The 144,179-nt window shown below is 43.6% G+C and overlaps 1 protein-coding gene across 7 annotated transcripts; it reads right to left on the bottom strand.

The window, feature by feature from the left end:
* Window positions 1-35,047: 35,047 nt before the first annotated feature.
* Window positions 35,048-107,478, bottom strand: Ddhd1 (DDHD domain containing 1). 7 transcript variants are annotated; one of them, XR_012908005.1, is made up of 15 exons: window positions 106,563-107,478; window positions 74,807-74,980; window positions 67,924-68,025; window positions 66,562-66,690; window positions 62,428-62,575; window positions 59,870-59,976; window positions 56,512-56,618; window positions 51,968-52,230; window positions 50,025-50,100; window positions 45,880-46,029; window positions 43,780-44,032; window positions 42,725-42,916; window positions 40,789-40,892; window positions 40,272-40,355; window positions 37,315-37,330 (listed from the first exon to the last, which is right to left on the bottom strand). XR_012908005.1 is itself a non-coding variant. In XM_075950292.1 (14 exons), exons 1-14 carry the CDS (start codon window positions 107,350-107,352, stop codon window positions 37,149-37,151), a joined length of 2,676 nt encoding a protein of 891 aa, XP_075806407.1. In that variant the 5' UTR covers window positions 107,353-107,478; the 3' UTR covers window positions 35,048-37,148. The 7 variants fall into 7 exon arrangements, 6 of the variants coding, with proteins under 6 accessions (XP_075806407.1, XP_075806406.1, XP_075806410.1 ...); XM_075950292.1 differs by lacking the exons at window positions 40,789-40,892; window positions 67,924-68,025 and adding an exon at window positions 74,123-74,143 and having other exon boundaries at window positions 35,048-37,330; XM_075950291.1 differs by lacking the exon at window positions 40,789-40,892 and having other exon boundaries at window positions 35,048-37,330.
* Window positions 107,479-144,179: the final 36,701 nt, after the last annotated feature.

The raw sequence follows: 144,179 nt of genomic DNA, 5'->3' as shown, positions 1-144,179 counted from the left end.
AGGGGGAGGGAAGAAGGGGGAGGTATACCTACCTGCTAAGGCCTTAATGTGAATCAGATATACACTTCTCCAGCACGGAATTCACTAGAGCTAGAAGCTCACTAAACCAACCCATATTCGACTATTGGTTACTGGAAGCTGCTCTTCCACGTTCCATCCTTCCATTTGGAATTGGTAGAACCATAGTTTTTTGGTTTTGCTTGACTTTCTGCCCCCACATAAGTGGTACTGGGTTTGCCTCTTGTGTTAATCCTAAAATTCGCCAGAAAAACCAGTTCTGCCATTTTGGCTGAATTTAAGCAAGCTTTTATTAAAAATATGAAATACTGACCAAGATGTAAAATGGCCAGGACCATCACCTGGAAACTTTCCAGGTAAAGGGCGCTGAGACACATGTTGGCAGAGCTTATATAGGCAAAACCCATAGGCCACCATACTTTCCCATGTAGTTTTGTTGTTAGTTTCCAAGAACTCCAACTCCCAGAATCCCAGGAAGTTACCTACCTGGTCCTAGGCCAGGTGTTATATCTTAGGAACTACAATTCCCAGAATCCCAGGAAGTTACCTGCACTTTGACTTCCAGTCTAACATTTGAAAGAGGCTCCTGGGTCACAGAACATGAAGAAGCACATGTGGGAATGGCAGTGTCATTACCATCACAAACATTCATTCACTTTGGAGTTTCCAAACTAATGGTAAAATGGGAAGAAGTCACATGAGGGATTCAGAGAGCCTTCTGAAAGGCTATAAAACACACAGAAAGGGTTGGAGAGGCTAAGCTCAAACCAGCCCTTTCCTCCCCTTCTCTTTCCCTTCCTTTGCCTTCCTCCTCTCCTTCTTACCTTTCTTCCCTGCTTCACCCCTACCCTCTTTTTTCTTGCCTCTTCTTCCCTCTCTTTCTCCTTCCTGAGCATGCTCAGTTAGGCCCACCTCTTAGGGGATGAAGTCTAACCTTTTTATTGCAGACCTTTGTGTTTTACAGGTTCTGTTTTGAGTCTGGTCCCTGCCCAGGCTGCAAAACTTCATGAAGAACCTTCCATCTGCATTTGGATGCGTTCTTGCAAATTCTTTAGTTAGTTCCAGTGTGTTAAAACGGGCCCCATCCAGCCTGTTGCTCTGTCCTCTGGCAAAGGTAGCATGTGCCATGCCTGAGAGCTCTCCTCACTAGGCACCCTGCCAACCAAGCTTCCTGGAAGGGGACAGCTGGGTGGAATTTCCCCTTGGGTCAGACGGAACAGCAACCACCCCAGCAGCAGACACATGCAAGATAAACTCAAAGGATCCCACGCATTTTCTTCTTGGCTAGGAGACCTCAGTTTGTTTTGTTTTGGTGTTTGGGGGGTAGTGTTTTGAAACAAGGTCTCAAGCAGGCCAGGCTGGCCTTGAAATGATTGTACAGCCCAGTGTGGCCTTGAACTCTGGATCCTCCTATCTTCACCTCCCAAGGGCTGAGATTACACTTCCAGTTTAACTGTGCCCTTCTCAGAACATCCTTGGTACTCTGGTGACAAGGAGACCTGCTGAGCCCATGCCCCTTTTGCAAACTATGCTGTTTTAGCATTTAGGTAAATTAAAATTATTCTTGATGCTCAGGAGAACCAAAATGCTTGAGTGTCTTCCCTGTGGGGAGCTCCAGAATGCCTTGCCCAAATAACCTTGGTGGACCCTGCAGCGTTTACACTGCTGCCGGCTCAGTTGAAATGAAATCATATTTTGCTATATCAGCCAATATTCTTATGGATTCATGCCCAGAAATGAACACATAAAGTTGAATAATTCTTTTAGGCCACTGATCAACAGTCGAACATTAATTTATCCTTTATCAAATGTTATGTGTTGGTTGGCTTAGGGATTAAAACTTCTTCGAAATGAAGTATGAAACCCAGAAGTTAAAAGACATATATGTTGAATCATATAATGATACCATATGAAGCTGAATGGACATCACTAAGGAATTATTTTTAAAACATTAAAAAAACTCGGATGACTTTCAATAAATTGAATTGCATATATTATGTTCTATCCCCTTGCTGGGATGCTATGTGGCTGTACAAAGGAATGAAAACCAACAGGAAAGAACATGAGCAGCCAAGGAAAGATTTCTAAAATGTCTTAATAAAAAAAGCAAAGTTCAGAACAATATTCCGTGCTTTGACAGAGAAGGAAGAAAAGGGAGGATGTTATTTGCAGTTGTTCGCACATTCACTAATTCTGGAAGTAGGGCTATTGAAAAAGCGGAAAACAGTGGGGACCACGGAATGCGAGAATTGGGAAAGCTGGAGATGAATTCGGTGTTGGTGTTGTCATGCTTTGATACACATCGGTTTTAACCCAAGAGAATGCACTACCGTTTAAAAAATCTAAATTAAAAAAGCTTACCTGTATCTGAGAGCCAGGTCCAAATCAGACCTTTTAGGTGCCTTTGCACCCAGAATTCCCTCCTTTAGTCAGAAATGTTTATTGCAAGCCCTGTTAGGTGCAGCAGCCAGTAGGCATGGTTGTCATTGTTAACACTACATGGAAGGAGTACAGTGAGCTAATCAAACGGTCCACAGTCAGTCTGCCCAGAAGGTTCTTCTCCTGAGCTCTTCAAATGACCAACTCTACCTCACCAGTTACAGCCTCTCTAGACATGTCTTTTGACCATTCCATATAAAAGCCATTTGTAGCAAGTCTGTCTCTGTCCTGCCTTTCAGTTCTCAAATAACCACACAGAGACTCATTATGAAAGCTTGGCCAATAGCTTAGGCTTCTTTTCCTAACTAGTTCTTATAACAACCCATTTCTACTCATCTATGGTCTAGCACGTAACATTACCCCTCTTCCATCTTGTACCTCCTATTCCTTCACATCTCTTGGCTTCTTCCTTCTTTGTCTCAGTGTCCTCTCCACCCTGAAAATCCTGCCTAGCTATTGGCTGTTGAACTTTTTATTAAACCAATCCGAGTGACACATCTTCACAGTGTTCAAAAAGGTTATTCCACAACAGCCATGGGCAGTTATGCTACTTGTCAACTCTTCTTTATAGCATGCACTGCTATTAGAGAACATCTTTAAAATTTTAAATAAAATATTAGTTAATTAACATTTTAAGTCAAAATATAATTGCAGCATGCCTCCCTTTTCCTTCTTTCCTCTAGGTACTTTTAATGTTCTTCTCTTTGACCCTTACTGTGTCTCTCTACCTATTCTCAAATTGATGGCTTCTTTTATTATTATTGTTATACACACACACACACACACACACTACAACCTACCCAGTCAATTTTTTGTATATTTGGTTCTGGGCTGACCACCTTGTACTGGATAATAAGGGCTCATTTGTGGGAGAGGCTAATTCTCCCTCTCTCATCAGCTGCCTGTAGTATTTCCCCTTCTTTCTTAGCCTGTGAACTGATACTGTCATTGTTTCCCTTCTTGTTCATGCAGCTCTTTCTAAGACAGGCAGTCTCACAACAGACTTCTTCATACTCTGCCTCTTACAGTCTTTCTGCCCTCTTCTTCTCTGTGCCCGGAGCCATAGGTACATCTTGGTGAATCAACAACTTCAACCGGAGTTACAGGCGCATTGGTGAGAGATGCTTACAGGAGCGTGAGCAATTTAGAGGTGGCTACACCACCGAAGAGGACACTCCCTCCTAGCAATTGTCAACCACGTGCATATCCTCAAGGAGTGGATTGACCTGGTGTGGGCCATGCTGGAGCCCCCCATGTTCCCTGTGAGCCACTGCTTGTCAGCCCCTCGTGAACCTTGCAAACCCTTTCTTCCACAAGGCCATATTATGGGTCCAATCTTGTAGAAGCCTTGTGCAGCTCACACAAATAACCACAGCTGATTGCTTTCAAGACACCGATGGCTATGCCATACCTGGAAGACAGTGTTCCACAACCAGGAGGCAGAAGGATCCTACAGATAAACCTGAGCTACACAGTAAGACCCTGTTTCTAAATAACTAAATAAAAGGCAATCTCAGATACCCAGAAAACTACAGTCCAGAAGTCAAGAGCAGAACAGCGGACTAGGGAGCAGAAGGTGCAACACCCCCTGTGGGTACAGAAACTGATGTCGGCCTGGGGAGGTGGATAGCATACAGGTGGTGAGGGGTCTGCGTTGAGGGTAGATGTCAAAGAATGGGTCAAGTTTTGGAAGGCTCCATTGCAGGAGAAAGGAGCACAGAGTCCCTCTGTCATGTGATGTAGATGAGGAGAGAAAGAAGAAAGCTATGGATTGGCCGTGATGGTGTGGGAGAGCAACAGAGGGCTCTGAACACTGGGCTGAGGACCTGAGCCTGATGGAAGGCTGAGGGCATCTTGTGCTAAGTCTGGGTGGTGGAGAGGTGAAGTTGGAGCTGCTGAGAACTTCCAGGTACCATTAGAGGGAGATCATTACTTGGCCTTGACTGATGGCTAGTGAATGCTATTGATTGCTCTAAATGCACAGCTACTCATTGGGGTGTGAAAATAGCAGAGTTTGCTGTCACTGTCTGTGAGCGTGATAATTAAACAATATTGTACTCTCCAGACTGCTGACGGGAAAGAGAGGGTCCTCTCAAAGGAAAACGGATCTAGGAGCGTTCACTTGAGAACAGTACCAAGATGTGGTTCTGGAGTCTTTGCCAGGGATGCTGTGCTAACTTGGGTCTGGCAGTGGCAACTGATGCCACACTCCAGGTGCCTCGGACAACGGCAGGGGATGGAGGTAGGAGTCCAGAGTAGAGGGGGCCACATTAACCAAGTCCCGAGGAGAGGAGTGGGAACAAACAGTAGGAAACCACCAGACAGTGCGGTGGCTCACACCCATAATCACAGTTCTCAGGAGGCGGAGGCAGGAGGATCATGAGTGTGAGGCCAGCCTGGGCTACGTAGCAAGGCCTGTGTCAACCAACCAACCAAAGGAGAAATTGCACCTCATGCCTCGGGCAGCCCCAAAGTTGAGAAGTCTATGGCATATGTCAGTTTTCAGGGTGGGGAGGTGCGAGGGTGAGCTTTAAAGGGAAAATAAAAGATATCTGGCACACGTGTTATAGTTAAAGTTCCTTCAAGAATCCTCCCCAATAATGCCCAGGAAAAAGAGCTTACGAGGAGATGATTGACCTCACAGTGTGTAACGGCTCAGATATCATATGCTTTCCTTCTGATGCACACAGCAGTCTGAGGCAAGCCACAGACCAGTGGGGGGATGGTGGGTGTGGTTACAGTGACACCCTTCCTCCTAACAGTGCCACTCCCTATGGGGGCCGGTTTCTTCCAAACCACCACAGTGTCTTTTTTAGCCCAGTTTCTTTCTTTGTTTCTTTGTTTCTTTCTTTCTTGCATGTGAGTTAGTGTATTCATGTAGGGGGAGGGGGCAGAAGAGAGCATTGGATTCCCCTGGAACTGGAGTGACAGGCAGCTGTCAGCTGCCAGACCCAGTGCTGGGAACTCAGTGTGGTGGCTTTCCAAGAACAAGACTGCTCAAAGGCATTCGGTCTGCTCAGCTGAGCCTCTCTCCAGCCCCAACCAGGCTCCTGAGCAGACTCGTGAACTTTGTGTGCAATTCCTAAGAGTGACGATGGCTGAGTGTACTGAAATGCCCGGGGCACATCCCTGAAGGCGTCCATTAGCTGTGAGTGTGCGTGGGAGCCCGTGGAAGAAGCTGTGAACTGACTGTGAACTGTGAACGGGGCAGCGTGCAGATGGCTCTCACCTACGAGGTGGTCTTCTAGGAAGAACTGCACAAAGTATGGTAAGTGGAGGCACGTGAAAGCAGGGACATGAAGGAAATACCCCCGCATATCCACGTTATCTCTGTGGGAAAAGCAAAGGCCTGGGAGGAAAATTCTTGGCTCTTTTCACATGACCAAAGATGATGAGACATAACACCAGGTGTATTCCCTCGCTGTTCTTGTCTTTGCTTAAGCTAACTGCAAACGTCACTGCAGGCTTTGCTCACTTTAGTAATAAAAACGAGAAGTGCTTTGTTTGCACTACTGGAACTCAAATGCCCGGGGACCTGTGGCACTCCATGTGGGTCTCAAATGCCTGGGGACCCATGGCACTCCACGCAGGTCTTTGGAATATTTGTCAGTCATGGAGCTTTGCTGGCCATGAGATGGGTGGACAAGTGTACAATTCTATTTTTAAAGCATTGTAAGAATAAAGAATTTTGGGGCTGGAGCCATGTCTCAATGGTTAAGAGCACTGGCTGCTCTTCAATGTCCTAAGTACAATTCCCAGCAACCACATGGTGGCTCACAACCATCTATAATGAGATCTGATGCCCTCTTCTGGCCTACAGGCAACATGCAGGCAGAATAATATACATAATAGATAAATCTAAAAAAAAAAGAAGAAATTCTCGTAAAAAATTAAGAATACTTAATCATACAGTTAAGGATTGTATGATTCTCAATCTTACAGCGCCTTTCTCGTTCTTTACACTGGAAACTCTGCTTCCAGTTGCACCCTCTCTGCATGGCTGCCATCTTCTGTAAGATGTGGGATAAGCCCAGTCAGGTCTCTGGAAGTGGCTAAGAGCCCAGCAGCAATAGATGCTGACAGTAGCCTGAAGAACGTGACAAGGCAGGAGGACAGACCAGACTGCTTAGAAGACCTGGAGCCGCAGACAGAGATCCGCTGGCAGAATCAATCATCCATATGGCTTTTCCTCCATTAGTGTCTCTGCTCCCTCCTCCTCAGCTCCAGACACAGAGTTCCTTTCCTGTGGGCCCTGTGGTCTGTTCTTGTGGCCATCAGAGTGACTCATACAAGCACACGCCCACGCAATTCTGACCCCATCACGACAGTAACTTCCCTGCATTATGGACTTTTTCCACAGCCTCTAACAGATTATAAAGCACATGCAGGCAAGAATTTGGATGAAAGAAAGAATGAGTGCTTGTGTATGTAGCTTTAGCTTGAGCCTCTCAAATTACTTCCTGGCAAGTATAATAATCATTATCTTTAAGCCGGCATTCATATGTAAGTCAGCTTCAGATTTCGTATCTAGGCAAAAGCCCAAACAAGTCCTTTTCTCGTTACTCATGCTGTTGCTGTGGCAAAAATAATGGAAGACAACTTAGGGGAAGACGGGATTGTTTTGGTCTGAGGGGTACAGTCCATCATGGTGAGGAAGGTGGCCCAATACATAGGTTGTGGGGGCAGTGGGAGGGTGAGGCAGCTGGTGATGTTGCAGATGCAATCAAGAGGTCCTGGCTGGAACTAGGGCCCAGAGGTTCCTACCCCTCTGGCCTTTCATGGGTCATCTAGGCTCCAAATGCCTTAAAGGTTCTGTAGCCTCCAAACACAGTGTGATAGCTGGGGGCCAACTATTTAAACACAGTGCCTGTGAGAGACATTTCACATCCAAACTGTAACCATCCCCAGATGCCTGTGTCCTGGGGCTGCTGTCTACTTCACTTCTTTTTAAAAGAATGCACCTGTAGCACTAATTATAATAGTGTGTCTTCTTCTCAGTGTTGGGAACCACTCCGAGGGCCTTGTGCCTGCTGCTCAGGCAGTGTGCCGCCGAGGGACACCTTCAGTCTTGCCAAGCACTTGCTTTGTACCAGGCTGGCCTTGAACTCACAAAGACCCACCAGCCTCTGCCTCCTGAGTGCTGGCATCTATGCTGCCGTGCCCGGTGCCTGTCTTACTTTTCTTCACTTGTATTAAAGAAGAAGAGAGCACAACTCTGTGGGCCAAAGTTACTTAACAAAATTAAACATGTGGAGACTGAAGAACTGGATTTGTACCCAAACTCCCTGTAACAACAATGTAACAAAACTCTAAAACCTCACAGACCTTTATAAAATGTATCCACAAACGCTTGTTTCGTCTTCATTATGTGACTGTTGGTTAGAAAGTAACTGTCCGGTAACTGTGGAAGTCACTCCAACTTTGACAGAGCTCTAGGAATGTCATCTGGTGTTTTCTCCTTGACTCTGTTTTAGAAAAGAAAGGCACAAGCTAAAAGTTCACCCCAGGACTGGCGAGACGACTCGGCAGGTGACGATGCTTGCCACTAAGTCTGACAGATGCCTGAGCTCAAGCTTCAGGACCCAAGCCTAAGTTCTTAAAATATTCTAAATGCCATATTCTGAAGGTCTCTGAAAGATTTGAAGAACACCTACCTCACTGAAATATATCTCTATATAGCTAGAAAACCTAACTAACATGATTACAAGCTTGACTATTTTAGATGATTATCTATTAACCTATATTTCTTAGTTATACATTACATTTTTAAATGAGCTGCACAAACACAATACTTTAATCAAGAGCAGAAATAGACATATAACAAAATTGACCTTAAATTTGTATCAATCAATCAAGATCCATACCAATGCAAATCTCTATAGCACCTGTCACCAGCGACATCAAATGATATTTTCTTGGATATTTTGAACTTAGAGTTCTAAGCATGTAGAAATAGGTTGTTTTAAAAACCCTACCTATATAGTTAGTAATATGACCTTTAGGGCTTTTCTCTACCGTATGGGATCACATCTTCGCAATCCAGAATACTGAGTCACTTACACTAAGACATGAAGGTCCAGCGTCAGTGCCAGGCTCAGCCCCTGAACCAGAGTGAGAGCCTATAGCTGTGAACAGCACTAAGTTTTTCTGTCTGTCCTGCTTCCAGGGCTCAGGCATCTGAAATCCCAGGGTTGTTAGGGACACATTCTCTGGGGAGGCTGGAGACCGGGCCCCCTCCAATTGCCTCTTGCATGTCTGCCACTGTCCTCCTGGGCTACCTTCTCTTTGTGTGACGTGGTTTCAAAGTTCTCTTTTCTGACAAGGACACCAGTCATTGGCTTTAGTCCTCACTGTCCTCTCGTCTCAGGGCCAGGAACTCAGTGAAAGCTGATCCACTCAGTGAGCAGCCTCTCCCATCTCCTAGTACCCACTTGAACCAATCCGCCATGCTTGGCCCGAGGTACAAGTCCCCTCTATGTCTCACCAGAAGAAGCAGAATAGTAAGCAAGGGTCCTTAAGATACTTAGGAACAACTAGCATGCAACAAATTGAGCACACACAATGTAACCAGAAACCAAGGCAGAAGCCACCCTGCTGTGGCGTTTCCTTTTGCGCTCTATCCTAGCGATAGGTTTCAAAATTTTAGTCTTTACTCCACCCAGCCTGTCACTTATTTACCCAGAATGCCTCGTTGATCTCAGTGTGTCCAAGGGCCTTTGGAAGTCATGATACGATTTGGAAATGAACTTCATGTGTGTTGACCTGGGGCTTGTTTGCCACCCCCCACTCTTACCTCTCCGCATAGTAAACACTTACAGCAAGAAACTCAGGGTGGCGGTGGCCCATGGAGACCGCTGTCTAGGAGCCGAGACCCTCAATCTGGCAATCTACAGTGAGTGAATGAATCCTGCTAATAGCCATGTGAGCCAGAAGCAAATCCTTCTCCCATGGAGCCCCTGTTGCACCCCTCCCTCCAAAGCCCTGTCTGGCACATTAATAACAGCTTCATGTTACAAAATAAAAGATCCTGAAGATACCTAATTCTTAGATATCCAGCCCAGCCATGGGGTCATGACTGCCAGCTAAAGAAAGATGGGTTTACACACTGTACTTAAAATAGTCTTCAAGCAGAGAATGTTAGGGAATATTTTCACACTTTCAGGAAACATGTTACCTAAATGCCAAACTTCCCAGAAGCCCATGTTGGCACTCAAAGACTGGTGCCCCAAGCTTGGTGCCTTACATGTCTACAGTCTACAGTCTAACCAAGGCTCCGCTGCCCTCCTGTCCTGTGAGATCTTGTCTTTCCTTCTCCTTTGCACTGTGGGGAAGGCTTGCTGCCAGTTTCCCCGCCTTTGGAAGGGATCCTCTGTGATGAAGCCTGCACACCATTCCCGGGAATCTCATCTTCTCAGGAGACTGCTTCCTCTTGTGTGGAAGACCAAAGATGATCCAGCAGACAGTAGTCTCAGGATGCCCCTTGGGATCAAACCCCACTTTCCCCAGCATCATTAGCGAAGGCAGACTTGCATTTCTTAGGTTATTGGACACTTGCTTTTCCGCCCTGTCTGTGGTCCTCTGCACAGAAGCATAGGAGGCTTTTCTGCTGTTTGCACTCAGTTTACTTCGTAGAGCCAAGTTTACTGAGCTCTAGAAAGTGACAGAACAGTTTTCTTTTGCCCCATGCTAAGAATGAAAAGATAAACTCAATGGCATTAAACTAAAAAAGACTTCTGTATGAACTTAATGGAGAGAGTAGGATGTAAGAAAAAAGCTGGAAAATTTCCAATATTGCCATTGACAAAGGGCAATTTCCCTAACGGTGTCCAACAGCACAAAACAGCAAAATAAGTAGGTAAAACCATGTCCTACAGGAGAGAGGATGCAAATAGTTCTCAGATATAGGCAAGTCTGTTTAGCCTCATAAGATACCAAATCAAAATTGCAATGAAATATATCTTAACATTAAAAAATTACATTTCTTCACTCATTTTGTGGTCTCTGTGTGCTGTGTGTACACACTCTTGAAAGTGTGCATGCCCCAGCCCCCTCATGGAGGGCAGCTAGCTTGTGGGAGTGGGCGCGATCCTACTACGTGGTGCCAGTGGATGGAACGCAGCTCACACTGAGGCTTGGCAGCAAGTGTCTTTCTTTAGGCACGGAGCCAACTCCTGGCCTCTGGATACCATTTTGAATCTATCAGCTGGCAAACGTGAAAGCGTTAGTTCATCCCGCACTACAGGGGGCGGGGGAAGCTCCTCCCCTGCATGTGGGTGTAATTTGGCCTAAGCTCAGTGTAGGGCGCTGTGACAGGCGAGCAATGGAAATACCAGCGTTGGAAGTCGGGTGTGGCGGCGCACACCTGCAGTCCCAGCACTAGGGAGGATGAGGCAGAACGGTTGTCACACTTCCGAGACCAGCCTGTCCTACACGGCAGACACGAGGTCGTCTGGGGGAAGTATTACAAGATCTCACCGCAAAAAAACAAAGTTAATGCCTGCATAACAACCTCCCCCCAAGAGTATCCCCGTACATAATATCCATTCAAAGGTACTTAAGGCTCAGCCGGTGAAGTCACACATTGTCAAGTCTGATGACCCGAGTTCTACTGAACTTACTCCCCAATCGTGTGTGCCAAAGCTCAGTTTCAGTTGACTGAAAACAGGCAACGCGTGTAAACAAGGTCCCGTTTAATTCTCTGGCTAAAACGAACAAACAAGGCAATTTGCACTGATGGGATGTTTTCAAAGCTTGTGTGTGTGTTTCCAGAAGGCAACACATGTAATATTTTTGATGTTTACAGAAAAAACTTGCACACTGTAGGCATACTTGGATAATCAAATAATATTTCTGTAAAAATAGATGAGAAAGTAGGAGGTAACATGTTTGCTTCCAGATCAGGGAACTAGATGCTCGTAGTAGGTAGGCACACACTGGAAGCTTATTTCTTATTTTACAGTGTTTTGACTATTTTGGGTGAATGTTATGAATCAATCCCCTGTTCACAATTGTTAATGAAAAAGGGTAATGTTTTGGCACCCAAATTCTCTCTAGAACTTCAAAGGAGGGGCACACTTTTGGGGAGACACAGGCTGTGAATGCCCCTCTGTTGGCAGAAAAGCAGAGAATTGCTCCCTGTCGTTTTTTAAAATGCAGCTTAAAATAGAGCGTCGCAGGGCTCCCGGCTTAGCCTGCTGATTACTGGTTACAAGACTGTCCGGGATCATTTTCCAAAAGCCAGTTTGAAATTTGCAGTTCCCTATAACCCAGAAGTTTGTGTTTCCTGTGCAGATACTTAAGCTCTCGGGAAAGCGCCAGGCTACTGGGTTGACAACCCCACAAAGAGCTGGTGGGAAGCTCAGAGCCCTGGTCCCCAGACAGCTGTTTCCTCACTGTCCTCAGCTGGACCCCACTGCCTACCCTCCTCTTTCTGGGTACAGCCTGTTAGGGTTCTGCAGCTGTGCGTGCCGACAACCCCGCCCCTTCCCTGTAAGTCTGGAGCAGCCCGCACCGGCCACTCTGCAGCTGTGACTCATTGCAAATGCTTCGCGTTCCTGGACGCTCTGCTGTTTTGAGTCTCCCCTGTGGGTGGAAACACTAAGCAAATTGAAAGGGAGGAGAAACAGAGGCCCTAAAACATTGCGGGGATGAGGGATAAACTGTTAAGAAAGCTGCAAAGAGGTCGTGCAGGAAGAGACCCAGTCTGTCCTGCCTTCTCCCTCCCTCAACTGGTTCGCTGGAGGCTGGAGCCAGGAGCTGAGCCCAGTAAAGCTCCATTCACAGACCAGAACCCCACCCTGGAGACCATCTCCGGGGTCCTAGCTAGTCTAGCAGGCAGAAATGTGAGCTTCCTTTATACTCAATAGATGTGGTGTTTGCATCCTCCACCACTTTGGTGGTGGGAAGAGACCCAGGCCCTGGGGCAAGCAAAGCCTGCACTCTATTGTTGAACCTAAGCCTCCACCCGCCTTCCTGGTACCTCTTACAGCTTTATCAAGCGTTATCAAGAAGCTTCTTAAAAAAGGAAGTCATGGGTGTCTTGTGATATGTGTGTCCCGACTCTTTTCGTGTTTGGTGTTAGGTTTCTGTTACTGTGATTCTGTTACTGTGACAGAAACAATGACCAAGAACAATTCCGGAGAAGAAACTATTTGCTCCGATCATGGTTCAACATGGGCAGGAACTCAGACAGGAACCTGGAGGCAGGAACTGAAGCAGAAACACGGAGGAATGCAGTTTACAGCGCGTCCTCCAGGATTATGTTCAACTACCTTTATTTCTTTTTTATTTTGTTATGTACGTGTGTTTTGCCTGCCTATTTTTTTTCGTATCACATAGGTGCAGTCCCCTCAGCAGCCAGAAGAGGGCATTAGATCTCTCTGTGCCGGGAGTTACTGAGGGTTGTGAGCTGCCTTGTGGGTGGAAATGGAACTCAGGTTCTCTGGAAGGGCAGGCAGTGAACTTCTGTCAACTACCTTCCTTATACCTCCCAGGGCTACCTGCAGGGATGGCACCACCCACAGTGGCTGGGCCCCCCCTACATCAATCATCAATCAACAAAATACCCCAGAAACCTGCCTACAGGCTAATACATGGCAGCATTTTCTCAGCTGTGGTTCCCTCTTCCCAGATGACTCTAGCTGTGTCAAGTTACAGTTTGAGGTCTGTTATGCATGTCTCTCAAACCTTAACGTTCATAAACTACCCCAGGGTGGTCCCACCGGCATCTCTCCACTGTCTTCTGCCATTGAGCTCTGACAATTTGATCCTCCCAAGAGTCTGAATTCTTTTCCTTCTTTTGAATTCCAGCAGCTATACAAGATACGTCTCAACATTGAATGTACTTCAATGACTTTAAAAATTGTTACTTATTGTGTGTGTGTGTGCACACATATGTATATGTATGAGCATGTGTGCCTTGAGATGCATGAGGAGATCAGGACAGCATCTGTATATTGTCAGTTCTCTCTTACCTTTTATGTGAGTCCAGAATTTGAACTCACATCACCAGGGTGGCGTGGTCAGCTCCTTTACCCACTGAACCATTTTGTCTGCCCTTAACATTTTTTTTTTTGAGACAAGTTCTCATTATGAGGTCTAGGTTGGTCTTAAATTCATAATCTTCCTGCTTCCAGCTCACAGTGAGCATGCTACTTTTGGGGGGTACTCTTTAGATACGGTCTTGCTTTGTAACGCTCAGGTTGGTCTGACTTCACGCTGTTCTCGCCCCAGCAGCACCTTGAGTGCTGGGGTTACAGATGTGCACCACAGCTGTCAGACAGTGTGTTCTTTATTTCTGCGGCTTCTCCTGCCTCTGTTCCGGAGATGAGGTTGGTCTGTTTTCATTCCACAATAAAAACCAGAGGGTGAATAGTAACCTAGGGAAAAAGGGTTTATATTAGCTCAAGGGTCTGGAAGGTCAAGGGTGTGGTGGCGGCCTTGACTCAGGGCAGAGAGTTGCTAAGCTGGGGACACAAGTGGGAAGAGGCTGCTAGGCAAGACAGAAGGCTAGAGCGCGGGGAGGGACCACCAGCCCTCTCTCTTTTTATGGCTTAACCACCTGTGATGGCTGATCTTGGTTGTCAACTTGAGCACTTCTGAAATCAACTAAAGCCCAAACAGCTGGATACACCTGTGAAGGATCTTCTTGATCGGATCATGTGGGATGGAAATGTCTCCCCTAAATCCGGGCCACACCTTCTGGGGGCAACCCACATGAAAGGACAAGGGGGTTTTGCTTTTGCCTGCTGGACCTCACTCTCTGTTCATCTATCCTGTTGCTGAGGCATTCCATTTCAAGTAGTAGCTTCCCACTTCTTCAGGACTCCATCTTAGACTGAAGTCCGGTGGCTCTCCAGGAATCCTCAGAACCCAGCTCAAGAGCTGCTGAGTCATGCTGTCTCCTGGACCGAGTAACTACAGGATTCTTAGTCATTCTGCAGGAGACAGCCATTGTTGGACTACCCAGACCACAGCCTGCAAGCCACTCTAATAAATCTCTCTCACACACAACCAGTCAGTTCTCACCTTTTAGACAAGCCTGACTTGACTAATACACCACTTTATTCTCAGAACAAGCTGAGTGGTCCCATAAGAATTATCTTAACTATTTCTGAGGGCAGGTCATTCATGAAGGACCCCTCCATAAGCACCTTCTTTCAAAAAATTTGTTTTATTTATGAGTGCTTTATCTGCATGCACGATTTTATGCCAGAGGAGCATGTCAGGTCTCATAGTAGATGGTTGTGAGCCACCATGTGGATGCTGGGGATTGAACTCAGGACCTCTGGAAGAGTAGCCAATGCTCTTAACCTCTGAGCCATTTCTCCTGCCCCACCCCCCAGCACCATCTTAAAGGTCCCACTCAACACTGTAGTATAGACCAGATTTCCCTCACGTGACTTGCTAGGGGACGGACCATATCCCCTTGTAGCACAATATCTGGCAGAATGTTTTCCAGGCCTTCACAATTCTTTTCTTTTCTTTCTTTCTTTCTTTCTTTTTTTTTTTTTTTTGGTTTTTCGAGACAGGGTTTCTCTGTGGCTTTGGAGCCTGTCCTGGAACTAGCTCCGTAGACCAGGCTGGTCTCGAACTCACAGAGATCCGCCTGCCTCTGCCTCCCGAGTGCTGGGATTAAAGGCGTGCGCCACCACCGCCCGGCTGCCTTCACAATTCTTAACTGGGGCAGATATTTACTTGAACAGAAGACAGATGAATAAGGGTGAAACAACCCAGGTTCAGAACCTGTGTGCCTGGGGCTGGAGAGATGTCTCAGAGGTTAAGAGCACTGGTTGCTCTTCCAAAGGTCCTGAGTTCAATTCCCAGCAACCACATGGTGGCTCACAACCATCTGTAATGAGATCTGGTGCCCTCTTCTGGCGCACAGACATCCATGCAGACAGAATGCTGTATACATAATGAACAAATAAATAAATAAATAAATAAATAAATAAATAAATAAGAACCTGTGTGCCTTACATAGGAGGCACTCAGAAGAATGAGAAACTTGGGAAACCAGGTTTTGATTCCAGGGTTAAATAAAAACCGGCTATTTTAGCAGAGTGGAGTGTGGAAAAAGCTGGCCGTGGGTTGGGCAACACAGTAAACAAGGGTGAGGTTTGTCTCACACGTTTTGGTTGGTGAGTTTTCTTTATAAAAAAGAGTTATTTGTGTTACTTTGTTAAGTGTATGTGCGTTTGTTTGCAGGTGTGCAGGTGTGATTGCAGGTGCCACAGAGGCCCTAAGATACCCTGGAGCCTCCTGACATGGGTGCTGAGATGGAACTTGGGTTCTCCACAAGAGCAAATGCGCGCCTAGCCTCTGCGTCCTCTCTCCAGCCTCGGCTGGTGACGTTTGATTCATGAGATTTTCGGAGATTTGGGTCTGTTCTTCTCTTTCTGCCGTGGGAGGACACAGAAAGTCCCCATGCACAGGTATGTTCTGCTGGGTTTGCTCTTTTGCTCTTCCTCAAATTCATCAGCTCAGAACATTACTGCCACCACAAAGGTACAGTTTGCTTTCTCTACACTTTCTCTAATCTGTCAGCTTTTTTTTCCTTTTAAGTTAACTTTTACTGGGGTTGCTTTAAGATTTCACTCTGTTAGGAAATAAAGTTTCTATCATTTCTACTCTGACCTTTAGTTTACTTCCTAGCTTTGTGATTATGTGGTTTTCTTTTCATCTCCTTTCAGGCGAGTACACTGCTGATTTATAAAAGGGTGCTGGGAGTGGTGGTGCACGCCTTTAATCTCAGCACTTGGGAGGCAGAAGTAGGCAGAGCTCTTGAGTTCAAGGCCAACCTGGTCTACAAAGCAAGATCCAGGACCGCCCGAGATCCACAGAAAAACCCTGTCTGAAATACAAAAAAGAAAAAGAAAAAGAAAGAAAGAAAGAAAGAAAGAAAGAAAGAAAGAAAGAAAAGAAAAAAAAGCAAGGTCAATTAGTTGCAACTCAGCTTCTTTGAGCTAGCATTTTTTTACCCGATCCTTTGACCTTCAGGTCTTATTGATAAATAGAATAATAGAGGCTTTATTTAAAGCTACACAACTTGGCCATAGCAGAGCCGGGGCCTCAGGCTGGAAGCCCTGCCAGGACGAGGCCTGAGTGGTCAGTGGAGCACTGACTGAGTCAGAGCACTGACTGAGGAGTCACGGGGCTGCAGATGATACCGAAAATATCAGTAGATTCATGTGCAGTCACTAAGATGGCAGAGAAACATCAGAGACCCTGTCTCCCAAAACCAAAAAAGTCTCTCTTTTCCCCTTTCTAAATTTAGACTTTGTTTAATCATTTAAAATGCACGCGTGCAAGTGTGTGTGTGTGTGTGTGTGTGTGTGTGTGTGCATGCACGTGAGTGTGGTGAGCACTACAGAATCCAAGATCCCCTGGGGCTGAAATTACAGGCAGTCTTGAGCCACCTAATATGGTGGTGGTAACCAAACAGGTCCTCTGAGGGGTGGTACTAGCTTTAAACTGCTGAGCCATCTCTCCAGCCCCTCTAAATTTAGTTTGTCAGGAGGAAACCTTTATGGCGTGCAGCAACTCTGCTGGCAGAGGGGAGGTCTTGCCATCCTGTCTCCTGAGTTGACTCACAGCCTGGAAAAGACATGGTTCTCAATAGGGTGTTCCTCTTAGTCTGCCAACAGAGCAAAATGAAACAAAATTCTCCCTCCTTCCTGTTCTATGTTCAGAAGCTTGGCTACATGATCAGAGAGCACACTTTCTCTGGTGCCCTCTAGCAAGAGGGCACAAGTGTCAGGTGTTAGGTGGCCAGCCACAGTGACCTGTGCACCCACAGACAGGGTTGAGGGAGGTAGAACTGTCAGCTGTGAGGTCACAGAAACAGCTCCCACCACTTGCAGCAGCCTATGGTGTTCTCCCAGAGTTTTGGGGATCTAGACTGATGTGAAATCAGGGTCCACTGTTTTGATGCTGAAAACAACGTGAGGATTAGTCAGTTTACAAAGGAGAGCTGGAGATTTTATTAAAGATATTTTAATATAGGCTTAAGCATGAAGGTTAGAAGAAAGAGGCACCCAGAAGAGAGTGGGGGAGGGGATAGACACACTTTTGAGCAATATGTTTGGGGATTGCTAAAGAGAGTCGGATTGTCTTTACAAAGCCCTGTATGTTACTGACTTTGTGGGTTACTAACTCATTACCGGGTGGTTCCTGAAGGGCGCCTGGTAGGATTTCCACCCACAGGAAAAGGCACAGAAAGGCACAGGATCTCCCCTGTGAACAAGTTCAGTTTTGTTTGAGATTCTCAGGCTAAGTCTGAGAAAAGGATTGATGCTCAACCCAAGGCTACATACACTGAGGCCTTACGCTCTCTTTCTGAACCTGGAACTGACATTGTTTTGGCTCAGTTGGCAGACAGCAAGCCCCACTCGTCCTCCCATCTCTGCCCATTCAGTGCTGGGTTCTAGGCGTGTTTGATACCACATCTAGCTTTTCTATGGATGCTGGAATCCCAACTCTTAGCCTTGAGCCATTCTTTTTGAGACAGGGCTTCTCTGCGTATCCCTGGTTGTCCTGGAACTCTATAGACCAGACTGGCCTCAGATTCACAGAGACCCCACCCAGCCTTTGCCTCCCTGAGTGTTGGGACTAAAGGCGTGGGCCACCACTGCACGCTTAGTCAGCTTATTGCAATCCAAGCCTTTCAACAGTGTAGGGCAAATTCCTTTTGCTCCCACAGAGAGTGCCTTCAAATGAAGAAAGAGATAGCCAGGGCATCTAGCTCCCCCATCTAGAAGCCATATCCAGTATATGAAGGAGTGAGGGCAGAGCTCTTTGTCCCACGGTGAATTGGCTCACATTTAGCTCCGGCCTTAAGGGACACCCTAATACTCATGTGGAGTGTTTCCTATAACTTCTCAGTGTTAAACTGTGGAGGCCCTGGGCGGAGAAAATGTGAAATGGCTGTCCTGATTGTAAATCTTCTGATATAAAGAGGAAGATCTAAAACAGCGGCCAGCTTGGTGAGCCAGACTTCTGGCACTATTCCGGAGAAGCAGCTATGGAATTCTTTGAAGACAAGAAGAAAAGAATGAAAATCAATAACCCTTGTCTAGCAAATTGAGCATTTGCAGACAGACACAAAAGCACGACCCTAAAAGTAACTTGAAGGCTGTTATTTGATACTGCTGTCTGCATATCTGCAGAGATAATACTCCAGGACACTAGGAAACTGGAACATTATAAGGAGATCCCCACTCCCACAGACTCCAACATCCTCCCCAGATGGTTCTCCCACTTCTTTTTTTTTTTAAATATTTTTATGGTTTATTTAACTTTATTTTTATGTGTGAAGGTGTCAGATCCCTTGCAACTGGATCTTCAGACAGTTGTGAGCTACCATGTGGGTGCTGGGAATTGAACCCAGGTCCTCTGGAAGAGCAGTCAGTGCTCTTAACCACTGAGCCATATCTCCAGCCCCTGGTTCTCCCACTTCTGTGGGACAGTATCTCCTTAACTGACGGGGTCGGTTGATCTCAGTTCACCTTAGAACCCCTCATTTGTACATCAGCTAGAGGATCTGCACAGGCATAGCTACTCAGAGGACTCCTCTGTGACTCTGTCAGGCCACCTCAGCATCCTCAGCCCTCTTCTCTCCCATCCTGCCTTTCTAGCTCCCTGACCCTTACCTGCATATCTTTCTGTGCTGTGTCTGTCGCATACCATGCGACGGGAAGGGGCTTTTGTTTCTCTGCTCTGAGAACAAACCTGAAAACGTTCTGTTGCCTGAGGCAGACTAATCTTGATTTAAAACCTGCCCAAGATGGTGTAATCTTAAAAGATGCCCCCCTTGCCCCTCTGTGTCTCACATGCACATGGGGTTGGATTGCCATTGAGTGTAGAGCTGTGCCCATCACTGGGGAGGAGCAAGTCTTTCCCCACCAGTAGCTGGGTCCCTCCTTCATGCGAGAGTGGAGGGAGGAAGGTGCTGGTCTTCGCTCCTCTCCCTCCAGCACGATAAGCAGGTTGCTAAGGAGAGGAGAGAGACTCGATTCAGAGGGAAACCAAATCTGTCAGTTTGCACCGGTCTGAGAGCCATAAATTCATTCGTGATTCCTTGCCATTCCACAGACCCTAGTCCAGGGACACCTTGACTCCCAATGACACAGCAGGCTTACAGTAATTGACTTCTGAGGTTTTACTGATTGAGACAGAGTTTCCCGAAACCTAGGCTTGCCTCAGACTTCCTAGATAACCAAGGAAGAACTTGAGCTTCTGATCCTCCTGCCTCGGCCTCCTGACTGGTAGGATTACAGGCATGCACTACTATGCCATTCTGTCTGTGAAGCGCTGATTAGTCACACCAGGGTCCCCTGTGTGCTGGGCTAGCACTCTAACGACAGGTGCACTCCCAGCTTGCTTTCTCTTCGACTCCACTGGACCCTGACTCACTCACAATACTTGTCTGCATTCACATTTAAAGGGAGTCAACATGTACTCAGTGTGCTTCAGAAGTAGGGTGGGTCTCCTTCAATATTTGCCAAGGTGTCTACATCTCTCTTAGATTCTTTGGGCTCTTTCTCAGTATGATCTTTCGCTTTGAGAAAACTAGAGAGGCAGAAGAGGCAACCAGAGGCCTGGGGATGTCTGGGAGGCTGACGACAGGAGCAGACTGAGAGCCAGATCTCTGAGTGGATGATGGAGAAGGGACGTCGGCATCAGTGAGGAAATACCACCATCGCCCATTCTCTAAGGATGGGTTCTGACGGGTGACTATCCAGGGTGTGGTTACAGGCTCTTCCTTCTCCTCGCTGAACACCGTCTCTCTGTCTAAATTTCTTTTTTGAGTTTGTGTTGAGATAGACTTTCACACAGGCTAGTGCGGAGCTCAAAATGTAGCCCAGGACGGTTGTGAACGTCTGTTGGTCTTTGAGCCTTAGCCCCTTGAGCACTGAGACTGCAGGTGTGAGCCATACCCAGGCTCCTTACTTGCACAGTGGCAAAGGAAAAATGTATGTCACTTCTACTGATTCCAGAACGCCTCTGGGTCTGTCGTTCTGCTGGGCACAATCTGAAATTCTTCATTTCAGCTGGCGCTCCTATGGACGATGAATAGCGCCTATTCACCTCCATACTAAAACTGGTATTGCTCACTGTTCAGGAGTTACTACATAGATGGCTGCTGCATCTCTGGAGGGCAATAGGGATCAAACACCCCAACCGAACAGCCCACACTAGATTTCTTTGGCCTTTCCCTACCATTTATAAGCTTGCCTGCAGTGTATTGTATGTGACTCATCTCCCCAGGGCTCAGCATTGGACGGTTGGTTCTTAGTGTAATATTTACAAATGGTGGGACCTCTAAAAAGTAAGTTCTAGGCCGGGTGGTTGTGCACGCCTTTAATCCCAGCACTCGGGAGGCAAGGGGAGGTGGATCTCTGTGAGTCTGAGGCCAGCCTGGTCTACAGAGTGAGGACAATCAGGGCTACACTGAGAAACCCTGTCTCAAAAACAAAACAAAAAACAAACAAAAACGTCTAGTAGGAGGTGATTAAATTATTCGGGACATTTGCTGTAGGAGCTCCTTCAGCCAGTAGCCTTTGAGATACCAGCCCACTTGGTATCTATGCTATAAAAGCCAATGTAAAGCATGTGCTTTCTCTCTCTCCCGGCTGCTGGATTCAGTTCCTGTTCCCTGTTGGTGCAGAGGACTGTGATCGTGAGTCTACCTTTAAATAAATAACCCTTTATTATATGCAATTCTGAGCTGGTGTGGGATCTTTTTAGTGTCCACCTTCAGGACAGGACCCCCGAGAAGAGACACATATAGTTCCTTTGAAAGAAGTCCTGGTTAGGTCTCCCAAAAGAGATCTGCGCAGACCAGGCCTCTCCATAGCCTGGCTCCAAATTTTGTATTCAATCCCCCCATGATGCTGTCTACAGTGTGAACAGCCCAGGAGATCATTACCAGAGCTGGGCAGGTCTTGGCACCATGCTCTTGAACTTTCAAAATTATGAATTAGATAAACTTGTTTATGTATTATCTCAGCTCAGACATTTAGTTACCACAATGGAAAGTGGGCGAATCCATTACCGTAACCCCTAACTGATGCCACAGCGGTGGGGAGTTTAATAACTTGGGCATTTCTTCCTCGTGGTATTCACTCATGAATTGAGTCTGACCATGGAACTCATTTTATCTTTGGCTTGCAAACACTCTGAAGACACTCACTGAAATGTTGTACTTTATACTATCCTCAGGGCAAGTGGGATATACAAACTCTAGACATAAAAAGGACTTTAGCAGGGGCTGGAAAGATGGCTCAGACACTAAGAGCACTGGCTACTCTTCCAGAGGTCCTGAGTTCAATTCCCAGCAACCACATGGTGGCTTACAACCATCTGTAATGAGATCTGGTGTTCTCTTCTGGGGTGCAGGCAACATATAGGCAGAACACTGTATATGTAATAAATAAATAAATCTTAAAATAAAAAGGACTTTAGGGGAAGAAGCAATTGAAGGACTGGATTGTTCCTAAAGCCAGAGTGAGTGAGAACTTGTGTGCAGGAACAATGGAAGCACACAAGCTCAGACGGCTTGAACTGATTGGCAGCGAATTAGTCAGGGTTCTCTAGAGGAACGGAACCATCTGTGCACGTGCACAGGTGCGCACTCTCGCGTGCGGGCACACACATATTTCAAAGAATTTATTTTTTAACTTTTTGCCTATATTTTTACTTCATGTGTATGGCGCTTGGTCTGCATCGTGCACTTGCCCGGTGCTGCAGAGGCAAGAGCGTCGGAGCTGCTGGGCTGGAGTTACAGATGGATAGGAGCCACCACAGTTTCTGGAAACCAAACCTGGGTCCTTTGGAAGATCAGTCAGTGCCTTAACTTGGGAGCCATCTCTATAGCCCCCTTCAATACCGTAAGTTAGCTTACTTTAAAATAGCCACGGCAGCCGAGTCCTGAATGAGACTCAGAAGCCCGTAGTTGCTTGACTCTCAAGGCTGGGTGCCTCAGCAGTCAGAGTAGTCCCACAGAAGCTGTCTCTCATCGGAGAGGCTGACTATCCTGTGGTTGCTCAGTCTACAAGGCCATCCCAATCTGGTGACTAAAACCTGCAAAGCTCCTGGGGAGCTGCTGGTCCTTGGCCCAGGATGGAAACTCAGAAATGCTGGTTCTGATACCAGCAAAGGAGTCAAGTCTTCAACAAGAGGGAGGTGGAGTGAGCCATAAGCAAGCAAGCCTTCTTTGGCCATGCCCTTTCACGTGGACCGTAACTAGAAGATGCTTCTTACTCACAGAGTAGGTCTTCACTCAGGTGACTCTAACTTGTGACAAGTTCACTTTAAAACCAACCACAGGAGGGAGCACAGGGTTCCAGACCACATGTCCCAGAGGAAGTAGATGAAGTAGAAGGCCCAGCAAGGTTCATCTTTTTATTTTTATTTTATTGGTGTTTTGCCTGTATGTATGTCTATAAGAGGGTGTTGGAACTAGAGTTACAGACAGTTGTGAGCTGCCATGTAGGTGCTGGGAATTGAACCCAAGTCCTCTGGAAGAGCAGTTAGTGCTCCCAACTGCTGAGTCATCTCTCCAGCCCCCGTGAGGCGCATCTTCAAGCAACAGCTTACTTCTATCTGGAGACAAGGGGTGTAGAGTGGCCCTCTAAACCCTTCCTTGCTGATTCCTCGAGTGTGTGGTGCCACCAAGATGTGCTAACTGCTGCTGAAGAGATTCTTGAGAATTAAATGTTATAAGCCTAGAGGGCTAAGGCTATAAACCCACTTATTACATATCAGCTAACATTATGGGTTATATGGTACTGGCTAGATCATAAAAGGATGTTATAAAAAATCTATCAAGAAAGTGGAGTGGTGATGCCCCCCACTGAGCATGGAGAGGTCAAGTTGGTTTCTACCTAGAGCCTTCACCCCTATGGACTGATTAGTGTTCATAGTACTGGAAAGGTAAGCACCGACCTAGCTTCAAACCATTTGATCTCGCTGGTGATCTACCTGCAAGATGTGCTGGGCAACAGTGGCACAATCTTGTGGAGCTAACCAACCACTATCTGATTGGATTTAAGGCCCACTCCATGAGATCCATACTTGATACTGCTTAAGTGGCCAAAAACCTGGGACTCAATAGGCTATGGGAAAGCCAAATACATGTTCTGCTAAAGGAACATGGCAACACAATTACTTGTAATGACATCTGATGGGGAAGCCTTGTTAACCAATTATCTTTGAGAGGTGGGACCAAGTTAGGGCATGGCTTTCTGGGACCCAGAGGAAAAAAAACGGCCCAGATGCACTCTCTCTGTGGTTCCCTCGCTGTACAGGTGAACTTAAATTTCTCATTCCGGTTTTGTGAGTTTTCCCCTTTGTTGTTCTTTTTTAAAAATGCTGCAAGATCCCCACGGCAGTAGGCAGCAGAAATGCTGTAGGTCCCAAATGGTGGCGGTGGGCCATGTGGTGGCAGGCAGTGGGCCCTGGGAGCAGCCAGTCCCAGGCAGAGACAGCTGCTGGTCCCAGAGCAGTGGTGGCGGGCCATGTGGCAACAGGCAGTGGGCCCCAGGCAGAGATGGCTGCTGGTCCCCGAGCAATGGCTGGTTCCAGGCAGGGAGACACATGGCGGGTGGGCAGAAGACAGAAACATGGATAGACATGACATGCAGGGTGAGGTTGAATGTTTATTCAGGGGGTTATGGAGGAGGAAGGGTGAAGGGGGGACAGAGAGAGAGGGAGAGAGGGAGAGAGGAGAGAGAGAGAGAGAGAGAGAGAGAGAGAGAGAGAGAGAGAGAGAAGAGGAGAAAGGGACAGAGAAGGGGGGAGGTAGAGAAGTGGGGAGAGAGGCAGAAGCGAAGCTGCTTCTCCGAGAGGAAGATGGAAAAGAGAGCAAGCTCAGGCTGGAAGCTGAAGATCAGCCTGCCTCAGCGGATGGGGAGGGGAATGGGTGTGGCTTGTCTCTTAAAGGGACCAAAACCATAACATCCTTATAATAAATAAAAATATAATTGTTTACCTTTAAGCTAGTCTGGTTATTTCTGAATCGAGTTAGCTTCTACAGTTGGCACCAGATTTGTGGGGCTTGGTTCTCCAGTGGCTCTAGCCAGCTGCTGTCAGGCTCCACGCCATTCATTTGGGTATAGAATTCCTGCGCAGTGGCCCTGAGTAGCCACTAGATATGGTACTTCATATTTTTTTCATTAAACATCTCAGCAGGCTTCCAGGTCCAGCTTTTTGGTGCTCATGGACGCTCAGGTGGGACGCAGGCTTCCCTGGTTGTCCCTGTTCGACATTTGTGCTTGTGTGGCTGCTGACCAATCAGGGACTTCCGCAGAGCACAGAGTCTGGGATTTACACTAAATAACTGTTTTTAAACTGAGCATATGTTTCAGCATTTAAGGCTACAATTCAGATTCAAACCGGCCATGTGACTACAAGCGTGCCACGACACCTACTGGCAGGTAATGGTTATTGCACCTACTACTCCAGCTCAAACTCAATGACAGGTAAGATTTCTAATTTAAAATAAAAATTATAAATCTATAATTTAAAAAGGCAAGATTACAGACAATTTAACCATCCAAGATTTCAATAGCCTTTTTACTTATACCCTGTACGATGTTATGCAAGATTTATATGATTTCCCTCCTACATCCCTCTATTTGATTCTGGGGATTAGCTTTGCCCTTCATATTTTCCTCCTTAAAAACATGATTTGATAATAGGGCCAAGAATGAGACATTTTTAGAAATGATACAGTCTTTACAGATAGGTAATTATCAACTAAAAGGGAAATTCAGCACTCTGAAGAAGGATATAGCCAATTTGACAAACAAAACCCAGTCAATGACAGAGGGTGCTGAGACATTGTCTGAGAGAATTCACACTGTTGAATGTATTAATTGGACTCTGTTGAAGGGTTATGATAGATTGACTGATAGAATGTCTCTCCAGGAAGGTAATATGCATGCTATGAAGATTATGTCCAAGGATGAGACATTATCTCTACTGGACAGACTTCACACCTTGCAATCCTCAGTGAGGGCATTAGAGCAGAACACTGGACAGAAGATCTAGACTCTGCAAAAGGCAGTGGTAAAAAGATTTGAAAAGATTGAGGAATTTATCAAATTGGATGACCAGGGACAAATGGTACAAAGACAAAATGTAGCCTCATCAGTGCATACCAAACTCTGGGATAACTTGCCCAGAGTTATACCTGCTTTTCCAGTGATATCATCAGAAAGAGCATCTGGCACCAAATACCCTAAGGTAGTCAAAGAATATACATGGGGCCCCATACGTATGACTGATCTAAAGGAAATTAAACAAGCAATTGTAGCTTATGGAATACATTTGTCCTTTGTTAGGAAAATGGTTAAAACATGGGCTTCAAGTAACAAAGCAATGCCACAAGACTGAATTCAGTTAATCTCAGCGGTCCTAGAAAATGGATCAAGTTCTTTATGATGACCACACCTTGTCCCTATGTATCACAGCAGCTTTAAAGACTTGGGACAGGATTCAGGAACAGGAAAGAGAGTTGAATTACATTTTAGGGTTAAACAGGGTCAGAGAGAACCTTTTAGTGACTTTTTACAAAGATTAACTAAGGCTGTATAAATAGGGGTAACAGACCCTGAAGCTAGATGTGTACTAATTGAATTTTTGGCTTTTGAGAATGTCAACTTAGAAGGCAAAAAGATCCTTGGGTCTTTAAAGGTCAGATCAGCACCAATGGATGAATGGATCTTGCATACAATGAATGTTGAGACACTTGACTATACTGAAGCGTGAGTAGGAGAAGCAATTTCCAATGGTATGAGGAGACATCAAAATACCAAATGTCTTTCACTACTGATGAAATAAGTTATGGGAAGACAATAAACCATGGCAAAGAGCTTGTACTAATTTTTTGGGAGAAATTAATAGCAATTATCCCCAAAGCGATAGACTTAACCTTATAAAGAGAACTTCTCGGAACACTCAACCCTAAATGGGATGCCTATCAAATCTAATCTTCAAGGGATCAGGGAATCCTGTGGAAGCAGCATAAACTTGGCAAGGAGCAGGAGGGGATAGAGGACATCAAGGAAACAAGGCCTTCTAAACACAGTACAACTGATGCACATATGAACACACAGGACCTGCATAGGTCTGCACCAGATGGGGCCCCAGTGCTGAGAGAAGTGGACACAAGTTCCATCCCTATATCCCTAACCCAGACGCTCTTTCCAGCTGATAGCCACCTGCTTAGTTTTCTTCAATGGAGTCTCACTGGGGATATGAATCAGCCTTGAGGGAAAGCCCCGCGCCCAACACAATATGAACTCAATAGCATCTTTGTAGATACTTTGTCATGGAATATTTTAAGCAGGCAATATCAAGATTCTACAGAATAAACAAATGTAACACATCTTCAGAGGTATGTTACATTTGTTTATGCTGTATTTATTTAATGAAGTAAGGATGTGTAATGTTTCACCTTGCCTGCCTAAGGCACTTGGTCTAATAAAAAGCTGAATGGCCAATAGTTAGGCAGGAGAAGGAATAGGTGGGGCTGGAGAGCACAGAGAATAAATAGGAGGAAAAATCTAGGCTGGAGAAAAAAAGAGAAATGGGGGTCAGAAGCCAGGCAGACCCAGCCAGCTAGACATGAGAAGCAGTGAGGGTAAGATATACAGAAGAAAAGTAGTAAGCCCTGAGGCAAAAGGTAAAGAGAAATAGATTAATTTAAAATACTAGCCAGAAATGAGCCTAGGTTAGGCTGCACATTCAAAAAACAAGTCTCTGTGTCATGATTTGGGAGCTGTTGGTGGCTCAAAAGAAAGCCTGGTACATTTGTCTTATAATGTTTTGGCAGGGTTTTTTTTTTTTTTGTATTTTTGAGACAGGGTTTCTCTGTGTAGCTCTGGCTATCCTGGAACTTGCTTTGTAGACCAGACTGTCCTCAAACTCAGAGATCTGCCTGTCTCTGCCTCCCAAGTGATGAGACCTAAGGCATGTACCACCACACGAACTTTTTTTTTTAACCTAACAGGCCCTTTGTGTGTATATTCTGGCATCTTGTTTTACAATTTGATGAGATTCCTGAACACGTGTGTCTCTGTGTCTATGAGATTCCTGGAACATGTGTTTCTCTGTGTCTGAGATTCTAGGAACATGTGTGTCTCTGTGTCTATGAGACTCTAGGAACATGTGTGTCTCTGTGTCTATGAGATTCCAGGAACATGTGTGTCTCTGTGGTTATTATACTTTCTCTTTGGCTCTTTTTCTTTGTCCTATACCAGTTTTTTTTTCCTGTTTTAGATGCCTATTTGTTTTCTAATGAGAGAGAAAGCATGCAGATTTTGATAGGAAAAGGAGTTGGAAAGGAGCTGAGTTGGAGGGAAAACTCAGGATATATTGGATGAAAAAAATTTTAATTAAAAAAAAAGCAATGAAGTGTTTTGGGTCTCATGGGACAATGATGGAGGACATGGAACGAGGCGAGGCTGTCTCAAAATGAAACAAAAGGTTAGGGGGAAAAGATTGGGGATGTGGCTCAGCAGGAGAGCACTCAATCCCATGTATGTCAACCGTTGGCTGAAAAGGTGAGAGGTGTTTCCTCTGGCTAGTGGGAAGACCTGGGTTTTGCTTTGTTTTCCCCTTTTCTACTATGGTGCTGAAGATTGAGCCCAAAGCTACACACGTGCCAGGAACATGCTCTACCCATCACAGATGACAACTTATCTTTTGGACAGTTTGCATACATGTCACCTATGACTCTTTCCTCTCTCTTCTATGTGGAATGTGACCAGAAATGAAGGATATTTTGCATTTATAAGAAATCAAACTCTCTAAGGTACTTAAACCCTTTTGCTACAACTCTCGGAGTCCACCAGCATCAAGAACTGGGGAATGCTGTAGGCAAAGGGAGGCCTCTAACCTTCAACGTTCCTTGGCAGTGCACCAATAACCAAGACGCTCCCTGGGAAATCCAATCTGGGGTTGAGTCCTGGCAGGATTTGGACTTAAACAAGAGCATCTATTCAAGCTAACGAGGGTGGAACAGTAACTCTGCAGCCAGGGTCTGACTACTGAGTGTGTATTAACCAGATCAACTTTTGTCTCTTGTTTTTGTTGTGGCAAGTGAATGGGGCTAAGCCATTCTCCTGTGACATGTATCTGCAGTCTGAGGCTAGAGGAGCTGTGGGCTGTGAAGGTGAGGTTCGTTCGCATGGATGGAGGAAGGAAGCTCGGCTTTCTCAGAACTTTTCCCTCTCCATCATCTAGGAGGGCAATGGAATTGGTTCAACAAAGGATGGAACTGACTGCTTTGCAACATCAAGGCCGTCAAGGTGGTTAGGAACATGGGGACACTAAGGAAACAGGATATTGTAGTAAGATCTGTTGATACCTACTCCTTTGGTGATGCTTCCAGTGTTCCAAAGTATCTTCTTGGTACAGAGAACTAGGCTAGCTTCCCATTGTATTACCTCTATAGGGGACACTATAATCTATGCCTGACTTTTGGTGACCCAAAGGCTGGTCAATAAAACCAAGGTTTGACCAGCAACAGAATGATCAAAATAAGCATCTCTTTCATTCTCTATCCCAACAAAAAGAACACGGACCAAGAGATGGAGAGGTCAACAAAGGGATTCCTAGATGAGCTAAACAAAAGCATTGGAAGAGTATAACGAGTAAATGCTCACAACGTTCGTTAGGAAAAGAACTTAGGAAGGCCTTTGATGGAGGTAGACTGCAGGTTTTACGCTAAGTGCGGTGCATGTGCTGTGATGTTTAGATGCTTGGGAGGTAAGAGGACTGCCGGAGTCCAGGTACTGAAGGGCTGGAGAGATGTCATCCCACTAAAAGAGAAATGACAAAGCCCAATTTACCGATGAAGACTTGGTGACTGGGTTAGCTTAAACCTCTGGAAGTTCCCTGTTGGGGGAGAGGACCACCCACTTTTGTGCTTCAGCAGGATGTGTGCTCAATGGTATTGATAAGGCTGTGGGGGTGCGGCTTGAGTGCAGGAAGATACAACCCAGATGCTAGCTCCATCACCTTCTCCTTTCAAATTCCCTGAAGGAATTAAGTTGAGTCTTTGTAGCTCTCCCTCAGAGAAGCTTAGCTGGTACTTATTTCCGGCCATCTCCTCACAATTTGGAGAATTAATTTCACCTTTAATCAATCTAGGGTATTTTTTACTACCTCCCCTCTTTCCAACAAATGGCATATATTCTAAAAATGTTATGAAATCTGTATACGCTCTTGCATATTTCAGTTTTCTATATAAACACGTGGCTTAGTGATTATCCTGTGGGGTATGGAGAGGACTGCACCCCCTTTTAAGTGGTACACTATAATTATCTGACTTAATGAATTAAGTACCATCACTTTTTTTTTTGTTTTTGTTTGTTTTTTGGAGATAGGGTTTCTCTGAAGCCTTAACTGCCTTGAAACTTGTTCTGTAGACCTGGCTGGCCTCGAACTCAGAGATCTGTCTGCCTCTGCCTACTGAGTGCTGGATTACTGACTGACCACTTATCTAATGCTAATTAATAGATATTTACATTGGTTTAAATTGTGAGCACCAAAAATTTTACTTTCTACACTGGTCACTTTGCATGGAGGAGAATATCTGAAGGATCTGAGAATATTTGAACTTTATAGAAAATAGAATTTCTAGGTCAGAGGGCAAAGACACCATGGTTTCCTGACTTTTCTTATTTTGTTTGGTCATTTTCCTGCATGTATGACTGTGTACCACATGAGTGCCTTATACCCCTAGGAGCCAAAAGAGGGGACTGGATCTTCTGGGACTGGAGTTACACATGGTTGTAAGCAACCGTGTGGGTGCTGGCAATCAAACCTAGGTCTTCTGGAGGTAGAATCGATGTTCTTAACTGCTGAGTAATCTCTCCAGCCTCTTGTTTATCTTTATAAAACTATGATTTGAAGAAGAGCTTGAGTTTAAACCAATCGATCTATTTTTATTGGGACAGCATTCCACTAATAATTCAGGCAGATAATCACTGGCTAAGACTTAGCAACAAAAGCTTCCAGTTTCTTCTTTGTATCTTTTGAGTCATATCTTTATGATTATAATGCTTTATTATTCAGTATCTTCTAGGAACTAATCATGGCAGAGAGGGCTAATGTTAACTTAAAATACCACAGAAAATCCTACTTCAGTTTTATGCCTATTTGGTAATATTATAAAAGTAGATTTTATGCAAATTAAAAAATCCACCAAGGGTTAAAACTTCCTACTGAAAGGAAAAGCTAGTCACACACAAGCCATCTGCAGTCATTTCATACGCGATGGGTTGTAGCCCCATTATGAGTTCAGTCAATACTCCAGAGTTCTTGTCAGCTGGCCTCAACATTGCACAATGGCATCCAAGGTTTTGGCTCTCTTCCCGGATATTCTGTTCTTGGTTTTGCAGCCTGGAAATTTGCTGAGCACAGTGCTTGGGTTAGTGACTTCTTGAATGTGACACTGCTTCCACTGTGTGTCCAAAGGCTTTGGGATGGTAATCTTCAGACACACGGCAGCTGTCAGCTCTCTACTGGGTTGGAGGTTTTGGCAAGAGAGTAGGAGGAGGAAGACGACCTCTGACCTCTGGGGGGGGGGTGTCCAGTTGTATACCTGGACATGCTGGAGTTCCTGTCGGGGATCTTTATCATTAACAAGCCAATGGACTGAAAAGTTTTCTCTGGCAAATGGCCACTCCATAAAATTCAGACAAAACTTCGTAAACTGGGTACCTTCCTCCATGACCTGGTTCAGTTACCATGGAAGAGCTGAGAGCCTGCCTTAGTTACTGGACTTCTCAGGACTCAAGTATGTGCTGGCACACTAATGAGGGGTTTTTTGGATGACAATTTAAAAAATTTCAAAACAATTATTGTATTCATCTTCTTGCTTCAGCAATACTTTTTCAGGGACACATGCACCGAAGGGCTAATTGAAAGTTTTTAAAAACTTTCTGCAGCAATGTGGTAGACATGCTTAAGAACATTCTTTAGCTCATTTTTCCCCCTCTGCAACAAAAGGCCCTATGTTCTAAACTTGAATGCTACACAAGAATCTGGACAGTGTGGAGTGATGAATGCTTCCCTTGTTTAGTGCAACCAAAAAGGAGGACAAAGGCCAAAAGTAAAAACCCAGGAGCAAGTTCTAAGCAAATCAAAGGCATATGAAATATTTAACCATTGAGGCAAAGACAAGACTGCCCAATCTGGCTAGTAAAAGGATAAAGATGAGCTGTGAAGGAGACAGCTGTTCAACCTGATGGCTCACTGGTTTGCTCAAGATGGAGAATGTTGCCAAAGTCATGACTCCCGAGCACAGAGCAGAGATGGTGTGCTGGGGTTGCTTATCACGCTCCTGTTATTCCCACTATGATGGAGATACTATGGGCTCTACTAGGTGCCCAAACATGAGAAGTTAAAGACAGGTGAGGAAAGACCAGGAGCAAAAAGAAACTATTAAAACAGGCTAGACAAAGGTATGTGCGTCCTGACAGCATCTCCAATTTCAGGAAAACGGCAGCATAGATTTCATGCTTTTCCAACCCATCTCAACCAATCAGATGGAGGCATTTTCTCAAGTGAGGTCCCCTCTTCCCAATGACTTTAGCCTGTATTAAGTGGACAAAAATCAACCAGCACAATGGAGAATACTTTTTGCAAACATGACTGTACTGTGTCTTTGAATCTTGGGAGCTGCCTTCTGTATTCGTAGATAATATGTTGCAAACTCAACAAATCTCAGATAAATTGCAACCTAAATGTATAGAGCTTCTCAGAGGAAAGTAAAACATGATTATTTATAAAATAATTATTTATAAAAAGAATTCTGGTTCCTTTTCCCGCCACATTTTTAAACTTGGTGCATGAGTGTGTGGGTATGCGTTCACACACGTGACACGCTACAGCTCGAGCACGAAAATCAAAGGACAACTTGCAGGAGGTCAGTGCCCTCCTTCACGTGTGTTCTGGGCAGTACAACAGGTAGTCAGGGTGGCAGGAAAGGCCTTTACCCACACAGTCATTAAGCCTGCCATGCTTCCTCTTGACAACTTCTAATTTAAAATTTGTAGAGTCCTTAGAGGCTTCTATGTAAGTGAGAAACTGAGTGTATTAGTAATGTACACACACATATACAAAGAACATTATATGAAAAAAATGCATGTTAGAGGACTGAACCATTGTGGGATCTAAGTTCCGGAAAGATTTCATACTGAGCACAGTGTGTTTAGGCTGAGGTAGCACAGCTGGCTCTTCCCTGAGCTGTTACCTCCTAGGCAATGCTGTGTAGAAGCTGCTCACAGTGACAGGATCACAAACAATGGGGGCGGAGACGTGTACTCAGAACCAAAGCCAAGGCAAGCCAAGCCAGTGCAACTACCTAACACACTGTCAATGTTTTGCTTTTGAAACAGGCAGACTGGTACAAAATAGGACAGGACAGGAGGTTCTACTCCTTGCACAGGATGGAAACACTGCTTGTAAGATAAAGGTTCCAGTTGAGGGGGAAGCTATAGGATGAAGGAATCACTTGTGACCAGTACTTCCCCAGCTACAGGAGCAAGCGGTGTCAGCCATGTTTGCGGCCTCCACCTGCCTCTGCTTTCCTAGAGCTGTGACTAACGGCAGCTGTCACCATCCAGGCTTGAAGAAACTTTTGAATTTGTCACTTCTCACTTATTTTCTGGTATGACACTCAGCCCATGCTTTGGAAAACCAATCTTTATAACTGCTCTGGCTTCAGCACTCGATGAATCTTTCCTTGGAGACCCCACCACTTCCCTGGCTCGCTGGGCACTGCACTGTCTCCTGTCATGCTTGCAGTCTCTGCTCTTCATGACTTCTGCTGCTGTGTGTGAAACTGACAGGGTTGGGCCAGGTGACTCAAATCTATACAGTCTGGGGGTGGGGATGCTGGAGAGGAGGCAGAGTGGTTAACAGAGGACCTGGCTTCAGGTTCCAGCACTTACATGGTGGCTCACAGTTCCAGGGGACTCAGCACCCACTTCTGATCTCTGCTGGCACCAGGCACACACGTGGTGGTTTTGCACATGCAGGCAAAACACTTGTAGACATAAAACAAAATCCAAAGTAATTTTTACAAATTGTAGGCAAACTGAAACTTGAGGGTTCTTTGAAAATCTCCACTGAGAATCAAGACAACATGTACACACTCAGGTTGCTGCCGTCACAATACCAAGGTTTTTCTTAGGGGCTGTGTTCTCTTATGTGAGTTTCATGGTTCAAGTTCAGCCTGAGTCCCACCGGTTCCTGGCAGAAGCCAGGGGTCAGAATGGCAACAGAGCAGGGACGTGAGATACAAAACAGGAACAAGCAAATCACAACTAGTCCATACTCAGTTTGGTGTTTTTTTTTTTCCAATTGCTATTAGTAGAATACCTTTCTTAGCTTGATTATTAACATCTCATCATTCTTTGGCCTGTTTCCATAAATATGATTAAGATTCAAAAATATTTTAAAGATCTTTTGGTCAGTTTTTCAAGTTTTGAAATGTCTTATTCATTAGAACTGGTGAGGAGGGCCAACTGCTTATCTTCAACAGGTGTGCCAGTAACAGCTGCTTGGTCTGACGCCACTCCAGGGGGCTTAGGTGTCATTGCTGTAGTGACAGTGTCGTAGCAGCTGACGCGGCACTCATTTTAAACATTTCAAGTGTGTATGCATGTGTGAGGGCATGTACAGACTAGGACATTAGTGTCCTATGGGTTCTGGGAACTGAACTCAGGCCATTGGCTCACCATTTCTTTGCCACAGCACTGGTTTGTGTAGAGCAGCTCAGGCTTGCTTCAGACTCCCCGTGTAGAAGAGGATGACCGAAACAGGATCGTCCCTGCCTCTACCTCCCAAGTGTGCTCTGGGTTTGTGTGCCGATGGGGTGAAATCCAATACACTGAGTTACACCTCTACCCTGCCTTTAGCCCAGGCTAACCTCAAACTCATAGCAACCACTCTGCCTCAGCTTCCCAAGTGTTAAGATTACAGAGGCACACTACCACACCGTTTGGCGGTGGTGTTAAATGCTTTACAGATAAGGGTGGTTTTGTCAATGAGAAAGAGACTGACGAGGGTTTCTGGGTCTGAGGCCTTTGAAGCAAGTATAAAAGCTAACCTTTTTTAAATTAAAAAAAACTATTTATCTTTACTTTGTGTGCACCGGTGTTTGCCTGCACGTATGTCTGTGTGATGTTGTTGGATCCCTGCACCTGGAGTTACAGACAGCTGGGAGCTGCCATATGCATGCTCTGAGTTGGACTAAGTTCTCCGGGGGAGCAGCCAGTGCTCTTACCCGCTGAGCCATCTCTTCAGCCCCAAAGCTAACTTCCTGATAGAGAGTAAAGTCAAGATTCTCAAGGCTTGGAAAGTCAGCATTATTTTGCAATTATATTCTAAAATGCAGCTAAAATTGGATTATAAGAAAAGTGCAATTACTGCTAAAGCTATGACTAAAAAGCCTTAGGAAGGCCAATTTTAAAGAAAAAATAGGATTTAACTCCAAATAGTCTCCTTATCCAACCTAATTGAGTTAAAGTTGGTGTGATCAATACTCAAGAGACTCAGCATGAACACAGGGTAGAGAATAGAATTTTAATTAGTATCAAAATCAGGACTTTTAGGGGCCAGTTTAGTACTTGCTGGAGTAAAACTGTGAACTGTTACTTGATAATTGACTTAGCTTCTAAATCAAGTCAGAATTACACATACTTGGTATATTTCTTTAGTATACACCAACATATCCCATGATTACATGCAGACATGGAAAGACAAGAACTATAAAACCAAAATCGGCATCAATATTGATGAAATGATGAACCGGAAACAGCTGTCCAGAGATGCAGAACATCTGTTCTTCACTGAAGGAGTGGTTTGAGCCCTGCTCTCTCCCGGAGTTACATAAACTCCAGCAGTGAAACCCAACAACTCTGAGATGTGAGGAAAAGCAGACTTACTCCTTTCATCGACACTCGATGCACTCACCCACCTTTAACAACGGTCAGAAGACACAGGTTCGGCATTCCTGAGAATTAGATAAGACCTGCTAAATAAATAGGCAATGAAAATGACCTGAGTTCATAGCAACCTCCAAACTCAAAAGACAACGACCCAGCTCTCCTGACAGTCATCAAAAGCCTCTTGGTCATGTGGCCCCGACATCCTTAAACACTAGAAATAAGTGCTGCATGCTGAGCAATGAGCCGATAGCACTAAGGGCGAGGAGTAACAGCCACAGAAAGTCGCGGGCTCTGCCATGCTACAGAGGAAAGAGCAGAGCAGATGTGGGCTGACTGGCTCTGTTCCCTGCAGCTACAAATCCCTTCCTTACACAGGAGGAAGACAGCACCTTGTGTGGAGCCCAGGGAGAGCTACCCAGAGGCAAGTGCTGGCCATAGCGAGAACAGCTACTGCCGCCTTCAGTGAGTCTAGAACCTATCTGTAGGTGACGCTGGTTCTCCAGCTCATTCACATCTGCAGACTGTTCAGGGTCACGTGTAGCACAGAAAAGGAGATGGTCTGTCTGCCTTTCATCCAAACTCTCTCAATTTGCAGTGCAACCTAATGCAAGGCACTTCAAACACTGGTGCCTCAGTATGTAAACATGCGACTTAGTAACATGTGTTACTTACCTCAGGGATCATCTACACAGAGCACAGAACGCACACCAGATGAAAAGCACTGTGGAAACCTGTCGCTTCCTGTGCCCAACTCTCCATGTTTTCTTTAGAGCGCTAAATATTAATGATGGTGGAATTATATCCCTTCACGTGTTAGCTCCTTGGCACACAGGTTTTACATATTTCAAGGCATCATATGCTCTAGCCCAAAGGTGTTTTCTAACTGAGCCAATGCAATATACCCAATGTGGAGTCCCTGTGCTGAAACTCTCCGCCTTCTCTGAGGTACATGTGACATCATAAAAAATAAGAAAAAAAATTGAACTAGTACTGTGTAAAACCATGTTTTTAATGAAAAACAAACAAAAGCCCCCAAAACCTGGAAGTATGCCACAGCATCATCTGGTCATCTAAAGGGACAAAGGTGGATTGAGAAGAAAGGGCCTCAACATGATACAAAATAAATGTGGCTCAAAAGAAACATTAAAAATGTAATGTTTCATACGCTGAAATAACTAGAGGTAATAAATTATAAGTACAGTAGTTCAAATATTGCTTTTTAGCATTAGTTGTTTTTTTAAAAAACAAGTTAAATTTAGAACATTTTAAATTTGTTATATTCTTCTTTCAAAGTAACTGTGGACATGGAAGCCTTCACAAAATCAAACCCCATGATGCCACCCTGTGGTCTTCACACAGAATGTACTCAACTCTGACCACCTTAGAGTCACAACATCTGTAGGTCAATACACTGTATCAAACTCCTTCTGGAGAGCTGGGCTGCCATGGAAAGATGGCTGCTTTCCCCACATCTGAGCCCTCCACACTTCCACGCCTGCTGATTCTCTGCAGGGGCTTTGCTAGACTCACAATCAAAATTACAGAAACAGTAAATAATTTCTTTAGAACTGAAAATGTGTTTTTGTTCTCTTTTGAAAATAAAGTGCTTTTAAATTAAAGTATTTCTTGCCCTAAAAAAAACTGGAACCTTGAACTCTCCATATCTTGACACATTTTAACAGAAAAAAAAAAAGTATTGGGCCATTCATATCCTTCAAGAGTTCAGATTGGATCCAGGCTGGGCTTTGTGTCGTTACCACGCTCGTGCTTGTACATGAATGTTAAAAGAAAAAGAGCAACGTCCAAGGATGACCAGTAGGCAGTGTGCGACGTGACGGCTGACCAGTAGCGGCTCTCCACAAGGCCTTCTCGGAGTTCAAAGTCAATCCTGTGCTCCAGCTCCACTGAAAAGACAAGAGTTAGGTAAGATTACCAAGTGTCTGAGGAAGGCTGGGGACGGCTGGGTGGAAACGATTTCTAAATTGTCACCCTCTACTGTAAATCATGAGGTAGTAAGAGTCAAAGCGGTCAGGGTTCTACTGGGGTTCTGCTCCACTGCCCAGGTCAGCAAGGAATAATGAGGAAACAGACAAACACACTCACTTGCTACCATGGCATACTTCTGGAGTTGGAGGACTATTTCTACCTCTCTTCCTTGAAGACCTTGCATCCCCGGAGAAACGGGGAGGCTCCACAGAACACACGTTTCTGTGGGGAAACGCTCCACAGCAACCACTGAGATGTCTTCTAAAGTTAACTACTATTATTTCACAGCTCCACAGTGTCCTGCCCCTGTAGGCTGGATTCCTTAGAGGCAGCTGCCAAACAGTTTAGACTACGGCATTTAGTGGGGTCTAGCCTGCGCTGTGATATTCAAGTACTCAAATGAACCCACAGTGGCGGGAAAAGTTAAACTGTACTCGCAAAACTGGAAAAAAAACGAAGAGCCCCAGGCTCTCCTAACGGGCTAACGTAAAGGACCTCAGAGGTGGAATGCCTTCCAGGCTATAAACACTTGCAGAAAACAACCACACAGAACTTTCACAAAGTTCTTTTAACTCAAATTTTTCACTTAATTAAAATTAATCCATAATAAGTCAGAAATAGCTGAAATCCATATGGATTTAGTTAAGAATGCCCCAAATCCTTTATTTTTGTACTCCGTAGGCCTTCACGAGATTTGTAAGCACAGTCAGAATATTGTAAGCACACCAGACCAGAATATGAAGATGAGAAAACTGAATTCTCAAACATGATACGAGGAGTCAAGATGAAGTGGGTCACAAAGACAGAGAAGCGGCAAGTGTGTGATCTGGGAGGACTCAACCTCAAATGCTGCTGCATGCTCCTGCCTAGTCCAAAACTCTGCACAATGTTTTCAAATCAAAGGCTCATTTTTCTTGCATTAGGAATTACTTGGCTCCACTTTGATTTTAAAGTCCTGAAATTAATTCTTTTTTTGTGTTTGTTGTTGTGACAAGATTTCTCTGTATAGCCCTGGCTGTCCTGAACCTTGCTCTGTAGACCAGGCTGGCCTCGAACTCTCAGAGATCCGCCTGCTTCTGCCTCCTGAGTGCTTGAATTAAAGGTGTGCACCACCACCACCCAGCCTGAAATTAATTCTTAATGTGCTACCACTGTCCTAAAACGCTGCTTTCATAAGGTGTTATCTATTACGGCCCTTGTCATCCTTGTCACCTCTGCAAACATCAGCTATGATGTCACCTAGACTGGCTCCATGTGTGCTTTTCTGTTTATCTCTGGGCTTGGGTCAGAGCAAACTGGGCAGCCAGCTTTCCTTCACACATGCGCTGTCTCAAACTTCCTTTGGTCCTCAGTGCAGTTCCTGCACACCTTGCTGGCTTTGTGGAAAGACCAGGGAAGATCAGGGATGAAATGGAGTGGGTCTGGGTTGTTCTCCTCACTTCCTTTTATACAGAATCTCCAAGGGAAAGAGGAGCTACATGGCAGTACCACTTTATAATGCTGTACTATATGCTCTTGGCCAAAACAGGTTCGGACGCGCAGGTGGCCCTGCTGTCTCAATTCTATCACACCGAGACTTGTTAGGACAACACAGGAGATGGACTCTCCTAGTTTTTCTAACTTTCTGGGATCATGGGGAAAGGAAAGAGGAAAATTACCTTTTCTTCTTTTTCTATGCTTCAAATACCTAAATGTAAAATCTGTTTAAAAACAAACCGAACCTTGTTCCTGAGCAGGTGGAGAGAATAAAGCCGAGAGAGCAGCTGCGGTTGAACGTAGGTGTGTGTGTGTGTGTGTGTGTGTGTGTGTGTACATCCAGGCCGAGTGACAACTTTGGGCGTCCTTCCCTAAGTGCTGGCCTTGTTTGTTTGCTTCTTCAGACAGCATCTCTCATCGGCTTGGAGCGTGTTAACTAGGCCAGGCTGGCAGGCCAGTGAGGGCCAGGGATTTAGCCATCTCTGCCCACTCAGAACTGCAGGTACAAACATATATCACCATGCCCGGCTTTTAAAGAGTGGGCTTTGAGGCTTGAACTCAGTTTCTCTTGCAAGGATTTTTCTGACTGAGCTATTTCTCCAGCCCAATTAAATTATTTATTTATTTTGGGGGAGGTGTTAGGTATATGACTAGTGGCTGGGGATACTTGGGTGACTTCTTGAGGGAGTTCACTGAGTTAGGTCAATACAAACTCTGCTCTGGAGGCCAAAAAGGACCCAGTATGTTATACTCTTTGAGTATCAAGTAATATGGATTTTGATAATTGAAAAAGATACATGAAAAATTAAAGGTGGATAAAGTAACAAAAGAAAACCCTGAACATCAAAGATAAAAATTCAGTATTAGTAAGAAAAAGATGAAAGAGAGAGAAACTACAGAAGAGCAAGAAATTGGTCAGCAAAGGAACTGTAAGCTGTAAGACCAGTCCTTAGCGGCAGATTGGGAGTGCTGGAATGGAAGACTGAGAACGCGTCTGCATCAGTATTGCTGTGTTTAAGACGATCCAGCCTGGCGGAGGCCATCTGTGCTTGTGTTAGAATGAGCTGTGGGGCAACTAGGAGCGATGCAGTTCTTTGTACCAGGGAACCTTTTTATATCGACATGAAGAGTGGAATGTCTGCGGTCTCGAGGACAATAAAGAAGACAGACAGGGGCCTAATGCCGTCCTCCTGTCTCTGAAGTCCTCTTTTGTAGGCGTGCTGTATTTCTCAACACTGAAGTGAAGATGAGAAAATGCACATAGAGTCCGCAGTGACAGCACTGCGGCTGCTCTCCCAGAGGCGAGCCCAGTTCTCACTGAGCCGATCTCTAAAGCAGACCATTTTCACAGTGTGCGGAGCACCACCCTGACATATACCATACCGAGGCTATCATCTTTACTCTGCATTACATTTTCCGGAAAAAGAAGTTGTGGGAGATAAAAGAACGATTCTTGAAGTCTGAAATCTGTGAAAAAAAAAACAAACAAGATGCTGTAAAGGCGAGGCTGATGGTTAAAAATGGCCTTCAGTGTTGCACTGGCCAAAACGTTAGAGCTGATGAGCCTAGCACACACACAAAGCAGCACACCCTAGGTCTCTGGGAGGAGCTCCTTCATGGAATACATAAGCACAGCTCAATCTCCAGTCAATGTCAGATCCGCTGATGGCTCCATACTCCTCAAACTTAGTGCTAGTTCAGGTTGTAACCCGGAGAGCGACAAAACAAACGAAAAACCCTACAAGTACAGATCCTTTCCTTTAACATGCTATAAACACAGGGACACAAGAAATGAAACCATAAGACGCTTTAAAATGAGCTGGTCTTTTCAGAAGTGAAGCTCGCTAGTAAGATGTGTCAACTTGATGAGAAAATAAAGACGGTCAACTGACACACTTACTCTTCAAAGAGAAAACTTGGTCACGAGTTCAGTCTGTGTCCTCCTCACCCTCAGATAACGAGACTCAAAGACAGTGGCGTCAGAACAGAGGTTATCCTGAAGAGCTGAGGCAATCAGTGTGAGGAGGAGGAAGGGAGGAAGGAAACTCAGTCACCTAATCACAACAGCCAAATTCCAGAAAGATTTAAGGGACAAAGTTTCAGGATTGCAAGATAGCAATTATGACATAAAAGTCAGGACTACACAGAAGGATACACTACTGAGGCAAGTCAAAGAATTACTGAGACAAATTCCAAGTGACTTAAGACAGAATCATATCGCCATAGGTCTGATTTTAATTATTTTAATAGTCCTATCTCTATTGAGAGATGACTACAGAAGACTCAAGATGATCTCAGATCTGGTACAGACTAAGGTTGGAATTTAACATGAGAACTGCTAAGCATTTACATGGAAGCATGATACAACACGGCATGGGTGTAGCTCAGCAGGACTGCAGGCTGCATGCACAGCACACACTAGGGCCTAGGTCTGAGGGAATGCGTGCAGTGAGTCTGTCCAGCTGAGCACCTAGCGACTGCTGGGTAGGAAGAGCTGTCACTCTGCTACCATGAGACAAGTTCGCTATTATGTACACAAAATGAAAACATCTTCTTTGCTTGGATTCTCTATGTGCTCACTCATTTTTCTGGGATCTCCAATGTCGCTGGGAGAGTCTGGCCCCCCTCTTGTTCATCACCATCACCGGTAGCTTGCAGTAGCAAGACTATGGAGAACTGCAGCTTCTTAATACTACCTCACAGAATTCTTTCAGAAGCTAGCAGTTTTGATTTCTGCATGTCCCTAACGCTTACATATTTACAGTCATGTTTCCAGGTCAAAATGAATGAACTCAGTGTAAGAAATCAGGAAAATGAGTTTTATACAGATATCAAAGTCTAAAAAGAATAGTCTATACATGGTTCCAACAACTCACAAACATAAATTTAGCACTCGAAAGGAATGAAAATGCCATTGGCCCAATTAGGAATGCTCAGACCTAATGCTAATCCACCCTGGGGAGGCTGAGTGTGGAGGAACCATGCAGTCTCTAGGATGCCACCCTGACTTGTTCTGGTTGCTGGTCACTTCAAAATTCAGGGAGGCAGACACAGCAAAAACACAATGCTATCAGTAACTGCAATGGAGTCTGTACCGATGACGGAAGCAGTCATTTTCTCTTGCTAGCTGCAGAAAGGGAGCAGCTATGTAAGAACTTGTCTGTCCTTATCACCAGTGGGAATAACCGAAGTGCTAGTACTACTACTGGACACTTAAAAATAACGTTCGCTGATGGATTAGTGTTTCACAGCTATGTTAGATTAAAAAAAAAATAAAGTTCATCTTACTGCTACATGTATCTACTCATAGAAATCCCTTTGTATACCAGGTAACCAGGGCTCCAGGAACAGAAGACACAGTAACACGCCTCTGCTTTGGAGGTCTCATAAAGTTGGATGTGTGTGTGTTTAGCTGCAGGACAGCAGTGTTTCAGAACTCTCAAGGCCAGATACAGGACACGTCTATAGTGATAATGGGAAATTTAAACCTTGGTAATTGTAGTAAAAATATACATTGTAAAAGCTAGGGGCACTTACCCCAGACTGTCTTGTGATGGAGAGCCCTGGTTAAAATGATGTAGTAACTTGTCACTGCAGACACTAAAACTATACTTGCCTAAAAAGTATTCTTTTCAGACCTGAATGCAGACCGCAGGTATTCCTGTCCTCCCGCCCCTCCTAAGCTACAGACCTGAATGCAGACTGCCGGTATTCCTGCCCTCCCCTCCCCTCCTAAACTACAGACCTGAATGCAGACCGCCGGTATTCCTGCCCTCCCGCCCCTCCTAAGCTACAGAGGTAAGCACACAAGCTGGAGGAGAACCATAGGAACTAACATGCAGAGTCGAGGAAGCCGGAGCTGCTGTGTGGCAGGGTCTGTGTCGCCACGTTGGTAGTAGAAGGTGAAGCCACAGGCTTCTTCTCATCTTCCACTGTGTCTTTAGATGTCTCTGATGGCTGTGATGTTGAAGAACGTCCAAATCTTGAGAACAACATTCCTCCAAGCCCCTTTCCAATGCTAGCAGCCCCTGTATGTCACAGAATAGGGCAGTCACTCTGCTGACCCACCCCACAGTGCACTGAAGGGCACCACCCAAAATTATAGCCGACTGGCATTTTTCTCAAGGGTGGTGACCTAAAAAATATTCCAATTTCTACTGTAGGTTTTAAAACAAGAATGATGGTTAAAAGAAGAAAAGCTGTATAAATTCTAGGAATACAGACATACAAACACACAACCAAGATATTTTATCCAGCTGTTCATTGCTATGGAAGTATTTGGCAAAATTAAAGCTTCAAACAAAAGACCCATGTTGTTGACATGGGGCATAAACCTATTATTAAGAGGTATATGTCTTACTAAATTTATGCTATAAAAAGCCATTAATAACCTTTCAGCATGAAGTCAAATAGTAAGCAAGTTTGGTGGGTAAGGCCTACTTATACTGCCATCTTGTGGCATTTACACAAAGGACACTGGGCCAAACACAAAGAACAAATTCAAGGGGTATGCTATTGGCATGTCCAATTTCTGTGCTGGCACAAGCAGTTACTCAAAGGGAGATGAAATACCCCTGTTGGTCTAGGAAGCTAAAGCACTAATTGACTTGACTTTCAGAAGACATAAACATCCTGATGGGGAGATTCCACCAACGCAGAAGAGGAAGTGAAGCAATAAAAACATTTCTCAGGATCCCTCAGTAAGTCACAGGGCCAAGACTACGATGACTGACAGAATGCTGTTTCTTGTTCTTAATGTAACTGGAGGACACCACAGCTTCTGCTTCAGTCAGCAGGGAAGCCTGGACAGATGGAAATTTTCTAACAGCAGATTTCCAACCACCCCCAACTTAAGTGCTTATACTCATAGATAAGAAGCAAGAGAAATTACCCAATATGCTTGCTTTGCCAATGTTAGTTATAGATTCTCCATAGTGGCGCCGTGACATGACCGGGGAGGTCACGGGGCTCGGGATACTTGCAATGCTTTCACTCTCTGAGACTGAGGTAGGTTCTTTTGCTGGGTTGAGGAAGTTTGGCTTCATGTGTTCATAAGGTAGAGGATTTGAGGTGTTGTACCAGTGGATCTGGACCGGGGAAATGTTGCTGTAGTGCTTCAGAATTAGCGGCTCTAGCCTGTAGGCCTAGACATTTAAAAATGCAGAGAAATACAACATTAATGCAAAATGTCTGGACTTTAGTAAAATACTTATTCCTAAAGCTCGGCTGAGTAAGTAAATCTTAGAGCAAGAATTTAAAAAGTGGCTTTAAAATATACTTCCATATTTCTCACTGCTAATATATGTGGTTGTCTAATTACATATTCCTACTGATGAGACTACAAAAAAACTGGAGTTAGTTTTGACTAATGGTATCTATTAAATCATTTTCAGTGAAAAGGACTAAGGTTTTTTTTATTTATTTTTTACCACATTCTGATATAATCTAACAAGATTTATGTCAGACTCACAAAGCTGAAGTGGTGGATGATAGCCCAAAACGTAGTAAATAAGATTAGTCTTTAATATTTAGATCTTTTGTTATACTTGATTGCAAACACCTGACTCCAATAAGAAAGCGCCTAACTTGAAAGCCAACCCAAGGCTGCCTTCTATAGCAACAAGTCAGTCACCAGCTGTAGGTGCAGCACAGACGATCACTAACTGTCATTAGTGGTCTGCCATCCGTTTGGTTACACGATCTCAGAGCCATCTCATAGGAGGAAAAGAGGATGCCTGCAAAACCTGCCCAGCAAAGGTCCACCCGAAGCATTAAAGAAAGTATTAGGGAAAACAATGCAGCTTGTATGCACGCTTAGGACACGTGAAGCTCTAGGTTCAAATCCCAGAACCAAACACAGAGAAGCCTAATTTGAGATGTACAAAAACAGAATTCATGTGTGCAGAAAAACACCTGAACATACAGACATGCTGGTCTCAGTGACCGCCTCGACAGTGCTCTGTATCCAAGCCTCTAACAGACTTAGGCTGCCGTCCTAGCGGAAGCTTATTTTCAGCTCTTCCATTTCAGTTGGGAGTTTTCTCTTAGACATGGCAGTTAGAAGTTTAAACACATGGGTCTTTCTAAAATTCAATAGTCCATCAGCCAATGTTTATTTGGCGCTAGGTAATCAGTTTTCAAAAAGAGTTCACACAATTATAATAAAAGCTAATTTCAGATAATTGTTTAAAATAGTGTTTCTGTGTGTGTTATACTGACTGTTTTCCCTAACGAGATGTAAGGAAATTTCTGCACTGTGTAGTGGGAAATCGAACCAGGTAGTGTGTCGTGTCCCCCCCCTGTGTCCCCGCCCCGTGTCCCCCCCCCCCCCCCGCCGCCCCAAACTAAGCAAGCACTTTAATGCTGAGCTACTCCAGTCTGAAAATACTTGTCTATTTATAACAGCATGGAAGATCTCAGTGTTTACCTTTAAAAACATTTAAAAGAACAAATATAGTAAAAAATTGAAAAAAAAAAAACCCGAGCATTTTATACTTTGACTCAACAAATGCATGATATTACCTTTCATGCTTTGAAGGGGATCTGTCAGACTCATCTCAATTTTATACGATGTTTCAGAAAAACAGCACTTAAAGCAGAAAAGTATTTTTTTATATTTACTTAAGAGTTATGTGTATGTGTACCATAAGGAAGTGTCCAGTGCCCATGGAGGCCAGAAGAGGGCTCCGCTGAAGCTGGATTCACAGAAGGTAGTGAGTCACCTGAAGTGGGTACTGGGACTCAAACCCAGGTCCTAGGAAAGAGCACCAAGTGCTCCTGACAACTGAGCCATCTTTCCAGTCCCTGATAGGTGTTCTAAGAGGAGATCCGCTCTAACACTTTATTTCATGAACTCTGAATGAACCAACACAGTGTTAAAAACACAACCTTTTTGAGTCAGAAATGAATCTCCTGTTAGCTCATGGCCCTTGCCAAGGTTGCTGCTCACAGAGAACAGTTAGGGATCTAGGAAGCTCACAGTGAAACTCACCACTGGGTCTGTAGGATGAAAAATATTTAGTAAGCGGTTACAAATCTCTCGAGGTAAAATGTGATCTTGACTTCCAGTATTTCCTGGTCTGATGCCACGCAATGCCAAAAAAACTGCTAGTGGGGATCCCATACAGAAGAAATTCTCAACCTAAAATGAAAAGAGCCATCCTGAATTGAAACAACGGTGAAGTGTTATTTTCAACAGAATAATAAAATACAAACAATAAAATTAAATCTAAGTATATATGTTTTAAGTAAGGTTTGTTTACATTACTTGTTAATTACATACCAGCCATTAATGATTTTATGATAATTTACTTCCAGTGGGGTGTTCATTATTTTAAAATATAGCGGAAGTTAAAGCTGAGACAAGGAGGGAGGTGAGGAGAAGCGTGTTGTTGCACTTCTAGTTCCTGGTCAGGGTGACACGAGGCTGCCTCTACGCCAGGTGCTGTGATGGTCGGGACCAGCAGCGGGATGCAGCCACTGCTCCCAAGCTGATGGAGTGGGGGGGGAATGCCATGGAAGAATGGAGCCCCCAACTCTGAGGCCTCTGCAGGGGGCGGGGCGTGCGGTGGCCAGTCCAAGAGAGTAAGGATCTACAGTTGAGACTGGGGTATCCAGGCTGGAAGAATGACCCACTAGACTGTTACTCATTTGGACTAAGTAGAGAGAAAAAGGTACTGGATGATTTTTGAGAAAAGGCATAGGTAAGACTGAAACAAAAGTGTGCATGTGCGTGCATGTGTGTGAATCTACTTGGGATGATAACACTCAGATCTCTGACTATCCAAGGAAGACAGGCTTCATTTGTATTTTAGGCTGTGAGGAACAGCACTTAGCCCATATTCTGGGAAGCGTAACCTGGTAGCAGTGTGTGTGGATGCACCAGGAAACTGAGAAACTACTGATTTGGAAAAAAAAAATTCTTGAAAGGAATGAGGCAAGAGATAATCTCAAGCAGGGCAGGCCCGCTGTCATTCATAATGGGAACATTCGAGGATCGAGTGGGGATGCCTGCATGGAGACGATACGGAATGGGTCAGAGACACAACAATGCAGTTCCACTGTCAGAGGAAACTGTCCCCAAATCTTATTTTTGTTCACAGGTAAGTTTGAGATGTCTGTAATGTGTGGCTGAAAAGTTAGAGCAGGGGTATAGAAATCTATCTTCCGCCATCAATCGACATGACTGTAGTGACGGCGCGTGAGGCCAAGACAGTCACCCCGCTTGCCAAGGATGTGCTCAGAACACCGAGAGCTGGACACAGACCTACATTTAGTCAGCAGGAGGAAGGGGAACTCTACAAGGGAGAGTCAAAGAACCAGAATCCAGGGCAGATTCTGGTCCTCATACCCTCATCCGACCATCCTGCAACAGGATTTCGGCCTCCAATTCTATGCGCTTGTAACTCTTTCCAAAAAGATGACAGGAGGACTTCTATTTTTAGAGAAAAAAACACAACTGAAGATTTATTTTGAAGGGATGTTCTGAAATGGCGCCTTCATGCTTCTGAACCTGGAGCCTCCCACATGCTATCGCCAAGCTGCCCGGCCCAAGGAAAAGCAGTGCAAACAGCCGATGCAAACCAGTTCTCTTACAGATAGAGAGAGAAGAGGTCTAAAAGAGACAGAAAATGAAGCTGCACTTGCAGCTCCTGTCTGTAGTCTCAGGACTCACCAGAGTTTGAGGTCAGCCTGAGCTACAGGGTAATGTTGAGATTAGCCTGGGCTACTAGGTGAGTTTCTGTCTCAAAAAGCAAAATCAAGGATTTGGGGGGAGGATGGCTCAGTGGGTAACAGCACTTACTCTTCAAGCCTGAGGACCTAAGTCTGACTTCCTAGCATTCATGTAAAGAAGCTGAGTGCGGCTATGCATCCTGTCACCCCAAGATTGTGGGGCAGATAAAAGGATTCTGAAACTCTGCAAGCCAGCCACCTTGTCAGAATGGAATGTTTCTCGTTCAGCGAAAGATTCTATCCCAAAGCAAAAAGGCAGAGTGATAGAGGAAAACTTTGTCCTCTGACCCCTCTGTATACAGGCCAGGCACCTGCGTTGCATATTCAAGCATACCACACACACACACACACACACACACACACACACACTAACCCTGCAGAGTCAAGTGAATGAACCAGCCACATACATACTGGCATGCGCACACACACATACCAGCCACCCAATATAAAAAACAGGTGACAGAGGAAGCTATGACATTCTGTACAAAATGCCCAGTCACTTCATAACCATTTGGTAAGTCACCTCTTCCATATAATTTTGTTCATGATGGCTGCAGTCTGACAAATACAAAGGTACTGTTTTCTCAGTCTGTTGTGACTATTAAATAATGAAAAACACTAAAATAACATGTGTGGACATGTATGATATGTATGTGGGGGCATGTGTGTACCATGGCACACATGTGGAGGTCAGCGGACAATTCTGTAAAGCTGATTCTTTCCTTCTACCTTTATGAGGGTCACAGGGATTGAACTCAGGTCACCAGGCTTGCATGCAGAGCAAGCCTCTTTCCCTGCTGAGTCATCTCACCAACCCCCATCAAAGAATTCTGAAGACAAAAAGGAACTTCCTTGTTCAGAGATGAGTAGCCAGCTGAGTTCAGAAACTCCTTGGCTAACAGTACTAACCAGATAGAAAAACCACAGCCGGAGCAAGGCTCATTGTCCACTGCACACCAATGCTGCCACTGCTCCTCTCCTGGTCAAGTGCAACAGGATGGGCATCAGCGTCCTCAAGGTCAATCTATCTGCCGGTTATCCGCACAGAAAAATGCCTGTTTCCTCCTGACCCCTTAAGTCCCAAGTAAAACTCGCCAGGTTTGATACTCTCCTTAAATTCTCAATTTCTATGTTTCCCTCTAAATAACGATGAGGAGTCTTTATTAAGCTATGCATGACTTGCATCAGAAGAAACCCAATTATATGTACAGGTTCTACTCATGTGGTACTGAATCTAAGATCATAATATACTTAATGTGTTCTACCCAATTCTTTAGTAAAAAATAGTTTTATCTACCAGATACATTTATACATTTAGCATTAATTATGTATGGCAGTGCTGGTATTTAAATTCTAGATTAAGATAATTCCAGAGACCACATTCTTTAAATGGATGTTTCAACTTTATCATTTCACCACCCCGTGCCCCCACAGGGCTAGGGATTGAACCTAGTGCCTTGTTCACACCGGCCAAGCACTCTGCCACCCAGCTCAACAAGCTGGTTTTGAAACGGTGTATGTTAACAGAGAAACTGTGGGGGATCCAGTACAGGCATCTTCAGGCACCAGGCACACACGTGGTTTATACATAGTCATATAGGCATTCACCCACATTCACAAAAATACCAAGAACTGTGCCAGTCACAGAGTCACCCCTCACTTGAGGATGCTCGCTAAGCTCCTGCGCGAGACGACGTGGACCGCGCATGCAGGGGTCACGCAGAGGTCCACACACCTTCTCTTTACTACTCCAGGAGAGAACACTTCCCAGAGCAGGAGCAGCACTGACGTCTTAGACTTCACTAGGGCACCGTTTTAACTCATCTAAAACCTAGCTTCACTCTGCCCTCTCAAGCAGATGGCAGTTCCTCTTCTCACAGCCCTTTGCCAAGTCCTGACAATGCCAGTCAAATGGACCCTGGCAGCCTTGTCTTGGGCTTTGTTCTAGACTTCATAAACTGAAGCACCCAACTTCCTACCCTGAACTTCTGCCTGCCCACTTCCTTTTATTTCCTTCTTGCTGTGGACCATACATTTTGTTCCTTCTAAATAGTAAACGTCACCACACACTTGTCTCAACTTTTCCTCTCCTTGCTTTTATTTTCTCTTTCAACTTGGCCAAATGTAAACCGAGCTAAAGAACAAGTGTTCATCCTCCTAAATCCTCCCAGACAGAAGGAAAGCCCCTCTCCAGTGCACTGCTGCTCTGCACACTGCTAAGGGCACCTAGGTATTGCCAGGTCCCAGGCAGAACCATCTCGCCCATGCTGTTCTTTAGCAAGTGTCCAAGCACACAGTATATAACCAACCACGACGAAGCCTTCATTTAACTAAATTTTCATGACACCATACTCAAATGTCCAAAAAGTATCAAGACGATGAGAGGCTGATCTCTTCCCTTACCTTAAATTTTAAGGCAGGTGTTTGTGTTATGGACGACGCCTTCAGTCCGTGTAGCCGTTCTTCTATTTCCCTCAGCCTAGGAGGCAGCATGAGAGCACACACATACATTTACAGTTTCACAACAAATCATCATTACTACTTTATGAAGCACCGATGGCTCTCACACTCGCCCCTTCTACGACAATGTTTAATCAATTCCTGCTGTACTGCTCAGGGCCTGCAAAGGCACTCTTACCACACTTGTATATACATAACTATCCACCTACCTATCCCCGCTTCTCTCTCTCTCTACCTGCCTGCCTGCCTTGCTTTAAAAATTATATTTTATACTCTCTTCTTCAATCTTTTTAAAAAAATGTCTTTCCCTATCGATATTTAGTAATGAATTTTATAGGTGTTTTCACTGCATTGCTCCCACCTACTTTAATTTCTAAAACAGTCATTATTTGTTGAGCACCCTAGAAGCCACGTTTGACTCCCCTTGGCTAAGGACACCCGAGTCCTGTTTTATTACTCTGCGGCTTTGCTCACATCTAATACATTCGCTTACATTTTTTTCTCAAGAAAGCTACGACTCACTTTCTCAGACAGACTTACTCATTTACATATGTAAGTATTTTCTTAGTTATCCTGGACAGTCTCATGTTGCCTGGGCTAACTTTGAAATCTTGATCCTCCTAGCTCGACTTCCTAACTGCTAGGATTACAAGCTTGTGCCACCATGATTACATTTTTTAAAAAAGGTGTAAGTGTTCTGGGATTCATTTTGAATCGCGAGTGTGCACATGTTGATGGATGTGAATGGAGTGCCTGCACTAGCCAGAAGAGGGCGCTGGGTCTCCTGGGGCTGGTGCAGCAGGTGACTGTGAGGTCTCACAACGGGGCTGAGGATCAAATTCCTGTCCACTCAGAGTTTCACTGGATTTACACATCACGAACGCTGCTCTGAGGATTGCCAAACTTATTTTCTTTTATGTTTATTTGAGACAGGGTTTCTCTGGGTAACCCTGGATGTCCTGGAGCTAGCTTTAAAGGCCAGTCTGGTTTCAAACTCAGAAATCTACCTGCCTCTGCTTCTTGAGGCTGGAACTGAAGGTGTGTGCCACCACCACCTGTTAAACATTATTTTCTTCCGAGACTAATAATCATTTTGTTATCATAATATTTATGTCTTCGGCACCTAATAAGTCAAATCCTGAGACAACCACTCTAAAAGTAAAACAAAGCCAATGCTTTCTGAGTAAAAATTTTGTCACTTAACCCAGTTGTTTGTATAAAATGCTAAACTATCAGAATCAGTGCCTTCCATTGTAAACTTGTATCAGTTAGAGGAGGAAGATGGTGAACGCAAGTGTCACCTAAGATAATAATCAGCAAAGAGTTAAAGGATGCTAAGAGGGTCATTAAATCTGCTTATAATTATATACTATATAATTGTTAAGAGATAACATGTAAAATAATTGGCCAAGAGTAACAAAGTTTTAATACTACTTTCAGAATAAAGGTACAGACCAGCAAAACAAACGATTACACACTGCAGACAGTGGGAACAAACTGAGCAAAGATGGAGGAAGAGGAAATTATTCTGTGGAAAAATGCATGTGATAAAAGTATAAAAATTAATAACCTATAAGGTTGGTTAGGTATGTTATCTAATAATCTATACCTTGAACAAAGCATAAAGCTTTTTTTTTATTACTATAATTGTGTTTGTTCTATGCATGCGTGTGAGCACAGAAGAGGAAATGGATTTCCTGGAGCTGGAGTTACAGGAGTTGTGAGCAGCCCGATGTGGGTGCTGGGACCTCAACTCTGGTCCTCTCAGAGATCAGCCTGTGTTCTTAACCACAGAGCCATTTCTCCAGATCCAAGGCATTTTCTTAAGAACATCAGCAATTCTGGTAGGGTGTTTCCAACACTTTCAAAAACCTAGGGATGTTTACCGTCGCTTCGTTATATAGAGTTCATCAAGAAGATGCCGCTCTTCGTAGCTCATCCACCGTTCATCAGGCAGCTCTTCTTCTTTCTGTAGCAGCTGCTCATAGAGTCGAACTGGATTCCAGCCCGTCATGATATCATAAGTAATTACACACCCCAAAGAATGGGATACTATTGAGACTTTACCCCCTTTTTCTTCAAAGTCTGGATTCCGAGAACAGAAAAGGGAATATAATCGATTCAGCTCTTGCTGAAGGCCTTTAACTAGCTGTTTGAAATAAGAAAATACAATCATATTAGATTTTTCATTGAGGGCTATAAACTTTATTTCTAAATGCAAACGCATTAAGAAAACAAACATGATTGCTGAAATATAAACAGGTTATTAAATTACTCAGGTGCTTTAAAAAATACAGGAATGCAGGTCTGTATACATGCTACAAACTGTCTCATCCCCAGAGTTTCATCACCCTAGGCAGAGATTCTCATCAAGATCCATCCTTTTAGCCGGGCGATGGTGGCGCACGCCTTTAATCCCAGCACTCGGGAGGCAGAGGCAGGCGGATCTCTGTGAGTTCGAGACCAGCCTGGTCTACAGAGCTAGTTCCAGGACAGGCTCCAAAGCCACAGAGAAACCCTGTCTTGAAAAATCAAAAAAAAAAAAAAAAAAAAAAGATCCATCCTTTTGTAGGCGTTCAGTAAATTACACTAGCCAGCTGTCCCACAGATAGGAAAAATTTCCTTTTGGATTCTAATAAGATCTTCAAAGACCCCTGGAAATTTCTACTTCAAAGCAACTTACTGTCTAACAATTCTAAATTTTCAGTGAGTGGGCTCTAGTCGTAGTAACATTTTTATAGGAATGTAAGTTTATAAGATATCCTGAAGATAGACTATGTAGTAAGAGGCTGCTGCATGAAGTCACAGAGACCTCCATAGTTTACATCTCATCGTGCTTTGACTGAGAAAAATGAAGACGACTTCAGTGACTGAGCTCAACTAATAGGCCCACTGACGTGAAGCAGCTCAGTACTTCATCTTTGGGAAGCTGCCGAAATAAGCACCTTCCCCAAACCCACAAAGAAGACTACTTTATCTCTCAAACCGTCTCAAACCCTGAAGTTTAGCACAGTTCTCTCTCCTTACTGTTTCTTCTACTTGATTATAAATTTTCAGTTTTTATTCATTTTACCTCACTAGTTAACCATCCAGCGGTTTCTCTGACATGTTTGTTCTTACAGAGCTTTATTTTAAAATCATGTTCTATCAAGAGACAACCAAACTCCATCAGCTGCTACTGGGTATCCTACACCTGATGGCATAAACTAGCTCTCACTCTTGTACTTTGACTGGTGGGCTCAGTGATGTATGCATGAAGCCCTGGCATCTTCTGTTGACATCTTAGAGCTCACTAAAACAGAGGCTAATCTGAGCTATTGAAACTATGTGATCTGTCTGATGCAATACATTCTGGCCATGAACAGAGAGAGGAAAAGAGCCCCATGCTCCAGTGGCAATTGTCCTCCAATTCTCACATGGATCAGGATCTCCTGGGCAGACTGCTACAAGTGGACTGGTGGGCTCTGGTTCTGAGTTCCCAACTCAGAGGCACTGGAGACCCTGGGAATCTGCATTTGTAACACATTCCTGGAAAATGTTGGTGGTGCTAGCTTGAGAATGCTACATTAGGAACTACTAGTTAAAGGAAAAATGAATATAAAAGCCTTTTAAGACTTGGGCTGTAGGCAAAACTCCAGGACTAAAGAGTATGCCATGCAATGTCACTCTGTGTGCTGTTCATCAAGGGAGCTGTAATCTCTGGAGTGAGCTCTTACAGTATCAAAAATCCAAAAGATAAAAAAAAAAATTCCTTCCTTACAATCCAAGCAGCAGCTACAGAGAAAGGGCACAGGAGTGTTTTGCTTGGGATTGAATCCAGGATGTTGTGTATCTTGGGCAGTAAGACACTGACTCATCTCTACTACTGTTTACTCTTGAAGGTCTTGGTTCTAAGGTTTATACTAGGGAAACACAGAAGTACTTCAGCACACTGGCAAAAAAGCACCCAATTCTCAAGTATTTTAAAAACGCAATCCTCAGAAGGTGAGGCCTTGGCCTGAGGAGGAAGAGCTGACACTCAGCCTTGTCCCTCTAACCCTGGCTGGTGGTGGCTTAGCGTCCACTCTTGTTTCCATGTTGAAGGGAGGGTCCATTCTTTTGAGGCAGCTCTGCTACTGCCTCAAAGGTCTTCACCACAGGACACGACCATGCTCCTCCTCCTAGTCACTGATAATTTTACTGTCTTTGTGAGGGATTGCAGCTTATTCTGATTATCTTATTTTTTATGAATGATTTATCTGCATACATGCCTGTGCATCAAATGTGCCTGGAGGATGTCAGAAGAGGGGGTTAGGATTCCCTGGAACTGAAGTCACAATGGGTGTGAACCACCATGTGGGTGCTGGGAACCGAACCAGGGTCCAGTGAGGAGCAACAAGTGCTCTTAACTGCTGCACCACATCTAATTTACAGACTGTAAACAAGCGAGCCAGTGAGCAAGAAACACCGCTTACTATGCACTCCTTTTTTCTTCATAATGCTTTAAGAAGCACTACCCAGAATTCCCTGATGGTAGTACCTAGGAGAACTGCTAATTTAAAATATAAACACAGGCTTCATTTCAGACCAAGTGAATTACAACCTCTAGGGGATGGACCTAGAAAACTGTTTTTCCCCTTAACTTGAATATTTTGTTTCCTCAACTTTTTATTTGAAAATATAAAATGTTACAAAGTAAAATTAGTACAAAAAAATCAAATGTCTGTGGTGGAGCTGGCTTGGGGGTTGTTAGAGCACACTGCTCTTAGGGATCCCTGAGGTCAGTTCTTAGCACTCACGCAGGGTGCTCAGAGCCATTAATGCCCGCTTCAAGGGAGCCAACGCCCTTTCCTGGACCCCACAGGCACTTGCACTCAGAAGCACGTTCCCCTCCCTCAGATTCTCCTTTTGTTAGTGTTGACCACACTTGTGTTAGTTACTCTCTCTGCTTCTGTAAGTATGCAGTCACACACCTTCCCAACATCTCTGGCAATTACTTGAGGGATATAGTATACACACTGTCATCTTTTATCTCATTACATTTCCTGATGCTAGGAACATTTCTAGTGTGATTATTCGTGCCCCATGGCATTACCTGGAAATATTTTATCTAATCTACTACCACAACCCAACTCTGTCATCCATTCCTGCAGCTTCCTCATCTACTGCAGGACAACAGGAAGTGGGATAGAGTATTTATCAGTCTCTTCACCCCTGTAATCGGCAACAGTTCCTGTAATTACTGTCTTCTATGACACTGACAACAGAAAAGAATACAGCCCAGCCCACACCTTGGCTGCGTTTCTCGGGTATTTCCTCAATATTAGGATGCTGCATCCTCCACTGGGTACCATAGTCAAAGGCTTACACTGTCCACCTGTCCCTTGGAAAACCCAGGATAGATGCTGCCCGATTTCTCCTGTATATAATTACTGTTCCTCTTTTGTGGACCAGGGAGCAGTCTGCGGGGATGCACACAATAGCCTGCTCCTAAGCAACACTGCCCTCAATTCACATTCACTGATGAGCATGTCCAGCTTACACTCAGCACCGCCATGCCTACTGTAAAACGACTGTACAGCTCCAGTCAGCTTTACTGTTCTACTAAAAGCAAGAGACCTAGCCACTATCCAGTCAATTTTTCATCAATACAAATCAAAGTTTTAAAAATGATTTACAATCCTAAAGTGAACTGCATTGCCATTACTGTATCCCATGTTGAAGTACTAATTCCTGTGGTGAAGCACTCTGGTCCCAGACAGGCTCAGGTTCAGCCGACTGCAATGGTTCTCTAGCTCCTATCCTTGGGACCTGCCATTATTCTTTTGAACATTTCTGTAGTTTCTGTCACAAATTGTTTGGGCCTCTGAATCAGCTATATCCACAAGGAACTGTAAATTTTCTTTATGGGTAATAAGGCACTACAAACATCTGGGTGTTGTGGGCTCAGTGCGATAAGGGGAATCCTTGGTTTCTGGCTATTTCAGTAAACACTGCTGGGAAATGGATGCATGCAAACACAGACATCTGCGTATACATATATACATACATATATAAAATACCTATAAGCATATTTTATAAATCATGAGCTCAGAATACCTTCACTCCTAGTCTCTATACACTTTATAATTACGCTATTTTTATTATTCTACCTTTTTTTTTGAGATAGGGCTTCACTGTGTGGCTCACAGGGGTCTTGAACTCATGGCATCTTTCTGTCTTAGGCTCCTGAGTGTTGGGCTTGCAGGGTGAACCACCACGTACCTCTCTCCTTGTTTTGAGACAAGGTCTCTCTTTGTAGCTCTGCCTCCTCTGTGTTTTTAAGGAGCACCGAGCGGTTGCTCTCTGGGAAACGCTGGGAAGACTTGGCCTAAGCTGACCACATTCGCTATTAAAAGGCCGATGTTACTATACAGAACACCGAACATGCCGAAACAGTCCTGGTACTTACCTCGTCCCTATAAAGCGGGCTAGTATAGTACATTATGTCCATGGCACTACTGTTCAGCATGTCCCTCAGGCCTCGCACTTTGTCGGGAGTAATGGAATCAACAGTGTCTACAAACAAAACAAAACCGAAATCAAACTTACAGAAGGTTCCAGGGAAAAATCACATTTCTGAAAGTAACTTAATATTTAAGTAATAAACATTAATGGGGATCTTTCTTCCTTGCAAAATATCCAAGATAAAACAAAACAAAAAGTAAAAGACAACAACAACAGAAAAGGAATGTTAGAGGATGAAGGTTATTAACAAATTTTTGGCCCTATTTACCCTGGCCCAAATTATGCCCATCTGGCACACTCGGGCATGGCTAACAACAAACCAGGAATAAATAAGACTTTTCCCACGCTTCATATTTATCTGTCCTGCTGGAACTACTGGAGACCAGAGAAGCAATGACAATGCTAAACCACAGGAGGGCAGAGCCTTAGGACTTCATCCAAGGACAAGCCACTGCACTGGCTCACATTATTTAATTCGTACTTAGTCTGTACAGTGTAGTAAGGACTGAAAGGCACCATGATAAAGACTAGGATTCCCTCTCTACTCTCAACTAGTCTCCCAAATATTTCCTAAAGCATTGGCTTTCATGTTAAGCCTTTGGTTTACTGATATATAAAGCAGATGTCATTTTAACCAACTCCCCCGCAGGATTACCAGGTTCCAAGCACATTCAGAGTGCAATCCTTTCATGACAGCTTTGTCGTGGCTTAGGTTCCAAATCAGCACAGACGGGTGAGGCACACACATGCTGGGCTGCACCGGTTTATCGGCCCGAATAAAGTGTTTAAATCACAGAAGTTAAATGGCTCCAGCAACTGAGGAAGACATGACTCTCTGTCTTGGTTTTTGGTTACTCTGGGCCCTCTGTCCTACAACCATTTTACAGTCAGTTCACTAAGTTCTGTGAATATCTACAGATCGGTTTGGGAGTTAGCATCTCTAGAATATTCATTCACTCATTTAATCTGAATCAGCTTTGCATTTAAGTTTTCCTCTATTTTAATAGTTCTTATACTTTAAAACCTAAATATACTAGTTATACATTTTTTTTTATAAAGTTGTATATTTGAGCTATTTCTTGGAATCTTGTATTTTTTATGTTGCTGTTGCTGGTCTATAGAAAAGCAATTATTTTGCACATAAATCCTCTACATCATGACCTTGAGAAGATGATCAGTTCTATTTTACTGTGTAGTTTTATGCAATCTGTGCAGACAGCAGGGGACCTGTAAATCAGAACTGGTGCTCTACATTTCTTATGCCTAGCATTCCCTTTTCATGTTATTGTACTACAAAGACAGTATGTCCATGGACACCTTAGTTTCTTTTTACTCTTTCACTACCAATGACTACACTGATACTTGCTATACCATGCTTTTACTCTGAAATTTATAGAGTAAAGCTGATGGTGAATATTAATACTTGCACAGTTTTATGTAACAAAGGCTGTGATGAGGACACAGAGCTGTTCTGACTTAAACAGTTCTCTCCCCTCCCTTAAATTCTGACAGTCACTGGTTTGTTCTTTGTGACTGTAGTTTTGCTTTTTCTACTTAAATGAACAGAAGCATTAAACATGAGATCTTTCTGGTTGGCTTCTTTCAGTTATCTTAATACCTTCAAAACTATCAAAACCTCTGTCTGTTTATTTGGGACTGAATCATCAGTAGGTGATTCCCAGAATCCTAGGGCTCAGGAGGCTAAGGCAGGACTGTGAGTTCAAGGCCATCTGGACTACAAAGGTGAGATTGTTTCAAAAACAAACAAGTATCATGACAATGTGAACTTAGCCAGAACTACAGGCTCAGGGGTTTAGGAAATGTTAATTCATCCTGTTGTCTACATTCCTGACATTTACCTGGGCGAGCCAGAAAAACCCATAGTGTTACTATATGTGTAGATGGAAATTCCTGTTCCTCCCAGTCCTACAGCCACTCAATCCCAATTAAACACACAGAGGCTTATATTAATCATAAACTGTTTGGCCTACTGCTCAGGCTTATTATTAACTAGCTCTTATGACTTAAGTTCACCCATAATTCTTGTCTATGTTTAGCCACGTGGCTTGGTACCTTTTCTCAGTAAGGCATTCACGTCTTGCTTCTTCTGCATCTGGCAGGTGAATGACTCTGCCTTTTCTCTTCCCAGAATTCTCCTAGTCTGATCATCCCCACCTATACGTTCTGCCTGCTACTGGCCAACCAGCGTTTTATTAAACTAATAGGAGTGAAAAATCTCTATAATGTACAAGAGCATTCTCTCATAGCAAATATGGAACCATACATATGCACCATAACTGCTGAGACATCTTCCTTGGTCACTAGCATTTAGCTACTTTGTGGTTTGAAAGAAAATGTCCCCCAAAGGGAGGTGTGGTCTTGCTGGAGAAGAGTGTCACTGTTCGGGTGGGCTTTGAGGTCTCCTATATGCTCAAGGTACCACCCAGTCTTGGGTTTCACCTCCTGTTGCCTGCATGTCAAGCTGTAGGACACTCTGCCACTTTCCAGAAGACATATGTAACAAAGGCACAACACCGACAGCAGCAACATTATAACAGCGAGTGAGGAAGGGAAGGGTCATCTCTCTGGACCTCACATTTATCACGCCTCACCACGATGATAATGAATTAAACCTCTGAAACTGTAAGATACACCAAATAAATGTTTTTCCTTTATAAGAGTTGCTGTGGTCATGGTGTCTCTTCACAGCAATAGAAACCCTAAGTATGACGTATTTATTTTGTAAAAGCACATTACAATTCCTGATGCCACTTTGGAGTGCAGTGCTCTAGTTGACGTTGCTAACCAGGAGACAATAACACAGCCATGGAAGACTCTGTGGCTGCACCCGGGGCAGTGTGCCACAGTGACGAAAGTGGGTGTTACTGTTACACAGACCTAGACCTTCTTCTTCTACCTCCAGATCACAAAGGACACACACAAACATGCTATCTGTGAAGTCCACATGGCAGTCCAGACACAAGTCAGTTTTGTCAATTTTTAAAAAATCAGTTTTTTTCCCTCAAGTATGTTCTTGAATAATCAGGAACAAAAAGTGAATATACTCAGACAATTTTAAAATAGATTTCATGTGTGTGCTCCTGGTCTGGAACTTGCTGTATCAGCCAGAGCTCCACCTGCTTTATCCCCCACTCCCCACCCCTAAGGGCTGGGATTAAAGACATATGCTGCTGAACATGACCAAGATTTTATTCTTAATAAACATATTTCTAAAACCATGTATTAACTCTAGTAAAGGTTTATCATTGGCTAAAATCATTCCATTTCCAAACAGAATATACCTCCATCAAGAGTAAGCTTTGACCGCCACTCAACAGGCAGGAACTCAACATGTGTTGCATGGTTGGAAAAATGTTTTTCTTCTATTTTTCTTGCAGCCTCTCTCATCCTAAAAAGTAAATAAATGTAAGAAAAATTTTTGAGAATACCTTCATGAATGTCTTTACATGGTGTAAATATCTCTCATTGTAATACCTCCACTTCCTGGCAGCTCTGTCCAGCTGCATCCCACTGACGGCGACACTACGCTGGTTATACTCAGGTATTTTCCTATGTGTCACTCAGGACTTCAGACGCTCCCACTTACATTACATTCTAAATGACACAGTTCTTCAGGGATGCAAGAACATAATGAATACATCCATGCTTTTGTTCATCTCCACACATCATGCGTCCAGTCATGAACTATCTCATTTCATCTCCTTTTAAAAAGTTTTATTTTTAATTAATATATAATCGCATCATTTCCTTCCCCTTCTTCTCCCTCCAGTTCCTCTCATATCCCTGTACTCACCTCTCCTACTCCCTCTCAATTCATGGCCTCTTTTTTGCCAATTATTGTTACACACATACATACAGATGAATAAATATATAAATACAACCTGCTGAGTCCGTTAGTGTTGCTTACATGTATGTAATTTTAGGTATGACCACATGGTACTGGATAACCAATTGGGGGTTCATCCTGAGGGTTACTAATTTTTTCTCTCTCTGAGTAGTGCCTGTAGCTCTTCATCTAGCGATGGCCCCCATAGGTTCTCCTCATCCATGCCGGCATGGCTAGTGGTGGTCCCACTGTGGAGGTCCTGTTCAGGTCGTCACACTTTTGAGGCTTCACGTGCACAGCTGCCCTGTCATAGCTAGAAGACACCGTCTTGCAGAAGACTTCCTGGTCCTCCAGCTCTTGCAATCTTTCTGCCCCCTTTACCTCTTCTTTCTAATGCAATTTTCAATCTTTTACTTTGAAAATTAAGGTATTAATGCACTTACAGCTTTCCTTTAGCCAGTTACATGAATTCTGCCACCCCAATAGGATTCTGAGGAGCACAACCTAATGAACACACTCAGAGTTCACTGTGAACGCTCCCCTCCTGCTGTCCCTCCCCAGGCGGGCCTTCCTTTCACGGTCTAAAGCAAATCCCAGACACCACACCATTTTATTTATCACACAAACCCTCAGCCCAGGCTTCCACATGCTTGAGTTACACCTTGCACACATGAAGTAAATGCTCTACCACTGAGCTACATCCCCAGCCATCTTATCTCCGAACAGCAGATTTTCTAAAATAACGTCTATTCAATAATAAAGTATTACAATCAAGTAATTTTTAAATTTTAGCAAATATGTAGTTCATTGGCCTCATTTTCCCACTGACTATAAAACTAATTCATAGTAACATTAAAACATTTTCTATTTATGCTCCCAATACTGTATGCTCCATTATGCTCCATTCACTGCAGACATTAGGTCCCTCTTTCTTGTACAGTCTCCTACAGTCTGTTCACGAACTGCGTCCATGTGGTGTCACCCACATGGCCTTTCTAGTGCACAGCTCCTGTAAGGTGTCAGCGAGTCCGGGAAGATTCCACAGGATGCCACCTTTTTGTACTAAGTTTTGCCTTACTTGTACCTGAAGAAATTAAACGTCTGTTTACTAATGATCTCACAGAGGATACGCCACACAAACCATTCTCATGGTCCTTGATATCTAAGAAAGGATGCATCAGGACATAATTATCATGCCAAGTCATATGACTCATCATAAAACAAAGTCAGAGCTAGAGCAATGAGACGCCTACAGGAGAAACAAAGGGACTGGAGAATGAAGGCTGCCTGCCGGTCTCCAGCAACAATACAACCCGGGTTGCACGTTCACTTTCCCCTCTGTGGGCATGATGACCTTACAGTGTAGCAAGCTCAACAACGGCACGTGCAGGTCATGGAGGATCGAATTCCTAGAGCTAAACGTTTACTTCACGGATGGCGAATTTTACTGGCAGACTGTGCTTTCCACAGTAACGGACTTGTTCTTACTGCATCAGCATCCTGGGCCTCATGAGCTCTGCTGGACCTTGAACACAGCACTCAACTGTTGAAACACACGGCTCGCCATACACATATCCTAAGAAGTTCCTAAAGAGGTTCTAGAATAGAGCTGAGTATCTAACAATAAGAAGATAAATAACCTGTCTTGTATGTTAAGTATCCACTGACTTCTGTGTACAATCCAGAGTTGTTTCCTCTGGGAGCTATTATTGGGCAGATTATATTGAAAACTGTCAGTTTAAACAATTCTTAATCTTCTCAAAGTTGGACAACTTTGAAGATTCTCAATTTCTGAGGCTCAGAGAGCAAGGAACAAACTTAAAAACTAGCTCGTTTCCTGCTGTCAACTCTTAAATTAATGATGTCAGTTAAGGAGGGAAAGTCACGTCTCATCAGGATACAGTCACTGTTTTGGTTTCATCTAGAAACATCACTGATTATTAGAAGAGTCGGCACCTCTGTAGACCTGCTTATGCCTTGGGCAGAAGCTGGGACTGTCTGCAAAGAACTCACATGGCTGTGTTTTTTATAATTCTTCCTTGGTCCATCTTCTGTCCAATGCCATGCACGACAAACACGATATGAGAAGTCTGTGAGGGCTTGTCTTCTAGCGTGGCTTCTTCTACGTAACCTCTATGAAGTCTGGTCCCACTACTGGAGGCTGTAGCAAAATTATGGCCTTAAGTTTAGGACTTGGGAAATTGTATTTGCAAAATACGTTTAAAAAAAGAAAGTAGTTAGTAATGGTAAGAATGTAAGAAAATATTTCATTGGGTGGAAAGAGAAAATAAAGTTTGTAAGATAATATACATTGACTGATGACATAAAAAGAAGTGAATACAATACAAAAGCCAGAAATCATTAGGAAAACAAAAGGATAAACAACGTAGAAAAATAAATAACATTTACATTAAAAATGCACACCAGGTATGGTGGCACACACCTTTAATTCTAGCACTCAGGAGGTAGAGGCAGGAGGATCTCTGTGAGTATAAGGCCAGCCTGGTCTACAGAGTGAGTTCAAAGATAGCCAAGGATAAACCCTGAGAAAAAATAGTCAGAGAGCTTACTAGTCAAAAAGTACACGTATTCAATTAGATATAAAAAGGTACCCCACAAAATACAACTAACTATAAACAAAAATATTCAGATATGTTTACAGCAAATAAAAGAATGACATAATAACATCTTAGCCTTAAAAATGGATTTTCAAACTTATTGAGAATGCTCTATCTTCTCTTAACACTCTTTTCAGAAAAAATATTTGTGTGGGTGGGTGGGTGCGTGCAGGTGCACGTACGCCTATGATAGACAGGAAAAGGGGGCAGTATGTGGGAGGCATGTGCAAGGTTAAGGGGACAGCCTCAGGTGTTCAGTGCTCTCTTTCCACACAGCAGCCTCTTGCTTTCAGCTTCCCAGGATTCAGCCTGGGCCCTGACTCCCTGGAGCAGTGCTGGAATTTTATATGCACACAAGTGTCTAGGATTGCAGCTGCACACTAAGCATCTAGGATTGCAGCTGCACACTAAGTGTCTAGGATTGCAGCTGCACACTAAGTGTCTAGGATTGCAGCTGCACACTAAGTGTCTAGGATTGCAGCTGCACACTAAGCATCTAGGACTGCAGCTGCACACTAAGCGTCTAGGATTGCAGCTGCACACAAGTGTCTAGGACTGCAGCTGCACACAAGTGTCTAGGACTGCAGCTGCACACAAGTGTCTAGGACTGCAGCTGCACACAAGCGTCTAGGATTGCAGCTGCACACTAAGTGTCTAGGATTGCAGCTGCACACTAAGTGTCTAGGATTGCAGCTGCACACTAAGTGTCTAGGACTGCAGCTGCACACAAGTGTCTAGGACTGCAGCTGCACACAAGCGTCTAGGACTGCAGCTGCACACAAGCGTCTAGGATTGCAGCTGCACACTAAGTGTCTAGGATTGCAGCTGCACACTAAGTGTCTAGGATTGCAGCTGCACACTAAGTGTCTAGGACTGCAGCTGCACACAAGTGTCTAGGATTGCAGCTGCACACTAAGTGTCTAGGACTGCAGCTGCACACAAGTGTCTAGGATTGCAGCTGCACACTAAGTGTCTAGGATTGAGCTGCACACTAAGTGTCTAGGGCTGCAGCTGCACACAAGCGTCTAGGATTGCAGCTGCACACTAAGTGTCTAGGATTGCAGCTGCACACTAAGTGTCTAGGATTGCAGCTGCACACTAAGTGTCTAGGATTGCAGCTGCACACTAAGTGTCTAGGATTGCAGCTGCACACAAGCGTCTAGGATTGCAGCTGCACACTAAGTGTCTAGGACTGCAGCTGCACACTAAGTGTCTAGGACTGCAGCTGCACACTAAGTGTCTAGGATTGCAGCTGCACACAAGCGTCTAGGATTGCAGCTGCACACAAGTGTCTAGGACTGCAGCTGCACACTAAGTGTCTAGGATTGCAGCTGCACACTAAGTGTCTAGGATTGCAGCTGCACACTAAGTGTCTAGGATTGCAGCTGCACACTAAGTGTCTAGGACTGCAGCTGCACACAAGCGTCTAGGATTGCAGCTGCACACTAAGTGTCTAGGATTGCAGCTGCACACAAGTGTCTAGGATTGCAGCTGCACACTAAGTGTCTAGGATTGCAGCTGCACACTAAGTGTCTAGGATTGCAGCTGCACACTAAGTGTCTGGGATTGCAGCTGCACACAAGCGTCTAGGATTGCAGCTGCACACTAAGTGTCTAGGACTGCAGCTGCACACAAGTGTCTAGGATTGCAGCTGCACACTAAGTGTCTAGGATTGCAGCTGCACACTAAGCGTCTAGGATTGCAGCTGCACACTAAGTGTCTAGGATTGCAGCTGCACACTAAGTGTCTAGGATTGCAGCTGCACACTAAGTGTCTAGGATTGCAGTTGCACACAAGTGTCTAGGACTGCAGCTGCACACAAGTGTCTAGGATTGCAGCTGCACACTAAGTGTCTAGGATTGCAGCTGCACACTAAGTGTCTAGGATTGCAGCTGCACACTAAGTGTCTAGGATTGCAGCTGCACACTAAGTGTCTAGGATTGCAGCTGCACACTAAGTGTCTAGGATTGCAGCTGCACACTAAGCGTCTAGGATTGCAGCTGCACACTAAGCGTCTAGGATTGCAGCTGCACACTAAGTGTCTAGGATTGCAGCTGCACACTAAGTGTCTAGGATTGCAGCTGCACACTAAGCGTCTAGGATTGCAGCTGCACACAAGTGTCTAGGACTGCAGCTGCACACTAAGTGTCTAGGACTGCAGCTGCACACTAAGTGTCTAGGACTGCAGCTGCACACAAGTGTCTGGGATTGCAGCTGCACACTAAGTGTCTAGGATTGCAGCTGCACACTAAGTGTCTAGGATTGCAGCTGCACACAAGTGTCTAGGATTGCAGCTGCACACAAGTGTCTGGGATTGCAGCTGCACACTAAGTGTCTAGGACTGCAGCTGCACACAAGTGTCTAGGACTGCAGCTGCACACAAGTGTCTAGGACTGCAGCTGCACACAAGTGTCTAGGATTGCAGCTGCACACAAGTGTCTAGGATTGCAGCTGCACACTAAGTCTCTAGGATGGCAGCTGCACACAAGTGTCTAGGATTGCAGTTGCACACAAGTGTCTAGGATTGCAGCTGCACACTAAGTGTCTAGGACTGCAGCTGCACACAAGTGTCTAGGATTGCAGCTGCACACTAAGTGTCTAGGATTGCAGCTGCACACAAGTGACTAGGATTGCAGCTGCACACAAGTGTCTAGGATTGCAGCTGCACACAAGTGTCTGGGATTGCAGCTGCACACTAAGTGTCTAGGATTGCAGCTGCACACAAGTGTCTAGGATTGCAGCTGCACACAAGTGTCTAGGACTGCAGCTGCGCACTAAGTGTCTAGGACTGCAGCTGTGCACTATGCATTGAGCTTTTATGGCTTCTGAGAATTTGAACTCAGGTCATCACATTTAGGTGGCAAGTGCCTTTTCTCTACATAGCCATGTAGCTAACCCTTCTATTTTATTTTAGTAGAACTACTTTAGTCCGGCAGTGGTGGCACACATCTTTATTCCCAGAACTTGGGAGGTAGAGGCCAACCTGGTCTACAGGAGTTCCAGGACAGCCAGGGCTGGTTACACATACAGAAATTCCGTCTTGAAAAAATACAAAACAAACAAACAAAACAACTAAAAAACCTCAAACCAAAACAAAAATTAAAAACTACTTTAAACTGTAAAAGGCAAGAAACAATCCCTTTAGCAAGTCTACACAAAGAGTTGTATTGTTTTTCTCACAACCACCATTCCCTCCTCCACTGAAACTGAATCCATGACAACATGGCTTCTGCCCAACAATTCCAGTCACAAGCCCCACTGGTTCCAGCCTCCTCTTCCTTTATGCTATGTACCGACTGTCATGCTCAAGTTTCACTCTCTCAAGGCAGACGGTTTTCACATCCTTATTAGGATTCTAATTTATAATTATGAGCTGAGGCGTGAATACATACACCTTAATAAAAGTTTCATTTAACAGGGTTCTTGTCACTGAATTTAATTTCTACTTAAAACATATAAAAACAGAATATGAATTATCTACTTTTGACTCCCAAAATTTTGATACGCCACAGTACCATGTAACAATTACCTTTAGAAAATCCCAGTTTTTGGGTAACGGTTCTTGCAATTTTGGATGTTGTTGCGTCGCTGTAGAGATACACTTCATCCATGCTGTGCCAATCCACATGATTCCGACTCAGTTTGAAACTATGAACAGCTGCCGCACAAAAGAAGAATTTCAAGTTCTCCAAGACAGTTTTTTTTGTGTGTGAATACTCTAATACTCAGTTTCTGAACCAATAGTAGCTAACTCAGACACCATATACTTTTAGTTCAGAAGAAAAAAGTTCATTAAAAACATTTATGTCCCATGAGTAATGTATAGAATTTATAAATGCTCAACAATGCTATGAGGAACAGCAGAGGACTGGTGTCCCTTTATACTATTAACCTCTTGTACGAAGGTGATATGGTTCTTGATCATCAAGCTGTATCCCCAGGAGCATGGCTCCTCTTTCTGGGGGTATACGCCTATTTAAACGTTTTCAATAGCTCAGGCACAGAAACTTAAGTTCCATCCCTTCCGTTAATTTTACTAAAAACATCAAGATATTTACTCAATGAAAACAAACAAACAAAAAAAAGAGGTTGATTTGCTCAAAAGCTAGTGATTGGCAGGGTGCCCCTGTCCTACCTAAAGATGAGCTGTATATGACCCCAAATTCAGTTCTAGCCAGGTGGTGGTGGTGCACGCCTTTAATCCCAGCACTTGGGAGGCAGAGGCAGGCAGATCCTGGCCAAGACTGTAAGACATGCTGAAGTAGCATGTTCCCCATGGGAAGACATGGCATACTATAAGAAAATCCACTTCTTACATTACAAATAACTTAAAATTTTATGAAAACCAATTCTACTTTACTAGCTCTCAGAATATGTCATTGACCTGTGTGTTGTGTGAGTGTGTCTCTCACAGGACTAAAAGATTCAATTAACACAACTCACACCAACAACTTTAGTGCAGGTGCAGACTTTTAAATAAAAAAGCTTTTCATAAATTAAAATGGTTTAATAACTTTTGCAAGGGCTTACTAACCATTTACAAAACAAATTATTCTTAATATAGTTTTGAGCTACATATGTTAAAAAGATTGAAACTTTATGATCAAATATTTAGAGAGAAGTATAAATCTAGCCAAACTGTCCCTCTGCAAATTGTTTATATGTTTTCTTAAAGTAGAACATCTTAATATTCAAACATCAATATTTTAATATTCAAAACTTAATATTAAAAAAATGGAATGCAGTTTTCATATAGATGTATAATAATGTAAAACTATGGCAAATAGCGCAACAGACACATTTAAAAACAAAAACTAGTACTTCTAAGCTTTAAGCCAACTGAGCTAGAGCTGGGCGTAAGCTACAGAGAGCAGAACTGCGGTTACTGTACCTTGCGAACGCTTTCGCTTAAGACCTGTGGCGTCTGCGCTCTCCTTATATCCTCTCCATTTGAACAGAGAAGGGAGGGAGAAGGGAGGGAGGTGGTAGACAACTAAGAAAGCAAAAACACTGAGCTTCAAAGTACATTTAAGTGAGTTTTTCTATTGCCTTTTCCTTTTAGTCTTAACTTTTAAAAACTGTAGTTGACAAATATTTTTTATGAATGTTTTTAAAAATATAATTTCTAGCTAAAAATTGGTAAAACAAAAATTAGCTTAATGTCTGTCAAATATATGCTCTACTTTTATTGAAAGGAACAAAGGCAAATATTTATCAGTGACAGACAATCACATGATCATCGTTTAATTCTTTTGCATAGCTACAAGAAATGCATGGCATTTTCGAATGCTAAGAGATTTATAAGCTCTCTATTTCTGATACTAAGGTTATGGACTTCACCAGCTTTGTGATGACATAGTCAAGAGGTGATACACAGTTTGAGGATACAACCATATTTTAAAGAGCTCATTTAGCTCGCCTGAGGTACCACAGCATACACTCCACTGAATGCTCTCCAGACTTAGGCATGATGGCTTCAAGATCGTTTCAGAGCAAGGCCTCCTTTCACAATTGAGAAAGTTGTTACAAAGACAGTGAAAATTTTTTTTGAAGAAAACCATACTGGAGGCTCCGCTTTCAACTATCCCTTTTGGAAAGATTAATAAAATAAAAATAATCTCATTAGAAAAACATATGCTGTGACAGGCATCAAGCAGACAACACAGAAAAGTCAGGCACAGACTTGGTATCTGACAAATCAGAAGATGACCTTAAAGCCAGCATGCTCCTTGTTGAATTTGCTAGCTATATATTGCAGATAACACTCCTTATAGTTAAGTAATTGTTTAGTATACTTGAAACTGAATCTTAAAAATCAGTTTACTACTTCAGTTAATTACAAAATTTTTATGGTTTAGCTAAAATTTATATTTTAATACATTCAATTTTCAACTTACTGCCTTCTGCATGAATTTGACATTCAAAGGTTAAATACTGCTCAAATTAAAAAAAAATCTTTAATTTCTCTCATATATACAATTGAAGTATATGCAAATATTTATGCGGTAAGGGTTTCTGGGAAACTTTTACAAGGCATTAACAACTACACCTACACATTAAATTACTACATCTACATGCAAGTAGATGGTTTTAAGATTATAAGCTAGCTGGGGGCTGGAGAGATGGCTCGGTGGTTAAGGGCACTGACTGCTCTTCCAGAGGACCTGGGTTCAATTCCTGGCACCCACATGGCAGCTCACAACTGTCTGTAACTCCAAGATCTGACACCCTCACACAGGCATACACGAGGCAAAACACCAATGGACATAAAATACAAATAAATAATTTTTAAAAACCTAGGGCTGAAAGCTGGGTGACAGCAGACCTATAAATGCCTCTGACATAGAAGAAACAGACATGGAAGCTGGCTTCTTCCTGTCTGCTGTTCTCTCGTGTGCCTTCTGCTCAGTCACTCAGGAGCAGAGAGGTACAACTAGGCCAGCAAAGATGTTAAACCACATAAAAAGCTGCTAGCACTGGTAAGGGGTCAGACCAACAGAAACTTCTAAGAAACAACGACTAGATTTTTTAAGTCCAGTGGTGAAATGAACCTGCACCAAATCCCACATTTGGGACACACTGGGACACTATGAAATCAAGTGAGCACTTTCAGAAAGCTGGTCAGACTCAATGATGAATTCTCAGAGCTATGAAGATAAACACATTACAAAGTTCTTCACTCCCAACAGAAAACTGCGCTTATGGAAACATTTCATGTAATTAAATGGCTGCGGCTCTTGACCATGACACTGTATTTTCACTTCAAAACCATTGACCAGGGAGCTTAACTCTTTTAACCGCTGACACAGAATTACAGGCATGACTTCTTGTTAGCATTCAGTTAGTGTCTCCTGTGCACTATTACAAAAGTGTGCACACACTCACAGTGCAGCTGACGGTGCGGCTGTAGAAGCTGATAGCATTAGTAAGACGTCCACATATCAGTCTTGTTCAGTAATGAAAAAAGACTAAAGTTTTAAAATATTTAGAATCATTTCCTTACTAATTAATCTCTCAAAGAACCTTTCTTCATCATGTAACTCTGAATTCAAAAAGTGGACAGGATAATAATTCCTACAAGAGAGACACAACAACTCTTTCCTCTATGAAAACTAACTGTCTGGAAAGTTAGTATTTACTCTTTCCTAGATAGCACTTGCCCAGGCTGCCTCAAATGATCCTTTGCTGAGTTTCCTTTCCAAGCAATCAGGGTCCCAGATGCCTAGTACTGATCTGGAAAATTCTTTCTCTCAGGGAAAGCAGGTGGCCCTGTGCATCTCAAACTTGATAACTACAAGTAAACTCTAGCATTCTTTCTTGGACCTCAGGTAAATTAAACAAATTAATAAAAAAAAAGTTAAATCAAAAAATCATAACCCCAAACTAGAAGATGGGAATCCTCAGTCACCAAAGGCAGAGGGAGAAAGCTGGTTAACGGGCCAGAACGCTCCCATTCACCCCCCTCTCTTTTGAGAGAGGGTCTCACTATATAGCCCTGGATGTCCTGGCACATGCTATGTAGATCAGGCTATTCTCAAACTCATGGTCCCCCATCTAGAATACCAGATTTTACTGTGCTGTTGGGTCTCCACAGTCTCCCCTGCCTGTGACGGTCTGAACAAAGCAGGGCCATCTTATTTGTTGTGTGGGAAAACAGCCCTTAGTTTCAGTTTGTCTTATGCCTTTTTACTGCAAAATTTGAGGTTGTGCATTTTGTGGCCAGAGTGATGCACAATATTAATGCATTTAGGTTAACTTCTAAAAACGACTGCATATGCTTGGATAAACTATAAGGGAACACAACAACTATTCAGCACTAAATGTGTTTACACAATCTCTCTCTCTCCCTCCCTCCCTCCTTGTTTTTTCTTTCTGAGACAGAGTAGCCTGTCTCAGTAGCTTAGTGCAGCCCTAGAACTCTCCCTGCAGACCAGGCTGGCCTCAAACTCACAGAGATCCACCTGCCTGTGCCTCCTAAATGCTGGGATTAAAGGCGTGCGCCACCACCCCCTGGCAAGAATTACTAATTTGAAGGCACAACTGTATTATATTAGTCATCTTAAGTAAATGGATAGGCTCAAATGTATCACTGTATTAGATAAAATTTTCCTAGCCTTGGGATTGGACAGAGGGTCCAGTGGTTAAGAGCACTTACTGCTCTTGCAGAGGACCTGGGTTTGGTTCCCAGCACCCAAATGGCAACCTTTTCTGTCCCTGCTGGGTTCCTGCACACAAGTGGTACACACATCCAGATAATTTTACTCCCCTAGTTATTAGATGAAGTAGAAGAGCTTTTTCATTTTAGTTCTTAAAGAATTCAGTTTCAAGGATCTAAGTTACAAAGTGGGTTATCTTTATTTGGATAGTTACATCAGACTTCCATCAATCTAGTTCAATGTTCATTTTGAAATTAGTATGAGGAATCTAAAGAAGGTAAAAACTTAACCACACATAGTTCATTTGTGGCAAGAGCTACACTGAACAGACATGGTCAGAACAGTGAGGAGCAGTCTATTACTTAGTTTAGAGCTCCTGAGGGTAAGAACTTGGTTTCCTCGGAAGTCCCTAGAATACGAACGAATTCCAGCTTCTAGAATTTTTAAACATTTGTATTTATTAGATGAGACTTGACAGCCTGTTAATAACTCCATGAACTTTATTCCACTGGGCTGCCTTGCACTCAGTCTGGTAACTATTCTGCGGGCTCTCTCTTCTCTAAGATATCCTGGAAACTCCCACAAAAGTGCCCAGCAGAACTGGGAAGCATTAACAACAATCTTGACAAGGGAAGAGTCAAAGCTTTATAATCACACATGAAAATATTTAGGTGAAAAAGGTATTTTTTCATCCCCAAAAGAGAGAAACAGAAAATTTCAGAAGTTTAGAAAGATGAAATAATCTGAAGGCATACATATTTTTTGTTAAATGTTTTAAGTTTGAGGTATTTTTCCGTAAATGATGGCTTTCTGGAGGGTAAATGATGTTTTTATAATACCAGCTGTAAAATATACTATCAAATTTCCCATGATGTTCAAAGTCAAGTGTCATTTTAACCTCGAGTATATATTTATCATAATACCAAATAATAGATGAAAGGACTGAAAATTATTGAACAATATGATAAATCTTTATATACCACAAGACAGCCAGCATCCTCAATACAAAGTTGAGTGGTGATGGATGCCTGTACTCTTAGCACACGGGGGTGGAGGTTAAGAGATTATTCTGTTATGCACTGGGACTATATGACACCATCTCAAAAAAAAAATCAGTAACAAAAATAAAAGCTTTACAGAGCAGGGCAGTGGTGGCACACACCTTTAACCCCACAGCACTCAGGAGGCAGAGGCAGGTGGTTCTCTCTTAGTTTGAGGCCTGCCTGGTCTACAGAGCTAGTTCGAGGAGAGCCAAGGCTATGTACCAAAGAAACCCTGTATCAAAAAACAAAAACATAACTTGTAGCCAGGTGGTGGTGGCGCATGGCTTTAATCCCAGCACTTGGTGGGGAGGCAGAGGCTGGTGGATCTCTGAGTTCAAGGACAGCCTAGTCTACAAAGTGAGTTCCAGGACAGTCAGGGCTACACAGAGGCACCCTGTCTCAAAAAACAAGACAAAACAAAAAAATTAATACATACATACATAAAAATTTCTTCTAATGAACTTCAAGAAATAATTTCAAAAATTTTTAAAAAATGCAACACCCCCCCCCCTTTTGATGTAGCCCCGATTGTCCTAGAACTTGCTATCAGGCTGGCTTTGAACTCATGAGGGTTGGGATTAAAGGTGTGAACTAACATGTTATTTCTAATTAGAACTTCATGTGGATGCTTAAATACATTCAACAATATTGTTACACTAGTACCCACCGAAAAACCTACTCATACAAATACACTTTCTTCCCCCCAGACAGGGTTTCTCTGTGTAGACCCAGCTGTCCTGGAACTCCTCCCAAGTGCTAGGATTAAAGGCATGCACTACCACTGCCCAGAATAAACTGTGTTCTTAGGTATATTAAGTTTGGGCACTTTGCAGAAGACCGAAGTATTTGTTACATTTAATATTTAGGAAGAGAGCAGAATAGAGAATTCACGTGAAAGTTAATTTCACTGTGAATACGATTCTAAACAGGTGAGATGTGGATGACAGCTGCTGACTAACTCTGGGCAGAAGGAGACAACTCCCTTCTAATCTGCATGTCCCCCCCATTCTTCCCAGCCCTGGAGCTTTTAAGCACTAACCTAACAGTAAGGAAAGGGGGAGACAAAAACTGTTTGCTACGCGAATTGCTATTTCTGAGGTAGAAGACCTAAAGAGGAAAACAGTTCCCAATAGCAATGCAACTGTTATGACAACGGTTCTGCCATTCATCCACTGTGAAGTGGGCTTGTGATGACTCTGGCAGTAGTGCTGAGAGATTTCATTCCTTAACTCCAATCTCAGGTAAATTTTCAATTCTTGCTGCACTATTTCTAGTTATTGAAGTATTACCTGCAGGCATCGGCAGCCGCAGCTCTTAGAGAGACCTGCTTTGTCTACACTGATGGGTGAAATCTTCAGCCTAACTCTGACAGCAAAACAAGGATATACTTGAATCTACAGATTAATAAAATGACTCAAGAGTATGGTACCTGCAAATTGCAAAGTATCATATAAATGATGGATTTCATTGGTAATTTATGTGGAAATCATGTTTGTTTAGTTAGCCAGACTTAACTAAGTAGACACAAGAGCTAAGGCAGCGTTAGCTTCTTTCCTTGTGACCGATGTGTGTATCTCTGTGTGTTCAGTGAGATGACAGACAATAAAGAACAGAAACAGAGAGGGAAACAATGGACCAAAAGAGAAGAAACTGGGATACAAGGTCTGAAAACAGCGAAGAGCTATATTCTGTGAATTACCTCATCAATACTGGGCTGCTTGGCTTTCGAGTTTACAGGGAAAGGGAAATGATCACTCCAGGTGAACTTCAATTCACTAGGTTCAGCAGGGCTTGCCAAAAGCCTCCCAAACAAAGGCAAGCAAGAAAAAGACACACTCTACGTATTCTAACAGTATCTACGTATGCTAAGCTACCTGGGCTTTGTACTCACCAGAATAGTTGATCCCACTGCCTGCATTAAATGGAATAATAGAAGGGTTTTTAACTTTACCACATATTTTAAGGTTTATTTAAGATTCAGACACATACTGAAAACATGGCAATCTTGGCTATTCTATAACATCTAACTGTTGAAACGTATTTACTTTCTGAGTAAGGAAATGTAAGAATACTGTTTTAAATTAAAAACTGGTATTTATCTTCCAGAGAGTGTTAAAATACACACAAAAGCAAGGCTGACTTAAAATCCAGGAAAAGAATCAACATTAAAATACTAACGAAAGTGCTTTTTTATATTAACAGAAGGATTTTTTTAATAAGTTCTATTTTCAGTGATAACTCAAATGCCCCAAATGACTACCTTGGAGTATAATATAAACATTTTGTGCCAATATTAAAAAGTTTGTTAGTATCATGCAATTAAAACATATGCATTAAGTAAAATAACCCAAATATTCACAGAAACTTTAAATTCCAGAATAGTAACGTGTTTTAAAAACCAAATTTTAGACACAGGGTAGAACTTGTGTCTAGCATGCATAAGGCCTGGTCCCCCAGCACCTCAAAAACTGTAAAATTTAGTAAATTCTAACCCCTCCTAAGTTACTATTACCAAACTTACCAACTACTGAAAGATTACTTACTTCTACAGAACATATTAAATTGGTCATCTTACCGTCTTTTCCATCTAGGGGTTTCGATACTTCTATATCAAAATTTTCTTGCATCTGCTGACCTCTAAAACAATTGAGATGTTCTTGCTCAATTAAATTACTTTCTTCTTCTTCTAGAGGCTGCCAAGTTCCATCAATAAACCACTGTCCACGCATTACTGGTATTTTATCAGCTTCTGAAAAGAGACATCACATGGAGATCAACCTCCCAAAAGGAGACTTAGCTACAATTTTATTATGTTTTACTATTGTTATTCTCCAGGCTTTAATGACCAATACAGTCATTTCAAGTAAAAATAAATCCAAATTTCAAGTCAGGGTGTAATTTCCTGTTTGTTTCAGGCAGGGTCTCACTCTGGAGCTTTGGCGGGCCTGGAACTCACTGAGTAGACCAGGCTGGCTTCATGCCTGCAGCCACTCTCCGGCCTCTGCTCCAAGCGCTAGGTATGCTAAGTGTGAAACACCACATCTGGTTGGAGTTTTTCCTTAAAGATGTCAAGACTAAATTATTCTACACATTACCTAAGCTGCTTTACCATTTGGAAGATAGATGAGCAACTATCTATATATTTGAGGTACTAAACAACCCAAATTTGGAGGTTAAAGGCCTTACTGTAAGCCTTTGAGGTAGTCTGAGTGGCCCCCATAATCTCATTGGGAACGGCACTATTAGGAGGTGTGAGTTTGGCTTTATTGAATTGGGTATAGCCTTGTTGGAGGCAATGTGTCACTGTGGGGGTAGGCTTTGAGGTTTCCTTCGCTCAGGATACAGTGTCTCAGTTGACTTTCTGTTGCCTGCGTACCAAGATGCAGTCAGCACCATCTGGACGCCGGCCATCATGTGGATTGAACGTCTGAAACTGTAAGCCCTCCCAATTAGCAGTTTTCTTTATGAGAGTTGCAGTGGGGTAAGGTACACGGCTGCTTTGGGCAGATGAGAACTGGCTTCACAAGTTCCTGAGGAATGCTGGCTTATCTAACTGCCTTTAGAAAGCCTTCCTGCCATAATCCAGGCTGAATTTATTTCTAGATATTTGGACTGCCTCTTAGAGTTTGGGGAATTGGAGTCTCCTTTGACCCTGAAAATCGGGACTTAGAACTTTGACACAAATGGGCTATAGATATAAAAGAAAAAAATTGTAATTACAAATTTCAATTAGAAATATCATCGTTAACTACAGAGGGCCTTCTCTCTTAAAAAAAAAAAGGACACAAACCAAGTGCATGTGAGAGGCTGTACCCTGAGCTGAGAGGATCCCACAGCACCCACTCTCCCAGAGATAAAGACACCTGAACAAAACGGCTGATTCTGGACTGAGAGGGTCCCACAGCATCCGCTCTCCCAGAGATCAAGACACCTGAACAAAACGGCTGATTCTGGACTGAGAGGGTCCCACAGCATCCGCTCTCCCAGAGATCAAGACACCTGAACAAAACGGCTGATTCTGGGCTGGGCAGGAAATATGTCAGATGATCTTATGTGTTTCCTTCTACCAGACTTGCACTATGATGTATTTAAAGTTTCTGTTAGAAGATCTCCCAGCGTAGCCCTGGTTGGCCCAGGAAAGGCTTTGGAGTGTTGGAATCCCACTACCCTGGCTCCCATATGTGCGTCTTCTAATACTCTCTAGAGATTCCGCACAATGCGATACTGTGTTAGAGCACACACTGCGAACAGAGCTTCCCAAGCCCTGCGTGTGTGCTGTTATGTTACTGGGGGGTGAGGTGGGAGGTTTGAATTGTACTTTTGCTACTGAGGCTGAAGCCAGACTTCTCTCCATCAAGCTGTGGTAACTGCACATCTTTTGAATCACTGTGTTCTACATATGCCTCAAATACAGCACTGAACTGGGTTTTGCAGAAAAAGTTGTGTGAAGTTTTCTTTTGAATAAGACAATGTCCACCAATATGATTAATATATCCAAACTCAACTTTTCGTTCTTCTGTACTTAGCATCTTTATTCTTCAAACTTTCCTTGCATAGTATTTCCACTCTCCGAATTAGGAAGACTAGGAAAGCATGTTTCTCATTCAAGTAGTTACCTGTGCGTATATTATTGTAAATCTTTTTTGCTTACTTAAAATTTTTATCACGTGGTCAGTCTATTTTAAATAGTATTTATGAGTCCCACTTACTACATACGCAATAGGTTACTATTATTTTCTCTTTGTCTGGAATAAAAGTGTTGGAAACTTACGTTTTATTCATGGATATACATTAAAATAGAATTGTGTGCTACACACCTTCCAATCTGTCCACCTGATGCTGGAAGGGCAGGTTAGCCAGCTCAGGCTCTGAAAGTGCTGCTGTATTGCATGTGTAATGGTCTGCTCTGTCCCATTAAGAGACAAGCCATGCCCACTCCCTCCCCCATCCTCCAAGGTAAGCTGATCTTCAGCTTCCAGCCTGAGTCCTTTCCTTTTCCAACTCCTCTTCCCTTCTCCTCCCCTCTCCCCTCTCTCAGAGGCAGCTTCTGTCTTTCCCTTCTCCCCTTTCCCCCTGTTTCTCTCTCTCTGCTCCCTTTCCCCTCCATAACACACCAAATAAATATCCAGCTTCACTCTGCATGACATGCCTATCTATGTCTGTCTTGCGCCTGCCGGGTGGCTCCCTGCCCAGGCCCAGCTGCCTTCAGAGACCTGCAGTATGGTCTCATGGTGTGCCCATCTGTTTGTCTCTCCTCATGGGACTGGCTGCCCCACCGAGGTCTCTCACCCACCATGTGGCTCCCTGCCTGGAACTCACTGCCCCTCGTGGCCCACTGCAGCCACTTGGGGAACTGCGCTGTCCCTGCCTGAGACTGGCTGCTCTCAGGACCCGCTGCCTGCTGCCTCGGGGGAGACCTGCGGTGTGGTCTCAGGATCTGTTGCCTGCTGCAGCCACTAGGGGACCAACAGCATTTTACTTTATGGTTTAAACCATAACAGCATGTATCTTGAACACAGCTCTAACTTTATTAGTGACTTCTGCCCCCCTTACAGGTCCAGACAGAAACAACTATCTTTAAAGTCTAACATCACCCAGCACGCTGACTCAGAGCTGTTCTGGCTCTTCCATGGTAGCTGAGCGGCTTCACCGCACAGTTGGAGACTCTGTGCATCACCTTGGGAGACTCCAGTGACATATATGTTGATGTTCCAGCCTATATTACGTTGGCCACTTTTAAATTTCCCCTTCCTTGCTTTTGCATCCTACTTTCACACCCTTGATTATTTTCCTTTTCATCAAAGGCTCTTATTAGGTTTTGAATTTATTCTCCCTTGGACAGCTTATATTATCTTTCCTTCCACTTTGTCTTAAGGTTCCTATGCTGTGATTAAACACTATGATCAGAAGCAGCTTGGGGAAGAAAGGGTTTATTTCATCTTACAGTTTACAGTTCATTGTGAAGGGAACTCTGGGTAGGAATTCAAGGCAGGAACTGGAACAAAACCATGGAGTAAAAGTGCTTCCTGCCTTGCTCAGCTTGCTTTCTTAAACAAGCCAGGGGCACCTACCTGGTGCACTGCCCACAGTGGACTGGGCCTAACCACATCAATCATTAATAAAGAAAATGCCTTAGAGATTTGTCTACAACCTAGGCAGATGGAAGCATTTCCCCAATATGTATAAGGTTGTTCAAGCTGACAAAAATCAAAGAACACAAACTTCTTTCCCAAGTTCAATAAAATCTTGCTGCATTTCTTCCCGTGTCTATTGTCTTAGCTTTGGAATGTATGCCTTAAGTGGCTCTCTTTGCCCTTTCCCTTTCCCCATGGTCTACTCCCACACCCTGCCATTCTCAGCTTCCCCCTTCTCTCCCTTCTTTACTAAGCCCAGGCCTGCACTTGTATTTAGCAGCTGGTGCTCGGACATTTTCTCTACATGGATAATTTTCTTTGATACTTTAAGTGGTCAAACTTATTTTTATTTATATTATTGTCTGGCATTTTCATACATGAGTATTACATTTTCATTTCAACCATATCCTTTCCCTGTTCAACTCCTCTCAAATTTATGACCCATTTATCACTGTTACACACACACACACACACACACACACACACACACACACACACACACACACCATTTGCGAGTTTATTTAGTGTTGCTCGTATGTACAGATGTTCAGGGCTGACCACTTGGGACTGGATAACCTCTCAGGGGTTTGGCTGGAGATGGATTCAACCCTCTCAGCAGTCAGTCACTGCCTACAGCTTTCCATTTAGAGCTGGCACCTTTTGAGGGTTTTCTACCCACACTGGGATCTGTGGATCATTCTGTCTGTGCTTTGTGCTAACTACTTTATCCTCCCCTTTCTTCAGTGTCTTAGGCCTTTGTGTGCCCACTCTGTGCACTCACGGGTTTGCAGCAGTGATAGTAACTGCTGTAATTTGCTTCCTTTATATAAAAGTAATTAAAGATTCATACTACTGTCTATCTTGCTAAAGGTGTGAGCTCTGTGTGTGTGTGTGTGGCCCTTCCTGGCAATTTAGAGCTGTTACTACCTTCCAGATCAAGCAGTTTATCTCATTTAATCTTAATTGTTTCTCCTTCTTCCAAAGCACAGCTGGGTCTTAGAGAAAACACATCACCTGTTCCAACGCACAGAGCTGGTAACATGAGAACCAAGATTCCAACAGAAGTCTGTCTACTATCTTCACTTGAGCTATTTTCAACTATATGGTACAGAGAGGAAAGGCACCTGCTTAGCCCTCTCTCTCCAAAACACAGGCTCTTGAGTTGTGTTGAGTCATGAAATAACCACCCAACACATTGACTTCAGGGGAAAAACAAAACACTATACCACACAAATCTGTTCCTTCCACCTGTGTTGCTCAGCACAGTGAATGGAACAGCACCAGCTTTGGGTGGGTCACCCAAGATGCCTCTTCCTACATCCTTTTACAACTACAGCTCAACGCTATGTGTGCTTCCTGTCTCTCAAAAATCATGCGCCATTTGGGCTGAGAAGAAAGCTCCATGAACAAGCAACCATATAAAAGACAGGTGTGGTTCCAGGTGCAAGAAACCCCAATACTGGGGGGGGGGGCAGGCATACTCCAGGGGATTGCTGGTCAGCTAGCTATCTCAGAGGAAGAAGGAGAGTGACAGAGCCATGCCAGCCTCTGGATGTGTGCACATGGCTATCGACCCACTTAGCCACCACCAATGAACATAACAAAAAAACACATTTGACCTCAAATCACCTCTTACTCACCAGGATGTCTTGGTTCTTGTTTGTTTAGCTTCAGAGGCCCCTACTGAAACCTAGAACGACTAGTGTCAAGTCCGTTAACAGTCTCACACCTCTTATGCTTAGTTGTCAGCATGTGCGTGCATTAAGTACATGTATTCCTGCACACATGGAATCCTCCAGCTACTCCTTTCTCTATAGAAATCCAATCCATCTTTTACAGTTGACCAAAATTGTTTTATTTCAATACTCAAATTCTCTTATGGCTCTGTACTGTTTCTCAGTTAAGTTCCTAATCACTTTCCCTTTGACTGCCTCTTCATATACTTCATGTATGTAGTCATACAACTTCTGAGTAGGCTTTGGGATGCAGAAGAGAGCGCCTATGGTTCCTGTACTTTCTGCATCATATGGGCACTTCCACATACGTTGTGTGTGTGGGGGGGTGTTGGGAGGGTGTATATGAGTATAATTTATGTATGCTGTTCCTGGGATGTTACATATGGACATACAATGTTCTTACCCATTTTCATCTAGTTAACTTCTAGCTTTTCCTCTTCATGAGCCCTTCCCTTCTCTATGACTCTACTGGATTAATGTTATACATACCTGTCACTGTTTATCTTGACTATATTCCTTTACATTAATATTTAGAAGCCAGGTATGGTGGTACACAACTTTAATGCTAGCACTCGGGAGGTAGAAGAAAGTAGATAATTTTTGAGTTTGAGCTCAGTCTGGTCTACAGAGTGAGTTCCAGGACAGCCAGGGCTACACAGAGAAACCCTGTCTCAAAAACAAAACAAACAAACAAACAAAAAACCAAAACTATTCACACAAAGCAAATCTAAAGTAAATGGTTTCTTTACAACATTTCATATATACTTTGCTTTTGTTCTAATAATTTTTTCACTTATTTTTAAATTTTTTTGGAGGGTGCTTTTTGAGACAGGGGCTTCTAGGATATTAGGTTGGTCTAGAATTCATTATGTAGCTGAGAATGCCCTTGAATTTCTGACAGTCCTGCCTCTATCTTTTAAGTGCTGGGGTTACAGGTTTGTGCCAACACACCTGGTTCGTCTTGTGTACAGTCTGAATTAGCCTTCCTCGCTTCTCTGGGATCTTGGGATATAAGTGCTATGCCCACCTGCATCTCAGACGTTTGAAAAATGAACTACCAAGAAGCCCTACTTCAATAGCACATGCTAAATGTTGCTGAGGGAGGCATTAGTGTTGTCCCAGTGGCAGACTGGGTTCCTCTCAGTTCTGAGTCTGTCTGATTGGCTGGTGTGTGCTGCAGTGCCATTAATCACATTAGTTTCTGATACTCATTCTTTGATTCAGAAAACAAAAAAACCCAAACACCTGTAAGACTACTTTCTAAGGATAAGAATGGGAGAATTTCGGAGGGTGAATTACTCATTGAAAAATATCATGCATGCAGAAAGCTGCACCATCATAGCATGCATCCAGAAAGATACACAATCACATGCACAGTAATTTACAATTTAATGCCCAGACAGAGGGGTATTCTAGAAGGTTCCCTCCTACCACTCAGGTAGAACCCTTCAATCCTCACTGAGGGAAACACACCCCAATTTACAGTACTATAGATTAGTTTAGCCAAATACACACACACACACACACACACACACACACACACACACACGGTTTTCTCTCTCCTCCAACCAAGCAAGATGCCCAAAGGAAAGAAGGTGGCCCCAGCCCGGCCATCATGAAAAAACGGGAAGCCAAAAACGGTGGTGAATCCTTTGAGAAAACGCCTAAGAACTTTGGTATTGGGCAGGGCGTCTAGTCCAAAAGAGAACTCAAACTGTAGCACAAATAATAAAAAGCCAGAGACAGATATTGGGGTTCAACCTGAAGATCAGAAAGGTAAAGCAGCCAGCCACTGGCTCTTACCTCTACCTCAGATTGAAAATGGACAAGATTCTGTCTCCACATTTCCTGAAGATTCTATACCCAACACTTCACACCCTACGATCTTAGAGTTCCTGTCTCTTCCCCCTTATATTCCTCCTTCTGCCTAGCTATAGTGCTCCAGTCTCCACCTCCACAGGGCTGGGATCAACTTTGCCTGAGTTCTGTTTCTCTTTAGACAGATTAAATCTTGTGTAGTCCAGGGTGGCTCGGATTAGTGGGTGCTACCACCCTCTGGCCTGTACGGCTGATTAGTATGGCTGCTTTGTTCTCTGCTCTTCAGGCATGCTTTATTTATTAAAACACAAATAATACATACACCACTATATCACACGCTTTGTCAAATGGCTCTGTCACATTAGGCTGCAGCAGCAATACACCACTATATCACACGCTTTGTCAAATGGCTCTGTCACATTAGGCTGCAGCAGCAAAGGGCCATCTTCTGTAAGCTGCTCAAAGTACCTCCTGCCATTAACCAGTTCTTTCAGGCCCTAGATCAGCAAACAGCTGCTTAATCTTGCTCACAAGTACAGGCCAAAGACAAAGCAAGAGAAGCAGCAAAGGTTGCTGGCCTGTGTTAAGAAAGCTGCTGGCATGGGCTGGAGAGATGGCTCAGTGGTTAAGAGCATTGCCTGCTCTTCCAAAGGTCCTGAGTTCAATTCCCGGCAACCATGTGGTGGCTCACAACCATCTGTAATGAGGTCTGGTGCCCTCTTCTGGCCTGCAGGCACACATGCAGACAGAATATTGTATACATAGTAAATAAATATTTAATAAAAAAAAAAAAGAAAGCTGCTGGCAGAGGAGCCGTCCCAATTAAGAGACCACCTGTCCTTCGAGCAGTGTCAATACAGTCACTCACTACCTTAGGCTCAGCTGATTTTGACTGCCGGTGATGTAGACCCCACTGAGCTGATGATCGTCCTGCCTGTCCTCTTGGAAAGACGGAGGGCTCCTACTGCATTGTTGTAATTTGAATGTAACTGGCCCCCATAACCTCAATAGGGAGTGGCTTTGTTGGAGTGGGTATGGCCCTGTTAGAGGAAGTGTGTCACTGTGGGGGTGGGCTTTAACGTTTCCTGTGCTCAGGATACTGCCAGTGTCTCAGTTCACTTCTTGTTCCCTTTGTATCAGGATATAGAATTCTCCAGCACCAAGTCTGCCTGCACACTGCCATGCCCCACCATGATAATAATAATGGACTGAACCTTTGAACTGTAAGCAAGTACCCCAATTAGATGTTTTCCTTTATAAGAAAACATGTGTGGTTATGGTGTCTCTTCACAGCAACAGAAGCCGTAACGATCATCAAGGGAAAGGCCAGGCTGGGGTGGCTGGTCCACAGGAAGACATGTACCAATGTTGCCTTCACACAGTTAACCTGGAAGACGGGTGCTCTGGCTAAGCTGGTGGAAGCTATTAGGACCAATTACAGCAACAGATACGATGAGATCCACTGCCACTGGGGAGGTAACATCTTGGGTCCTAAATCTGTGGCTCACATTGCCAACCTGGAAAAGGCAAAGGCCAAAGAACTCACCACTAAACTGGGTTAAATGTACACTGCTAAGTTTTCTATACATAAATACAATTGCAACATTAAAAAAGTTATATAGTATCACAATATAGTTTGTACTTTTTTGTTGTTTCTTTGTTTCAAAACATGGGACTATATTACCATCCTTCCTTCCATCCATCCACAGTTCATCCATCCCCACAAGTCAAGGTCAGAGCCAGTTCTCCACTTCCACCATACGGAGCTCCAGGAATTGAACTTATTGTCAGACATTTTTACCAGATGAGACACTAACCAGTCACAAATAGGATTATTTTAATGCTTAAAAGTATTTGTCAGAGCCGGGCGGTGGTGGCGCACGCCTTTAATCCCAGCACTTAGGAGGCAGAGGCAGGCGGATCTCTGTGAGTTCGAGACCAGCCTGGTCTACAAGAGCTAGTTCCAGGACAGGCTCCAAAACCACAGAGAAACCCTGTCTCGAAAAACCAAAAAAAAAAAAAAAAAAAAAGTATTTGTCAGGGATTATCAAACATTAGACATCCATAGCTACATTCTTGGTCGACTTTTATTTCTACCACAAAACTGGTTATGAATAATGTAGACACATCAGACAGTTACTCTCTAATTATATGCTGTGAGTTACCAAGTGAGGAATGGATCACTAGAAGAATTGTTGAAGCTTGGGATGGCTGTGTGTACTCCAAAGAGCCATTTGTTAATGACTTGGTTCCAGGATGTTTTACTAACGAATTTAGCGGGCAGAGCCAAAGATGTTTCTAAAAACCGTATACAACCCAACTCCTTCCTTTCCATGCCCACCAGCAAAGAAGTATTGGGCTCAAAATGTCAACAGTACAGATATTAAGAACTCTCTTTGGAGCCAGTGACCTCTGCAGGAGCAGGTACAAGGGAATGACTACCAAGGGAACAGGCCCAAGCCAGAGACCTCCATGAGAGCAGGCTCAAACCAGGGATATCTGTGGGAACAGGCCCAAACCAGCATCCTTCATGTGAGCAGGCCCAACCCAGTAGCCTCACTAGGATCACGTATGAGGGAGCAGGCCAGAGTCAGGGACCTCTAGGGGACTGGGCCCAAGACAGTGACCTCTGCAGAAGCAGGCCTGAGCTAGTCACCTTCACAGGACCAGGCCCGAATGACCTCTGGGATTGTAGAGTAACCTCTGGGAGCATGGGGTGACCTCTGGGGTGACTGGAACTAAGACCCCAACTGCAACATGAGGAGCAACCATCTGAACCATGGATCCACTGGCACCTGGAAGATTGATCACCAGAGACACAGACTGCCCCAACTACAGCAATCAGAGGAAAAGATGGGTAGACAAGGTAAGAACACACTCAACACCACAAAGAGCAACACAACACCAACAAAAACTAGTGGCTCTACAACAGCAAGACTTGAATTCACCAATAAAGTTAAAGCAGAAGAAAATGACGTAAAACATAACTTTAGGAGACAGAGGCCCTTAAAGAGGAAATAAAAAATTCCCTCAAAGAAATGGAGGAAAAGACAAAAAAATTGAAGAAATCAACAAATCCCTTAAAGAAAACCAAGAAAAAGCAATCAAACAGATGAAAGAAACAATTCAAGATGTGAAAACCAAAGTAGAGACAATAAGGAAAACACAAACCAAGGGAATTCTGGAAATGGAAAATCAATCAGGAACCACAAATGCAAGCATAAAGCAGAATACAAGAGACAGAAGACAGGATCTCAAGCTCTGAAGATACAAAAGAGGAAATAGACTCATCAACCAAAGAAACATTAAATTTAACAAAAGCTTAACGCAAAATATCCAAGAAATATGGGACACCGTGAAAAGACCAAACCTAAGAATAATAGGAATTGAGGAAGGAGAAGTTCAACTCAAAAGCACAGAAAATATATTTAACAAAATCATAGAAAACTTTCCCAACCTAAGAAAGATATGCCTATGAAGACACAAGAAGCTTACAGAACACCAGACTGGGAAAAAAAAAGCCCCTCACCACATAATAATCAAAACACTAAACATACAGAATAAAAAAAATTATTAAGAGCTGCAAAGGAAAAAGGCCAAGTAACATAAAAAGGCAGACCTATCATAATTACACCTGATTTCTCAATGGAAATAATGAAAGCCAGAAGTTCCTAGTCAAGCATTATGCAGACATTAAGAGACCACGGATGCCAGGTGAAACTACTATATCCAGCAAAACTTTCAAACACCATAGGGAGACAAAACAAGATATTCCATGACAGAATCAGATTTAACCAATACCTTACCACAAACCCAACACTAAGCAAAATACTAGAAGGAAAACTACAACCCAAGGAAGTTGGCTACATCAACAAAACGCAGACAATTGATGGTCTCATAACAGCAAATCCCAAAGATGGGAAAAAACACACAAATTAACATCACCAACAATGGAAACTAAAATAACAGGAACTAGCAGTCACTGGTGATTAATATCCTTTAATATAAATGGACTCAACTTGCCTACAAAAAGAATCAGGCTAACAGCCTAGATATGAAAATAGAATACATCCTTCTGCTGCATACAAGAAACACACCTCAACCTCAAAGACAGACATAGCCTCAGAGTAAAGGATTGGGGAAAAAAAATTCCAGTCAAATGGACCTAAGAAACAAGCTGGTGTAGCTAATTTAATATCTAACAAAACAGACTTCAAACTAAAATCAACTAAAGAGACAAAAAAGAATTTCATATTAGTCACAGGAACAATCCATCAAGAGGAAATCTCAATATTGACCATCTATCCCCAAAATACAAGGGTACCACATATGTAAAAGAAACACTACTAAAGTTTAAATCACACAATAAACCCCACACACTAATAGTAGGAGACTTCAACACCCCACTCTCACCACTGAACAGGTCTGCCAGACAGAAACTTAAGAAAGAAATAAGGGAACAGATGTTATGACTCAAATGGACTTGACAGACATCTATAGAACATTCTATCCAAACAGAAAAGAATATACCTTCTTCTCAGCACCTCACAGAACCTTCTCAAAATTGACCACATTCTTGGTAACAAAGCAAACCTTAACAGATACAAAAAAATTGGAAGAACTTCCTGTATCTTATCAGCTCACCATGACTTAAAATTAGAATGCAATAGCAACACCAATTCCAGAAAGCCCACAAACACATGGAAATTAAACAAAGCTCACCTGAACCACCAATGGGTCAAGGAAGAAATATAGGAAGAAATTGAAGGCTTCCTAAAATTCAATAAAAATGACCACACAACATACCCAAATTTATGGGACACAATGAAAGCAGTGTTAAGAGGAAGTTCATAGCACTAAAAGCCTACATAAAAAAGCTGGAAAAATTTCACACTAGTGATTTAACAGAACACCTGAAAACTACAGAACAAAAAGAAGCAAACTCACCCAAGAGAACTAAGATGGCAGGAAGTAATCAAATTGAGAGCTGAAATCAACAAAATAGAAACAAAGAAAACAATACAAAGAATCAATGAGACAAAGATGTTGGTTCTTAGAGAAAAAAAAATCAACAAAATAGATAAACCTTTATCCAAACTAATCAAAAGGCAAAGAGTATCCAAAAGGACCCAGGAAGACAAATATCATATGTACTCACTCATGAGTGGCTTTTAGACAGAAAGCAAAGAAAAAACAGCCTATAATTCACAATCCCAGAGAACCTAGACAACAAAGAGGACCCTAAGAGAGACATACATGGATCTAATCTACATGGGAAGTAGAAAAAGACAAGGTCTCCTGAGTAAACTGGGGGCGTGGGGAGGACAGAAGGTGAAGGAGGAAGAAGGGGAGTTGATAAAAATATATAGCCCAATAAAAACAATTATAAAAAAAGAATTTTTTTTAAAGACAGCATCTTACATAGTCGTCCAGTTGGCCTCAAACTTGTTATCTAACTGAAGATAGGTGGCACTGAACCCGATTCTCCTGCCTCCCCCTCCCAAGTGCTAGAATATAGGTGTGCTGCACCAAAGCTGGCTCAGAGAGTTCTCAAAGACTAAAATACTGGTAATTTTCATGGAACTACTGTACTTCTACAACATATTTACAGAAATGTGCTAAACTGTTGTAATAGAAAGCTAAGCATAGCAAAACACAGTCTGACCCATAAAGAAAAACAAACACACATTGGTGAGGATATAGGGAAAGGAACTCTTACCATAGTGGGAGTGTAAACTGGTTCAACCATTATGGAAAGAGGTTTTCAAAAACTAAAAGTAGGGCCATTTGATCTAGCTATACTACTCCTGGCATATTTCAAGAGGATTCTATGTCTATTACAGAGATACCTGCCTCGCCATGTTTCCTGGTGCTCTGTTCATATTAGCAAGGAAAATTAATCAGCCTAGATATACATCAAGAGATAAATGGATAATGAAAATGTGGTACATACACACAATTTCATCAGCTGTAAAGCAAATTATGAAATTGACAGGAAAATGGATGGAACTGGAAAATATACAAAGTAAGGTAAACCAGGCAAAGAAAGGCAGATACTACATGTTCTCTCACAGGGGGATCCTGACTTCACGGTGTGGGGTGCGCATGGTTAGAGAGCAGGAACCTAGAAAGGGGCCATGGGCACAGGGGAAAGGTTTAGAGGGAGTGGTGGGAAGACAGCGAAACACCTGTGATATCAAAGTGGAAAGAACACACTAGGACTGTAAGTGCAGGCCTGGGGACGCGGGTGGAGGAGACGGAGTGAGTGAGGCAGGGAATGACCCACCCAAACTAAGTACGCACGAGAATGCTACGGGAAATCAGGTACTTCGCCTGTTGAGTAAAAACTTAAAAGCAAGCAAACAAACGAACACCACAGCCTATCAAGAAAGGACTGGATAAATACACGGGATAGCTAGATGGCGTAGTGGGCAGATGTGTGTGCTGCTGACCCCAGGAGCCACACTGTAGGAGAGGCCTGAGTCCCACATACTCACTATGGCACATGCGTTTCATGGCACTTGCTTGTGCTTCCTCTGTATAAGAAAGCACCTCTACCCCCGGTCACAAGGTAACCGCCATATCACTGATTTCAGAGAGCCACACACCCATGTGTTTAAGTGGCTTTCCAAACTAGAAGCTGCAGCATCTGAGGTGGACAGACACCCATTCTGCGTGTGCTGTTTGAAAATGTTCCCCCAGTAAGTAGTTACTGTGGCAATCCTGGACACATCTGTCGCATGATGGACTTTTAACAGGAGACCAAAGAATAGTAAGTTAGTAGATATTATAGCATGCATCTGAACGACATTACTGCTTCTTTGTTTGTGACAATGTGACTAATACTTACCATTGCTACCTGTCCATCAGAAAGCTAAGTCATTATCTGAAATATAACACTTGCCTGTTGGGGAATATGATTTTAAGGTGTGTTGCTTTTGTTCATGTTGCATTTGTTTAGTTCTGTGAAGCTGTGTTACTCTGCCTGTGTAAAACACCTGATGGTCTAATAAAGAGCTGAACGGCCAATAACGAAGCAGAAGCAAGGATAGATAGGGGCTGGCAGGCAGAGAGAATAAATAGAAGGAGAAATAAGGAAGAAGAGGAGCAAGAGAACAAGGAGAGGATGATTTCAGGGGCCAGCCACGCAGCTACACAGCAAGCCACAGAGAAAGAAGAAAGGTACACAAAAATAGAGAAAGATAAAAGCCCAGAGGCAAAAGGTAGTTGGAATAATTTAAGAAAAACTGGCAAGAAACAAGCCAAGTTAAAGCTGGGCATTCATAACTAACAATAAGCCTCTGGGTGTGATTTGAGAGCTGAGTGGTAGGCCCCTCAAAAGAGCCAAAAGAGTAAAACATCACTGCCAAATAATAGGCAGTGGTTCTCAACTTTCTTAATGCTGCAACCCTTTAATACAGTTCCTCATGTTGTGGTGACCCTCAACCATAAAATTACTTTTGTTGCCTGGTGTGGTGGCACATGCCTTTAATCCCAGCACTTGGGAGGCAGAGCCTGGCAGATCTCTGTGAGTTCGAGACCAGCCTGGTCTACTGAGTAAGTTCTAGGACAGCCAATGATACACAGAGAAAGGCTGTCTCAAAATACAAACAAGAAATGTATTTTGTTGCTACTTCATAACTGCAATTTTGCTACTGGTACAAACAGTAATATAAACATCTGATATTTCTGATGGGCTTAGGTGAACCCTGTGAAAGGGCATTGGACCCCTAAACGGGTCAGGACCCACCCACAGTTTGAGAACCGCTGGCTTGGAGAGAAGCCCTGCTGTGTAACAAAAAAAAAATAGTATGTGGGTTGTTCTTGAATGGAAAATCATTTCAAGGTCCATTTTCTGCTGTATTCTATTTACGCAAACGTATGAGTGACTCTCGTGCATGGGTGTGGAAATGTGACAGAATATGATAAAGTGTGGTCGAAAAGGTATATTCTTTAGTGTTTGGGGGAAATGTTTTGTAAATATTTGATTTATGAGGTCTGTTAGCTCCAGTCCTTCTCCGTCTATTAGTGAGAGTGGGGTACTGACGTCTCCCACTATCAGTGTGTGAGCGTCAATGTGTGTTTTAAGCTTTGGTAATGTGTAGGGGCAGCCTTGACAAGATTACCTTTCTTCCAGAGTGGAGGCCTGGGAATTTAGAAGTACAGTAGAGAATACAAAGACACAAACAAAAAAAAAATAAAATGCAGGAACACAGAGGATAGTATCAGGAGGGAATTTTAGTGAGTACTAAAAATTTCCAACAGCTTAATATACCCCTGATTTCAAAAGGCAGGAGTAGAACAAAAGGACTGCATGTTAATACAAATTAAAAATCATGGGGTTACTCACGTCCTAGACCAAACATTCTGTAGCCATGGGGGCTGATGCGCCACACACACACATTTCTCTCTCTCACACCCACCTCACTATCACCCAGCTTGTTAGAGCTGCCTTGACAAATACAACAGTCGAGACACGCATCAGTGGAAGTGTGTTTTGTTGTAACTGGAGTCAGGTGTCTCAAATAAGGTGTTAACGTCTTGAGATCTCACAAAGCGTCATGCATTCACCGGCCTTTCTGCCTGGCTTGTCGGTGCTCACTGTCTCATTGTCTACACAGTCTTTCCTTTGTAAGTGCAGGTTACAAATGCCTGGGGCAGATTGAGTTTGCCCTATCAGCTCGATTCTCACTTCACCAATCTCACCAATACATCCTGAAGACTGGATGGTGGGGTTGTAGGGGGACACAATTCAACCCATAATAGTCCCCTAAAGTTTCTACTATACCATCTTATCAGGCATTCATATTCATATTGCACTCATAGTTCCTTACGTTTTAATTAGTAGATGGCAGACATTAGATGTCCTTAGCATTTCTTCCCCTTGAATCTGGAGAATAGACTTTATATCATAACTCACTATATACTAAGCCTCCTGAGCTCACTGTTTTGGTAGATTTATGTATGCAGGATTTTACATGCTTAAGGAAAATTCTATATCCATGCACTTAGATAACATAAAAAATAAGTTTGATATAATGTACATAGATATAGAAGAAAAAATTGTGCTAAAATATAGAATAAAAACATTCAAAGAGTCACCTGAGCTTTCAGTGTCAATTTTAAAGTAGTGGAGAATATCAATTCTATACTAACAACATGCATTCTACTTACAACACAGTTATTGTATATGCAGATACAATGCTGACTAAAATAAGAAGAGTATGCGTTACCATAGCTGGACTTTTTAGAATGAGTAAAGTATCATTTGAACACGTGTTCTCTTTCTATTCAAAACCTGTTTTCTGTAATTTTTTTTTTCCAAGACAGGGATTCTCTGTAGCTTTGGAGACTGTCCCGGAACTTGTTCTGTAGACCAGAACTCAGAGAGAGCTACTTGTCTCTGTCTCCCAAGTGCTGGGATTAAGGGCATGTACCACTACCACCGGCTGTTTTCTGTAATTTTAACCAGTGGTTTCCAAATCTGTCCAAAATATCAGAAGTCACTTGAGTTGGAACTAAAAGACAGGTTTTTCAGAACCCTTACTAAACAACAATCTCTGGAGATAGCATCTAGCAGTATATGTCTTTAAAGAAGAGCTCGGGTTATAGGGCATGAAAGAAAATGCTCAGAAGTAAGCACTGGCTCACAACCAGTTTAAAACAGAAATTTCCACATTTGGTTACTCACCAAGATTTTAAAAAAAGATTTTTAATATGCTTTCATACATATATATTTACAAATTAGGCATATATACTAGTGTTATAAAATGCTTTATTAATTATAGGGTATGAAATTGGAAGGATGAAATAGAAATTAAATAAAATCTATCTCCATTGTAAGACACCCCCCCCAAAGCAGTGTTAACATACCCCATTTCAGAGGCCACTGGTTTACAGATCTTGGCATCCCGAATTCCAGCATGCTCTGATACTGAACTCTAGACTCCTCTCGGCCACCACAGGCTGGGGCTGGGTTGGACCATTTCGTATTCAAGTCTCATCAAGTGAAAACACCAGAGAGCCTAAGCTGGTCCACACGCCCTCCCACATGTGATGAACACACCACTGCACATCCTACCACCCTACAGCCCTGCCCCAACATTCCCAGTGCTGTCTCAGCGCTAACACCCAAGGGACTCCCCTCATTCTGAGCTCCTTCCCCAATCTATGCTTTGCTTTCACACCCCTGCCAGAGTGGCAAATCTAAAATGCAAATTTCAGCTTCTCCATTTTACACCCGCCAAACGTTTTATTTTCACAAGAAAAAATTCAGCATGAAAAAAGCTCCCCCCAATCTAGTTTCTAGCCAGTTGTCTTCCACCCTTCTGAAAGCACCACCATTCCCAGGACTCCAAGTTTTAAAAGTCAGTCCTGTCATGAGGACCTTTAAGACTCAAATCAAGCACCTATTTCTCTCTGGAGTTATTTGTCAGAGAGGGGTAATGAGTCCCTCCTTTTATCTGGAGACAACAGATAGTAAGTGTTGAACTGCAGTAATTCAGGCTTTTAGAAACCATAGAAAGAAAAGCCCCCAGTGCGAAGGAGGCACCATACTTAGGAGGAGGCAACAAATGCCACTGCTAAACTAACTGAGGTGCCAAGGGATCTTAACTTGAGCCATGAGCTGAAGAGAAACCAAGAGAGGCTAGTCTTTTTTACAACAGAAGGAGCAGAAGAGGGAAAGAAAGAAAGGGGGCTCTTATAGCTCATATCCAGAGCACTGGGACATACTGCCGCAGAAGCTCACAGTGCTCAGAAAGCAGGACACTAAAGACACTTGGCAGAGCTGAAGACGGATGCTGTCTTGCAACAACACAGTGGCAAGGTATCAGAATGTCACTTTGCTTCACTCCAGACCCTCTCTACATTACTACATTGTTTTGACTCATAAGCTATCTTCTGAAGTTTCTAGGAGTAGTTAAGTCAGACCATATCTTCCTGGAGTCTTCAGCCATCTCGCATAATTAAAACCCCATTCTTCTATCATTTCAAATTTCCAAAATGAATACCTCTTGCCAGGACTAGTGTGGAAGGCAGCCCAGGACCCAAAGTCGGCCGAGACTTGAAGATGAGATAGTGTAGGCATACTGAGACTGCTGAGTTAATCTAATATTCTGGCTTATTTCCGGTGATACCAATAAAAGGCGGGTCCTTCCCACCTTTGTTATGATGGACTTGTAGGAAACAGACAAAGAAAAGTGGGGGAGGTAACAGAACTGTCTCAGTCATTTAGACTGCCGCAGTGGAACACCGTATACTATAGCTTATAGTGGTGTAGTGGAATACCATCAACTGGGCAGCTTACACACGCCAATAGCCTTCAGTTCTGGAGACTGGGAAGCTGAAGGTGAAGACACTGGCAGACTCAGAGAGTCTGGTGAGGTCCCACCCCCTGATGGAGGAAGGTCATTGGTTAAAAAAATAAAGAAACTGCTTGGCTGGCCCTCATAGGTTAGAACACAGGTGGGTGGAGAAAACAGAACAGAATGCTGGGAGGAAGAGGAAGTGAGCTCAGACTCGAAAGCTCTCCTCTCAGGAGCAGACGCCTCAGAGAGACGCCATGCTGCCCGCTCCCAGGCAGACACACACGATGAAGCTCCGACCCAGGATGGACGTAGGCTAGAATCTCCTTGGTAAGCCACCTCGTGGGCTACACTAGAAATGGGCTAGTACAGGTGCGAGAGTTAGCCGAGAAGAGGCTAGATAGAAATGGGCCAAGCAGTGTTTAAATGAATACAATTTGTGTGTTGTTATTTCGGGGCATAAGCTAGCAGGCGGCCGGGGTGCTGGGGACGCAGCCCCGCCGCTCTTATTACTACAACCCCCCATCGCCATGTACCAATACCTAGGAAGTTAGGATTCCAGTATATGAATTCTTTTTTTTTTTTATTTTCGAGACAGGGTTTCTCCGTAGCTTTTGGTTCCTGTTCTGGAACTCGCTCTTGTAGACCAGGCTGGCCTCAAACTCACAGAGATCCACCTGCCTCTGCCTCCCAAGTGCTGGGATTAAAGGCATGCGCCACCACTGCCCGGCCAGTATATGAATTCTTAGAGTGCCGTGAACACTTAGTCCACTGGAGGGCACAGGAAATTAAATGCAGCAACTGATTAAATTAGCCCACAGGTATTTTATCACAATAAAAAGGGCTACTACATACAGTTTTGATATATAAGTTAGTGAGCATTTATACTCTATGGCCCCTAAAATGGCTACAGAGCCATCCTAATGTGGCAGACACTTGATCTGTCCCCTACTTAAAGAGGTACTGCTGCTCAATCTAATACTCACACCGCAGAAAGACAAAGTATTTAAGAGATCTCCGTCCTATCGCATAAATGTAGAAAATAGAAGAATAAAAAAAGTGGAAAGAGCAGATGCCTGTAAGATGGTTAATAGGTGAAGGTATCTGCCAACATTTCTCAGGACTGGAGTTAATCCTGGGACCCACATGGTAGAAGCAAGAACTGGCTTCCTCAGATTGTCCTTTGGCCTCCATATGCAAACCCCTTCACAAACATATTTGTGCACAAACACAAAATGAGAATTAAGTGTAACAAAAATTTAAACAGAAAGCTGGGCATGGTGGAGCACACTTTTAATCCCAGCACTTGGAAGGCAGAGGCAGGTGGATCTCTGAGTTTAAGGCCAGCCTGCTCTACAGAGATATGCCAGGAAAGCCAGGCCTACACAAAAGAAACCTTGTCTCAAAAAGCCAAAAAGTAAAATTAAATTTAAAAATTAAACAGAAAGGACAAAACAGCTTGTTAATCTGGAAGCAAGGCCTCTGCTTCCAGCAATAATGGACAGATGGAAGAGGACAACAACCGTGGGCCAAGTTCTACCACTGCCCACTGCTGGTTCCGGGGGAGTTCCCAGGTCGTGATGTGGGGAAGTCAATCCCAAAAGCCCCAGCAATTTTGCTGAGTTGTGGTTAAAATCTGTAGGGTGAAATCCTGGGGTGCAGAGGGAGGGCTACAGAGAAAAGCAGTGCTAGAGATCTCAAGAGGCCTCAGGAGAGAATACTGATTTATGCACACGTGGGAGAAAAGAGCCCTAGAAAATGCATAGGTGTGACAATTCCCACAGCTCATACCGGGGTGTGAGTGGCTTATGTTCTAAAACGCCAGGAGATAAAGACCTAAAAGTTTAAAAGGGTTTTATTTTTTAATTTTAGTGTATGGGTATTTTGCCTACACCTACACTTGTGTCTTCAGTACTGAGGCCAGAAAGGGGATCAGATTCCTTGGAACTGGAGGTATAGGTGGGTGTGAGCTGCCATGTGGGTGTTAGGAATTGAATCCAGGTCTTCTGGAAAAGCAGCTGGTGCTCTTAACAACTGAGCCATCTCTCCAGCTCTGTTCTGATGCTTGTGAAAGCAAGCTTTACAGCTAACATCGAGGTCTGAGTGTGATCCCCACAGACATCTTGAGCATGGCAAACATTTTCAGACAAAGACAAGATGGCCCAGGAACAACGGGTCAAAAGGAATCTAAGTGCAAAGCTCCTGGGTTAGACCTGATACTCTAGGATCAGTAAGAGCCTGTAGTAGCTGGAGTGCTATGCTGGCAGGAGAGAAACAAACAGTAGGCACTGGAGCTGGGATCACACAGACAGGAGCTGAGACAGTGTGCGAAGTGTTCTTAACTACTGAGCCACCTCTCCAGCTCCAAATCCAAGGGATCTTGACAAATGTCCTCACAGGCATTGTCTCAGTAATGGGGACAAGTTATTCTTGTATTACGAACTGCTCTGACCTAGAAAAGGTAGAAGGAAAGCCCCAGCAGGTCAACCTAACTGTGCAGTAACTTATCTGTGTGTGGTAGCAAAACTGAGAGGTCCTATAGAGCCCTACGGAATCCTAGAGTCCTACAGAGCCCTAATATAGTGGGTACTCTAAGCTCAAATACAATCCTGCCAGAGAGAAGATAGCCAGCTCAGCTCCCCACACCTCACACAAGATGGTAAGGTTAGAAGAAAAATATGTTAAAACAACCATTAGATATCCTTGATAAAAGAAGGTAGAAGAAAATATGAACACAACGAAGAAGGAAACAAGGTACAGAAAATGTCTAGACAACCTGTAGAAGTGAAATATATATCATACATAAAAAACATCTAAAATGAAATCAATAGCTGATTAGAGATTACAGAACACCAGTGAAATTCTTCATGCTCAAAACAGGCACCCGACAATAGAAAGTAACCACAGAAACATCTAGAATGAAACACATGGAAAAGCACAGAAAGGAGAAGTCACAGACCTTGTGAGGTAAATCAGAATGCAGAGTTTGGTGACACACAGAATACACTAGACTCCAAGCCAAGCTGTAAAAGAGAATAATTACAATCAAATGAATCTGGGAGAAAACCCCCAAATGTTTTACTAATTAGATTAACACTACAAACCCAGTCACCAGAATCTCAACAAATCCTATGCAAATGAAATATAAAGAAAGTCACATCAAGGTACAATATAATCAAACTGCTGAAAGCCAGCAGTGGGAGGAGGACCAGGAGGACAGATATGACTGATGAACAATGCTAGTAACAACTGCAAACTACTAGTCTAACACAAGACGCCGTTCTGGAGCCAGAACCCAACATGCGCACTGTGTACTAACATCTCCGCCATCCTCATCTCACCTGGTTATGGAAAAGCGCTTGATATCTGATACTTCGGTGGGATCCCTTGAACTTTCTGGTGATGAAAACAAGTGTACAACGGGTGCGTGAAAAATATATTTATAGTATGTGTCCAAATATTGGTGAATGTCGCCCAGTTTAAGCAAAAGTGGATTTGTAGAGCAACAGCTTTTCCACACCTCTTTCTCACAAAGAAAACAGGCCTAACACATCACTTTTAACTTCCAGGAGTCAAGGCTTCCAAGTCAAAACAGTTACACTAGTCTGGCTTAGCTATATCAATTAACACTTGGCCATGTAAGAACTCTACATAAGTTTCAGTTGAAATCTGAATGTAAATCAGGAATGACCCCCATTTACATAGAAGAAACTAGGCCACAGGCCATAACTTGTTCAAAGTCACGTAACTACAGTAAGTCAGGATTTAACTAAAGAAATCTGACAACAAAGATCTGCTCTCTGTGATGTTTTTAATGATTTTTACTGAGCTCTACATTTTTCTCTGCTCCCCTCACTGCCTCTCCCCTCCCCTTTAACCCTCTTCCAAGGTTCCCATGCTCCCAATTTACTCAGGAGATCTTGTCTTTTTCTACTTTCTACTTTCCATGTAGATTATATCTATGTAAGCCTCTCTTAGTGTCCATATTGTTGTCTAAGTTCTCTGGGATTGTGGTTTGTAGGCTGGCTTTCTTTGCTTTAAGTTTAAAAACCACTTATGAGTGAGTACATGTGATAATTGTCTTTCTGTATCTGGGTTACCTCACTCAAAATGGTGTTTTCTAGCTCCATCCATCTGCCTACAAATTTTAAGATGTCGTTATTTTTCTCTGGTGTGTAGTACTCCATTGTGTAAATATACCACATTTTTCTTATCTATTCTTCACGCATGGGGCATTTAGGCTGTTTCCAGGTTCTGGCTATGACAAACAATAATGCTATGAACATAGTTGAGCACATGTCCTTGTGGCACGATTAAAGTGGTATTACTGGGTCATGAGGAAGGTTGTTTCCTAATTTTCTGAGAAATCGCCACACTGACATCCAAGGGGGTTGTACCAGCTTGCATTCCCAACAGAAATGCAGAAGTGTTTCCTTTTCCCCACAACCTCTCCAGCATAAGTTGCCATCAGTGTTTTTGATCTTGGCCATTCTTACAGATGTAAGATGGAATCTCAAAGTTGTTTTGATTTGCATTTCTCTGATGACTAAGGATGTTGTTGAACATTTCCTTAAGTGTATTTCAGCCATTTGAGATTCCCCTGTTGAGAGTTCTCTGTTTAGGTCTGTACCCCATTTTTTTTTATTTATTGGATTATGTGCTCTTTTGCTGACCATTTCTTGAGTTCTTTGTATATTTTAGAGATCAGACCTCTGTCTGATGTGGGGTTGGTGAAGATCTTTTCCCATTCTGTAGGCTGTCGTTTGTCTTGTTGACCATGGCCTTTGCTTTAGGGAAGCTTCTCAGTTTCAGGAGGGCCCATTTATTAATTGTTTCTCTCAGTGTCTGTGGTACCACGGTTATATTTAGGAAGCGGTCTCCTGTGCCAATGCGTTCAAGTGTACTTCTCACTTTCTCTTCTATGAGGTTCGTGTGACTGGCTTTATGTTGAGGTCTTTGATCCATCTGGACTTAAGTTTTGTGCATGGTGATAGATATGGATCTATTTTCATTCTTCTACATGTTGATATCCAGTTACACTAGAACCATTTATTGAATATGCTTTCTTTTTTCCATTTGATTTATTTTGCTTCTTTGTCAAGAATCAGGTGTTCAAAGGTGTGTAAATTAATATCTGGGTCATCAATTTGATTCCATTGGTCCTCCTGTCTGTTTTTATGCCAATAACAGGCTGTTTTCAGTATTGTAGCTCTGTAGTAGAGTTTGAAGTCAGGGATTGAGATGCCTCCAGAAGTTCTTTTATTGTACAGTATTGTTTTGGCTATCCTGGGTTTTTTGCTTTTCCATATGAAGACCTTCTTTTGAGGTCTGTGTAGAATTTTGCCTGAATTTTGATGGGCATTGCATTGAATCTGTAGATTGCTTTTGGTAGGACTGCCATTTTTACTATGTTAATTCTACCTACCCAAGAGCATGGCAGATCTTTCCATTTTCTGGTATCTTCTTCAATTTCTTTCTTCAAAGATTTAAAGTTCTTGTCATACAAGTCTTGTTTGGTTATAGTTACTCTGAGATATTTTATGCTATCGTGGCTATTGTGAAAAGTAATGTTTCTCTGATTTCTTTCTCAGCCCATTCATCATCTGTGTACAGGAGGGCTACTGATTTTTTTTTTTTTAGTTAATCTTGTATCCTGCTACATTACTGAAAGTGTTTATGAGTTGTAGAAGTTCCTTGGTAGAATTTTTGGGATCACTTTTGCAAACTATCATATCATCAACAAACAGTGAGAGTTTGACTTCTTTTCGAATTTGTATCCCCTTGATCTTCTTTCGGTGTCTTATTGCTCTAGCTAGGGCCACAAGAACTATATTGAATAGATATGGAGAGAGTGGACAACCTTGTGTTGTTCCTGATTTCAGTGGGATCGCTGGGAGTTTCTCTCCAATTTAGTTTGATGTTGGCTTGCTGTATATTGCCTTTATTATGTTTAGTATCCCTGCCCTCTCCAAGGCCTTTATCATAAAGGGATGTCCAACCCCTTCTTAAGAATAGAGTCAAGGCTATTTCAAGTTAGATAGTCTGCTAGAGGCTAGGTACTGCTGTCATTGCCTGCTGGCTTGGCTAGATGTCAACTAAAGGAATCCTTACTATTTTCTGCATATGAGTGCTTTGTCTGTATGTATGTACGCGTACCATGTGCATGCCTGGTGCATACAGAAACCAAAAGAGGCCATCAGATTCCCTGGAAATGAGTTAGAGATGGTTGTGAGCTACCATGCGTACACTAGGAACTGAACCTGGGTCCTTTGCAAAAACAGTAAATGCTTTTAACTGCTGAGCCAACTCTTCAGCCCCATTCATTAATTGATGGACATTATGTTTTCTTACTTAGGCCCAAGTATACAACAAGGGCTTATTTCAACAGTGGATGGCCAACTATCCAGGGGTCTAGCAGGTGTTGCTAAACACATTTGAGAGGTCACATTTATTGTCTTTATCGCGTATCGCGAGGTGCCCAACTGGTTTACTCTGAAGTTGACTCTTTCCAAGGGTAATCTTTTCGATCAAAACAAAGGCTTTGTTTTCCAAATCATAAACTAACTTAGAGGAAAGTTAAATATACTGAATATTAAAGTGTAAATTTTGGGGGGCAGGATAGCTTAATTGGTAAAATGCCTGCCTGAGTGAAAACACAAGAATTTGAGTTCAGATCCCTGCACCCACATACAAAGTGGAACACAGTAGCATGTATCTGTAATTCTAGCACTGGGGAGGAAGAGACAGGCAGATCCCTGGTCTTACTGCCTAGCTAGTCTAGCCGGTAAGTACTGGATAAGTGAGAAACCTTGTCTCAAAAAAATAAGAAACAGGGGGCTTGAGAGATGGCTCAGTGGTTAAGAGCACCAGCTGCTCTTTCAGAGGTCCTGAGTTCAATTCCCAGCAACCACATGGTGGCTCACAGCCATCTATAATGGCACCATCCTCTGGCATGTGGGCATACATGGAGGCATTATGTTGTGTACATAATAAATAAATCTTTAAAAAAAAATAAGGAACAGTAATACGTGGCTGCTAGGACAGTGGGTCCTTTTTCTTCTGGGAGTGCGACCACTAGGTTGACCATGCTCCAGTGGAGGGTCTTCACCCATGTGCTTAGGGGAGGCACTAACAGGCTCTGAAGTTGGGAAAAGGACATGCTGAGGGTATCTGGAAGGCGTTGGGATGTAGAGGAGATGAATATGACCAAAATACAGTGTATATAATATATGAAATTCTCAAAGAATAAAATTATTATGTAAAAATTAGGTGTTACAGAATATTCCTTTAAACTGTGTGAATTTATGTCACTGTGATGGGTTAAAGAAGCTGACTGGCCAATAGCTGAAAAGAATGCGGGGCAGGAAAGCGAGACTAGGAGAGCGCTGGGAGGAAGAGTTGCCAGTCAGACACAGGAGCAGGAGACGGACATACTGCCATGCCGCAGAGTGTAAATAAGGAATATGGGTTAACTTAAAATGTAAGAGTTAGTAACAAGCCTGAGCATTTATAATTTATATTAAGTCTCTGAGCCAGTTATTTGGGAAGTGGTGAGACAGAAACTTCTGTCTAAAATTAGGTATTGAGCAATTCAGCAAGATAACATGGGTGGCTGCCGTACACACACACACACACACACACACACACACACACACACACACACACACATCACACACATGCACACACTCCACATACAAATGCAGGTTTTACTGAAGAATATGAAGGAAAACCGGGTCGACGCTAGGCCTAGCCGAAAGCAATTCTATGAGAATAATGGATTCTGTCAATAAATGTGAAGTGAAAGTTGGCCACTTTTAATAGGTAAGACACAATGCTGGGACTCATCTAACTACCCTCATCCTGAGACCGAGGCCTGTTTCAGTTCTGCTGTCAGTGCACGGACGTCACTGAGCAGCACATTCCATGGACAGGGCTCAGAAACCTCAGGCTTTAGCAGAGTTCATCTAGTTCTCTGTCCTGTGTAACATGCCAAGGGTGAGTCTGTATCAATATATGAAATAATGGTCCATGAAAGAGCAAAGGGAGAAGTGGAACTCAGATTCCTACTTGCACAGCAGGAAGAATGACATCAAGCACATAAGAGCTTGCTTACAAGTATTCAGAAATGTCGTCTGTCATTCCGCTGCAATTTACATTTCTCTGGGATTCTCAGGTATCTCTGGGATAAAGAAGTAACAATAAAATGTAATTTCCAAGGGTTGGCCTTTGGTCACTTAAAAAAGCTAATCTGAATATAGAAGAATAACAATGATAAAGATATCTCAAAGCAGCTTAAGACTTTAGGATAAACATTAATGTATATGTAGTTCATTCTTCTTGGCAATCTGATAGAAATGGAAAGTAGTGCATAAAAGAGAAATTTGCTGCTGCCATTGTATTGTTTCTTCTGTTTGTCCAAAGTTCTCTGACATAGTCAATACCAGCTTTTTCCCATCTTAAATTTCACTTGTCTCCTAATGGTGCCATATTAGAAACATCTGTATGTGTTTTTCATCCCAATAGACCATTCATTTATCTGTGATTTAACTTTTTTTGTGCGGGTACAGTTTCCCTCTAAAGATGCAATACTAGAAGAGTACAAGGGGGAGCTAGAGCAATGGATCTTCCAGAGAACTGGGTTTGGTACCCAGCACCCACATAGTGGGTCACCCCATCAGCAATTTCAGGTCTAGGGGGAATCTGACGCCCTCTTCTGACGTCTATGGGCACCAAGCATGGACATGATTCAGAGACATACCTGCAGGCAAAATACTCACTCACACATGAAATGAGTAAATCTAATAAAAATATTTTTAAAGTAGAAATGCAGGTTACATATAATAATTACATTCTGTCCCCTCTTCTGCCTTTTTAGGAATGTACCATGACAAAAAAAAAAAGCCAGGACTGTCTGGCTCTACCTTTTATCAGTGCTGTTGCTTTTCCTTGATGACAGGTTTAAACTCTATCCTCTCATGGAAAGATAAAGGTCTTAGATCTGATTTCCCACCCCAGGCTTTTAGCACTACTTCCAACCTCTTCTGCCAGCAATCTCTGCCTCAGGATTCCTGCAGTCTTCCTCCCTCCCCTATGCCTCCGCCTCCCCTCCCCTTAATAACTATCACTTTCAGAGGATGTCTTGGCCGGCACATCCAGTCTTTTCTTGTTCTCTACAAAAAGGGATCAGCTGTAGGGTTCCAGACATAAAAGGCCTCAGCCAAACACAAAACATAGGCATTGATAGAGAAATAAAAGATCCAGGAAATCAACTCTGGAAGAGGAAGGAGCACAAAGTGTCTTTTATAATAAAGCAGGGCATTTAGAAAGAGGAAGGGCTTGGCAGAGGATGAAGATCCATCCTCAACATTTAGATAAAGCACTGGTATAACATGCACGATTACATTCAAGCCATACAGAAACAAGGTGAACCCAGTAAATCCAATAAATGATAAAAAACAAGATTTTTTTTTTAAAACTAATAACAAAGACTAATAGAAGTCTTGAATGGGCTGTGATGGGGAGTGCCAGGTCCAACCGCATCCTGCCTTGCTTCATTGACTTACAAAGCACTGGAAACAAACTCAGCCTGGGATGGGTCTATAAATGTGCCCATGGCTTCTTTCTAATCGGAACTATTTGGGAAGGGTGACTGGGGAAAACTCTTCAGCACTTTCTCAGAAATAGGCATTTTAGTATTAATAATATTACTATTATAGGTGGTCTCTAAACCTCTTACAATCCTTTTTAGGAGATAGAAACTGAACAAGAAAAAGTGCCTGGAACCCCCTTGGACTCTTACATTCTCTCACGATACCGACTGTGCCACATAAAGTATTACTATTCATGCTTGGATAGGTTACATTTATGCTAAATTAATAAGTACATATTTGAGGGAAAGTCTCCAATTTTTAAAATCCTATTATGTCAGGAATGTACTGTCCCTTTCATTTTAACTTTCCTGAAGATAGCAGACTAATTTCTAAAGTACTTGACAGTGTAAATGGCTGAGAACTCTAGCATCGTGACTAGAGCCAGAGGGTGAGGACCTGTGGCTAGCAGCTGTTTATGGAAAACACACAGTCACAGAAGAAAATGTGGCCAATTAAGCAATTTGCTCAGTGAATAAAATTATACACTCTCCAGTGTATACTGTACACACATCAATGTCACGAAATAGCAGTTACACTATTTTAAGCTCATGGAACATCCTGGCTCCAGATGTCTTCCCACCTGCGTGTGACTAAATTCTTTGGTCACTTTCTTGCCAATATTCTTTACAAATATTTTGTCACCTCTGATGAGGACAAGGCCAACAAGACACTTGGAGCACACAATTTTCAGAGGTCACATTATTAATCTTGGTTGGGTGAACGGCTTCTTAAGATCCATGTACAGTTAGTTGGCAGTTACTATCTAGTCCTGTGTGCCCAAGCACCGTTCTAACATGTCAGATAATTCTCAAAACAAGCAGCTTAGAAGTGACTGTAGGAACAAGGGAGTTCACCTAGCCTTTACTCAGCAATGACCAGCTTTTATCTACAGTGTCCACATGCAGTTATGAAAACATCTAAAGACATGATAAACTGAAATAAATGACCTACAGCTAGTCCCCCCATCTATGTAGACGTCCTATCTATAGAAGACAAATGCTCTTTCCTGTTTGACTGACAGATGCCCAAGTGGTTTAAATATTGTCTGTGAATAAAGTTAAGAACCTTTCTTTTGTTGGACAGAGCTAGCTCATTCTCTCTAATGCCAATAAAAAGTGGGTTAAAATAGGCCACAGAAACGTAAATGGCCAACAGACAGACATTACTACCATACTCAAGAGGACCTTGTTGAATTTTTTCTTTTAAAAACCTTTCATTACCACCATTCATTTTCCCAAGGGTAAATAAGGGAACAAACAACGGCAAAGGCCAAGAGCTGGACAGTATTGTTAAGCTCCATTATTTGAAGAAAGGATGAGGCCAACATACTGGGGATGAACTCTCCAAAGGTGTGAAAATGATTATAACACACAGAAGCTCAGGAAACCATTCAAGTAAAGTTACAGGGGACTTTGCGACGTGGAAACTTAACAGGACACCGGGAAGACTGCTTTTGTGTTTTCACTCTAGACTGTAAGATGAACACCCACAGGGCTGTATACTGTAAAGAGATGATCAGAAAATACTAAAATGAAAAGTAAAGAGTTGTTTTTCTATACTAATTACAACAAGTAATTTATAAGCCATAATTGGCCAAATAATAATTGCCATAGGAAAGAAAACTGGAGAGGCCTAAGTCCACATGACCTCCAGGCTTTTGTCTGTCTTCACCACTGCCCAACTGATTAACAACATAACATAACGATGAGCTGTTTTCTCTCCTCCAACCGACACTACCCACACCTAACTGATACAGCACCTTTAACGACTCTTAGGATAAAGTCCAAACTCAGTGTGCCACTCAGCTGCTCACACGCCTTACACCTCTGGGGTGGTCAAATCCAAACCCATACTGGATGTCTGAGCCCCAGAGGTGAAGCCTACTTCCGGTCTGTGTGTCCTTGGGCCTCACGCTGGCCCCAAATGGGAGGAAGCCCTTTCCCTAACACCCTCACTTCCTCCACCTGACTAAAGTCAACCTCTGGACTCAGATGAGACTGTCCAGTCAGTGTTCCCTCCTGATTAGAGAGATGCTTGTATTGTGGCACCACTTTCTAGCTGAGTGACCTTGGTCAAGTTCATTAGCTACTTCCTCAAATGCCGAAAGTTCCTGGCAACTTGCTGTCAGTGAAATGACAACTGTCACAATTGCTTTGTGAACAATAAGGCACTGAAGCGTGTAAGCATAATCCAGGATAAGATAAGGGTGAGATGGGGCTTCTAGTTTCCAGTTCCCCTTCGGAGGAAGCTCTGCATTCTCATCCTTTCTGAGTCCACTAAGCTCTGAGCTTCTATCTGCAGGGAAGAGCCACGGTGAATGTCTGGATCACTAAAAAGAGAGATGGGAAGCCTCTGAAAGATAGGTTTTCCTAATAATGTGCACAGGAACACTACGCTCACTAAGTAAATATGCAAATGAATGAACGAAAGCAAGGACTCCTTATCCTCAGTGAGCTTATAATCAAGGGGTGACATAACAGGGTCTAGTACCCAATACCTTTATCGTCATCAAGACTAGCAAGAAATTCTGCTATGCTACTCTTACCTGATTTGGCATGTGCTGAATTTGCCATCTTAGTAACTTGCACTTAATGTATGCATGCTTTGGCATTATCAAAATCACTGGTGCCATTCAATACCAATAACAAGTCACTGAGTACCTATCATGCTAGGTTTTATGAATACAAAGATAAAGGTGGTGGACTCTGCCCAGAAGTCACTAAATACATTAAAAGGAAGCTAAGCCATCAATACACATTATTAATATGTCATAATAAAATAAAATATATGGAGGGCCTAAAGATCAGGAAGGATATTTGAATTAGGGCACTAATTCAATCACTAATAAATCACATACAGTTAATACTGTATGTTACACATTGTTGATGGTCAACAACCTCTATTATTATATATCATATGTGATCATATTATTAATAATACATTACATGAATATACACTGCATGCTAAGGCAGATATTTCTGGATTGTCTTTCTCCTTACTCTGATTTTAAACCTACCCGTTTTGTCTAAACACTGTTCAGACCTTTACAACAGTCCCATTTAACGGATGAGAAAACAACTCAGGTTAAGAAGCAGAAGTAAAAATATATAAACAGGACCTAACAGATACACAAACATTCCACACGGAAGGCATGGACCCACATCCCAAAGCCATTTCCTGCCGTTCTTTCCTCTTCTGCCAACAAACCCTGGGGAATAACACACCCTTGCTCTCCTTTCCCGCCAGGGCTTTTTTCTTCCCGGGTCTCTGAACTGTTGATTCTCAAGCAGACACGCTTAACCTTCCCACTCACTACAGGACATACTGTTTAAATCACCAGTGCTTCAGGAGAAATGAGACCGAATCAGATACCCAGGTGGACACTGGTAGGGTCAAGAAACTAAAGCTACCGGATTGGGGATCCGCTCCTGGATCCCCTCCAGAGGATGGCAGCAGCACTCGGCTCACCCAGGAGGCGCCATCCCCGGCGGGATCCTCTCCTCCTGACCCTCCACCCCCTTGGCAGCTTGGGCGCTGCCATCTGCTCTTTTACCCTTCACCTGCCGACGCACCCCGCATAATCTGCATCTTCACCCGACCAGTGGGAGGCAGACATCGCGGGGCAACCAAGTCCCTAACCCGGTCCAGCGCGCGCAGTAGCCGGCCCGCCCCTAGCCAGCCACTTACGGTTCCAGTACACCGGGTAGCACTCTCCTTGAGTGACGTCCACCTCGTAGAGGCCTCCGCGCACGCACACCGGCTCGATGGTCACCAGCTCCTCCATCTCGGGCTCGGGCCCCGCTGCGCGCGGGCAGAAGCCGCAGGCGCGGTCCTCGTCGTCTTCCTCCCCGGAGCTGGAGGCCGGGCCGCACACCGGGTCTCCATCGCGGCCCTCCGCCCGAGTACGGGCGCCCGTGGTCTGCAGCAGGGTCCGGAAGGCGAGCTCGATGCGCAGAGAGTCGTAGCCGATGAAGGGCTTCCAGGTCTTCTTGTCCTCCTTGTAGAACCAGCGAACCTCCTCCGGGCCCAGCTCCGTCACTACCTCGTAGCGGTGCCGGGCTGCGCCGTTGCCGGGCCGGGCGCGCTTTCTGTCCCCGGGGCCCCCTCCGGCCGCCCCGCCGCCCCCCGAGTTCGGGGCGACCAGCGGCGGCGGAGGCGAAGACGAGCTGCGGCCGCCACCGCTCTCGCCCTCACTGTAGTAGCGCAGCGACGAGCCCGACTCGGCCGAGCTGAAGTCGTAGTTCTCGTCGCTGAGGCACGAGTCCAGGGCAAGGTGGCTCAGGTCGTCGGTGCCCGGTGCCAGGTGCAGCGGCTCGGCGTGCAGCAGCGCCAGCGGCACCCCGTCTCCCGGCTGGTGCTCGAAGCAGCAGCCGCCGCCGCCGAACGAGCCCGCCGCGTCCGAGCCCAGCTCCCAGGCGCCGCCGCCGCGGCCGTTACGCTCGGGGCTCCGCGGGGCGCCGCGGCCCGGGTAGTTCATGCCGCCGGCGCTTCCGCCACACGCGCATCCGACGCCGCCGCCCTCTCCGCCCGGAGTTTATAATCTTTCAAATCCCCGAGCTGGGCAGCAGCGGCGGCCGAGGCGACTCCGCCTCCCCGCAGGGCCCCCGGCCGCAGCAGCGCCGTTCCGAGGCCCGCCCCATTGTTACGCACCCCTGCGTGGGCGGGGCCCGAGCGAGGCTCCGCCCCCGGCCGCGCGCACCTCCCCGGAAGGCCCGAAGCCGCTGGGTTAGCGTGCTCTGCGGTGTCTCCGCCTGAAGTGGGGGTCGCATGGGGTCACCGCCGTCTCGGCCTCGGTGCCGCTCCTCGCTCCCGGCGCCGTGGCTTTCCCCCTCGCTCCCACGCCCCCGGATGCCAGCTGGAATGAGGCTTCCTCCCACTCATCTTTACACATTCGGGTCGTGAGCCCAGAGGCTGATTCAGCTGTATCCCCGGAGGGGCCCTGGAAGTTGCTCGCTCACGTTCCGGGCTTTAGGCTCGCTTTCAGCCTCTGCAGGACCTGCTCGGTCACCTGGCCTGGCCCTTCCCCAACCTGCGGCCTGTGCGTAGGAAGGCGCCCCACCCTATCCCTGCTGCTCACCTGGACAGCACTACTCCCACTTAGGAAACGGAGTCCCAGCCTCCGGAGCAACGCCAGCTCTTGCTTAGGATTGCTTAGCCCCTTGTACTTACATTTCCTGTGCTTTCCATATTGCAAGAAGCCTTGGATGGAGACCAAGTCTCTATGTCTCAGTCTTTTCCCACAGTCAGTGCACATTCGATGGTCCGTGTTGTAGCAATGGCAGCCAGGTGTGTGTGTGTGTGTATGATAGGTTAGTATGTTTGTGTGTGTATGACAGGTTAGTATGTTTGTGTGTGTGTGATAGGTTAGTATGTATGTGTGTGTATGATAGGTTAGTATGTATATGTGTATGATAGGTTAGTATGTATGTGTGTGTGTATGATAGGTTAGTATGTTTGTGTGTGTGTGATAGGTTAGTATGTATGTGTGTGTATGATAGGTTAGTATGTATATGTGTATGATAGGTTAGTATGTTTGTATGTGCGTGTGTATGATAGGTTTGTGTGTGTGTATGATAGGTTAGTAGATTGAAAGAAAAAAAGCAACTGAAGTCGAGGCTCAGCTTTGCCATCCTCAAGTCACTTAATCTGCTTGTCTTATTCGTAGATATAATCAGGAGATCATTGGACCGGATGGTCTCTGGTGGTAATGCCTAGTAGTGAGTCAATTCTCGTTAAGTTTTCCCAGGGTTGATTTTGTCTTTATTTGTTTTTAGAGCGCCTCTGATTCTGTAACTTACATCCTGGGGGCAGGGAAATACTGAGTCTCCCTTCTGTTAGATTTCTGAGGCAATTTAAAAAGGCAGAAGGCAGAAAGAGACTAGAATCTGACCTCAACAGACTGAACATTTACACGGAAGGACAGACACTCTTCTGAGGGAAGGGGTATCTTGAAAGGGGTTAGGCTAGCTGGAGCCCTTTATATAGGCAGGTAGGAGGCTTGGGAATGAGGAAGTTCTTGCAACCGTAGGGGGCTTGTGTGGGTCTGTGATCTGTCTTTCCTGGAATTGTCTGTTTTAGGCAAGACATATCTTGGAGGACAGGCTGTCCCAGCAGACATTCTCTGGGTTGTGACTGGCAGGAGGTTGGACAGGGTCAGCTGTAATTTCGGAGGAGTCCTGTTTTATAGCGGAGGCACTCTTATCACCTCACACCATTCTCTTAATTGAAAAGTATTTATTTTATAAGCCCATCCTATGTTGAGAATCCCTGAGAAACAATCTCCAGCCTTGTTCTTAGTTCAAGAATAGACCTTGTGAAATCAGGTCAGTGGGGCACGTTGTCTGGCTCTTAGGATGTAACCTGTCAGAGATAATTTGAAGTCATTATTTAAATCGGGATTGTTTCTGTTGTGCACAGTGCTTCTGTAGGGAGCTATAAGAAGGTTCTGCTCTCTATGGGTACATACGGAGTGATACTGTGGCTTGTGGTGAGAACGCGGGCTGGATTTTCTATCGTAATGTGTGTATTTGACTGGATAATCTTGCCCAGGGAACAGTCTGTCCATTTGTACCTTTCAGCCCCATTGCAAACCTGCAACCCAAGTTCTCTTCCACTGTTTCAATTGGAAGTATGCAGAATAAGAAATTGGGTATGAACTTTGAACTATTTGCTATTCAGGAAGGCATTAGTTTCACACTGCTCTGATATCTGTGTACAGGCTTCTGATGCAAAAAGAGAACCAAGAACCTATAGTTTGCGGGGCAGTGGTGGTGCACACACACACACACACACACACACACACACACACAACAAAAGAAAACAGCGCATCACCTCGGTTCATCCCACCACCTGCCTTTCCGTAATGCACCTGGCAAGAGTTATCTGACAAGAAAGATCACCTTCCTCCTCCTGCCTCTCAGGAGTTACATGGCTCCATTTCTTGTCACTCTTGCTTCTCTTTTTCACTTTAATCTGCCTTCACCTGTAGAAGATACAAGGCTAGCCTGATGCCATATACTTTATTTCGAACTAATGCCTTACACTCACACTTGAAATGCCGCCATCCAAATGTATGATGGGCGTGTTTAGTGTGACACCCAAGCGATCTGCTGTATCTCCTGCTTAATGAGCTGTCTACATTTGAAGTTTACTGCTTAAGACTGGCAGCTTCCATGCTTAAGACGAGTGTGTATTTTAGGACACCGACTAAATTCAACCACATTCTAGACTTGAGAACAGTCACAGACACAACAGGTGTTCCCCAAGTTCCATGCCTTCTGCTAGACTCTCGAGCAGTGGTTCTCAATTTGTGGGTTGCCATCCCTTTGAGGGTTGAATGACCCTTTCACAGGGGTCACATATCAGATAGCCTGCATATCAGATATTTACACTATGATTCATAACAGTAGCAAAATTACAGTTATGAAGTAGCAACAAAAATAATTTTATGGTTAAGGGGTTATGTCAATATGAGGAACTGTATTAAAGGGTCATAACATTAGGCATCTTCCAATAAAAGTACATTGGTAGGAACTGTAGAGATGGCTCAACCATTAAGAGCAATTGCAGCTCTTCCATAGGGCTGGAGTTTGATTCCTAGCGCTCACATTGGGTGAATCACACCCACCTATAGCCCCAACTCCAGGGAATCCATTACCCTCTTCTGCCTTTTCTGTGCCCATGCACACAGAGACACACATAAAATAAAACAAAATAATCTTTTCTAAAAGTTTCATTTTTTGTGCATTGGTGTTTTGTCTGAATGTATGCCTGTGTGAGGGTGTCAGATCTTGGGGTTACAGACAATTGTGAGCTGCCACGTGGGTGCTGGGAATTGAATTCGGGTCTTCTGGAAGAGCAGTCAGTCAGTGCTCTTAACTGTTGAGCTGTTTCTCTAACCCAAAATAAAATCATCTTTAAAAATGCTCAAGTTAAGAAAACAAAACACAGTGACAGCTTTTTAATTCCCCAGAGGATGTGAGCGTGAGGTGGGGATCGTGGTACCGCGACACATAGCCATTATTCTCTCCAAGTACAGACCCACAGGAAACCAGACTGCGGCTGAAGCAACGTGGGAATGCATAATGAAAAGAGCCATTCATTCTCCCGTCAACTCATTCAACAAAGATTTGTCTAGTATTCTTTATTTATTTATTTACTTTTTTTTTTTTTGGTTTTTCGAGACAGGGTTTCTCTGCGGCGTTGGAGCCTGTCCTGGAACTAGCTCTGTAGACCAGGCTGGTCTTGAACTCACAGAGATCCGCCTGCCTCTGCCTCCTGAGTGCTGGGATTAAAGGCGTGCGCCACCATCGCCCGACTTTGTCTAGTATTCTTATAAATATGTTGTTTCTGTTTTTTTTTTTAAATACACAACTGAAGGAAACGTCCAATTCTGAAATGCATTTGCTCACCAATTCGTTAAAGGGCTAGCCACAAAACTATAAACCCCACAAAAATACTACAAACCCCACAGAACAAAACAAAATAAATCAAAAATGTTATTCTGCAAATAAAGCTTTATTCTATTGAGGATAGATTTACTTTAATTACAGAAACAAAAATACAATAGATATTATAAGGCACCCACAAAATACTCTCCAGCTTTCTTTTTTAACACAAAAAAGGAAGATTTCAGTGTTAACGCATGATTTAGATCACAGCCGGACTTGCTGTGCAGTTTAGTTGTGCTTCTTAACTTCCATGCCCTGGGCTTTTGTTTTGTTTTGTTTTTTTCTTCTTCCTACTTTACCCTAGAGGTAAATGATTAACAAAGCATGTGCTATGTGACTCATGAGCCATGACAAAAACCACTGACAATTAGAATATTGTGCTGAGAGAGATTGTACCTGTGTGTTTTATTTTGATTTTTCAAAAAACAATGAGTCGTATGCTCTGATGGGATGTTATTTGCTTTTTATATTACAGATTTTTATATTACAGGCACAGTTCCTGATTTACAACTACTGCTTGAGGAAGTAAGTTTATCTGTATGTCGACATTTCAAATCTTAAAGTTTCAATCTCAACAAAACAGTCTAGACTCACAGACCTTATAAAGCTGTATTTCTCCTATTGGTTTCGGAATGGTACTATGCACACACGAGTAGATAAGTTATAAGAGGGGGCAGGGACGTCGAGTTCTTTAAAAGTTTAAAGGTTCAATGGAAAAGCAAAAACCCATGATAGCCAAAGGAATCCTGTACAATAAAGGAACTTCTGAAGGCTTTACAATCCCTGACTTCAAACTTTACTACAGAGCTACATTACTGAAAACAGCCTGGTGTTGACATAAAAACAGACAGGAGGACCTATGGAACCTAATCAAAGGGGAAATAGACAAGCTCTCCTGACAAAATTGAGAGCATGGGGGTGGGGGGAGAAGGGAGAGCAGAAAGCGAGGAAGAGGGGAGAAGGGGAAGGAAGAGAAGAACTTGAGGGAACAGGATAGTTGAGATGGGGGAAGGACAGAGTAGGAAGGAGAGTAAGGAAGAGATATTTTGATTGAGGGAGCCATTATGGGTCTAGCAAGAAACCTGGCACTAGAGAAATTCCCTGGAATCCACAAGGATGACTCCAGCTAAGACTCTAAGCAATGGATGAGAGAATGCCTGAACTGGCCTTGCCCTGTAGTCAGACTGATGACTATGTTAAATGTCACCACAGAACCTTCATCCAGCAAATGATGGAGATGGGGCAGAGACCTACAGTAGAACATGCTTATTTTCATAGATACAGATCATTTACCTGTAGATCATAGATCATCATGGAAATTCTGGAAGAACAATCTCCAAAAGTACCCACACTCTTATTCTGGATATTGAGGAGTAAGTAAAGGTAGGTTTCAGCTTTCATATGATTTGAACTTTATATGAGAAACATACATTTACGTGGTATTGGTATCATTGATATAACTTTTAAAATAAGTAAAACTGAATGGAAAACAAGTAGATTTTAAAATATGGCTCACACCTGTCTGCTTTAAAGGTTTCTTTTCTTGAAGTCTTCTTGTATGACCATGCCAACACAGAAAGCAATTATGTTTGAAAGTCCAGTTCTCGAGTCCTTCAAAGAGTGGCCACACAGCCTGTGAACTTGGACTCATCATCCAGCACACAGGAATATCAATGCTTGCCTTTCTTTGTAGAGGTGGATATTATTTAATGTAAAATGAGATAACATATGTGAAAACTTTGGTGGTGACTCCCGAGATTGTCACCTGTCACAGCTGGTAGCAGGCACATCATGAAAGGAAGACTTTCCTTTCCTTTTTTAGCCCTTGATTCTCCTTTGTAAGATCTATGAAGTAGAACCAACAGCCCTCAGCATCTAGAGTACCTTGTTTGTCTGCATTTCACTCCAGCCTTGTGATTTCTTAGTTGCATAACCTTTCTTAGAACTCTTGGCCAATTCACACGGAGGTCAGGGGAAGGAACACAACCTCTCTACCCAGAAAGGCCTACAAATGCCCCCCTTTTTCATTTTCTAGAACTGTTCACAAGTTCCTTTTGGTTTCTGCTTTTTGGAGAGTCTCTGGACATGAATTTCAGGTCACGGGGTTATCTTTTTGCAACTCTGCACTCTTCCCTATTAAATTCTGTGGAACGTCTTAGTGTGGGTATCCCTGTCTATGGGGCTCTCTGAGCTAAATGTCAGCACACTCTTTAGTGTCCTTATGAATATTCTTTAGGGGACATAGGGATTCTTTGGAATGTTAATAAGGCAAATCAAACTTTTTGGGGCTTTTTTATTTGATAACTTAGTAAGTCTAAGTCAGAGGTGAAATTATAGAACTCATTATAATTCGTAGGAAAGATAAAATGCAGCTAGAATGTTCTAGTGAGGGTTACTGTTGCTGTGAAGAAGTGCCATCACCAAAGAAATCTTGGGGAGGAAAGGGTTTATTTGACTTACATTAGCTTGTGTCAAGTTGACATAAAAGTAGCCAGCACAACTGACCTCCTACCAACTTGGCACACAAACACATCACTGTTAACATACAATCTTTCCTTTCTTATTCACCCTGAAGATCATACATTAGTATAAACATCAATATATAAAACATTTTACAACCCAAAGAAGTTCCACTGTCTTCACAAATTCAAATGCTTTAAAATCCAATCTCTTTAAAAATCCAAAATATCTTTAAAAGTTCAAAATGTTCAACTGTGGGCTCCTGTATAATAAAACAAGATGAAATGCTTCTTAACTTTAAGAGGGAGGAACTAGGGAACAATCATAATCTGAACAAAGCAAAAAAAAAAAAACTCTAAAAGTCGAAATAACTCAATGTCCAATGTCTGGAATTCATTCGTGATTCTCTAGGCTTCTCCAAGGCGCTTGGGTCACTTCTCCAGCTCCATCAACACACATTGTTTCCTAAGCTGACTCCACTCCACCATTGCTGCTGTTCTTGGTGGTCATCCCATGATCCTGGCATCTCCATACTCCTGTGATGTCTTGTTGTAACTAGGCGCCCTTTCACCAGCAGCCACTCCTGTTCTCTCTTCACAGTGCCAAGCCTCCGCTGCTCTCCATAATGCCTTCATGTTTTCAAAACCAGTGCCCTCTGTGTAACTTTTATACTACCAAGTTTGGCTGCTAGCATGAGGAACAATTTTGGTGGCTTCTGGAACACAGTTTTTCTGTGCTCTAAAGAAATACTTCCCAGAAGATTTTACCACAACAATGCTGGGCTCTTCTTAATCGCAGATAATTTCTCAGCTCTAGCTAACCAGCATTGATTATCCTAGCAAAGCAAAGGTTTCACTTTGATAGTTCTGGTAGCTTCTTAATCACAACTGACTCTTTAACCCACAGCTAACCAGAACCACAAATCACAGATTCTTAATTCAAAATATGCCATGGCCCCAGTAGAGTCTTTGAGAGAGTCTCAAACATTCCCCTGCAACTTCACAAAACAGGCCTCCATCCTTTTGGCATTTTTCTTTTTTCTTTTTCTTTCTTTCCTTCTTCTCTTTCTCCTTTTCCTTCTCCTTCTTCTTTTTTTTCTTTTTGAGAAAGGGTTTTTCTATGTTGCCCTGGCTGTCCTAGAACTCAGTCTGTAGATCATGCTGACCTCAAACTCATAGAGATCCGCCTGCCTCTTCCACACAAGTGCCGGGGCTAAAGGTGTGTGCTACCATCGTTTGGCTTGCATTTTTCTTAATAGTCTTACCTTCCAAGTTCCCACAGAACAGCTCACCAAACATTGAATTCTCAAATGCTTTTCTGGCCCAAAGTTTCAAAGTTCTTCCACAATCCTCCCCAAAACATGGTAAAGTCTGTCATAGAAATACCACACTCCTGACACAAATTCTTGTTTTGGTTAGGATTATATTGCTGTAATAAAACACCATGCACAAAAACAAGTTGGGGAGAAAAGGGTTTATCTGACTTACACTTCCACAGCACTGTTCATCACTGAAGGAAGCTAGGACAGGAACTCAAACAGGGCAAACATCTGGAGACAGGAGCTGATGCAGAGGTCATAGAGGGGTGCTGCTTACTGGCTTGCTCCTCATGGCTTGCTCAGCTTGCTTTCTTATAGAACCCAAGACTGTAGCACAATTAATAAAAACCCAGAGACAGAAATTGGGGTTCAACCTGAAGGTTAGAAAAGCAAAACTGGCTCTTCTACCTCAGTCCAAAATGGAGATCCTGCCTACAGGAATCTCAGAAGGAGACTGTGTCTGAGAGCTGTCCTTCCATTTTACGTTCCTTTCTCATGCTGGGATTAAAGGTATGCACAACTACTGACTGGTTTCTATGGCAAACTAGTGTGGCTACTGGGATTAAAAATGTGTGTCACCACTGCCAGGTCTTTTATTTTATTGATTTTTATTGAGCTCTATATTTTTCTCTGCTCCCATCCCTGCCTCTTCCCTTCCTTTCAACCCTCTCCCAAGGTCCCCATGCTCCCAATTTACTCAGGAGATCTTGTCTTTTTTTACTTCCCATGTAGATTAGACCCATGTATGTCTCTCTTAGAGTCCTCATTGTTGTCTAGGTTCTCTGGAGTTGTAAATTGTAGGCTGGTTTTCTTTGCTTTATGTTTAAAAACCACTTATGAGTGAGTACATATGATAATTGGATTTCTGAGTCTGGGTTACCTCACTGAAAAAGATGTTTTCTAGCTCCATCCATTTGCTTGTAAATTTCAAGATGTCATTATTTTTTCCTGCTGTGTAGTACTCCATTGTGTAAATGTACCACATTTTCCTTATCCACTCTTCGGTCGAGGGGCATTTAGGTTGTTTCTAGGTTCTGGCTATGACAAACAATAACGCTATGAACATAGTTGAGTACATGTTCAAATATAATAAGGAATAGTTTTTACATATAAACCTAATCATAGCTTCCCATATTCCTATTATAATGTAAATACAACACTGATAGTTGTATTATTTAGAAAATAACTGCGAGAAAAGACTATACATGTTCAACATAGATACAATTTTATTTTTCCAATTATTTGAATCCAAGGTTGTTTGAATCCAGACACATGGAGGGTCATCTATACTTCCTCATTTCATGAAAGGATCTTGATGCTCATCTATGGATTTGGGTATCCTTGAGAAGTTCTAGAACACTGTGTTGGCGGGGACCACTCATTCGCTCCTGGCCACCCAGACCTAAAATAATCACACAGAAACTGTATTAGTTAAAAACACTGGTTGGCCTATTAGTTTATGCATATTTCTAGCTAGCTCTTAGATTTTAAATTAATGTATTTCTGTTATTTTGTATTTTACCACAAAGCTCATGGTTTACCAGCAAGGTTCCAGTTGGTGACTTGCATCTTTCTCTTCCTGTGGCTACATGGCTTCTTGCTGACTCTGCCTTCTCTGTCTGCTTGGAATTCCTGCCTTCCCCTATTCTATGTTGTAATAGGCTTCTTTATTAACCAGTGATAGTCACAGCATACAGAGGGGAATCCCACATCACCTTCCATTTTCTGCCTAAATAAAAAGGAAGGTTTTAACTTTAACATAGTAATATTACATATAACAAAACAGGTATCAAGCAAGAATTAGTTATAATATTTATACTTCCTTTATCTTTTATGATAACTAAGGAAAACTATAATTATCTATTCTTCAACTCCATCAAAGACCCCAGAAGGATATGATATTACCGAAGTTAACAGGAAGTGCATTGTAAGCAACTTCCAAAACTCTAGAATTGGCAGAGACATCTTGCTGCCTGGACAGTCACCCAAAGTTCTTCTGTAACATTGGGGCATCTGTCTTTAGCCCACAGGCCCATAGTATCCAGAAGACTTTTCCATGAAGCAGGAAATTTCAAAGACAGTTCTATCTATATTGGAAGTTTTCCATTCACTTTTTTCTGTATCCTGCAGAATGTCTAGCAGAATCTTTCATGAAGCAGGAACCCTGAAGGACCATCTCATCTTTAGGCAAGTTCAGCAGTCATTTCTCTGTGGGTCCTGCATGTCCAGTTCATACAGCATAAAATCAAGCAGTCCAGGCAAGAGCAATTTCTTGCCCAAATGGCTAGCAAACTCCATAAGGAGCCTCTTTAATGCCCTCCATTCTTTTGAAGTAGATTGGTGCTGCCAGGAGCAGATGTGTCTCACTGTCATGAAAAGTACTAAGTTTTTAAAAAACAGTTTAAGTACCATATTCTGTTACTCTTTGAAAGGTTTAAAGAATACCTATCCATCTGAAATATTTTTCTGTACATCTAGAAAACCTAACTAACATGACTACAAGCTTGACTATTATAGATTACGATTAACCTGTATTTCTTAATTATACTTTATATTTTAATGAGCTACATAAATACAATATCTTAATTAAGAGCAGAAATATACATATAACAAAATTGACCTTAAATTTGTATAAATAAACCAAGATCCATACCGATGCAAAGTATCCATCTCTATATGATATCCCCCTTTAAATGTAAACAAACATTTATAAACAATATTTGTAATTTGGGTATAGTTCCCTCCAAACTACTTCCTGTTTTTGTTGGGCAAAGCAATTGGGGGTTCTTGGAGACCTTTCAGAGGGGGGTAGGTGGGTCTTGGTCCATAAAACTATATTAGCCTGGAAGGAATCTGCAGGTTCTCATCCTCTGTGGAAACAAAAGCAGAACCTCTTTTCCAAAGCAACAGATCCTTAGACCCAAATTTGAAGTTAAGATACCTTTAAAAAAATATATGTTGGTTTAGCTTGGCAGCCTGTACAAAGAAATGTCTCTCTGTGATTAGCTCATTCACAGTCAAAAAACTCAAAGAAAAAACAGTTATATACATAATCCAGTTTCTGTATATTTTCCATCTTTAAGTAGCTTATTTTTCTTTACTCCTTTAATCTATGACTGTCTGTACTCTTTTATATTACATTTACTATCTCTTTACTCTTTTTCTTCTTGCTCCCTCCCATGCCTACATACATTTATTTAACACTGTGACCCATTCAGAGGAGCACTTTTTTTTTAATGCTAAGCGGGTGTGGCTAGAACCAACTTGGTTCTGCCTGCCTGCTCTGCCCAATCCAACCTGTCCAGTCCAACATGGCGGAGGCATGTTTGCTTCTCTGACTCCAGGGTTGAAGTGGGTCTATGTCACCATTAAATCATTAAGCAATTTGTAACTCGCTGCTCATAGACCCCCATTTAAGTGCTGGCCTCCTGAAAGAGTCAGAGCTGTTCATGCTACTAGTACGAACCAGGAAGCTGCCGTTTCTTAAAGAAGCCATGAGTTTTTTTGTTTCCTTTTGTTTTCTTTTGCTGCTAGTGCTGAAGCAGTAAGAACCCCCCCCCCCCCTTCTCTCTCTCTCTTTTGGTTTTCTCAAGACAGGGTTTCTCTGTAGCTTTGGAGCCTGTCCTGGAACTAGCTCTTGTAGACCAGGCTGGCCTTGAACTCACAGAGATCCACTTGCCTCTGCCTCCCAAGTGCTGGGATTAAAGGCATGTGCCACCACTGACCAGCAGGAAGGAGCCATGGTACCCATGCTCACCACCAGCAAACAGAGCCCACCCAAAAAAAATATGGCTACCAAGAAGCTGCACTAGATTTTGTCCTTTTATATCTAGAATTTCTTTTCAAGCTCTCTCAGGTACAAAAAAATGGCAGCCAAACATTTGGAGTTGATGCCCACTTCAAAGTAGCTGAGACCAAGCCTGTGGCTCAGCACCTCCCTCCCTCCACACCCTTGCCTGGGTAGGCAGCGGGATCCCTGATGCTAGGAGTGCACAGGAGGGAGAACATGGCAGATTGCCAATGCCAAACACAGAAATATTTCCAGGCCAACCACTGTGCTACCTGGCAGATTTGGCTTTTACTGAGATCAAAGGGTTTATATACTGCAAGGTGCTACCCAGAGTTGAGGTGGTGAGGACAGCTCCTCTCCCTCAGTCCCAGAGCTGGTGTTGAACTACTTCTGCCATATTGAAAAGCAGAGAGAGGCAGAGTCAGCATCCAGGCCGCTGAGACCAAGCTGCTTACCATTTTAGCCCTGTGTGCGCGTGCATATGTAAGATCCAGCCATGACAAGCCCAGTAGAGGTCTCAGTGGTTTACCCTAAGACAATACCTGGTTCCAAAAAAGATGACCCAGGAACAGAGCATGCAAAGAAAATTCCTAACCTTCCAACTGTCATGGTCTGCTCTACCATTGTAGATAGGATCACCTGCCAGCACACACCCATCACTTTTCACCAGGACACCCCTAGACAAATGTCAGCTAATAAGGAGTCCTGAACCTTAGAAATTTCTTACCCCACCTCTGCTATTATAAAAACCCCACCCCAACTGAGCTTGGGGCTCTCTCTGATTGCGCCATTTATGTTGGACACACGGAGAGTCTGAGTTCGAACTTAAGTAAGAATAAGTATGCTTTTACATACAGGATCCTGTCTCCTAGTTGATTTTGGGGGACTCTGTGATTTGGGCGTAACACATTGCAGAATGCATATGTGCTGTGTGTGTGTGTGTGCACATGCACACACACATATGTATCACAGCTTGCATACATACACACATATGTATCACAGCACACATTTGGAGATCAAAGGATAACTTTAGGAAGCCAGTTCTTCCCTTTTACCACATGGGTTCTGAGAGTTGAACAGAGGTCATCAGGTTCAGAGGCAAGTGCCTAAGCCCACTGGGTTAGGATTAGGGTTAGGGCTAGGGCTAGGGCTAGGGTTAGGGTTAGAGTTAGAGACTGAGCCATCTCTCTAGTCCCTTAAGAGAGTCTTGATATGAGTTGGGTGGAAGACAAACTTGCTGTGTACTTTTGACTTTCTAAAATTTTCCATAAGATAATATTACCAACCACAAACCCTTAAAATAACTGTTATAAGGTTATAAACCTCAGCAAATAATAATTACATTTTTATTAGAAAACCAGACAAAAATTAGGAACAGAAAATTAACAAGAGAAGAAATGAAAGCTAGAAAATCAAAAAGGGTCATCTGGTACTTTAACCAATAACAAAATAAATGAACCAAATTTGCTCATTCTCAATCTTGGAAAAGCTGAAATGTCATATTCAACCGAATCACAGAGAGCCTGGAATGCCATATTCAAGAGAAGATACTTTACTCTTATAGAATATGAAGGCATAGAAAGTGTTCAGAAGAACAGTAATATTAACTTAGCAATTGTTCATTTCCTCTTTTCCACAGTGTGTGTGTGTCTGAGTTTGCAAATGTATGGATATGCATACTTGTGGATGTCAGTGACTGGTTGCTGGAATCATCTCCTAATTCAGTGTGGCAGTGTCTCTCAGTCAAACCCAAACTTCAAGATCTATCTAGTCTCCTTAGCCAGCCTGCTGTGGGGATCCATTATTTCCCTCTTCCAAGGCTGGGATTAAAGGCAGGCCTACTATGACCTTCTGGCATTTTACTTGGGTTCTGGGGAACTGGATTCCAGTCAATTACCCCTTACCATTGAGCCATCTTTGAGCCTTTGTTTTTGTTTTTAAAGGAAAATCAGATTGTGGGTATAGAATGGATTAAAGTAGATGAGATTGCTGAGCATAATCATGAAGGTAAAGGAAGGCAACCTTCCAGAAATGGCCAGCATAGATCTCTTATTAATGGCCCCTTCTATTCATTGTTTTGCTGTTATTAGAGCTTGCTGCCTACCAAGAGATGCTAATGTTCAATGCAATTGTATACAAGATGGTGTCACATGGGATCATGTATTACTCAAGTTCTACTGAATAGAAATGTCTTCTTGAAGAACCTTAGTCTGGAGAGATGGCCCAGTGGTCAAGAGCACTCGCTGCTCTTTCAGAGGACCCCAGTTCGGGTCCCATCACTCAGTCAGGTCAGGTGCCTCACAAGCACCTGCAACTCCAGCTCCCCAGAATCCTATGTCCTCTTCTGGCTTTCAAGGGCACTCATACAGAGAGATACACACATAGACATAAGTAAAAATAAATTTACCTTTCCTTAAATACTAAAGGGCACCAGCATCAAGAATTAGTGGTCTCCCCTTTTCATTGCCTATGAAACACAAGGAACAATTTTACCAGCCTCTTTAGAATGGCCACATCATTTGTTTTTAAAGTTTTTCTCCTTGTTGCCTGAAAAAGTGAGGCTTTCTTAAGTTTGAGGTTGGCTATACTCCAAGGACAAAGATTTTTCTGATATATCATCTTACAAATACAGCATCTTTCCCAGAAGATGCCTTTACCTAAGTGAACAATAATGTTTCCTTCTTTCGAAGAAATAACTAGACAGTAATTCTGTTTCATTGCCAAGGACTTAAGCAAAATCCCATTTTCCCTGCACACATTTCTTCTGTCTATGTCTGTTTCAACCACACTCCCAGAGCTCTCGCAGGGCACAGTGATACACAGGTTCCCCTTTCCCCAGCTAAGGCTCACTGCCAGTCCCTGCTGTCAGCTATGCTCCAGTGACGAGTTCATCACTTTAAAGCAATAATTAAACACATTTGAATGAAAAAAGAAATATAAAAGGAAAGACGTGACTGCTCCTAGGTATGGTGGAGGAGAGGAGAACATTTACTGCAGAGAAAAGGGAGAGTGAAGTCAGAGGCAGGGGCTTCTGCCAGAGTCCAGAGTAGACATGACCCTGAGCCAGGTCATGTGAGGAGAGGGAGGAGGAGAAGGAAGAAGGGAGAAGGGAGAAGGGAGAAAGGGGAGCCAGATGCAGCAGTCAGGAGGCCTAAAAGAGAGTAGACCAAAGAGACCAGCTAACCTAGGGAAGGGCAGCCCAGCCCCTGGATGGGAGAAGTTTAGGGTAGAGGGCAGGAAAAGCCAGCCAGGAGGGTCCTGTAACAAAGAGGGACTGAGGGATTCTGGGAGAATCTGGCAGCCGGGTTCACTTTAATATGTTAAATAGGTGTCTCAGCCTTGAAACCTAACTACACTCTTGTTACTATTGTATGAAAGTATACCAGGCTGAGCACCAGGTATAGACAACAAATATTTGGGCAACAGTAATTTAGTCTTTCTTGCTGTAGAGGTTTCTTTGAGCCTTACTGACTGTAGCTGTCCTTAGCAGTGACCTTTGTTTGCAGAAGGAAGAGGATTAGAGAGTGTGTATCTCAGAATGTGTAGCTCACAGCAACTGCAGTAGGCTAAGCAGGGGGCAGGGAACTGGGACGCCTGAGGTCTATACTGAGCTTTTTGTGATTTTGCCACTAACTGGCTTACAAAGGGATTTTTCTCATCCATAATCCGAGGAAATTGAGATACTGTCATTTTAACTGTGACTTTTTAATGACTGCTTTTCTTGTTCCTGGTTTCCATATCCATGACCGTGGAGAAAGTTTTTTTCTTTGGCATTTTTGCAAAATGAGGGTGCCCAGCATGCTGCTAACACCAACCAGCTGCGGAGATCAGCAGACAGAGAAGGGCTGGCTGTTGACATTGCAGGGAAGGGTCCTGGAACAGGCAGAGAGTGGGTGGCTGGACCCTGAAACCTGTCTGCTCTCCGCTTGCTCTTTCTCTGCTTTCCCCACTGCTCCCTTGATGTTTTCTATCATCTGACTGAACTCTCCCAGAGCTGAGCAGCTTCTTTTCTCCACAGTGTTCAGACTGCAGTGTTTCTGCCAAGGAATTTTCAGAATTTGCTTCTGAAAGAAATGTATTATATTGCTTGGTAACTGGAATATAATCCCAGCTAATTTGCATGTGCTGGGCAAAGGCTCTGGAGCAGGGTGGGTGGCTTGGCTCAGGCAGTAGAGTCCCAGGGACAGGATTCTTACACAGCCTCCTAAGCACAGACTCCACCCAGCCGACTGTGGGTGAGGCACCCTCATTTCGTTGCTATGAATGCCTTGAGCCTCGACTTCTTGTTTCTTAAAAATATATTTCTATCTGGTGAACTTGCAATGTGTTTTGTTAATCAATGTAGTGGCTATACTTTTCAGGTGACATTCAATTTTACAAGAGAAACATGCCCTCTCCTCTGCCAGTGGCCATGGTCATTGATTTAAGAGTCATCTCAGGGGTCCTGTGTAGAGGAATCAGGACGGATGCAGGGGAGGCAGAAACAAGTGATGCTGGGACCGTACTGGTTGCAGATGTAAGACCGATGATGAAAGACACACAGATACACACACGCGCACACACACACACACACAGAGACACACACACAGAGAAAGACACAGAGAGAGACATTAAGAGAGACACAGAGAGAGGATCAAAGCCAGAATAGTTAGAAGTTTCTGGAGACGTGAAGAAGAAAAAGAAAGAGGCTTATGTATTGTTCTTGCAAAATCCTTCTCATATGAGCATGCAGATTTTTTATTCACTTTTAAAGCTTTATTTATCACTTATATCTGTATATGTTGTAATGGCCTGAACCCCTCTCCTGGGGTCGGGATCTGGAACCAGGTATTTTTTCCACAACAACGTGTTCCATATGCCTGAGCACGATTCTACAGCGTGATTTCTATGCATACCACTGGCTTCAATTGGCGAGTTTCCCCCATTCTGGTCAGCTTAACCATTTCTCCAAATCCAAGAAATTGACCAGTGAGCTCACGGCAATCTTCTGGTGTTCCTAGAAACAGGGCGGGGGGACAGCCCCCAACCACAGACAGTTGAGCCATTCACTGACATTCATCTCTGGACTGCTTCCCTTAGCCCTCGCAACTGGGAGCCCAGGGTCCCTCAGATTCTTCTTTCTATTTTTTCCTTTCCTTTTCTTTTTCCCCCCTTGCCATGAAAGGCCGTTCAGAGCGGCCTCTGGACTCTGGCTTCTGAGTCACCCTGACTGAATCCAGCTAGGCCATAACATCCCACTTGTGGGTGGAACGCTCTCTCACAGGTCCTGTGATGTTCACAGGCAGATTCACACCCTGGCCACAGCAGAAAGACATCTCCCTGTGCACCTTGTGGTGTCGCCTTTTCATGGGTTTTCACAGTTTCAGCTATAGGTAGCAAGCCATCCATGTCTGTCCCCGCTGGGATGGATGCATTTTAGAGGCCCTAAAACCACAGGCCTTAATGCCCTACTTCTTCAGCTCCTACCCTCACTCCACCAGTGTCCTGCCAGCTCTACTTTTATGGGAGCTTTCTAACTACTGTCTGCAGGAGCTTTCTAACTACTGTGAGCACACAGGCAAATGGAAGGAGTTTCCTCAAACTGTCCCTGCCACTGCTACTGCTGCCAACAAGATTGGTGGGATCCACAAGGTGCCTTTTATAATTACAGACTTTTGCTCCCTGCCACAGCTTGTGGCATGGCAGCTCAGCGACAGGGCGGATCACGCCTCTAGGTCTCTCTTATTATTAACCTTAAATTCCCTGCAGCTCAAAGTTGTGACTTTTCCATACAACATTGGCTGCTGCCATTTTGACTGAGGTCAGGTGACCTTACCACCATCTTAACTGAGGTCATGTGTCTTTACCGCCATCTTAACTGATAGCCAGATCAGGTGACCAAGTCCTGCCATCTTTATTGAGTGAGGTATACCCTGCCTGGTCCCCGGTTTACTTATGTTTTTGTCTCTATATTCCTCTTGTTGACTCTGTTGCATGTGTGTTTTGTGCAGTGGCATGCCTTTGGTAGAGCCCACCAAGAGCATCCATTTCATCTAATTCCTATTCACTCTGTGTGTGTGTTCATGCATGTAATTTAAATGCACCCATGTTTACTGTTAAATGTTATAATTGTTCATTGCATCTCATTTCAGACTACAAAAACAATGTCTCATGTTTTAAACTAGTATGTACTTTTAAGTCTCTCAATAAAAACGCTTTATATTTAATTCAACCTTCATTTAAAATATATTAAGATGTTCTCTACTATTGTCAGTTCTGCTGATAACCTATTGCAAGTAGTTTTTTCTTCTTTTTGTCTTTTTACGAGTGTAAAGCTTACCTGTTAAAAGCCAGGACAGTCAATCTCAGACCCAGCTCTCCAGGCAGATTCTATATTGTAGTTTTACCTGATAAACAGCCCTCAACTGCTCAGAGATCTGGAGAATATGGCATTTAAATATTTAATTATTAAAAATCTTTTCATAACTAAAAGAGACAGATTGAGTCCTAGCAGCCATACTCTATTTCCTCCAAAGAAGACAGAAGAGAATTGGGCACAGAACAACGTCTATCCGCAATTTGCTTCAACTGCCAAGTGCTGATCACTGGGCAAAGCTGCCTTTCACATATAAACTGAAGATCTCCAGAGAGTGAACAGAATCACTGGAATCAACAGCCTAGCTGCTCAAGTCAAGATAGGCTTGTCTTCCTACAGATTTCTTAGTCCCCAGTTCTCGGGACCTGATGCCACTGCTTGGGGACCTGCGACATGGTCTCATGGTCCACTGCCCACTGAAGCCACTAGGAATCCTGCAGCATTTTTAATTAATCCATTACATATATGTGTGTAATACTGCATGAGTTTATGTCTACCATACGTGTACAGGTGCTCAAGGAGGCCAGAAGGTGTCAGGTCCCTTGGAAGCAGACGTACAGGCAATTGTGAGCTGCCTGATATAGGTATGCTGGGACTGAACCCCAGTCATCTGTATAAGCTCTTAGCCCTGAACCACCTCCCCAGTGCCAGTGTACGGGTCTTGGACTAGGAGTGTCTCGGCTCCTACCGTATTTCCTGGCCTACTCATGATACCTCAGTCAGTGTTTCCACAGTAGATGTTAGAGGGTCTCATTTACATTTGTATCTCGGGTTGGAGAACGTGGTACCCTTGGACTTTGGCACCGATCTTATAGATTCTTGGTGTTATTGATCTCAGCTAGATATTTAGACGTGAGTAGCAATCTTTAGGATTCATCTTGGATTGCTAAGTTGTAAAACTATGGTTAGGACTAACTAGTGTGATGGCAGTTAAGAGAATTCAACATAAATGTTAAAGCTGTATTTTAATATTTGATAAAAGATGACAATACTATGCTGGCTTATGGTGACACACACCTTTAATCCCAGCACTCAGGAGGTGGAGGCAAGAAGATCTTTGTGAGTTAGAGACCAGGTTGGTCTACAGAGTGAGTTCCAAGACAGGTACCAAAGTTACACAGAGAAATTCTGTCTCGAAAAACCAAACCAAACCAAAAGAAAACAACAACAAAAAGATACTATTACTTGTTATTAGCCAGAGCGATTGTGGGCTGATGGTTGTCAAAGTTTGCTTGAGAGACCTTGCTGAGGTAGAGTGAAGGTTGAGATGGGCTGGTTTCAGACAAGAGGAAAACGCAAACAGAGCAGGGGCCTTGGGGTTTGCAGAAGAGAGAAAAATGACAAACCAGTCAAGGAACTTAAAAGTTCTGATGGGGTGGGGCTTCCTGGGTAATACCAATAATTGAGTTTAGTTAGAAAGATTTGCCTCACAAATACCCTCTTCCTTGCAGAGAGATGCAGGAAGGGACAGACTGGCATACTGACCACCAGCTAGCTACTAGTGCCTAAGGTGGAGGGAGGGCCAGCAGGACCTGAGCTGGAATCCTAACAGCTGCGTGCTCTTGCACAAATAGCCAAGCTCTTTCCAGTTTTGGTTTCTTTAGCTATATAATGGAGATTATCATAGAAGGTTATTATAATGATTTAAGATAATGATTCTGTGGGTTTGATGGAGGAAATGATGATCTGTCTATGTGTTACTCTCATTGGTTAATAAAGAAACTGCCTTGGCCCATTTGATAGGCCAGCCCTTAGGTGGGTGGAGTAGACAGAACAGAATGCTGGGAAGAAGGGAAGTGAGCCAGATGCCATGCCTCTCCTCTCCAGGGCAGATGCGATTGAGCCAGCAGCCAGGTCAGACATGCTGAATCTTTCCCGGTAAGATACCACCTCGTGGTGCTACACAGATTATTAGAAATGGGTTAAGCAAGATATGAGAGTTAGCCAAGAAGAGGCTAGACATAATGGGCCAGGCAGTGTTTATATGAATACAGTTTGTGTGTTGTTATTTCTGGGGCTAAGCTAGCCGTGCGGGAGCCAGGTGGGATGAAAAGCAGGCCCACCCGCAGCTCTTTCTACATGGGTTGAGAACATAACTCAGTAAAGTGTTGGTTTTGCGAGCATGTGGGCCCGAATCTGAGTCCAAGATCTCATGTCTTAAAAAAACACCAGGTGTGGTGGCACATATTTGTCATCTAAGCCCAGAGGAGGCAGATCCCTGAGGACAGGAGGCCTACCCTAGATAGCAAGCCCTAGATCACAATGAAAGTCTTTCTTTAAAAAAAACAACAACAACAACATGGGAGCCGTAGAGATGGCTCAGTGGTTAAGAGCACTGGCTGCTCTTCCAAGGATCCAGGGTTGATTCCCATTCCATGGCTCATGATAGCCTGTAATTCCAGATCCTGGGGATCTGATACCTTCTTCTGGCCTCTATGGTCATGTAGGGCACAGATAGACATGTGAGCAAAACACCCATCTATATATATAAAATACAATTTAAAAATTAAATATGTGTGTGGCTTCCAAAGAATAACACTAGATGTTGTCCTCTGGGCCCCATAAGCTTGTGCATACATGTACAAACACACACGGACAGACAGACACATACACACACACACACACACACACACACACACACACACACACGGATCTGTTTGAAACAAAAGGCGTTAAGTTCGTACGGTAGGCATTACCTACAGCTTCAGTGGGGGTCAGGCTCAAAATTGAGCATAGTTATAACATGTAGTTCTGCAGTGTACATGAAATGGGGGTTTTGAAACAGTGTTCTGGACGCTTCAAGGTCATCTCTGTGGACTTTGTAGAACTTTTGTCCTCCTAATTTGTTGCAATTTTTAGAATGCAGGAAATGAGTTGTTGTTTTTTTTTAATTTAATTTCTACTTTTCAAAGCAATGTGTCGTCATATATTTGTGAGATGCAGTTTGGAAGGAAGCTTTAAAGTCACCTGGAACCTCCTCTAAGTTTCAAACTTCTTCACAATAATTTCCCTTGAGAGTTTTCCTAGCTCTTACTTTTGATTGACATGGAAATTTAATCTTTTTGCATGAATTATCTCATTTCATTCTTTTTTTTTCCATTTCATTCTTAATAGCAGTCCTACCAGTGAGGTTTATTTTATTTTATTTGAGACAGGATCTCACTATGTAGCCCTAGATCCCTTGGACCTCAGTGTAACCTAGATTGGCCTTGACCTTACAGAGATCTGTGTGCTTCTCCCTCCTAAATTTGGAGAGTAAAGGTGTTGCCACTATGCCTGGCTGATTAGTTCTATCTGTAGCACTGACTATTTACTAGAAACTTGCAGCTTGGAGAGGTTAAACAATATGTGTGAAGATGTAGAATGAGTTGGTAGCTCCACAGAGGGGTGAGCAAGACAGATCCGATCCCATTCCTGGATGGAGAGGAAAGACATCAAATGACCAGATCAATAATTGCTGATGCTGTGAAGAGCACTCTAATCGGTGCCAAGAAGATGTACAGTCTCTAGTTCTAAGGGTCAAGGCAAGTGTTCTTCCACTGTGAAGTAAGTGAATGTGGGAGTTGGCAAGGTGAAGGGATGGGTGGGTAGGATGAGTAGGAGAGGAAGGGTGAGGGACACAGCTGCTGGAGGGTTCGAAGTGAAGAAGGCTGGCAGCCATGGTCTGAAAGGCCAGCAGGCAGTCTGCATGGAAGGTGAGAGATGAGACCGTGTTAGTGGAAGCAGGAGAGCCAGGCTGGACTGTCCAAAGGCATGGTAGGCATGCTGGAGATTTAGGAGTGGTGCAAAGTCACTGACAGGTTTAATGAAGAAGTGACAATTGTGCACATTTGGCTCTGTAATTCACCTCCCCTCTGAACTTTGGTTTCTGAATACATTATAGAAACTTTCTATTAAGTGACGTAGTAGTGCACACATTCAAGAGGCAGAGGCAGACAGATTTCTGAGTTCAAGGCCAGCCGAACCTACCTGGTGAGTATCAGGACAGTAACAAACAAACAAACAAGATGTTAATCTTTCTTCAACACTTGGTAGTTGTTGATGAACTAAACTTGTTATAGTTTTTAAAAAGAGTGGGAAGGGGTCACGCCATATAATAAGACTCACATGGGAGGTTTATTAGGCAAGAAAAGAGAAGGAGCAGAAAAGGGGACAGGGAAGGGTCAGTGAAGGGGCCAAAGATGGGAGGAAGTGGGGTTAGAGATCAGTCCCTGGGGACAAGAGTGGTGGAAGAGAAAGAGCTGGGAGATGGGCAAGGCCTGCCTTATAGAAGGGAATGGAGAGAGCACCCACAGGGGTGCTCTTAGTGGGGGCAGCTGAGGATGCATCCTGTCAGGACCCCAAGGGCAGACCAATACAGATAGAATACAGGTAACAAACCTCCCTTTAAAAAGGATATGTGGAGACTGATAAAAATTGAGCAGCTCCGCTGGCACAAGAAATCCAATTAGGTCAAATCAAACCAAATCAGAATGCCCATCGTTTTACTAAGAATGACGCTCTCCAGTGGCCAAGGCACATGGCGGGGAGACAGGACAGCAGGGAGCCCATGCAGACCCAAAAACCATGAGTTTCTCCTCTAGGAGGCCACTTAAATATGCCATGGGAGTGGTCCTGACCCCCCGCCCCCAGCAATGTAGGGATCACAGGGAGGGGTCAGGACCTGGCATGCTGGGATTTGGAGTCCAGAGCAAAGCAACTCTCAGGCCAGGGGCTGGGGCTATGCTCCCAACTTAACAGAGACTATTCAATATTTCTCAGTCTTGGCTGCATTTTAGAATCAACTGGAAGACCAAAACAAAGACGCAGTGCCGCACTCAAGGCCTATAAGGAGTGGGAGTCAAGCATTCTTATCTTTGATACACAGTGGCCTCTGCAATTCGATTTCACAAGCATTTCTTGAGCTCCACTGATCCTAAGTCTTGGCACCGTATTAGCGTCTGCACATGAAAGGCAAGTGTGAACAGCTGTTGGCAGCTATTAACTACTTAGATGCCATGACTGCTGCAGCTGCTAGGCAAGACAAGGGTCAGGCAGCCCCTGTCAATGACAGAAACCCTTGAAGTCAAAAAGCAATGAAAATAATAAATCACGTGTTTGCGTACCTGCAGGCCCTCACCTGGTCTATTCACTACATCACTTCCTGGATGGAAAGCCCAGAAATCAGATTAACTCAAGAATGGTGGCTCTGGGTGAGCTATGATTCACAGCATCTGAAGCAGTCTGCTGCTTGCTCCCTCTGAGAGTCAGCTAGACAAAAAGATCCCACATCTGTGTATTCAAGCGATTCCTTTTAAAAATTAAGTGTGTATGTGTTGTTGTTGTGCATATGTTAAGGAGCATGTATGGAGGTCTCAGGCACTGGTCCTTACCTTCTACATTGTTTAGACATGGTCTCTTGTTGAGTGCAGAATTTGCCAGACTAACCCGTCGCCTATCTCCGGTCTCTGTCTCCCATCTCACTATTAGATTTCTGGGATTCTGGACATGTGCGACCACCTCCCACTTTATATGGATTCTGAGATGCAAGCTAAGATTCTCATGCTTGTGCCATGGGTCCTTTATCCACTGAGTCATCTTTCCAGACCCCCCTTTAATATTTCTATTTGGCTGTACAAGATAACACAAGAGAAAATAAGCCGTTAGTGTTGAGAATCTTAAGGAACAGGGAGAGTAGAAATTTATAATACGGTCCGGGGTGATGTGCAGAACTTGTTGGAGATGTACCTGCTAGGCTTCTGTTGGGGCAGTCTTCTGCAATGCAGTCTAGGCAAGTGGGATTGGCATACACAAACGTTTTGTTAATGAATTAATTTAATGTGCAAGGGTGTTTTGTCTTCGTGTACTTTTGTGTACAAGCAGAAGAGGGTGTTGGTAAGCCTGGAACTGGAGTTATGGGTGGTCGTGAGCTATCATGTGGTTACTGGGAATTGAACCCAGGTCCTCTAGAAGAACAGTCAGTGCCCTGAGTCGCTAAGCCATTGCTCCAGGTCCCCTTCAAATGATTCTTGAACCCATGTTTGACACCAGCTGGTGTTCCAAGCAGGTACGTTACAAAGAATAGTCGCATTTCTTCCATTCAATTTGCCTACAGTTTACTGAATCAGTATAAACGTGCCTTCTTGGTGTTTTATAAGGCTGACTCCCTGAGCATATAACTCAGCAGCAGAACAATTGCCTGGAATACTCAAGGCCTAACGTTCTCCTCCACTACTAGGCAGAGGGAAGAGCTGATTGGTAGGTAAAAGTAAATATTCAAGTTGTTTGTGGGGAGGGGAAATCCATGATGGGCCAGGGAAAATCCTGTCTCTTCAGCCATGAAACCATAACCTTCCTGGCTGCCTATTTAGACTATTGATTTCAAAACATTGTCATGAGCAGCAATGCTTGTTTTTACTTGTTCTGTGTATTTTGTTAGGCACAAAAGTCTTCTCAACAAATGCTACTGACTGTGATTGACTGGGTTACCAAAACTAGAAAGGATGCCTTTTGCCTGGGCAAAGCTCTTGTAAAAAAAAGACATTTTACTATTTTGCAAGGTTTAAAAGCCTATAGAACAAAGTTTCATGCTGAAAGCTTTCGGAGGTGATCAAGTTTGCGACAACCCCTGGGTGCTTGAAATTCTAAGATTTCAGCCAGAGTGTGAGAAACAGTCATCCATGATCAGTAAATACCCATATTTCCATTTGAGTGATTATGTACTTCTGCTTGGGACAAGGAACTAGGGAGAGAATGAAGTCGTTAGTGCAGAGAATCTTAAGTGGTATAGGGAAGAGAATGGCCTTCTGGGAGACCATCCAGTGTGATGTACAGTTGTTAGAAATGCATCTGCCAGACGTAAATCCACACATCTATGGACAAAGAAGTCAAAACTATACAATGGAAAAGAAGAAAGCCTCTCCAATAAGCGGCGCTAGTCTAACTGGATGTTGGCATGTAGAAGAATGCAAATAGATCCATAAAAGCTCAAATCCAAGTGGATCAAAGACCTGAACATAAAATGAGATACACTGGACCTGAGAGAAGAGAAAGTGGGGAACAGCCTTGAACACACTTGACACAGCAGACTACTTCCTGAACAGGACACCAATAGCACAGGAACCAAGATCAACAATTAATAAATGGGACCTTCTGAAACTGAAAATCTTCTGTAAGGCAAAAGACACCGTCAACAGGACAAAATGGTAGCTTATAGAATGGGATAAGATTTTTACCAACTCACATCCAATAGAGAGTTAATATCCAAAATATATTAAGAACTCAAGAAACTAGACATCAACAAACCAAATAATCCAATTAAAGAATGAGGTACAGATCTAAACAGAATTCTCAACAGAAGAATCTCAAGTGGCCAAAAACACTTAAAGAAATGTTTGATGTCCTTAACCATCAGGGAAAGGGAAATCAAAATTACTCTGAGAGTCCATCTTACACCTGTCAGAATGGCAGATCAAAACACAAGTGCCAGCTCATGCTGGCAAGGATATGGAGCAAGGGGACATTCCTCCATTGTTGGAGGGAGTGCAAACTTGTACAGCCACTTAGGAAATCAATATGGTGGTTTTTGAGAAAACCGGGAATCGATCTACCTCAAGCCCCAGCCATTCCACTCCTGGGCATATATCCAAAATATGCACCACCATATAAAGCTGTTCACAGCAGCTTTATTTGTAATAACCAGAAACTGGAAACCACCCAGATGTCTCTCAAGTGAAGAATGGATAAAGAAAACGTGGAACAGTTATGCAATGGAGTATTACTCAGCTGTTAAAAACAGTGACATCATGAAGTTTGTAGGCAAATGGTTGGAACTAGAAAAATATCATTCTAAGTGAGGTAACGCAGACCCAGAAAGACAAACATGGTATTATACATGATATTAGTTGTAAAGTAAAGGACAACTATGCTACAATCCACAGACCCAGAGAAGCTAAGTAACAAGGAAGGGTTGAGTTTGGGGGTATATGAGTCTCTCTGGGATGGGGAAATAAAATAGACATTAAGGGTGGAGGAGAGGAGAGGGGGAAGGCAACAGGAGGGATGAGATTGGGGGAGGATGGAGGGAGAAAGACTGGGAGAGAGACAACTGAAATTGGGGGGTATCTTCAGGATAAGCTAGAATCCTAGTTCAATGGAAATTCTGAGGAATCTATATGAAGGTGTTAGCTAAGACCCTAACAATAGGGGATATGGAGACTGAGCTAGCCATCTTCTGTAATCAAAAAAGATTTCCATCAGAGGAACTGGGGCAGCAATCCAGTCACACAACCTCAACCTACAATTTGTGCTGCCTACAAGATGTGATGGAGTATAGGCAGAACAGAAATTATGGGAATGGCCAATCAATGACTAGTCCAGCTTGAGACCTCTGCCACAAGAGGGAGCCCACCCCTGACACTGCCTGGAGGACCAGCACCCAGAGCCTGGACAGACCAGAGACCTAGGAGAGAACCAAACACAACTGAAAAAAAAAGTCAATGAAATGATCCCTAATGGTATTCAGCTATATTCATAGGTTGGTACCTAGTCCAACTGTTGTCAGAGATATTTCACCCAGCTACTAATGGAGACAGATGCAGAGACCCACAGCCAAACATTAGGCTGAGCTTGGAGAATCCTGCTGAAGAGAGGGAGGAAGGATTGTAGGAGCCAGAGGGGTCAAGGACACCACAAGAAAAACCAAAGAACCAACTAATCTGGGATCATAGGGACTTACAGAGACTGAACCGACAACCAGAGGAAGCCTGCGTGGGACTGACCTAGGCTTTCTGTATATGCTACAGTTGTGTAGCTTGGTCTTCTTGTGGGACTCCTGACAGTGAAAGAAGGGGATGTCTCTGACTCTTTTGTCATACTGGGTTGCCTCTTCCAGCCTTCCATGTGATATGTCTTGTTTGGTTGATATCCATGGGAGGTCTGCCCTTCTCTGAATAGAAACAGAAGGGGAGTGGGGTGAGGCAGAGGGGAGGTGGGAGGGGACTGGGTGGAGAGGAAGGTGGGGGAAACAGTGATCAGGTTATAAAAAAGACTAAAAGAAAAGAAGTGTATCTGCCATGCCTCTGATGGGGTGGTCTGCAATGCAGTGTGGGCAAGTGGGATTGGCACCTGGCTAATTTCAATAAACATCTCCTAAGAGTCTAATGCTTACCCTAGTTCAGACTGATTATCAAGTCTACCTTAGCCCATTCTGTATTGTTGTAATGAAATGCCTGAAACCTGATACTGAAGAGGGCTGTTAAACTCCCAGTCCTGCAAGGTTAAAGGCTGCATATGGGGCAGCTGTTCTTGTGATACAAGGTGTCAGAAGCATCATAGAGACAAGAGATAGGCAGTGTGTGGGCATGCATGCGTGCACGCATGTATACATGTGTGTTCTTTCTTTCAACCTCTTCTGAGGTCATCACAGTAGCGATGGTGATCGGGCACTGCCCTGACGGCTTCATCTAATCTATCATTTCCCAAAGCTCCCGCCTCCAAAGGCCACAGTTAGATTGAGGTTCTTGACCTTTTCACTTTGTAATGGAGTTTAAATTTCATGATATGCAGTGTTAGGTGACACAGTGAATGTGTGCCTAATGGGCAGCAAGTTCCAGTTTGTGGAGGAAGACACTCTGACCCAAGGACACGAAGGGAGCTTTCCAGAGTTTTGTGCCTAGTGAATACCAAAATGTAATCGTGCTTTTCATGGTTCTACGCAGACCTCCAGCTTTCTCCCAATGTTTCTACAGTCTCAATCCATTGAGTCAGCCTAAGCTTTATAAATACAGAAAACACATTTTATTTTTGATGATGGATACAAGATAAGTTTAGCTCAGAGTAGATATGTAGGCCTGATCAATAGCAGCAGTTAGAATGTTTGATTGCAAATGCTTCAAACAACTGCTCATTCTTTTTAAAAAGGAGCATATTGATGTGGTATCCTAGAGTTTGGAATTTAAAGCAAATTGAATGACCATCTACTTTATTAAAAAAGCACAGTGCAGTCTTTTATGTTCTATTATGACTTTAGAATGAAATATACTTATAATAGTAGAGTTAAAGCTGTACTATTATTATTCATGGAGACCACATTTAAATTTTTCCTTGACCTCCCACACCACTTATATAATAAGATTATATAATACCTTTTAATTTTATTTTATTTATGTATATGAGTGTTTTGCCTACATGTATATTTGTGCACCATGTGCACTGGTACCTCGGTGACCAAAGGAGGTCATGAGATCTCCTGGAATTAGAGTCATTCGGTTGTGAGCTGTCCTGTGGGTCCTGGGAATCAGACCTGGGTCCTCTGGAAAAGCAGCAAATGCTCTTAAACACTGAGCCATCTCTCCAGCCCCCAAGCATAGGGATCTTTCCCCCTATCTCCTTCTAAAGCTTCAAGATAATTTCCTTCCAACTTAATTTAAGGATGATCAAAACCCTGTAAGTAACTAAAATAAATACATATCAACTACACAATTATCTCATGGTTTGAATTTCACACACACACACACACACACACACACACACACACACAATCTTCTATTACAAAAGACTCGAGGGATCAGCACACATCTCTATACAGTCTAACGCCAACTGGGAAGAGAAAGAGAGGAAGACGATGTTAGCAGGGAGCTCTGCTGAACTCCGTTGAGCACACAGCCATGCACCTATCCCTTTAACACTTCCGCTCCACTGATACTGCCCTTTCTGTCTTACACAGTCCCCTCTTTATTCTTAGAGAGACAATGCCATATCACTGGTGCTAAAGGAATGATTTACAGCACCACAAAAAAAAAAAATCAACTACCAAGTATTAAAGTGCAAACCCTCGAGGGGAGAGAGAATCCACTGCGCAAAATTCTTCACGATTTCTTCTTGAAAATACCACCCTGTCTGGATTCTCAGAGAACTTAATTCCTCAGAGTGCCACATGCCACCTTCTGCTGGGAATCCAGTCAGCTCCTTTAGATGTCTGCACTTCCCATGGCCCATACTGTGGCAGTTCATATGCCATAGGTACTCAGAGTGTCAGAGACCACACTTTGAGAACCAAGCAAGGGGTCACTCTTGATGGAGAGGATGCACCAAGTATTACCTAGGACCAAAAGCACCTGCTTGTTGAAGTGCCTGTCTCACGGCACACGGCAGTCAAACAACTTTCAGGAGGAAAAGGGTTTCTTGTACTTCACATATCATGTCACGAGAGATGCCTAATGCCTTAGGGAGTTTGTAAGAACATCTCCTAGGCTCTCTGGAGAAGCCGGGACTGCAAAAAGTAGCGAGTATGGCAGACATCTTTTTACCTGCAGTCTCTGACAGCTCTCAGAGATAATGCACCCTGGATGTAAGTATCAGCTCAAGGTTCCCTAGCTCCGTGCTTCTCCATGACTGTGGCGCATGTACTGTGGGCACTAGTTAGAAATAAGGAAACCTTTGATTCTGTCCCCACATCAGTTAAGATGCCCTTCGCAAACCCTCATGTGTCTGCTGTAGGCTAGTGAGAACCAGAGCTTTCCCCTGTTCTCTGCCACATATAACTGATTCGGCTCACCTAGGAACATTCCCTTGGCTCTTGGGCAGTGGAGAAAATGAATGTTTGTGGTAAGGTAATGAAACTCACTTTCTTTTTCTTATTAAAACATTACATGCCCCAAAGGTCTCCACTAAAAGTCACCCTCATCACCGATATCTATCTTCATTGGGATCTGCTGTTTCAGCTGAGAACTGCTGGGCACTTAGCTCGACGCTGTAATCTGATCTGGGATGCATTGCCCCAGTTGATATTTATCGTCTATCAGGGCCCTGAACAAGGAGCTTAGTAAGATGAGCAATAGTGTAAATGTGACTTAAGGAAGTCTGATTTATGTAAGAGACAGTATCAGTTGCAAGAGGCCTTTGGACCTGCGATGGTTTTTCTGACCTCATTTTCTGCAGTCCACATAGCATCTTAATGATCATGGACCACAAATCCAGTTGCTACCCTTCACAGAAGGCTGCCTCTTCTGGAGAGTCTTCTAACGCTGAACAATTCCGTCTCTTGATAGCTACACGTTCTTCTAACAAAGTAGATGGTGAGTTTAAATTCTGGAGAGAAAAAGATCAAGATGGCCTCCTTCCCCCAGGAATTAAGCTGAGTGTTCACAGCCATCTTGGTATATATATACATATTCCAATTGGAAATCTAATTAGACTCATCTATTGTTTTACAAAATAATCCCAGAAAAGTCTCTAAAACATATCTATTGTGTTGGGGCTGGAGAGTTGGTTCAGCAATTAAGAGCACTGGTTGCTTTCCTAGACGACCTGGGCTCAATTCCCAGGAACCACATCAGCTTACAACTATCTGCTACTCCAGTTCTAGGAAAGCAGATGCCCACATCTGGCCTCTAAGGATACCAGGAACTCATGCCATGCACGGAAATATGTGGAAGCAAAATATTTGCACAGACAAATTTAAGATTTTAAGAATTTTTTTTTAAAAAAATTTATTGTCTCATCAGAGCCCAAATGGTCAGCCCTGAAAACATATTCATAGACGTAACACTATTCTGACTAAGCAGGTTGTATCTATATATTTAGGAACACACACACACACACACACACACACGCACGCACGCACACACACACACACACACACACACACAGAATAAAGAAGGCCATGAGTTTGAAAGAGAGCAAAGGGTAGGGTTACATAGATAAGTTGGAGAGAGGAAAAGGAAAGAGAGAGATGATGTAATTTAAATCTCAAAAAAGGTATAGCTAAAAAAGAGCCTGAGAAGTCGTTTCTGAGTTTCTCCTTTAAGAGTATAAGTGAATCCCAAAGAAAGAAAACTTCTTCAGGAAATCCCATGTCGGTGGTGAGAATAGCCTATAGCCTCGACAGCAGAGGCTGGGAACTGTTTTGTGGCTGTAGATTCTTTTCTGGTTTTGGAAATAGAAATTCTGTTGCAGACAAGGCAGAAGTCCTTTTCTCTCCTAGGTTTTGGACAAAACTGAAGCCCCTTCCCATCTCCCAGCTCCTCCCTAGGGATGTGGGCAGCAGAGGACCTCCATGCCAACCCCCCCCCCTTCTCCCAGCTCCTCCCTAGGGATGTGGGCAGCAGAGGACCTCCATGCCAACCCCTCCCCCTTCTCCCAGCTCCCCCCTGGGGATGTGGGCAGCAGAGGACCTCCATCCAACCCCTTCCCCTTCTCCCAGCTCCCCCCTGGGGACGTGGGCAGCAGAGGACCTCCATCCAACCCCTTCCCCTTCTCCCAGCTCCCCCCTGGGGACGTGGGCAGCAGAGGACCTCCATCCAACCCCTTCCCCTTCTCCCAGCTCCCCCCTGGGGACGTGGGCAGCAGAGGACCTCCATCCAACCCCTTCCCCTTCTCCCAGCTCCCCCTTGAGGATGCAGGCAGCAGAGGACCTCCATGCCAACCCCTCCCCCTTCTCCCAGCTCCCCCCTGGGGACGTGGGCAGCAGAGGACCTCCATCCAACCCCTTCCCCTTCTCCCAGCTCCTCCCTGGGGACGTGGGCAGCAGAGGACCTCCATCCAGGCCTTCCCCTTCTCCCAGCTCCTCCCTGGGGACGTGGGCAGCAGAGGACCTCCATCCAACCCTTTTCCCATCGCTCAGATCCTCCCTGGGGACGTGGGCAGCAGAGGACCTCCATCCAACCCCTTCCCCTTCTCCCAGCTCCTCCCTGGGGACGTGGGCAGCAGAGGACCTCCATCCAATCCCTTCCTCTTCTCCCAGCTCCCCCTTGGGGACGTGGGCAGCAGAGGACCTCCATCCAATCCCTTCCCCTTCTCCCAGCTCCCCCTTGAGGATGCGGGCAGCAGAGGACCTCCATCCAACCCTTTTCCCTTCTCCCAGATCCTCCCTGGGGGCATGGATAGCAGAGTATGTGGTCCTTTCCCCTCTAGCCTTATTTTCTTTTGGGGGAACAGCAGTTGTCCCCCATTATCTTTGGTATTTGAATACTCGATCCCCACTTGGTGACTGTTTGGAGAAGCTCAGAACCTTGATGGATCTCACTAGAGAGGACTTCGTGGTTTTTGAAGATTAAGGGTATTCTGAGTCCCCTGCCCCCTGCTACTTTCCCTTTGAGATGTGAGCTCTCAGCTGTTCCTGCCACCATGTTTGGTGTTTGCTGGTCCTCCTGACTGTTGGTGATGGACACTTATCTCTCTGGAATCATAAGCCTCAAATTAGCTCTTCCTTTACAGGTTGCCTTGTTCATGGTGTTTTATCCCAGCATTAGAAAGGTAACAGACACAGCATATTTTTCTGTTTTACAGGAAGCATGATCTTAAAAAAAAGGTCACAGTGTATATTGAGTACAGAAATGTTCCATGAAATATTAGTTTTCTTTTTTTAGTAAAAAAAAATCGTTTTTTTGAGATATATAATCCTCCAATTCACATATCATGAACTTCACTGAGCAAATAAAATCCTTCCATCTTCAGAACTGCTTTTCACCACCCATGATTTGGGAACTCACACAGCTAGCTCCTGCTCACCCACTGACACGCGAGGAGTCATGGCAGTTGGAGCTGTTGCATAGGCAGCTGGTTTTCCAGGCGAACTCAAACAGGATGGCGTGCTGCCTCCTTCCAGTTCTCATTCCGCATCAGCATCAGGTGCTCTTCCTGGCTGCTAAGAGGGTCACAATGTTTTCAGGTGTTTCTTCTTGATTGGGACTTTACCATTTTTAAAGTGGCCCTCAGCGTGGTGAAGCGTGCCAGCCTTCCTCTTCAGCAAATGTTTTAAGTCTTTGATACCCTTGGCAGATGTAAAATTATGTCTTTTTCTCTTTCCCTAGAAATTACTGGGATTTTCCAGACCTCAGGAAGTCCAAAGACACATATTAGATCCAGACACACATAAATGCATCATGAATGTATGTTCCGAAGTTGTCCGAGATTTCTGCCAATCTTGATGTTTACATATATGACTGTTAGTCATAATTTAAAATTTTATATTTTTATTTTATTTCTAGTTTCTATTCATTTAAAATAATTCTAAGTATTTATTGTCATTTTATACATATGAATGTTTGCCTGCACATATGTATGTGCACTATGTGTGTGTATAGTGTCAGAAGGGGCCAGACAGGGTGTGGGGTCCCCCTGGGATTGGAGTTACAGGTGTCTATGAGGTACCGTGTGGGTGCTACAACCCAAAACCAGTTCCTCCGTGAGAGCAGCAAGTGCTTTTAACTACCAAGCTGTTTTTCCCAGCTAATTAAGCATGGGTTACTGGTTTACAGCTGCGGGGCATATGTTGTGGGACAATTTCCTCTTGACATTGCCTGGACTAATTGAGCACCGCCTGAGAAAAGTTAGGAGTAGGACTAGTGGCCACCCACTGAAAACCACGAGTGTGCGGGACTTTGCCGAGGAGAATGATTTTTAAGATCCGGAAATCCACACAAGGGACTATAGTCCATTTTCATTCTGATTAGATGAGAAGGATAGATAGTTTGTCTCAGTCAATAAAAAATAAGGAAGGCAGAGCATAATAAAACCGTGGTCAAGCCGGGCGGTCGTGGCACACGCCTTTAATCCCAGCACTCGGCCGGCAGAGGCAGGTGGATCTCTGGGAGTTCGAGGCCAGCCTGGTCTACAAGAGCTAGTTCCGGGACAGGCACCAAAAGCTACAGGGAAACCCTGTCTCGAAAAACAAAAACAAAAACAAAAACAAACCGTGGTAATTTCCTCTGACTTCCTGTGTTAAGCTGGGAACGCAGCCCCCAGTCCCTGGCATCCATCCCAGACAACCTGGCCTGGGAGTTGCATTGCTCTGGACTCCAAATCCCAGCATTCCAGGTCCTGGACCAGGGAGGATCAGGACCACTCCCACAGGTTATTTATGTGGGCTCCCAGAGGAGAAACACATGGTTTTCAGGTCTCCATGGACTTCCTGCTTTTCTGTCTCCCCACCAGGTGCTCAGCCACCTGAGAGCATCATTCTTAATAAAACGATGGACATTTTGATTTGGTTTGATTTGACCTAATTGGATTTCTTGCGCCAGTGGAACTGCCCCTGTTCTTATTTTTTCTTAACATCCTGTTCAATGACCCCCTTATGATAACTGCTCAAGGAACAGGAACTTGTAGCCTTATGAGGAAAAGGGAGGGAACACTCTTCTTTGGTAATATTTACAACCAAAAAAGTGCATATGCATGGTCTTACTTAGGGTGTCTATTGCTGCAAAGAGACACCATGACCACAGCAACTCTTACAAAGAAAATACCCAACTGGGATGGCTTATTTACAGTGTCAGGTAGTCAGTCCATTATCATCATGTCAAGGAGCATGGTGGCATGCAGGCAGACATGGTGCTGGAGCTGAGAGTCCTACATCTTGCAGGCAACAGGAAGTCAACTGACTGCGACACTGAGTGAAGCGCGAGCAAAAGACCTCAAAGCCCGCCCCCATAGTGATGCACTTCCTCCAACAAGGCCACACCTCCTAATAGTGCTACTCTCTTTGGGGGCCATTTTATTTCAAACCACCACATGCATCAAGGTCCCCCCATTCCTTGCTAGTTTGGTGTGTATGAGTGGTTCTTGTCAGGAGTGCACTTGGGCAGAGAATGAAGGGAAGGGGGAGCTGGTGGGCTTCTGGCTCAACGGGGTGCTCCTGCTGTCCTGTCAGCCACAGTGTTAGGTATTTCTAGAGAAGAAGAATAGATTGGACACAATTAGAGATGCTAAACCATACAAGAGGGATAAATAAGCAAGAGGGAGTCCAGATAACAATGAGAAATATTAGAGGCACCCCCAGTAGAAAGAGAATTGTTAGCAACCGAGACATCCATTCTTTGATTGTAGAGGCCATATCTTTGGTAATTCCTGCCTAATCCACTAAATCCTTTCTGTTGGACATTTTCTGATTTATTTACATAAAAGCTGTACTGATCAACATGAGATAGTTTCTGATAACCACTGTGATTAAGCCAATTAAACATTTTAAGACTTTTTTATTGAAGGCCAGACCAAGAGGGAGTTGGAGCTCTCAGAAAGTCTCTTGATGCCCAAGCTCAGGGATACAGTATTTTTGTTTGTTTGTTTTTTTGAGACAGGGTTTCTCTGTAGCTCTAGAGCCTGTCCTGGAACTAGCTTTTGTAGACCAGGCTGGTCTCAAACTCACAGAGATCTGGCTGTTACTGCCTCTCAAGTGCTGGGATTAAAAGTGTGTGCCACCTTCACCCAGCAGGATACAATATTTTTAAAATGCAAACCCCACAGAAATACATCTGAGTTAGATGAAGGTCAGAGTATCCCATTTCTGGCCAAGCATAGTCATTATTTTAGGAATAACTTGCCAGTTATTTTGGTTAAAACATCTGGACCATGGTGAAGGTCATGGAAATCTCAGTCAGATGTGTTGCCAATGCAGATGTGACGATAGAGGGGTTGAGAATCATCTAAACCATTGGTTCTCAACCTTCCTAATGTTGTGACCCTTTAATAGAGTTCCAAAAGTTTGGTTAACCACAATCATAAAATCATTTTTGTTTTCTACTCCATAACTGTCATTTTGCTACTTACTGTAATGAATTGTAATATAAATATCCAGTGGTCTTCGGTGGTGCGGAGGACCTGCAGGCTGAGAATTGCTGCTCCAAGCAAACACGGAATGGAGCCAGACTAGGATGGCATTTACCTCAGCCATTTCATTCTCCATTTCTACAGTTACTTTCAAATCTTGGCTCTCCGCTAAGAGGTAAGTAAATCTGGGTCCTGAGCATCATTAGCCAAACAAAGGCCATTCTTTATCTGATTAACTTTAAAAGGCAGTTTACTTCTCTGGAATGAGACACAGCGCGGGGTCAGCTTTCCTGTAGAGCAGGCCAGGCAGCACACAGGGGAGTCAGAGGTGTGTCCCCTCTGGGCCTATTAATCACACACTTGGGGGTAGTAGGTGTACAGTCATATGTAAAACCGGATTATTATGTTCTGGGGTCATACAGCAGGCGAGACCAGTGGTACAGGCAAACCAAGTTCCTGTGGAAGCAACATAAATATTCTAGTTACGAGTAAGACTAGTATTACAAGAGGCAGAAAGTGTGGGGGGTGCATAACCAAACAGGAGTCCTATTGCGAGAGAGTATTAGCGTGGGTGGATCTGGTCCAGGTGAAATGGTTCATTTCCGGTCCTAGCTTGGAATCAACTTGGCAAGGGAGTGAACCGTGGCATACATCTGGTCCACCTTGGTTGCAGCTGGTGTCAGGATGACAGTGTGAGGTCCTTTCCAGGCAGGTGTCCCTCCTTTTTCTGAAACTTCTTGGTGTATACTTGGTCAGAATGAGTCAGAATGAATGACAAGACACTGAGGAGGATACAATAAAGGATTGTCTGGAGGCATTACCATCCCTGACTTCAAACTCTATTACAGAGCTACAGTATTGAAAACAGCTTGGTATTGGCATAAAAACAGAGAAGTCGACCAATGGAATCGAATAGAAGACCCTGACTTTAACCCACAAACCTATGAACACCTGATTTTCGATAAAGGAGCTAAAAGTATACAATGGAAAAAAGAGAGCATCTTCAACAAATTGTGCTGGCAAAACTGGATGTCAATCTGTAGAAGAATGAAAATAGATCCATATCTATCACCATGCACAAAACTCAAGTCCAAATGGATTAAAGACCTCAATATCAGTCTGAACACACTGAACCTGATAGAAGAGAAAGTGGGAAGTACTCTACAACACATGGGCACAGGAGACCACTTCCTACGTATAACCCCAGCAGTACAGACATTAAGGGCCTCATTGAATAAATGGGACCTCCTGAGACTGAGAAGCTTCTGTAAAGCAAAGGACACTGTCACTAAGACAAAAAGGCAACCCACTTACTGGGAGAAGATCTTCACCAACCCCGCAACTGACAAAGGTCTGATCTCCAAAATATATAAAGAACTCAAAAAATTAGACCGTAAAAGGCTAA

Source organism: Microtus pennsylvanicus, chromosome 15 (assembly GCF_037038515.1).
Source record: "Microtus pennsylvanicus isolate mMicPen1 chromosome 15, mMicPen1.hap1, whole genome shotgun sequence".
In the NCBI taxonomy this organism is placed as follows: Eukaryota; Metazoa; Chordata; class Mammalia; order Rodentia; family Cricetidae; genus Microtus; species Microtus pennsylvanicus.
Note: the sequence above shows the minus strand (reverse complement) of the source record. Positions and strands in the feature narration are given on the sequence as shown.

Coding starts and splice junctions, on each gene's coding strand:
- Ddhd1 (XM_075950291.1), bottom strand. CDS start 107,352: ATGAACTACCCGGGCCGCGGCGCCCCGCGGAGCCCCGAGCGTAACGGC. Junction 59,977..62,427: donor ATTATAAAAAACACAGCCAT/GTGAGTTCTTTG, acceptor TTTACTTTTTAG/GATGAGAGAGGCTGCAAGAA. Junction 50,101..51,967: donor CTCTATATAACGAAGCGACG/GTAAACATCCCT, acceptor GCTGCCTCCTAG/GCTGAGGGAAATAGAAGAAC.